Here is a 140298-nt window from a genome sequence, read left to right on the forward strand (position 1 = left end):
AATGGGGACACGGGATGGGGAATGGGGACACGGGATGGGGAATGGGGAATGGGGACAGGGAATGGGGACACGGGACAGGGAATGGGGAATGGGGACAGGGAATGGGGACAGGGAATGGGGACACGGGACAGGGAATGGGGAATGGGGACAGGGAATGGGGACACGGGACAGGGAATGGGGAATGGGGACAGGGAATGGGGACACGGGATGGGGAATGGGGCACGGGATGGGGAATGGGGACACGGGACAGGGAATGGGGAATGGGGACAGGGAATGGGGACACGGGACAGGGAATGGGGACACGGGACGGGGAATGGGGAATGGGGACAGGGAATGGGGACACGGGACAGGGAATGGGGCACGGGACAGGGAATGGGGAATGGGGACAGGGAATGGGGAATGGGGACAGGGAATGGGGACACAGGACAGGGAATGGGGCACGGGACAGGGAATGGGGACACGGGACAGGGAATGGGGAATGGGGACAGGGAATGGGGAATGGGGACAGGGAATGGGGCATGGGACGGGGAATGGGGACACGGGACAGGGAATGGGGAATGGGGACAGGGAATGGGGACACGGGACAGGGAATGGGGACACGGGACAGGGAATGGGGAATGGGGACAGGGAATGGGGACACGGGACAGGGAATGGGGACACGGGACAGGGAATGGGGAATGGGGACAGGGAATGGGGGCACGGGACAGGGAATGGGGCACGGGACAGGGAATGGGGACACGGGATGGGGAATGGGGACATGGGACAGGGAATGGGGACACGGGACAGGGAATGGGGAATGGGGACAGGGAATGGGGAATGGGGACAGGGAATGGGGACACGGGACAGGGAATGGGGCACGGGACAGGGAATGGGGAATGGGGACAGGGAATGGGGAATGGGGACAGGGAATGGGGACACGGGACAGGGAATGGGGAATGGGGACAGGGAATGGCGACACGGGACAGGGAATGGGGACACGGGACAGGGAATGGGGAATGGGGACAGGGAATGGGGGCACGGGACAGGGAATGGGGCACGGGACAGGGAATGGGGACACGGGATGGGGAATGGGGACATGGGACAGGGAATGGGGACACGGGACAGGGAATGGGGAATGGGGACAGGGAATGGGGAATGGGGACAGGGAATGGGGCACGGGACAGGGAATGGGGACATGGGACAGGGAATGGGGCACGGGATGGGGAATGGGGATACGGGATGGGGAATGGGGACATGGGACAGGGAATGGGGAATGGGGACAGGGAATGGGGAATAGGGACATGGGACAGGGAATGAGGACATGGGACGGGAATGGGGACACGAGACAGAGAATGGGGAATGGGGACAGGGAATGGGGCACGGGACTGGGAATGGGGGATACAGGAATGGGGAATGGGAGATACTGGATACAGGATACAGGAATATGGGGGATACAGGGTGAGGGAATAGTGAATGCAGAATATGGGATGTGGAAATGGGGGTTATGGGATACAGCCTCCAGGATAGAGCAGAGAGAATGGGAGGGACAGGCAATGGGAATGGGGATATGGGTTAGAGGTGTGGGAATGGGGAATTCTGAGTGCAGGATAGGGGTGCAGGATAAGGGTGTGGGATAGGGGTACAGGATGCAGGCCACAGGATAGGGTGCAGGATGGGGATGTGGGATGCAGAGTGTGGGATGGGGGTGCAGAGTGGTGTGTGGGATGTGGGTTGCAGGGTGCAGGATCACCCCAGCCCAGGAGAGAGGCTGGGACGGAGGCTCCAAGCCCAGCAAGATGAGCATGGGCCGTGTTAAATCACTCCATCTGGAGCTCAGCAGATCGCTATCAGTGGGTCTCAGAATCTTGTGTTAGTGTCCAAAAATCTGCAAGTGTCATAATATATGTACAGAAAGGGAAATTGTTTAAACTTCTTAAGCAGCCGTGGCCATATATGGGTTTGAAATTTAGTTCTGAGCACAGTAAATAGAAATTTGCCATATCAGATGTAGGAATTGCAGTGTAAGCAATGTGAAACTCATGTCTCACCTCAAGTGGATGGCAGATATCCTTCTGGTGGCTTCAGTGTCAGAAAGGGTTTCTCCCTTAGAATTTAAAATACCTGCTGCAGGGTCAGGGGCCTCAAATCCTTGTGAGGGTCCCTGTCTACATGTGAAAGGAAAATAAAAGACATACTGGACATGGCAGAATCACTGAAAGGAATGGTTTAGAAGAACCCTTCATCACTGAAATATTTTGTATTGTTTGGCCTTCAGTGAGAACTAGTTGTTGTTACTAGCCTCTCTAACTTAGGGAGTTTAACTACCAATAGGGGTGCTTGTGAGGGACAGGGAAGGCAGCTTTGATATGATTTTAATATGTATAAAAGCTCTTATTGTTTTTTAAATAAAGTGTTTCAATTAGTCCTTATTGTGTTTAATGATTTAAACATCTCCCTGCTGATCTATAAACCCAAATCATCCAGATCCGATGTAGCTCTCAAGAACTGGTAACCAGAAGTGACTGGAGGCAAACCATAAAACTGAAGAGTGTAAGGATTTCATTCTGTTTCTTCCCTTTTAAAAACCGAAGGCCCCAGCTCTGCACAGATGTAGTCATTAACTTAATTTTATGAACCATAAACAGTCCCGTTGCAGGGAACAGCCTCAGCACGCAGTGGGTGTTTACAGCACGAGGCTAAGAGGGTGTCAGCAAAGCAGCCCTGATTTCCACACAGGCCGGGTTTGATTTCAGCTGACACAAGAGTGATAAGAACAAATCATTCTTTTCTGCCTGAAACTCCTTTATGACCTAGAAATTAATGGTGTAGCCAGACATGCTATTTCAGGTGAAGTATAGTTACTGAACCAGTGCACTGATGTTTAATTTGCTCTTTTATGTGTGGCGTATCATTTTCAGGATGTGTCACCTGCAGTGTCACCTGCACAGGTCTTGGCCATCACTCCAGTGGTAATCAGGTCAGGTTTGGTGTGGGCTGGGGGATTGGTGCTGGGCACTGACCACAGCCCCAGGCCACTGCAGGCCTGGGCAGAGAAGGATGGAGATACAGCTGTCACCAAGGGGAGGTGTCACTGCTCTCATCTCTTACTGGGACCCTGGTTTTATGGGCAGCCGCTGCCCTCCTGGCCAGATTGGAGTAGGAGCTCTGAACCTAGAGATCTGTTCATGGCCAGGAATCAGTTCACAAAGAGGGTGTCCCAAAAATACTGCCTGGCCTGAAATCTAATCATGTGTGTGGCAGGTTACTAGTTTGTATTTCCAAGCATTTCATCTCTTGTCCATGAATTAACTAAAAGTAAAAACAAATAAATAAAAATTTTAAATCCTTTATGTAAAAAAAGCAAGTGAGAGAAGGGGGCTTTCACAGAGTGTGCCTTACTCTTTGTGCTGGTTTGGGGCCCTGCACAATAAAAGGACTCAGGGAAGTGTCACAGTTGGGTACCTGTGTGACACTCAGGTGTGTGGTACCTGATGGCAGCGGTGGGGACAGAAGTGACACATGTGAGGTGCTTCTCATTCTGCTGGCTACTCTAATGGATATAAATGAAATGTATTCAGACAATAATAGTTTCAGGGATGGTTTCCTTATGCTTGGACAGAAATGGAGAACACCCAGCTTGTGAAGAGTTGCTGCAGTGTGTGTAGGAGGGAGGATGGAAGATGGACCTCGAGGGGCAGGGAAATAAAGGGGCTGCAGCCCTCACTCAAACCAAACTGCATCCTCTGAACGTGACTCTCAAAGATAACTCCGTAGTCTGACTTTCTGACAGGGCCAGGTGTTCACAGAAAATCATTTTTATAGGGATACGTGTTTAACGGCCTCTGATGAAGCTTTACCCAGCCATTAAACATAACTGATTACTCAGGGCTGAGCTATTCCCTCAGCCCGAACGCTCCTTCCCAATAAGCCCGTGATGTCACGTTTTCCACTCTCTTCGTAGCACTTTGTGGATTTCCTGAATATTAAGTGCTGTGGGGAGGGTGCGGGAAGGAGGTGGCTGTGCCCGACTCCCCTCCTCGGGCCCCCGTGGGAAGGGCAGGGCTGCGAGGGCGATGCTCCCGCAGGGCACCAGAGTCCCCGCGCTGTGCGGCGAGGCGGGCGGGCAGAGCCCCGCAGCCCGGGCAGCGCTGTCCTGCCGCTGGGGCGCGGTGGGAGACACGGGGACATTTAATTAGAGTTTTAGAAAACGTGATGTTGGGAAAACGAAGGTTTTGTTTAAAAGTCATTCAGAGCTTTGATACAATGAAAAAAAAAAAAATCACCCCAGTATTTAATTAATCTGAGCAGCGCTGCGGAGCAGCCCCGCGGCTCCCCGGTCCCCGTCAGCAGCTCGGTATGTGACCGGGCACGGGGCGCCCCGCTCCCGGGAGAGCCGCGACTCCCCGCTCGGCCGCGGGGCTCCGTGCGCTCCGGCGCGGGACCCCTGCGCTGCTCGGGACATCCTCAATATTTTCCCGGCTGGGATATTTCCTGAGGGATCCAGGAGGCGAGGAGTTCGAGTTTTACTGTTTTCCCCGTTACGGTTGTATCAGTCGGGAGAACTGCGGGAATTCAGCAAAACTCTTCTTCTCCTCAAATCGGGGATGAATCAGCGGAGCAAAATTGTTCCCAGCCCAGGGAAGATTTTAGATCACTGGGTGAACTTGTTTGCTTTTTCGCAGCAAAATTTTCACGGGTGGAACTGTCATCCTTCTCTTAGTTACTCAGCCGAAATAAAGACATCAAAATATCTGAAGCGTGAAAGTAAGCCAGAGGAGCCTTTAAAAAACGCAAAACGAAGATCAGAAGAGCCTCGTAATGTGATAAATGCATCGATAGTTTCTGAAACCAGTTAGGAACATTTGTATAAAATTATTTTTTTAAAAAGCTAACTAGAAATAGTCTGTTTCTAACAGTCATATAAAGCACCTTGTGCAAGAAAAAAATCAACAAAACAACCCAACCCTAAACAAAACAAATAAACAAACAAAGCCCAAAGTAACAACAAACGAAGAACTTTTAAAAGCCCCTCGGTAAATGAAAAGCAATTTCATAAATAAAGGTGATTCCATTCTGGTTGCTGGGAGGAAAAAAATTTGGAGTCTGCAGCTTGTTTATGCAGTTGGTCCCTAAAACCCCACGTATTTTGCTGAACTACCACTCTAAGATGCTACTTTTTATAAAAGTGGTTGCATGAATCTGCCGCCAAAATAAATGTGAAATAAAATAACGGGTTTACGTGCTCTGTAAGAGTACAAAAAATCAGACTATTTTCAGATACTACTGCACTAAAAGTAGTAGTAGTAGTAGTAGTAGTAGTAGTAGTAGTAGTAGTAGTAGTAGTAATAATAATAATAATAATAATAATAATAATAATAATAATAATAGATGTTATTTTCACTACAGGATTTATTTTTCAACGATTTTAAATTCCTGACTGTGAGTGCGGCCAGATGGTGAAGTTCACCCTCTCTTTCTTCAGAGCAGCATCGAAATCTTTCAATAAGAGCTTTTTCAGAAATGCTATTTTTTTAATTTTATTTTTTCGGTGACCTTGGGGGCTGTAGGCCTGCTCGCGGGGAGGATGTGGGATCCGCCGATCGTCCATGCTGCAGCTGCTCTCCTGGGCAGCCTCGAGGCAAATGGACCCCAAGGATTATAAACATTTAAATTATCAAAGTTGATGCCGTATGATAAGAAATGATACCGGGTCTGTACCGCTCTGATCCAAAACTGATCCGGGGTGGGGATCGAAGTATTATTATTTACCGTTATTCTTTAGCTTTGATTTATTTTAAAGAAATAAAAAGCTCAAGGGAGGCGTGGGTAATTTCTTTTACGTGCACTATTTGTTTATGAGCGCGCTGGTCTCGGGGGTGAGGTTGTTTAAACAATCCGATGTGGATTTGCCTGCTCGCTTGAATGTGTCCAAACTTCTGCTTACTTTACTCATAATTATTCTCCTCGTTTCATCGTAATAGCTCCAATGGCCGCTTTGGCCTCGGCAGCAGGAAATCAGCACCTTGGCATGGGAACACCTTGTGATCTCAACAGAGCAGATGGACAAAGGACGGGCAGACGGACGGGCCCGTCAGGGAACGGGGAGCATTTGGGGTTGGGATTTTTGGGGTTTTTGGAGGCCCCGGAGGGCAGGTGTTCACAGGGACACGGCTGCCCCGAGATTCCCGGGAGGAATTCGGGAAGGTGAGGGAGGGATGGGGATGCCCAGTCCCGAGGCCGCGCAGCATCTCGGTGGGCTCCTGTCACCGCTGCTCCCCCCCGGGAGGGGAGCGCCGGTCCCGGGCACAGTCCCGCTCTGCCGTGTGTCACCAACTCGTTGGCGGTGCACACACCAAGCTGATGTCTGAATAAATGACAACGCACTAACAGCAGAGAGCACCCGGGCAGCTAACGGGGGTTCAGCCCGTTAGTGTTTCACAGAGCGAGTGGCGTAACTTTAAATTGAAGAAACGTGGTGAAACCAGAACGAATCCGCGCGGAACTGCTCCGTACAAGTCGCAGTAACCATATGGAACAGGTTATGTGGGCAGGCAGTGAAGTACAGAGCATAAATTAATTCGTTGCTGTCGCATGCAGGGGTGAGTATTACAGAGAAACGGCGGCAGGACTCAAATAGCGCTGACAGGAGCAGCAGGGCGGCCTCGTGTTCTCCACAGTTCCCTGAACCCCTCCGCCTTGCCCCTACCTCAATATTTAATTCAAGTTACAGGGCCAGGCACCCGATGGGCCGGGGTTCCTGCAGCGGCATCGGCCGCATGCGGAGCCCCGGGGCTTTCGCTGGCTCTGTGCGGGCCGTGGCTGCGGGCCGGACGGAGACCTACGCGTGGGGCCGGAGGGGACCCCCGAGAAGCGCTGGATCCCGCACGGCTCGGGGGAGCCCGGGGCCGCGGGAAGGCGGTCTGACACTCGAGCCCCGACGGCAGCCGAGCGCTGGGACTCGTCCCCCGCGTGCTGCGCTCACGGACGGCACTCGCGGGTGACTCCCGCGGCCATCGCATCTTGCTTAGAGCTTCCAAAACGGAGCCGGGCGAGATCCCGCGGCTGCTCCGTTCTTCCCTGCGCATCCCCCGCAGCAGTCGGGAAAACGGGCAGAACCCTCTTTTTTTGGTCCAAAATCGTAAAAATGAGGCTGAGCTTCCCTCGCCGGAGGGATGAGCCCCGCTCCCGTCCTTCTGCGTGGGCCGGCCGGGCTGAGCCCGTGGGAGCCTCCTGCGAACGCTGCCCAGGCACGGTTACGCGTGGGCAGCTCGGCCGTGGGCAAAGGCCGTGCGCAGCCAAACTTGCCCCACGCCGTGGGACCCCGGGCCGGGCTGCTGGGACTTCGCCGGAACGATAGCCCTGTAATCCATTAGCGCCGGCATTTTCGGGAAGGATTTGGGTGTTCGGGCTCCCGCAGACGACTCTATCTCGAAGCAAGTCAGTAACGAGCAGGGGCGGGTCGTGGGTCTCTGCTGTCGTGCGTGACACAGCCTAAAGGGAATAGAATGGATCACGTTGTGCCGAGCAAAATCTCCGACTAAACGATCTAAAAGTCATGGGAAACTTTCCACTTCGTGCTGGGTTTTGATCCCTGACCAGATCCTTTTAGGCGTTTACACGTCTTTGACCGAGACCAGGAGGGAGCCTGGAGCTGAGGGCATCGGGCCTGGGCCCCTCCAGGGGCAGCCCCGGCCGTCAGCGCGGCCCCTGCCTGCCCTCGGGCTGCCTGGGCTCCGCCGGCCACCGCGCCGGGCTGCCCTGAGGGCTCCGAGCCGCCCGTGCTGCGGGGCCGGGACGTGCGGGCCGGGCCGAGAGGATGGGCCCCCCGAGGGTCCGTGCGGCTCCGTGTCCGTATCTGCGTCCATCAGCCGAGGCGCCCCAGACCCGTCGGGGGAAGGGGATGGGGAGGAGGGCTGGGACGGGAATGGGAAAGGGACGGAAGATTGGTGTGGGGACGGGAACGGGGATGGAGATGGATATGGCGACGGCGACGGGGACGGGGATGGGACTGGAGCCGGGGACAGGGATGGTCATAAGGATTAGGCTGGGATCGGGACCAGGGCCGGGGCCGGGACTTCGAAGGGGCCAGCCGTTGTTTGGGTGTCTGCTCTCCCGCAGCGAGCAGATCGGGTAATTTGCTTTATATGGCGGGGGATCAAATGCTGGGCTGTAACCCCGCTGCAGGTACTCGCCCGCCCCGGCCCCTTCCTTCCTCCGCAGCCCCTCCTGCGCCCTCCCCCGCCGCGCTGACGGCCCCGCCGGGGCCGGCCGTATAATAGGCCGCCGCTGCGGCCCCGGGGCGGAGAGAGAGACGCTGCCCGGTGCCGCGCCCCGTGTGCAGGCGGCGGGGACGGCTCCGGGCCGCCGCGCAGGGCCAGGGGAGGGGGCGGCGGGGCGATGGGCAGAGCCCCCGCTGCCCGGCTGCCGGCCGGGGGGCTGCGCTAGGGCGGCCCCGGCGGCCGGGGATCCCCCCGCGCCCCGGGGGCGGCGAGGATGCAGCACCCACTGGAATTGGGCGCCGCGCGCTACTTCCCGGCCGAAGCCTTCCCCGACCACCGCTCCCACCGCTACCGCAGCTTCATGATCGAGGAGATCCTCACCGACCCCCCGGACGCCAAGGGGGCCGCGCCGGCCGGGGAGCTGCTCAAGTTCGGGGTGCAGGCGCTACTCTCGGCCCGGCCTTACCACAACCACCTCGGTACGTCCCGGGGGGCTCCCCGCGGCTGGGGGGCGGCTGGGGGCGGCAGGCGGGGAGGCATTGCCCGCCGATGGTCTCCAGCGCCTTTGGGAGCCGGGCTTCTTGGAGAAAAACTTAGGAATTCTGCCTACAAAAGTTGCTGCGAGGCTCTGCCGGCCGTGCGCATCCCCGCCGGCTCCCGCCGTGCCGCGGGCGCTCCAGCCGGGAGTTTGGGGCCTAAAACCGAAGAAAGCGGCTTTGTGGCTCCAGCTGCCTCTGCACAGAATGGCGTTTGGATTTCAGGGAAGAAGGTTGTTGTCGACAGTTTTGGTTTTGGGTTTTTCCTCGTGTTTTTGGATGAGGAGAGAACCGCTGGAGCCAAGCAGCGGGGTCTGTGCGTGGCTGCGAGGAGCGGCCAGAGGCCCTGCAGTCTTAGCTGGTTTAGCTGGAAACCCGACTTAGGTGTAAACATAAAAATATATAATATACAGAGATATTATATACAGTATATACATATAGGCTATGTTTATATAATAATAATATAGAAGATGGAAGACATAGCATTATTGTCCATATTATAATACATGCTCGGGTGTTTCGATTAAAACGGGTGCCAGCATTCTCTGTCCAGTCGGATATAGCATCTAGGACAAATGCCGTTTATTAACATATTGGAATAGGTTTGGGTTTTTTAAATTTTTTTTTTTTTATTGTTATTGTTTGGAGGAGTTATTTTGCAGTTTTTTCTTTTTTGTGTTTTGGTTTTTTGAGTTTGTTTGTTTGTTTGTTTGTTTAACGGTAATGTTTAATGCATTTTGAAGGCTATTACTTAATATATTTTAAAGGCCAATATTTAAATGGGTGATGGCGAAAGATTTTATTCCCAAGCCATCTTCAACAGCGGAGCCGTAGCCCTTTATCCATTGACCTGAACAGAAAAGGAGTATCACAGTTTCATTTTCTGCACTTAAGAGAAAAAGAAGAAAGCGTCAAGTCCCTGAGCAAGGGAGCAATATGCGTTAGAATATCTAGAAATTAGTATTATTTTCAGGATTAACTATTCAGAACTGTTAGGAATAACGGATCAGATAAAAGGCTCTTTACGCCCCTCAGGCTCAGTTCCGCAGGGATAGGTGGGAACGGGATCCTGCCGTGTAGGAAGGGAGGCGATTTCAGACAGGCAGAGGAGAAAACCCCGCAGAGACTCCCCTAAAGTCCTTTCCCCGCCGCCGAGGTCTCTCGTGCGTCGCTGGCGGGGAGGCTGGGCCGAGCAGAACCGCAGCCCCCAGCTCACCCGCAGGCCGAGGCCCAGGAGAGGAGCGGGGGCGCCGGGAGGGACCCAGCTGGGCCGGGCCGAGCCAGGCGAGGGATTCGAGCGAGCGGCGCCGGGCCGGGTCGGGGAGAAGCGAATCGAGCCGGCCTAGCGGCAGCCCCAACCCGCTAAACAGCATTCTCAGGGATGGCTCGCTGTCCTCTCCCCGGGCGCCCCTTCATAGGCTGCTCTTCACGGAGTGGGATAGAAATTATCATCAGGTCGTAAATATCTTGAAAACAGCTAGAAGGGGAATCCTGAGACCGTGCCCGGCCCCGCTGGTCGCCGAGTTTAGTCGGGTCCGGCAGCTGTTGGATGACACCAGGGGAACGCTTTTGGGTTGGTTTGAATTATTTTCACTTGTAACCCCCAAGTAACTCCGTGATTAGCATGTGCTGATTGAAGGGTAAAACGTGTCCCTGTACCGCGGAGGTGGCGGAGCCGGGGGGGCTCAGGACCCGCAGTGGTGCCGAGAATGGAGGAGAAGGGGCCAGGGTTCCCTGCAGGCGCTGCTGCCCGGGAAGCCGAGGCACCCTGCAGCCCCGGGGGTCCCTGCGTGCTGCCCGGCGCTGACCGCCGCTCTCTCCCGCAGCGGTGCTGAAGGCGGAGCCGGCCGCCGTGTTTAAGTTCCCGCTGGCTCCCCTGGGCTGCTCGGGGCTGGGCTCGGCGCTGCTGGCCGCCGGCTCGGGGCTGCAGGGCGGCTCCGCCTCGCCGCATCTCCCGCTGGAGCTGCACCTCCGCGGGAAGCTGGAGCCGGGCCCCCCGGAGCCGGGCAAGGCCAAGAAGGGCCGCCGCAGCCGCACCGTCTTCACCGAGCTGCAGCTCATGGGCCTGGAGAAGCGCTTCGAGAAGCAGAAATACCTCTCTACGCCCGACAGGTAGGCGACGGCCGACCTCGGACCCGGGGCGCAACGCCACGGGACGGGGCTCATTTTGCTTGAAAAAGTCGGGAAGCTGCCATCCGAGACGAAAGCTGCCGGCCTGACCTCATCTCTCTCTCGCCCGCAGAATAGACCTGGCCGAATCGCTGGGGCTCAGCCAGCTCCAGGTGAAAACCTGGTACCAGAACAGGCGCATGAAATGGAAGAAAATAGTAAGTGACCTTTATTAACAGTCCTCCCCCTGGGCGCGCCGTGCCTGCGTTCGAGCCCTGCCCTGCGGGCTTCGTCCTTCTGCATATCGGCCCTGGCATATTTAACGATAACGTTAAGGATAATAGTAATGATGACCATGACGGTAATAATAATATGCCCCTGGTCTTTAACACCGTGGCCCTGGTCCAGCATCTCCTGGGCCCCGGCCAGCCCTCCCTCCCGGTCCTGTCCGAGCCCTCCGTTGTACCGCTCGGCCCCCGGGACAGCGGGCGGTGGGCGCAGCCCGAGAGGACCCGCATCGGCAGCTTCGCTCCGGGGAACGGGAGAGAGAGGGGTTGCTGCGCCGCGGGCTGATGGCAGCTCGGTTTTCCCGGGGTGTCCCCTTCCTCCGCCCCCTCCTCGCCTCGCAGGTGTTGCAGGGGGGCGGTCTGGAGTCCCCCACCAAGCCCAAGGGTCGCCCGAAGAAGAACTCGATCCCCAGCAGCGAGCAGCTCTCGGAGCAGGAGCGCGCCCGGGACGCCGAGAAGCCGCCCGAGAGCGTGGGCTCGCCGGCCGAGGTCAGCCAGGAGGAGTGAGGGGGGCCCGCCCCGCCGGCCTGAGAGGATGGAGGGCAGCTCAGACAGTGGCCTCGGGACGTTTGGACGCTTTGGCCGCATCCCGGTCTCTCCCCGCCCCGCCGCCCCTCTCCGCGCCCGCGGAGCAATGCGCTGTGCTGTGCGACGGCCCGAGGGGCCAGCAGGACACTGGAACCCACCATCCACATCTGCTCGCTGTCTAAAACCCTGTGGTGCCCCTAGTTATTCGAAAACTGCATTTTACGATCAGTTTTATTAATGCGAAGATATTTACTTTATTTCAATAAAATATTTTATTATCTATTGCTCTGAGTATCATAATGCTTTGGGGTTGATTTTCTTTTTAAATTTAGGTTTGTTTTTTTTCCCCCCACAGAGGCAGGTTAGAGATTCAAAACCAAGTTCCAGGCAGGTCTACAGAGAAAGTGCAAAGCGCAGCGGGTACCGGGAGGATTCTCCCATCGTTTTCCACGACGGTTCAGCTGCCCGTGGCCGGGAGAGGCCAAGACCCTCGGTCTTCCCTTGGTCAAAATCGGATGCTTTCGGATTTTAAAGATATATTAGTTGGTGACAAAAAGTTAATTAAATTCTGCACTGAGCATGCTGAATGATACTATTAAAAAAAACTCTTCGTGTGCTGCTGCGATGTAGCAGCGAAAATCCTAGTATGAAATCCTGGCACTTTGTTGTTCGGGTGGGGTTTTTAAAATTTTGTTTTATTTTTTCGCTTATTTCCCCCGAGTCTCTTCTTCACGTTTTCCGTTGGGATGTTAAATTACAGAGCATCCACCGAGACATGCAATTACTGCTGTTCTGCTAAGAAAGAAAGAAAAGAAAAGAAAAAAGCAACAGAGCAGGGGAGAACGAGAGGTGGAGAGCGAGGGCCGGGGAGCGGCGGGACAGCCCCGGGCTGAGCCGCTGCTGCGGGGCCGCCTCCCAATTAACGGCGGTAATTAGCGCCCGCGTCTCGGGGCTCATCTGTGCCTCCCTGCCCCGGCGGGGTGCCCTCAGGAGCGGCCGGCGGCGGAGCGGGACCCCCAGTCCCGGAGCAGCGGGTCCGGGAGGCTCCAGCCCGTGCTCAGGGTACGGAGACCGCGGCCCGGTGGGAGCGGAGCACAGAGCATCGCCGGGCTTTAACCACAAACCTTCGGCGGAGCCCTCCAGGTGAATCTGCGCTGAACTCATGCCGGTCGTTCCCAGTTTTCCTGTTTCTCTCTCCACGGCTCCGGCCTCGCTGCCTACCAGGGTCCGGCTCGGGAGGTGCCCCGGATCCATCCCGGGTTAAATCAGCCCCCGGGGTGAGCGGTGGAGGACACGGCCAGTGCTGAATAAACAGGAAACAGCCTCGTATTCCTTCACTGAAATGACTTAGATATTTAACCAAGCATTTGGTTGGAAATGTTTTTTTTAACCTGAGCATGAAGATGGATGCTGGGAAGAGGGAAAGTGGCTGCGCGGCTGGCAGAGCCGGGGTTTGCGGGACTCCTCGGCGCAGTCAGGACACGCTGGGCGTGTGGCTTTGTCACTTCCTTGTCACCTCTGGCTGTTGTTTTTGGTGCTTTCAGTGCGCCTGAGAACAGCACCCGGGTTTAATTAAAAGAGAGATTGGCTGGCTTATTAACCCAAATTACCAAGACGACAGGCTGTGTCCGTCACCGGTGTCACACACCGGGCTGGAATAGCGAGGTGCACTTGCGAGAGAATGTTAATTAATATTTTCTTTTCACAGCTGAGCAAATAACGGAGAAGCGATTATATTTTCTCAGATAAATAGATGAATTTTTTTTTTCAGCACACGAAGTATTAAATAGAGTAAATCTTTTTGATTTGTGTTTTTCCCTCGTAGACAGCCGAGAGAGGGTTGGGAATGCTCTGGTGAAGCTGCGGTTCTGCCGAGCCGGGGCCAAGCGGGGCCGGTCCTGCCGGGCGTGCCCGGTGGCCGTGCCGGCCGCAGGGCGCAGCCGCCGCCCCTCCGGCCGCGCACGGGTCCCGCCGTCCCGGCGCAGCGCCGGCCGCGCACCCGCGCGGGACACAAAGGTAAACTTTATTCTTGCTGTGCCGCGGCAGGAAAATCTCCCACGGGGCTCGGGCGAACCTTCTCTCGCCTTGGCAGATGCCCAAGAGCCCCGTAGCGCCTGGGGCTGAGCCCGTGCCGCGGCCTGCCCGGCAGGACGGAGCGGGGACAGCCGCGCTCCTCTGCCGGGGAGTGAGGGCACGGGGCGCTGCGGCTATGCTGCCAATGAACACGCGGCGCCTCCGGCTCCCCGCCCAGCCGCCTGCCCAGCGCTTTGGTCACAACTTTAATGACCAATTTCTGCTTCGGGAGGAGCCGGTCACAGCACCGAGACGGTGTGAGCCGGGCTGAGGAGCCCTCCCGCCTCCTCGGCGAAGCTAACGAAACCCAGGTTCCTCTCAGGCACGGAAGAAGCCTGTTAGAATTCTCGGACAATATACCTGACTAATGGGATTTCTTTATTGCTTGGTTTGCTTTGTGTTTTCTTGTAATATGCATATATACGTACACTCACACACATATATTTAGATTATTTTAAACGATTTTATGTATTGCTTTCTGTCAAAATTTAATTTCCCACAGCTTCTTCGGGTCGGCTGCTTGCTGGGCTGGCTGGAGTGGCAGCAGCTGGGAGCCAGCAGAAGGGTCCCAGTGAGGTGAGCTCAAAGGGATGGTGGTCCCTGCCCACGGCAGGGGTGGAATGAGATGATCTCTAATGTCCCTTCCAGCCGAAACCATTCTGAGATTCTCTGATTCTGTTTGAAAAACGAGGGCGTATGCCACCGTCCGTCAGTGACAGCCCTTTCAAATGTGCTCGATAATATTCCAGTGCATTTGAAAGCAGAGCTGGGGCTCCTCTGGACCAGCACCAATAAACCTTGCTGGTCCATAAGTGACCACAAGGAAATCACAGCTGGCCTCACCTGCACGCAGGTTTTGTGCTGATGGATGATTTTGGACAGTGGTACCGGGAGGATTCTCCCATTGTTTTCTTTGTGGATCCTGCAGAGGAAGAGCCCATGTTGTGCATAATTGTTGCACTATGACACGAAATAACTCACGCACTCACACTAAGATTAAAAGAGTAAAAGGAAGTAAGTTTTATTTCTGGCTTTGCAATATATAGAATTCCAAAAGTGACAGTGGATTGGAGGAGGAAATTACTACTTCTCTAACCACACTGGTTAAACTAACAATCTATTGATTTTTTTCTTCTTACAAAGAACATAAAATAATCATTATTTACATGAACAGTGCATGAGAACTCCAGTAGAAATATGCAAACATTAGAAGGCATAGAAAAATTTTAAAAGAACTTAAAAAATTTTAAAAGAACAGGGCAACACATGTTTTAATAAACTCTGTTTGTAAGCTAATAAGTCCATATACTCATTTCACTTTTCAATTACCTTTCACAGCTGTGAGGAGCCCGTGTGGTGCTGCTGGGCTGCGATGGGCGATCCCTGCACCCACCATGCCTCAGCAGCGGAGCTGGGTCAGCCCAGGCCCTCCGAGATGCCCAGCAGGAGCCCCGGGGAAGATCTGGATGACTTCGTTCAGGGCTGCAACCTCTCCTCAGAGCCCTGTTTTGCCTGTGGGAATGATCTCACTCGGCAGCACCCCAAAGCAGCTGGAAAAGCTGCGAGGATGATTTGCCAGTGTTGCGTAATACGGGGCCAGTAAATGATATTTGTAGCTAATACACCTGATGGTTATTCTCTGTCTGTGTAAATAAGCTGTATTACCATGCACATTCATTCTGGCAGAAGTGCATCCACACTGGGAAACTCCACATTTTAATTACACCTGTATAGATAGAACAACATGTGTTTTCTCTCAAACAAAGTAGAAGGGTGTAGATTGAAGGCTGGAAAAGTGTGTCCTTCCATGTTTGACTGCTACTCAGGTCACAGGTAATCAGCAAACGTTTTGATGATTTTCTTAACAAAAATCTATTTAAGGTGAGTTTCCAGTTCAAACATCCTAAATTCCTTTTTTATGAAGCATCTCAAAGAGACCTGAAAAAGTTCTGCTTTTTCATCAATGTTAATTTAAATATAGCTTCACTGAGCCAGGGCGTTTGAAGATGGATGCCATGGGTGTTTATTCAGAGGCAGTTCTTGCTCTGCCAGGAGCACACCGGACACCAAGACGGGGCTGTGAGGGGCTGCAGGGGCTGTCCCACTGCGGGGGGCAGCACCTTGCCCTGACTCCCTGCTTCACACCTGCAGGCAAGGGGAAGTCTGCTCTGCCCTTCTGGAAGAAAAAACTCATCCTAGAGCAGTGCTTTGTGGGCACTTCTCACAAAAAACAAATACCTAAAGCACAGATTTGATGCTGCCTTTTCCCGTCCAGAGGGTGGGAAGTGCAGAGGGGGTGGAGTGGGAATGGGGATGGGAGAGTTCAGTGGGATGAGGAGAGTTTGATGGGGAACGGAGGGGGATGTGGGAGGATTCAAGAGGAAATATGGGAGGCTGTGAGTTGTGGGGGGGGATGTGGGATGATGGAGGAATAGGGATGCAGGGGGCTGTGGGACAATGAAAGGGTATGTGGGGGGTGATATTGAGGGATGTGGAGGATGCAGGGGTGTGGGGGGATGTGCAGCTGGGGGATGAGGAGGCTGGAGGGGAGTGCAGGGAGGATGGAAGGATGGGAAGGGATATATGGGGGCTGGAGGTGTTGTAGGGAACATGGAGCAGGATGTGGGAGGATGCAAGAACATGTGTGTGAGACTGTGGGTTGGGTGGGGGAATATTAAGGGATATTGTGGGGTTATAAGGGAGAGGGTGCAGAGGGATTTTGTGGGGCATGGAGAGGAGGGGGGGAATCCTGGAGCCTGCACACCCCATGTGCTGATAAAAGACATCACCCAGCACCATGTGTGAGTGCTGAAATGAGGCTGGGGTGGGTCAGGCCTTCTTGGACTTGGGGTGAAAAAGTTAAAATCTATCTGTGACTTTTCCTCACCATTTTGGCCCAAAAGGAACAGAATGCAGGGGTTGAGATGACCTACTGAGTTCAGTCAAATTCTCTAAAGTTCATTAACTAACATGTGATGTCCTGTTATTACATGTTTGTCTTAAGCCTAATGTTGGGTCGAGGTCATTGCACACACATTAGATTTGGTTGTTTCAGCTGAGTTGTAGAGTAGATAAAATCTAAACGCTAAACTCCCGATTCCCTGAAATTTGGCCCAGCACTGTGTAAATAAAGCTCAGGGCAAGTTTGCATTATCCACGCTAACACAGCTCTCCATGCTGTTATGTCTGCTTGGCTGAGCTTTGCTATGAAATCTGTAGGAAAAGCCAGAAGGAAAGCTTGAGGAAAGGGATGGTTACCTTTAATGAGGCTGGTGGTGACCACTGGGTCAGCAGGCAGCAGTTTTCATGGCAGACTTTAAAATTACATCCCTTACCCACACAGCTCTGTGTGGATGGAAAAGTCCTGGTCGTGTATGGACTCATCCATTTACAAACAGTCTATTAAAACATGATTATATACAACATGGGCTCTTCCTCTGCAGGATCCCCAAATCCATTGTTTATACTGCACCTATATTAACAAACCACAAAATGAGCTTGTGGTGTTTTCAGAACGTCTTTCTTTTTAGGATGGGAATGTGGGAACTTTCTGAAGTTGAAATAGTACATAAAGCAAATAAGTAAGGGACAGATTTGTGCCTGAAGTTTGAGTATTAGTGGAATGAGAAGATTCCATTGTCTTGAAATGGTTTTTCTCTCAGAGGTGCAGTTCAGAGAGTGCTGGGCAGGGCACACTCACTCTCTGCAAAGACTCTGAAGTCAGTGGGATTTTTTTTAAAGGAAGAACACCACTGGAGGAGGAAACTCTCGGGTTATGTTGAAGAGCTCGCTGGCAGAGCTCAAGTTCAGATGTGCTTGCAGCACCGTGGCCCTGCTCTTTCCCACTCCACAGCTCCTCAGGTGTGAGCTGCAGTGAAAATGACACAAACCCCATGAATTTATGGCAATGGTTCCTGGGCTGATGTCCCATGAGTGCCTTGCTGGGAGCTGCACAATTTCCCCAGACTTAGCACATCCTGCCAGGAGACAACAAAGGATAAACAGAGCCCAGGGCAGCACAGGCAGATGTGCAGGAGAAAACTGCGTGTCCTGGGAGCTCTGATGTCTGTCTGGAGACACAGGACTGCAGTAACTGGGAGAGGAGATCCTCAAAAACTATGCTGGGCCATTTAACATAAATTACAGCATTTTTCATGGATTAGGTTAATTCATTATGAACTATCTTCTCCAGCTCTGAAGCTTCTATTTTGTGAAGAATGGCTATTTTGTCAGAGAAGAGTTCTGGGTAAAAATTTACATATGGCAGGAGATGTCAGCAAAGCACAAGTCTGACTTTGTCTGGCAAAAAAGGTGCTCCCAAAATGCAGCTTTTTCACCACAGTGAGCTCTCCGAGGGAGAAGCTGGCTGTTCATTTTGAGTCAACAGGCTTTATCCTTCCCTGCCACTTAACAAGGTCTTAGAGAGATCCCACACTGTTGTTGCTGCTAGAAACACTTTCTAATGTATTTACTAAAGATTAAACACAAGGAATATAAATTCCAAATATTTTCAAATTATATTATCTCTTAGTTGTATAATTTGATGAAATATAGAAGTGAATAATATCTTGTCTGAGTCAAAATAGCCTTTAATAGATGTTTAAAGAAATGAATAATCCCTGTGTCTTGTCCTCTTTCCCTTTTAATGAAAGTGAGAGCTGGGTTGCTGAATATTCCCATTTATTAAACAGAAATTCTCACAGAGCCTGTTCAGATTGTGCAAAATGCTGGATGTCTGTGCCAGTCCTTGCAGATACTCAGAGCCTCCTCTCATTCCAGCTCTTTGAGGCTTAGTGCTGCCACAGGTAAGGTTTAAAGGGTCCCACAAGGTTTTTTTTTTAATTCTATGGTGTGCAGTGAACCTTCCACGTTAATGGGGGGTGTGTAAATATTTCGTATTAGATTCCATACTGTTAATTTTAGAAGTCACAGAGTGCTGCTTGTTTCCTGGCGTGTCTTACTAGGCAAGTGTTGGTGTACAGACCATGGTGTAAAACAGAACAGAGCACGTTGAGCTCAGCGGTTATTTGAAATTAAAATTCCTTATTCACCAGGATTTGTACCAGTAAAGTACAAGTGTTCAAATATTTGCAGAAAGTGCCTGTGAAGCAGCTGCAAATATGGCTGAATTTACTTCTGAATTCCAATGAATATTTGCAGATTTTGGGCTAAGCTGTGGTGCATGTAATGCTGCAAGGGGGACAGGTTTGTAGTTGCCAGTGCTTTTCAATTACCTGTGTGCAAATTGCAGCTAAGCCAACTGGATTTAACTCTCATTAATTTAAAGGGGGAAATATAGCCCAATTTGAAAAACATCTTAAACCAAGCTCCTTCAAAAAAACACAGAGAACATCAGAAGCTTTAGATAAACACACACATTAGTGCTCTGCAGCTTTCACTGCAGCTTTCACTGGCTCATGGGTGAAAGGAAGCTGCGTGTATTTAACCCTTTCATTCCCAGGCAGCAGGAGCAGCATGCACAGGCTGAAGGAGGAGCTTGCTGTGCAGGGCTCACTGCTCATGGATGAATCCTGCAAGTCCAGATCTCCTCCTGAGGCCCCAAAGAGTTCCTCCTCTGGGTGGAAGGTAAGGAATTTGCAGTGGTTTTCAGAAAACATAATTTTAGCAGAATTTTTTGTTTTCAGCGTGCAAATGGGTTCGGTGTGATCAGGACTCAGGAAGGAGTACTTGGCTCCAAAGGGATGTAGTTTGCTGAGGTTTGGAAAGCTTGGTAAGGATGCTGGGCAATATGCTCCAGAGGCTGGCATGGCATCTGGCAGCTGCCTTGATACACACAATTTCCAGTTAGTTTTGCTCCTCTTGCTAGACCAGGAAATATCTGGATGGTAAAACTTCCACAGATTTCTGTGATCATCTCTTGCCTGTCTCCTTAATGCTGTTGCCATGCTCGTTTCTTTTAGGAAGGGATTTATAAAAGCAATTGACATCCTGACAGACCTTCCTATGACTGTATTGAGACGTGATCTGTTGGATGTGGGAAAAAATAGCAGGAAAAGGTATTTCTTTGTATCTAAATTTTTTTATTCTCTACAGCCCCTCACAGTGTCTTCTCCTAGATGAGACAAACCTCAGCAGAGGTGTTATCCCTGCATTAATTTGGAAGAGTTATGTTTGGGTTGGGTAAGAAAATACTGCATTAATAAGCAGGGAGCCCAGAACTGGCAGCACCCAAAATTGGATCAAAGACTGTGGTATACGTTTGAATTTTCTGCCCTATTAACATTAAAAATCCCATTGTGTTTTCTTAGGCTTGGTGCACTCTAGATGCACTCTACAAAAATCCTCTTCTTTGACCTTGCATTTACAGATCTCACAATTTCCAGGTGCATTTTTCCTGATGATATTTTTACTGTTGGTATTCATGGTCAGTGTGTCCTTAGTGTCCACAAATTCTCCCCAATACACATTCTGTTCCTGCATTCAGTGCTGGTGAAAGCTCCAAGGCCAAGCACAGTTTTCAGAGTCAGAGATTTTTTATAAATGGAGTTGCTATACCTGGGAGATGCAACTTCTCCCAGGAATGAGCTGTACTTTAACCCTGACCACTTCCATGAACTGGTTTTATAAAGAGACAAAAGGGTTGGAGATAATGGCTACTCTAGAGAATACAGTTTCATCCTGTTCTTTTCCAATAATAAGGGTTTTCCCTGCACTGCCCAAGTTCTTGAGCTGGGCCTGGCACAAATTTGTTAATTATATTTGGATCCTTCTTGTTTCTGTCTCAGTGCAACCCTTAAGATTTGACCTGTGACAAATGAACCACTTCAACAGATAGAGGATGAATAATGAGACAGCTCCAGAGATTTTACAGTCTGGGTTGCACTCCCATTTCTTCACTTCAATCCCCTGCTTTCCATCACCTGCGGCTCAAGGATTTCCTGAGGCAGGTGGACACTGTATTAGACTCTAGCAGGCAATTCTTGTGTTTGTTTGTCATTATCAGCCAAATTGTCCTCTGGGAGGTGTCAGATTGCCTAGGAACAAGTTCTGTTGCCTGTGCAAAAAGAGCTACTTCCCATTGTTTGCTTTGCTAATTGCCACCTGCTAATTTCACTTGTTGCACTTAGCCCAAGTGTTGCCACAAGGATAACAGCCACTTCTCTTTTTCCCCGTGCAAATCTTCACTTTATGGAACTCTGCCATCATTCCCTCTATGTCTTCCTGCCTGGAGGTGACACCCACTGGGCTGTGCTGAGGTCCACTCCACTCTGGTCTAAAACATGATGGGTTTAATTTCTGGCTGAAGAGCATCAGTGACTTGCCTGTCCACGGCAGGGGGTTGGAACAAAATTATTTTTATGTCCCCCCCAACCCAAGCCATCAAGTGATTTGGTGATTCTTTGCAGGCACGTGCAGTACTTTTAGAACCAGATGTCAGCACGTTCCTTTTTGCCTGGTGTTCTTCCATATCTTTCATCAAGAGCTTTCTCAGAGTCCTGGATGCACACCCATGGTACCTAACCTCCCTTTATCAGTGTTTTTGGAGAGAATGCCAGTCCTGGTGCCAGCTCATGTCATCAGGCTGCCCTCCAATGGTTTGTTCAGAGCACTCTCAGGCTTTCTGATCACCTGAGGAATTTTACTTTGATTCCCATGAATCCTGAATGTTTTATTCCATGAGGTTCTGGAACTGGCAGCAGAGCTGTGCTGTACAGAGGGAAAGGTGGCAGCCTCTATGGAGACTGTGGTTGCAACCCTGCTTGTTTACAGGGCTGGTTTTGATTTCTTTTAGTAGTACATGTTAAGAGTTGGCATTCATAGATGTGAGGGCTCATTACTGAAAAGTGTTGGTGGACAGTTTAAAAATTTGGACTGAAGACAGAAGAATGAGACCTTTTTCCTATATGGCTAATATTTCATCCTATCCCTGAAGATTTCCAGTGAATTCAGAGATGTTCTCTAAAGTCAAATGGCACAAAACCCCCATGAAAATTAACCAAAAAGGAGAAAATACGGAAAAAAGTTTCTTGCATAGGCAAATGCAAAAAATGTTCCCTCCAACAATGGAAAATGTTGGAAGGTTGTTGTGATTTGATTTGAACTTCAAATACATTTAAAGTTTTTTGATTTTTCTTTTGTTGTTGTTTTAAACCTAGGTAATATGATGCACTAAAAAACTGTTGAGGAAGATGGCAAATTTTAGTCCATTGGAGTTTTTTTCATGCTGAGTGCTTAGTTCAGCACTGTTTTGAGAAAAATAAACTTGGGGGGTTTGGCAGTACCTTGTGCTCTCCATTAATCCATTCTGACTGCACTCAGGTGACATATTCAGGTTGATTTTTTCAGAAGATGTAACTGAGGATCTGAGTGTAAGGAAGAAGACTTCTGAGACTGATGGACAGCAGAGCAGTGGCAGGAGCTTTGTTTTTGTGCTGGGCTGCTGCACTGAGGGTGTGTTTGAAAAACTGAAATTTTTCGCAGCAATAAAGTTCCTCTCCAGATACCTCATGTGTCTGGGAGAAGGCTCCAAGGCCATGGTGTTCCATGGAAGTTTTGGTGGTCTGGAGCTCTGACAGCCTTCATTCATTTGCAAGTGTCTGGCCTTGTCTAGAGAAACAATCCTGTGGTGTCTAAATTGCTAAGCTCGACTCAAATCATGGGTGTGAGTGCTGCTGGGAGGTTAAAGGAAGCAGAAGGAATCAGTAAAGGTGGCAGTGATCTATCCATTTTTATTTAATAGCCTGAATAAGTTTCAAATCTGCTGCAAACTTAAATCAGGGTGAAATTTTGCAGTGCAGGGACACCCCAAAGTGGACCTGGATATTGGTGTTTAATACAAAGGAAAGAGGGGGTGGAGAAAGAAGAAAAAGGCTCCCCAAGAGTTTAAAGTGGGATTCTGGTTTGTGTTGGATCCTTGTCCTGTAAGCTTAGAGCACTCTGGTAACCTGAAGGATCAAACATGTCCTCAAGCCCTTAAATAGATGACTCGGAAATACTTGAAATGTGTTTCATTTTATGGTAAGTTTAATGTTTCTAATCTTGGTGCAATTTACAATTACAATAAATATCACAAAAAATTAATGTGGCCACTTCAAATACAAAGGAACGACCAAGTGTAATCTGAGAAAATTTTATCAACATGCAATTTCCTTAACAAAAACATCAATGTATCATTTCAGAATGCCAAGAAATATTTATCTTTTGGGACAGCAAAATCATTTGCAGAACATTTTAACTGCTAAATAAATATTTTACTGGCAACTTCTGAGGCATCATAAATGCAGTCAATATAAACAAAGCAATGTGGAAACCAGCTCCAGCCTCAGTTCAGATGGTGCTGAGCTTGTTCATGGCAACACAGGACTCTGGGATGCATTTGGCTGAGCCCCCGTGCTTGGAAAGATCTGATTTCTTCCTGCTCTTATAAGCAAGTTTGCTTAGTTTATTTGGAAGTTCTGGCAGCAGGAGCCCACGGTGAGCTCTTAGGAGTGGTGATGCAAGCAGTTAGCATTGAACTGAAACTGGCTTTTAATAGTTAAATTTGATTTTTAGATTTAATTCAGTGCCTATGACATCTACAGGATTTGCAGCCTTGGAGGGACAATTTGTCTGCGTGGCTCCAGAACAAGAACATTAAGGCTGTGGGGGCTCTAGCTGCCTCAAGGGTCTGGGCCAAGTGATTCACCGCTTGGTTCTGCCCTCCCTGTCACCCGCTCTGTCCCCCTGACTGCCCAGCTGCCATGGCTCCAGGAGGCTGCATTTGGAAAAGTCGCTGGAGGCAGAGCAGAGACTTGTTCTGTAGCACAGTCGGAGAAAAAGTTATTTCTTACTGTGTTATTCCCAAGGATAACGTCAAATCTTAGACTGAGCTTTCCTTTTTGTGTGGTCATTACTGAGCACTTGCCCCTTTCAAGTGGTGTTTCTACCTAGGTCGGGTGATAAATGTCTGTTTTCCAGCCGAGCTGCTCACTTCCATTTCTGTGCCACTGTTGGTGCCTGATATAGAGCAGTGCCCTACGTTATGGAATATTTGTTGAGAAGTGTTTTCTGTCTGCAACTCTTTGCATTCCAGCCGTGGTTTGATGATCCTCCCGGTGACCCGTGTGTGCCCATTCACACATTTGGTGTGGCTGGCAGAGACCATTCCCAGCCATGCCACGGCTGAGAAAAAACTGGAGACTCCGGAGGCTGTGGTGGTGCCTCCCTGAATTTTGGGATGCCTGGAACTGACGATGCAGCACAGGCGGTAGAATGGGCTGTGTGGGAATTCCTCGGGAAAGCAGCACGGAATCTGCTCACGGGCCAGCAGGGAGAGCTCCTGGCAGATGCCGCAGCCGCGGGAGCAGGGCTTGGTGGGTTCCCTGGCATTGCTGCTGCTGTTGCCTCTCAGCAGGGGCCGGATTCGTGACCCTCCGTTCCTCTCCTGGTGGCTACAGGAGCAGAAGTGACTGCATTACACGGTGACATTGCTTTCACTACAGGAGACGCCGCCCCGTTTGGCATGCAGGTGTTAATTGTCCCAATCAAGGCGCTTCCCTCGGGCGCCGCCGCGCTGGAGGGCCGGTACCGAATGGCTGGCTTTGTTTCGGGCCTCCACAGGCGGGATTTTCCGCTCCGTCTGTACCGGTGTGTGAGCTCCCGAAGTGGGATCCCGTTGTGCTGCCAGTACCTGCCAAGGGGGTGAGTGTAAAGAGAAATCACATTCCAGCGCATTCACTCTATGGAGTGAGCAGCTTCCCCCGGCATGACTGAGCCACCATCAGAACGCTGTATCATCCAGGGGAAGATGAGCACACGCCTATTTCACAATGCATCTTTCACACGGGACTGCGATATACATCCTTGTGGGCTCATACCTGTGTAAAAAACACTGAGGCAAGAGAGTTTATTTAGTGCCAAATCCATTGAAATGGTGTATATTGCTAGGATTTCTTGGTAGTAACTGCAATTTAATCCTTGCTTAAAAGGACTTTTTTTCTGATTAATTGAACACGCAGGAAGAAGCCAACAATACTGTTCCTCACAAAAGAAACAGCTATTTTTAGGCATTTGCTTAAATTTTAGGTTGCTTTGTTCCTGTTAAATCTCAGCCTTTACTTTGGCAGAAATCCCATTTTAAAGCACACTCTCACGTTTGGGAAAGTCAGCAGGGCTCAGGGGTTTGCACGTGCTCGAGGGGTGGCGGATGAAGTTTTAGGAATAGTTTTTACAGAATTGGGGCCATCAGTGGAGCTGATTGAGCCTTTTGCCTTTACCGGATTTAGGATGACATTTAGAGTTAGATTGGCTTTATTAAATAACAGTTGGGTTAGATGTGTGACTTAGGCTGAATGAAAAGTGCCACAATAGGAGATTCTGGTAATTGTACTGAACTGGGTGCTTTCCTTATTGTTCCAGAGAATTTAAGAGTTAATGTTCATTGTAAATACTGGGAAAGAGATTTTCATTTTCTTTAAGGAATGGTCTTTGCATGTCTTAGGAGCTCGAGTTTCAGCTGTTCTTCTCACTGTTCTGTTTTCACTCAGTTGGACCCCAAATGAGGTACAGAAAATGGGATTTACGTGTGCACACAGGTTGGTGGATGTGCTGTTATCCCCACCTGGACATCTGTCTGCAGCTTGGGGCAACCACACTCAAACTTCCAAGTATTTTTCCCTTGAAACAAACTATCAGCAAAGTTGGAGAGAATAATGAATATTTGTACAATTTAAAAATTATGATCTGTTTCCTACCTAAATCTGGGAATTTCAATAGGATTTTGGGTGCGTAAATATTTGGATCTTCTGATATTGGCAGGTAAATTGTTTTGACCTTTGTCTTTCAAGCCTTCTATTACTCAAAGTTTGCTACCTGTTCACTGAGGTCACTTTAGAAATTATAATATGAAAAGTGTGATTAATCAAATATGCAAATCTTTCTGTAGTTGTATGGGGTGATAGGGGAAAATAATCCCTTAAATTTGTTTTTAAAATATGTCCATTGTTATTCTGGTGTTTAATTTCATTTTTGACTTTCAGCTCCCTGACACTTTCAAATAAAACCACAGTTTATCTGCACCAAGAGAGAGAATTCTTTTGTGTTCAAGTTAATGAATTCTTCTCTCCTGAAACCTGCCTAATAAAGGCAGGAATACATAATTGTGGGGATGTTGAGAGGTTTTCTCTGGTTAACAGGTGTAAAATGTTCTGGGACCCAGAGGTAGGAAGCACTTTCAATGTTTAAGTGGGTTTTAAAGCTGTGCTTGGTATTGACGTTGGAGGTGGTGTCAAAAGAGAGGCTTCCCTGGGTGCTTCTGAAATTCTTGTTGTAAGCAGCCCAGAAGTTACTCTTAAATACGTTGTGGAAATCTGACATAGTTCCCTCCTTAGTGGTTTGCAGAATAGAGTAGCATTGGTTCATGGTAAATTTGGCTGCACAAATAATCTGGTTTTATTAAAGAAATTATGTTACCTACACCTGCATCCTGTTACTAAAGAGTCCTGACGTGGGAAGGAACCAACTCATGGGTCAGTTTGTGCAAGAGTTACTTTAAATTGTCTTTTCTCTCTTGACAGGTGGTTAATGTATAGCATTTTCTGGCTGATAGATCCCAACCCTTTCACTTTAAACATTGTATTTATCAGCTCTTTATTAAATATATGAAACAAGACCACACTGGCCAAAATCTGTCACAGCATATTTTGTTGTCACAGTGCATTTTGCTTGTGCTGAGGAATGAGAGTCCAAGCCACAGAGTCGGCTCATTTCACCCTCAATGGCTTTTTAAAAAGCTTGTAGCTTAAAATAATATATTTTTAAGGTATTCAGACTTGTCAAAATTAATAATTAATATAACTTTCTGTTCCTCACACATGCACAGAGCCTTTCATTCACTTCCCTTGTTTGTGTTCCAGCTAAGCAACTTCGAAGTGTGGCCCTCTCCCAGGGCAGAAGAGTGCCTGAGGGGCAGCTCATCACTGCTGCCTCCTGGACCAGGTAAATTATCCATGGATCTGTTAAAAGAATATTACAAATGCAAATTGTGAGAGGGAGAGATATATAAAACTTCAATACTGTCAGTGTTTACTGTATTTGGTAGCTGTGACTTTCCTCCTTTGCCCTGTGCTGATGCAGCCTTGAGTGCTGGGAGCAGTTTTGGACACCACAATGCAAGAAGCCATTAGAAAGCAACCAAAGGAGGGACACAGCATGGGGAAGGGTCTGGAGGGGCCCTACAAAGAGTGGCTGAGGGCACTTGGTTTGCTCAGCTGGAGGAGGGAAGATTGAGGTCAGACCTCACCAGGGCTGCAGCTCCTGCCGAGGAGGCAGCTCCAATCTCTGCTCCCGAAGACAGGGACAGCACCCAGGGAACAGCTGGAGCTGGGCCAGGGGAGGGTTAGGCTGGGTATCAGGGAAAGGCTCTTCCCCCAGAGGGTGCTGGGGCACTGAACAGACTCCCCAGGGTTTGGCCATGTCCCCAAGGCTGCCAGAGCTCCAGGAGCATTTGAACAACAGTCTCAGGGATACTCGGGGTGGGATTGTTGGGGTGTCCTGTGCAGGGCCAGGAATTTGACTTGAGGATCCTTGGGGGATCACTTCCAGCCCAGCATATTCCATTGTTCTATGATTCTATGGTGTGTTTTTACAATAAACTGCATTATACTAAAATGAGTTTCCTGGAAAACCAGGGTATGGGGAGCTGCTGTCTCAATGCTGGGCTTTTTTAACCTTTCATCCTTACTCTATGCAAATCCTCCTTGTTAGTTTACCTGGGGATTAAGGGATTTACATTATAGATACACTAAAACTTGCTTTCCAATGCCTAACTTGCCATGGGAAAGTTCAACTACAGCTCCTTGAAAGTTCCTGCACCTCTGCATCTGTACAACCACACCAAATGTGACCTCTTTACTGCCACCTCCCTTTAGACAACCTGTCACATGAAATTTCACAATAAATTAATAATTTAATAAATAAATAATGAATTAATAAATAATAAAGAAAAATAAAAATATAAGCATGTGGTTTTAAACTTATACAAGTCTTAATTTCTTTGTCTTACCTTTGTGAATTCTTGGCTAGGATACCTGAATCAGAATTGATAATTTAGGGTACAGCCAATGTCCACTAATAGGGAATCAAATTACTAATGAATCCATGCTTTACTGGCAGTTGCTAAAGAACCACTGTTTCCCCCTCTGTTCACAGTGCTGTCAGATCTGGGATCAGAGAGCCCACATCCATGACTGCTCCTGGTTTCTCTGCAGCTGCACCAGCTTGGAGGCTCTGCAGGTTTGTGTGCAGCTCATCCTTGCCCTGTGTCCCACACCCCACATTAAATGTGTGTGTTCTGTAAGGCCTAAAAGATCCCTGTGCACCAGAAAGGGAAAGGTTAACTGTGTGCTGAGGAGGGCTGGATGGGGGAAGCCAAGAAAACTACTCCCAGTCCAGAAAACTGTCCAGCAGTTTGCACTAAGGAAACACATTTGCTTTTTCTCTCACCTTATAATGGATGCTGGTATTAAGGTGACTGCATTGCAAATCCTGTCCAGATAATTTGGGCAGGGATCGTGCTAACTCTAACAAACAGTGCTTGGGGCCCAGAGTGATGCAAAACATTTACAGAACATGCAAAAAAGAGATTTTTTTTGGCTAAGTTCCTGCAATTTGGAGGCTATAGAACACAACCATTTGGGTTGCAATCTAAGAAGCATGAATTTAACATAGAGATTGTATTTCCCAAATGTTGGAATACTCTTGCTGGAAAATGCAGCCTTCAGTTGGCCTGCTTTAGGATTTTAAGTTTAGACAATACAAGCCTTGAAAATCTATAGATGTGTATCAGAAAATGCAGAAATTGTGGTTGAGCACAAAGCAGAATGATGGGCAGTTTAGCTGGTGTAAATTTATGGCTGGAACAATTTACATTGAGAATAAACAGTTTAATGGATAGCTGGAAGGATTAAAGGATGCTCAATCCATCAGATTAAACATGTCATTCTGGCTGGTAGATGGTGCCATTATCTCACTGGGAAATGAACATTCTTTCAGAGATGTGTTTGCTGTACCTCTTGCCCTAAGTGTGTCACTGATAGCCTGGCCCTGCTGAGCTGGGGGCACAGCTTCCCCTGTTATCTCCTGCTGGGCGAGACCCTGGGGGGCTCAGCTGCTCAAGGGCATTTCCCTCTGAAACCAGAGCACCCCCCGGGACTCTGGGGGCTCTGGGCTCTTCGCAGGTCTCCATCCCGTTTGTGCTGAGGGCTGCTAACAGCAGCAGCGACTGCTGCTGGCAGGCGGCTTCAGCATCAGGGAGCGCTGGCGCTCAATTTCCTGTGACACTTGGATACCCACATAGGGAACAGCAGGGCTGGTTTGGAGAGAAGACATGAAGAGGTATTTTCTGTTGATCATAACTAGTGAGGTGGCCCTTAATTTCCTCTCCTCTGGTTCCGATTTACCCGGTTCAGAAATAGAAATGTTAATTATTTTAATTTTTAAATATTTGTCAGGTTTTTTTAACCATAAGTCTGCAGATTCTTATTCTTTCATTAGCTGATGCAATGCAAGAATAACCTTTTACTTTTTTCCTAAATAAGAAAAATATCATGGACTGATTTTTTTTTTATTTTATACAGTTTGAAGAAAACACATTTTAAATGTTTAATTTTAAAATGTTAAATATACTCTTTGCTCTGAAGAGTGTGTTTTTCATTAAAAAATTGTCTGTGTCTCCTATAGAAAGGTACAGCAAGCTGGCAGGGTGCAGGATGATCCCTGTGCTAAATGTTTGAAAATTATACAATAAACCCAGTTTGAGAGGGGAAAGGAGCCTCATTACAGCATCTATGGGCAAAGGAGGGAACATTAACTTAGATTAGAATTTAGATTAACTGAGTTAATTAAGTGAAGAGATAATATTTAGAATGGCCTTTTCACATGAAATGTGGAAACTGGATAATAATGTGTAAAGAGAGAAAAAGGAGGCAAAAAGTTTCCTTTTGAGAAGTGGAGGAGTAGGGAGAGACAAGGTGAGTGATGCAGGCTGGAGCTATTTAATGAGAAGTTGTAGAAACAATGAGAGATGTCTGAAGTTGGAAATTTTATAATGGAGAGTCCAGCAGTCATGACTACAAAAAATTGCAGACTTGAGAAAAGCACGTGAGATGTTTTATGGGAGTGGTACGCTCAAGTGAAGAGGGTTCCCTTCAAATATTTTTTCTTTTCTTTTTTTAAAGGTTTATATATTATACTGCAGTTGATTTTTCTTCAATATTTTAAAACTTAAACAAGGGTAATTCTGTGGTAGTAACTTTATCTTTCATAGGTGTCATGCTGTTGACCAGCTTAAATATCAAATGGAGCACTGGGGACAAAAGCTCGTTTTGAACGTACAGGTCCAGAAATTTACAGAAAGATCCATTTATTATGAGAGGCTGTTTGTGCATTATGACAAACCTAAGTTAGATTTTACAGCTGTACATATGCAGTGTGGATATTTAAGTTTTCGGTGTGACTATTATAATAAAAGGCATGAACGATGTGAGTGATAACTCTTTTCAGTGGGAGGAGTGCTGCTCATTTTGATCTCCAAATGTAGCCCGATTTTTGGAATGATGAGGACTCCACTGAAGCCATGGTGTCTCAGAAATGCCATGGTGCCTCCTCCAGCCTGGCAGGAGCAGGTTTCACCTGTATGAGCAGCACTTCCCTGTGGGCTCAGTGGTTCCAGCTTCATCCCACCCCAAAGGAATGAAAATCCAGTGGGTTTTCTGACACATAATTGGTTCCTCTCCCTCCCTGCTCGGTCCTGAACACAGGAAACATTTTAATGTCTTATCTGCCCTTTCTGGATCTCAGCAGCAGTACAATAACAGCAGATTGAGCAGTGCCCAGTCGCCCAGGATTCATCCCGTGCTGTTGGATCATCTCCCCTGGCTTTCCTCTGCTCTGTGCTTCACAGAGACGGGCTGGAGTGAGGGCTGCTTCCAGCACAAATTGTAATCACTCAAAACAGTCACTCCTTTGGAATCTGCACATTTTTATTTCCATATGAAATGCAATTTAATCATTAAGGGATTTTTTTTAGCACCAGTGCAGCATACCTTCATAGGAGGAAGTTGACCCCAATTTTGTAAGCGGGTGTTTGTGAAGTCAAAGGTGGACTCTTAAACAGACTTAGAAGCTGGGCCAGCAGCATAATGCCCAATCTGGCACACACAGGAGAAATTATCCACGATTAAAGACTTTCTGATTAATATGGCTTATGTGCCAAAACTGCACATGCAGCGTATGATCTCAATTAGAGTGAAACCTAATTCTTCAAGGCTAAGCTCCAGATTCATTCTGTAATTTCTTCTTTGTTTAACTTGGACATTTTCTGACAAGAGGATCTAAAAGAAATGTGGAGGGAGGGTGCAGGACCCCTCTACCATTATAAATTGCAGTTCTGTAGAAAATACCTTCCCTGGTGCTGCTCTGAACACCTTGACTATTTAATTTTTAGAAAGGTTGTTGTGCACTCCTCTAAGGCACTGCCATTTAGTGCTGCTAATGGAGCTGTAACAGTTTTTGGGAAAGAATGACTACTCGTGTGCAGGTTTTCTACTGAAAAAGGAACTCCTGCCAAAGAAAACTGCTTGAAGGTGGAAAGGAATAAGTATATAATCATGCCACTGTCATTACCTCTGATATTAAGAAAGTAGGAAATGTCAAAGGCCTGTAAGAAAAATAAGTTCAGGTTTAATGAGTCTGCTGGAGAGGAATTATCAACATTAATCATTTAGCTAGTGGACTAACATAGCTGGCATCAATAGAATAACTTTTTCCATCCTGCTTTAACACACAGCAGTTGCGCTAGCTTGTTTCTGAGATGTTTTTTTTACTCCTAATCCCAAAACAGCCTGGAAGAACAGACTCCAATCCACCAGTATCTCTGCATTGCAAGCCCTCTTCTAAACCCATGTGAGAGATGCTCAGAGGGAATTCAGCATTTGGGCTCCCCTTGTGTGGGAGCTGGGGGGTCCCTGGCCCAGGGTAATGGGTGTGGGAGGATTTTGGAAGCTCCCAGAGGAGTAGGCACACAGTCCTGCTTGCCATGTGCCAGGTAAATCCCTGCCTGGGTGGAGGAGCAGAGCAGACTCACAGCTACTGCTCTAGCCCAGGGGAAAGTGGCCTTGGGCTGTTTTATTTTGGTTTGGTTTTTGTTTGGTTTTTTTTTTTATGAATTGGTAAACTTGAGAAAAGGGTCTATTTTCAAGGAAAAGAGCCAGGGACATAATGCAATGTCAAATGCCAGCCCAGATTTTGCTTTTCTGAGTCTCCTCAGTAAGTCTGGCTCTCTCATCCCCTCAAACCAAGCTCTAGGGCTGGGTTGGAGTCAGGAGCATGGCTCTTCTGGGGTGGGAAGATTGGTCTTGGAGGGAAGCTTTGCAAATCTGGCAATGCATAAAGGAACAGATGTAGAACTGTTTTGTATGGATATGCCATTTTAAAAAAATACATGTTTTTATGGATTCTTCTCTGTTAGAATAGGAGGAAATGGTGTTTGTAAACCATAGCAAGGCAAATTCTGAAGAGGTGGTAATTTCAAAGTCTGGAAGAGGTTGTAGCTTCAGCTGACTTGGGGGGACTATATCCTTTTTAAAATAGGAATTAGTTGATTTATAAAAAGTCATGCATGTTGCAACATTTTATAGCTTCCATATTCCTTTTTTAATATTCAAATAATAAAAAAGCAGAAAGTTGTGCCTGCAGATATGTAAGCAATCTTTCAAAAAAGTGAATTCAGAAAATTTTAAGTCCATATATTTTTTGGGGTGCACCGGAACCACTGCAGCTGGGCGCAATCTATATCCAATTTTCATTTTCTTGATGCAGTGTTACATTTAATGTGATGAAACTTCAGGTGCCATCCTGGAGTCCCTTCTAGCAGTACAATGCTCTGCTCTTGCACACAGTGGCTTGGGGATGGTGTTCCACTGTCAGCAGTGGAAGAGAAGGAAGAATGGTAAAAATGACCCATCTTGCTGGTGCTCCTGGGCCAGGCAGGTGACAGGTGGAACTCAGTGCTGCTCCTCAGGGCCAGGAGAAGCTGGCTGCCTCATCTGCAGTGGTGAAAATTCCACCCTGAAGTGCCTCTTCCATTACTTGGGTGCGCAGTGGCTTCAGCAGGCACTGACATCAGAGACAGGATTTGCACAGAGCCTTTCTCCTGCAGGACTGAGGGATCACATCCCCTCCTGGGAGCACAATCACCCTTGTGGCTGCTGCGTGGCTGTGGCAGATATTTGCTGTGAAATGGAATCCATCTGCTGAGGTGACCCTTAATGAAACCCTTTCTCTAATTGCTGCATTAAACTCGCTATTTCCCTGTCATTGTTTACGCTTTTAAATCTATAATATATTCCAAATTAAGTATGTTTGAATGGCAGCATTCTGATCTAATTATAGACTTTATCATTGATTAGGCCAGACAATCCAAACTTAAGCTTTACTGGAACAGCTTAATGAATAAAATGAAGGCAATGATGAGGTTCTTATTCTAATAAACTAAAGCTACATAAAAATATTCCATTTAGTAAATTAGAGCTTCTGACTCTGTAATTTTGCAAAATAGTAGCAGTGTTTTCTAGACATAGCTAGCTATTTTTTTTCTTAAAATTCTTGATTCATTATGTAATTTAGTTTTTAATATCCTTTTATTCTTTGCTTCCAGTTGTTCAGCATGCTTAAAAATGAATACAGTTAGCATTACTGTGTTTTTATAGCAGTGCTTGAGATTGTTTAGAAATGTGCTCAATTTCATCAGTTAACACAGGAAAGGAACAATGTCAGATGAAGCTGAGGGAGTATAAGCAGAGCAAACTCATAAGAACCTGCAGCATTCGCAGCTCTGCAGTGTGGTGATGTCAGGATTGGAACAAGGGAAGTTCAGAAAAAGAGCAGAAAAGGTGATCCAGGCAAAGAGGGCAATTGTGTAAGGCACAGACCTGGGAAAATGGAGAGAAAACAAAAAGCCCAGGCAAGAGATGGAATTATTGGACTGTGTGATAAGCTCAACCAGGAGAAATTACCAAGGCAAACCAGAAGAACAATGATGACATAATTGCTTCTATAAAGAGTTTATAGTGACACAGTAAAATCATTAATTAATGCGTTGGTGCTACAGGAATGCCTGGTATGACTCAGGGACTACACCAGGCAGTTCAAGAGCATAAAATTTTTTCTATTAACCTCCAGGCTTCCTAACAGAGAGACTTCCTAGAGAGTTTGAACCACCCCTTTGTCCAAGGGAAGAGGAGGTAGGACAGAAGGCAGGAGTAGCTCTCACCATAGAAATCAAAGTCACTACCAGAAACCCAGGTAACACTTTCTCAGCGTCTTTGTGCTGCTGCAGATTTGGGGTAGTTGATTGGAGATAATTTCAGAGCAGCTGCAGGTTCTTAAGAAGGCCAATGCAATAAGTGACATTTTATAAGCCTGATGTTGCCGTACTCTCACTTACTGTAGAGCTCTGCACAGCAATTACAGCACAGTTTAATTTGCAAATCATTATTGCATTTAGCTATTACTAGTACAAAGCAGTTATTTTCTCTGTGCAATTGAAGCCTAATTTTCATGCCATCTGAAATTCTCAGGCATCAGGTAACACTTTATTTTATAAGGGAAAAATAACCATTTATTTAAATTGTAAAATCTGTGTATTTACAGAGTGGCTGGTTTTGCTCTTCAGGCTTCACAGCAATTACATTGGAAGCTGATTCTGAGAATCTGGGCTCTTATTTCTGTAAAAATAAGTTATCAGCAATTGCTTCCTATGCTTGCATAAATGCTTGAAGAATTGTACTCTATGAAGTGAAGGCAATTACCTTTTAATGCTGCCTAATAATTCTCATAGTTTGTTAATCTACAAAGAGCACCGGGGCTGTAAATGTTGTGGAACTCCAATGTTGAGGCTATTGATGTTGAACCTGGAATACTTTCCTTGTGCTGTTGGTGTGAATGTATTTGCACCTCATGAGACCAAGGGGATTCAGAGTTAATTTGGGGTTTAAGTTGAAGGAAAAAAACAGCAGTCCTAGGAACACAGAAGGCAGCTTTTAATTTGGAGACAGGATTTAATTTGGAGAAGTTTTTGCATGGATAAGACCTTTTATCACAGTCCTGTCAAAGGCCAGTGGAACCCTCCCCTGTTTGTGCAGTCCCATACTGGATGTGGGTTCCAGGGTCCCCTTCCAGCCCATTCCTTGCCCATTTCACACATGGGGTCTCCACCATAGAACTGCAATATTTTTGCTGGATGTATTGGTATCTCCTTTCCAGTCCTTCTTTAGATTCCTTGGGGGAAGAGCAACAGGAGTTTTGAAGAGCTGAGCTGTAAATGCCTATCCCAAACCCACTACCCCAGGGCAGCGCTGGGAGCTGGGAGGGATGGGCAGGGCTCCATGGCAGTGACAACAATTCTTTCCTGCGACCACTAGGTCTCAAATAGAATTACCAAACAATTTTTTTTCTCTTAAAAATGGCTTCCTATTTTATCTGAGGCCTGGGATAATGTGTAATACTCTCTGCACGCTTCACAACACAAACATTTTATTGCATAAAGGACTTGCATTCTTTATGGCACAGCCTAGTCTGTAGGTTCTTAATTAACTTATAAAAACCCCAGACAAAGTTACATTTTATTGAAACATGGACTACTGAGATAGGGGTAAGCTTCCTGAAAAGGAAGGTTTCAGGATACCTGTATTTTTTTTCTGGTAGGAATAGTTTCAGTCTCTGAAGGAGAGCACAGTTTTCCTGCAGCAAGTGCTGTGAGCACCCTTATTTCTTCATTAAATTTCCACCTTCATGATTTTTTTGTTCCCAGAATGTACTCTGAGTGCAGTCTGTGTGCAGCCTTGGGCTTCAGAGACTAACAAAATTTAAATCAGTTTTATACAAATAGTTTTGGTCAGAGAAGCTCAGTCTTGCTGAATAAATTCCACAGATTGTAAAAGGTGTTTAATTACAGTATGTCACTAATTAGGCCCAATATTCCTGTCAAAAATACTCCCTTTCTAAGTACCTTACACTCTGGTTTTTTGTAGTTAGTAGAAAGACTTAACCAACTGGTGCTTGTTCTGTCTTTCATTGCTCTTTCCTTGAACCTGTTGGATGTTCATCTGGCAGTGACATCTACTTTCTGAATTTTTCCTATGATTTCTTCTTTTCCACAGCTACTAACTTTTAAATGTCGCTTAAAAATTGCTTTCGACCTTTATCTTTTATTTTCCCATAACACCACGTCATTACTTTTTATTTTGTTCATCTTATAATTCTTCTCATGCATTTTATCTCACATCTGTGATTCTTTTGTTTTCTTACTCCACATGCTTTTATGCAGTAGCAAAGACTGATGGGGAAAAGATACAGGTTTGGAGGGCACCTGGCTGATAAAATTGGTGTTGAGAACAACTAAGTATCCATGGTTTTCAAATTCACAAGGCAATAACAAACACAGTAAGAAATGTATCTGCTTTTTAAAATACCAATTTGTTAAGTTTAGGATCCACAAATTCATTTTATTCAGGCATATCTAGCAATCTCTATTTTCAATTAACTCTTTTTGGTGAATATAAAGTTGGATAGGAGACACCTAATCAACAGTTCTAAAAGACCCTGTTGTCTGTCTCTGGACCTCTCTGACTTCTCTGATTTTAACCGTTTCTGTCCTGTTGGATCTCCTTCAGGGATAGGACTCTTTTAGAAAGGTGCATGTCCAGCAAGCTAAGCCAGGAGAAAGAACAGAGGTGAGCAGCATTCTAAGGAAACACCTTGTCAGAGTATTTCCTAATTATACACATAACTTCCTGATAGAGTCTCTGCCTCCAGCAGCTTGGATTTTTTTGATTGGTTTTCATGGTAGTACATTTTCACTCATTTGCCAGGCTGTCCTTCATCATACAGTGATTTTTAGGGTAGGAATCACACTCTACCCTACTTTAGAGGATATTTTAGAGGGTTTTCAAGGATCCTCATGAGCTTCGTTGTGTTTAGGGAGTACAGGCACTGCCTGTTACCTGTGCAGGGCCAGCAGCCCCTGCTCTGGGGCTATGGATCTCTCCACCAGCAGATGGAGATCCAGATGGTGAGACCCAGCCCTGCATGGTCCCTGGCTGCCACTGGACCCCAGTGACACTTCCATGTGCTGGAACTTCAGGTCTGGTTCCAAACCAGGGACTTGGAAGCATCTAATCCTCTCCCAGATTTGGGCTGAGAACTTGGACAGCAGAAGCAAGGATGAGATGGGTGGACACTGTTTGCTTCACAAACGCCTTGTAGAGTTCCTGTCACAAAGGACTGTAGGACTCTTTTCCCTGCTGTAAAAGTAATATAATCCCTGGAAATGGCCATTTATTGGAGGTGTGGCCTCTGACTACTTAAGCTCCACACACTGTCTTCACAAACCCTGAATATTCTTGGGATATTCTTGATTGGTTCAGTTTCTTGGGTAGGGACAGAATATGTGTAGGCTGCCTGTTTAAAAAAAAAAAAAAAAAAGAAATAAAGAAATTGCTACTATTTTGTGCCCTTATTTTGACTGTTCTGAATACCTGACTTTTGGGAAAATCATCCATCTTTTGCAACAATTGGCTGAACCCCGAGCCATGTGCCACAGACCAGTCTGTTCCACGGAGCATGGCTCTTACTGATGGAAATCAGAGATAATCCCTTGGCAGAGAGGTGAAAAAAAGGGACCTGAAAATACTCAATACCCAGGGGACATCCTGCTGAGGGTCTGGAGAGTGCAACTCATCTTCAGGTGCTGCCTTGTCTTTAGGAATGTGAAACTGGTGTCAACCATGTTCAGGTCATACTAAAATGGTTTCTGAGGAGCGAATGCATTGTCAGCAGTAGTCAGCATGGGAAAATGCCTGGGAAAAAGGTGTGGCCATGTGTTCAGAATTCTTCAGCTTTTTAAAGCATTATTGAAGTAAATTGTGATACTTCTGACTATTGGAAAGAAAGGCTCAAAGATGCTGCAAGGGGTTGAGTGAGCACTTGTCCTGAAAGGATGATAATGCTTCAAACCCAGCTTAAATTTAATTGCACCTTACCTTTTTGCAGACACCAGCTGTTCATAAACAGCCTTTCAGAAAATGCTCAAGTACAATATTTTAAAAGATGTCCTAAAGCCACCACACACTGGGCCTTGTGTTTATAGAGGAATGTGGAAAATGACAAGCAGAGGTGTTACAGTGCAGTCCAGCCTGGTCTGTGAACTGCATTTTCAGTAACTGCATGCTAATGACCCAGAACATGACATAAATAATGTGCACAGGTGCAGGCTGAGAGTATTCCAGACCTATTTTCAAATAACAGATATTGGACAATTAAGATATTTTTAATGGCTATCTGTGGAAGCTGTGGGAAAAAGAATATGAGAAAAGACACCAGGAAATGATGGGACATTTTTTGACATACAGAGGCTATAATTAGAGGTTTTTAATATTTTCCTTAAAATGTAAAATGCCAATTTCTATAAGAGTTAAATGGCAAATATACAACACAAGTGCAAATATACAATTACCTGCAGATGTTAAGCCTTTGAAAACCTTAAGCTTCATGTAAAATATTTGTACTTTTCTGGCCTTTGACACTGTGGACACGGTCTGACTTTCTTGTAATTTCCCTTACAGTCACACATGACATGAGAATCGTGACCAAATTGCTGCAAACTGAAGGTTTTGATAATTTTTTTCTGAGCTTGAATGCTATGTCTAATTTTTCTTTCATTTCCTTGGTAAATACAATTTCAGTTTCAAGGTGGATTTTGTTTTGGTTTTGATTGACTGGTCTGGGAGGCCACTGCCATGGCACCTGTATTTACACACTGTCCACACTCACATCTGTGAGCTCCAGAGGTGACCCAGCCAGATTTATATGTCTGGACAATTCTGAATTTCCTGGTTCTTGGGCTGTGAAAGGAAAGAGAGGGCAATGATGAATAAATACAGGACCTGCAAAACCAGTGTGCAGGGCACTGTGGAGGGCAGTGCTCTCCAGACAGAGGATGCTGCTCAGGAGAGGATCCATTTTCACACTTCTTCAGTTGTTGGGCTACCCTCACCTGCCACAGTTCATCGTGGTAAACCCTTAGTAAGCTGTGAGTAGGAAGCCAGACAGCAAAGACTGCAAATCTTGGTTGGATGCTCCTGGGATGGGACAGGGACCAGGATTTTTCAGTGGAGACTGGATCCAGCAGGACTTCAGTGCTGAGTGTGGGGCCAGAACCCAAGAGCTTCAGAGAAGTCGTGGGGCTGGTAGTACATTTTCACCCATTCTCTTGCTGGGGCAAATTCCAGAACAGCTTTTCAGTTCAAATGCTCTAAGTTTTAATCCTGCCCTCCCTCCTTTGGTGCTTGGAGCTCTGTGGTTGTATCCTAGGATGTCTTGCAATTGTTTAGTCCTGGTGATTTCACCCAAGAAGCAGTTATTTTTTTTCCCAGATAAGAAAAACATTTATATTTACATTTATAGTATCCAAAGCACTGAATCCATGACTACGAATATTTTTTGCCTGTTACTTCAAGACTGCCAACACCAACAGCTCTTGCCCTGTGTCCATGCCTGCAGACCTACACACCAGAGCTACTGAAATTCAACTGCAGGTTCTGGTTGGGACCAAAATTAGCTGTGTATAGAAAGGAAATCCAGTGAGAGAGTACCAGCGGTCAGTGCCTTCCACACAGCCTGGAACTTCATGCTTGTGCATATATAAGAACTGACAAACCCCAAATCCTGTTTGGTATGTGCAGAAAATATTCACCGTAAGAGGAAATGAAAATTATTTAGATTAAAGTCAAAACAACAATTTAACATCCCTTTGTGTACACAAACACTCTTCTGAAAGTCACAAATCATAGATACTAGATGTCCAAAGTCATTTTAAATGCTACTTACCTAAAGCCAGGAGATGAGAAACATGTGGCAGACCTTCTTTGCAAAAGTTCAGGGCGGGAAGGGAGCAAGAGGATGTTTGCATCTGGAGGAGGAGGGCCTAAAAATACTCTGAAAGCCAACAGTTCACTTAAATCATTAATCCTACACTGAAGACATTTCCACATTTTAATGGACTGCAATTAAACCCAATATTTCTTAATACGAGTGTCAGGTGTTTTCAGCAGTGATGCAAATGACTTCTTACTGCTATAATTCTGGGGGGGAAGGCATTTAGACCGGGCTCATTTGAACAGCCAACTATAAACAAGAGCGCATAATTCCATCTGCTTTTTGGCAATTTGTTGTTCCTTTTAGGTTCTCTTTCCCCGTTTGTCTTGTGGACACAGTTTGCAGGAAACGTCAGCCAGCATGATTGATAGCATGAGATTGGATGTACTGACTTCATGCTTTCATAAAGCAAGACAGCTGTTGGGAGAAACTTTCCTTCAGGAGCTGGAAAGGTTTGAATTTTCCATCTCTTTGACTATTTGGCCTGATGAAGGATTGGGTTTTACCAGACAAGTAAATAAAAAGATGGCTAAGACATACTAGAAGGTCATTCAAATGATCTTTAAATAGCAATTACTGGAGGAGGGTTCAGGGAAAAGCCCTCAACATTCTGAGTCTTCTTCAGTGAGCCCTGAAAAATTATGCTGGGGTCCTCTCAGTTTTCTAAACTACTCTATAAAACAGACAATTTCTAGTAATGTGATTTTACACTGCGAGTTTGTTGCAGGCAATGGAAGGGATTCCATTGAACTCCCTGGTCATCACCTGACCTTCTGTGGCTGTGAAACGTTGATTCTCCTCCAGAGTCATGATACACCAGTTTGCTGTTCAATTTCTTGCTCAAAGTAGATATGCGGATTAAATATTAATTAATTTGGGGTTTGGATAAATTACTTGTATCCATCAAGTACACTTTCTTTCCAAGACAGAAAAGAGAAAGGAAGTGTGGTGCTTATTTTTATAGTTATATCTCCCTCTGAAGTGTATTATTTTATTTAGAAAAACATGTCAGATGTTATGAGCATAATTTTGAAGAAGATCAGTGTGGAATGCTCTCTTTTTTTTTCTTTCCCCATGCAGAGTATTTGTGGGGGTTGGGTGTTATTTGATCATTTGAAAGACTAATAACTGGGTTCTTGACTATGCTGATTTTGAAAATCTTTGTCAGATCTATGGTCTTGCTGGAAATGGGCCAGAACCAAAACTCAGGAACTGAAAATGCCTGGAAATGAAATTTTGGTGGAGGCTGCATTTCAAATGGGGTTTGAGTCAGACTCCAAATTCCCTCTCAGTCTCATTTTTGTTGTATTCAATCACATCACTATAAAATGTAGCTGCTCAGGAGCTGTGAAGAAGCTAGGCTGAGTCTCACTGTGTTTCTTGACTGCCATGGAACTCTGCAAAATAAGTGTCATAATTCAGCAAGAATAGGAACAATCACATGGTGCTGTCTTTAAAACAGGAAAAAAGGGACAGGTCTGATTGTCAGGGAACCCTGAGCAGTGACAGCTTCCTGCCAAGGGGAGCACAGCCAAAAGCCCTACACTCTGTGGAGCTTTACCCTGGGCATTTCTGAAGGCTTCTCCCATTGATCACCCTCAATTTACAGAAGAAATTAAGGAGAGTGCTGGATTAGCCAGATTCTGTTCCTTTTCCTGATTTAAGGGGGAGAGGTGGAACTGGAGAGCACAAAGCCTTTCTGTGCCCACCCACAGCTCTCAGTGCTGGCATGGACCCTCTGCCTTGCTCATCTCTGGTCTAAATTCAAGACAAAATGCTCTGAGAATGGGAAAATGTGTTTACAGAAGTGGTCATGATTGTAAGAAAATTTGATACCACTGCAAATTCTGAAAAAGACCTCAAAGAAACTTCAGAAAAGCTTTAGAAGCAGATTGAAATAGCAGCATTTTCCTTGGGCAGGCAAGGGGTGACATTGGCTGCTGTGTGGTGATGTTTGGTAATGCTCTTGGGTAAGGGGATACCAGGGAACTCTGTGGGTCACTTAATTTAGATCCTGTAAATGTTTCCATAATCAGTAATCATCTGCACTGTTTCCTAACTCTGTGTGGATCACCGTAACAGTCTAATCACTTACACAAATACACAGTTCCAACACCACTGATTAGGATTCTGCAGAGCTGGAAAAAAGCCAGTCTGTGTTCTACATGTACAATCAACTTATTGTGAAACATTTAAAGAGCCAACTATTTATTTATACCTTAATGAGAATATTTTTCTCTAAACCATCTTTTAGTATTGTTGCCTTAAATGTTGGGATGTGATGACCCTGGAGAGCTTCCATTCTCTTTGCTGCCTCAACATTTTTTTTTTTTTAAGTGTAAAGAGCTAAACATACATCACATTTCAAATGAAAGTCCTCATAACTTGCAAAGCATCCAGAAAACAATTGCACATGCTTAGAACTGTTGTCTGCTGCCTAATGATCACTTGTATTTCATACACTTCATTTGAGAAATCTGGGAAACTTCAGATTATCAAATATAATTAAGTAAATTCTACTCACAAAGGCAGATTCTACAAATCCCGTATTCCTACAGGTTTTGCACCAGAGAGCCATTGGACAGCAGTGATACATTCTACTTTGTGTGAGAAGGAATAGACTAGGTAGGGACTTACCCAGGATCGTGTATTTTTCCACAAATGCCTCCTTTTTCATTGGAGGGCTAAGTAGTATCTCCCATTCTTTTACCTCTGAGCATCCATTATTTCTCATCTGTGGCTTGATGTGGTCCTTGAGCAAAAATAAACTGCAAGAAAATCAATGAATTGAGATATCTTATACCTTTGTTGTGTGATTAAAGAAGAAATTGAAAGTTCAATACTAAAAAAAAAAACCCTTTAATTTTTTTTCCTTTTCCTTTCAATACCATAAAAATAATCTTAATCACTTTTAGTCCTGCTGTCCTACTTCCTTCTCCGAAGAGTTGTCCATGTCATTTTTAGCTGTAAAATTATTTATTGCAAGAATAGAGAAGATAGCAAGAATAGAGTTTAGAACTTTAAGATGGGCAGGTGATAGTTCAAATAGAACTTTTCCTACAACTCTGCAGCTCTCGGGGCTCAGGTTTGGTCCCAGAAACACCTGGGCTTTGGATTCTGCAGCTCTTCTCAGGCTCGTGCAGAGGTGTAAGGGAGCACAGCTACATCATTGCCATTTTAAATCTTTTCACGCTGTTGTGCAGTTTTTATTGCAGTCCTAAATCAGTATAAACTGATTGCTGCCCCCATAAGTAGCTCTGACATATAATTTAATGTATGAATTGAGACAGAACATAAAAAACAGGTGATAAAATATTGCACCCACACTGAGAACATTAAAATGCTGATGTTTGGAACAGATGGCTTAGCCCTTTTTTCTCAGCTGGAATAAATAGTAATATTAAAGGATTAGCATAACCAACAACAAGTGTGGAAGGAACTGATTTCATTCCAGGCAATAAGAATACTTAGGAACCAGTATTTTGAGCCTTAATCAGCAGAAGACTTTATTTCATCCAAATACACTCTTAATAATGTTGTCTAGATATGGGTATATTTATTATGTTTATATCAGTTTGATTTTTAATTTGGAAACCTTTGGAGTATGAGTTCTTGAGGCATGGTTTTGGTTTTGGTTTTTTATTAAACATTTTTGTGTGCCGTTATTTAAAGTATATATCCTGGTATTTCTAAGAAGGACCTTTCATTGGTTTACCACTACTATATTAGAAGACAAGTGGAGGAAAAGTACTTAACCATTAGAAAAGATCAAGATGAGACAAGGAGTAAAGGTGGATTCAATCTCTTGTATATACATTTGAGATCTCAAACCAGCAAAACCTAAAAGAACAAATGAAGAAAATGAGACAGGTTTGTGGTGGTGTCATCCCTACAATGAGAGAGGGAGACCATGGGGCAGCTGAAAGGGCAGAAAATTGAAGCCTGAATATCAAATAGATATATTTGATATCATCCTCACAAGAGATCAGTGTGGGTTCTCAGAGCGAGGATTCTCCACCCTGCTCCTCAGTACGGTGCAGCTGCAGCAGGGACCAGCCTTTCCTCTGGCCTTTTCCATGGATGTCCTGAAGCTGAAGGAGAAGAATGGATGAGTGGGGCTCTGGGGCATCATCTGAAGGAAGATGCACAGAGATGGCTGGAAGGAGCAGTGGGGCAGCATTCAGCTTTTTCTTGCAGTTTGCTGGGACAGTTTGGGAAGTTACAATGTTTTTTTAGGGCCTTTACTTAGTAAGTCGTTGGAATTAAAGTAAGACAATGAGGAATGCTCTTTGGCTTTCTGACAAATCCCACCAGTTTTGTGATTTAAATTTCTTACCTGAATGTCTCAGGAGTTGAAATTTTGATGCCAATTTAATTGTTAGAGTCTCTGGGTAGATCAGCCGTCTCTTCATCCATTTTTTAATGAATGACTTTCTGAAGTGGAATGGAAACATTTCACTCATCAAAACACCCTTCTGCTTTTCTTTCTTTGAAGGTTTCCACGGGGAGACCACAGCCAGGCTCTGGGCTGTGTCTCTTCCATGCCACCAGTGCAGTTAGGTGGCTTTGACACCTTCACCATGCAAAAGGACAGAGGCAAAAGGACAAAAGAGGTTTGGTGCCTGAGCTGTGGGTGTCTGTGCATGGCCAGGAGCTGGACTTGAGGGTCCTTGTGGGTCCCTTGAACACAGACTATTCTGTGGTTCTGTAATTCAGTTTAAATACCTAGATGACAGTGTTTTCCCTCACCCCACAGGTACAGTGAGGCTGATGGACTGTGGTGTATCCACTGTGCACAGAACCACGGGTTTGGAACCTGCTGCAAGCAGAAAGGGCTTCTCACCCTCCAGTTTTGTCACTGGGGACATGAATTCTGTCCAGCTCAGATACCCAGGAGTGGGATCTCTCCCTCAGCCTGAGCTGCTTAACAGAACTTGCTCATGCCCCTGCAGGTTTGTTTGAAGTTAAGGCATTGAAAAGAACTGCAAAACTCAGAAAAGGAATTGTTTAAAAACTTAACCCAACTCCTTGGTTGTGATAACAACAGAAGCTCTGAAAAGGTAATATGAGCTTCCAGACAGTCCCGTAGTGTCAGGGGAGATTGATGGAAGAGTGTCAAGCATTTACAAACTGCAGTTAGAAAACCACAGTGAATAGTAGCAGTTCATTGATGTTTAGAACTCCACAATTATCAGAGGCATGCAAAGTGGATTTTATGAAGTGTGAATCCTCTAGAATGCAAATATTTCTCTTTTTCATTATTTTATTCAGAATTTCTGAAAAAATAATCTGAATTTGTGGGACATCCTTTTGCTACCCAAAGCAAAAATTAATTAATTTTCCTTTCAAATAATGACTGATTTAAGACTAAATTATCATTTTGTTTTCAACATTTTAAAGTTCCTAGGGAAAACAAAAAGTGATATTTGGGAGAATGTAAAGTCACTAATAAAAAAGGGGGTAATGTTAATCTCATAAAAAGTGACCCTGTGAAGCTTACAGAGTGACACCATCACCACACTCATAATGACCCAAGAGAAAATTTGCGGTTTCATGTAGGGACTGTTTTACCACAGGTGTCATGTCCCATGTGTCTCACCAAGCTCTCATGAGAAGGACACGGATGTTAAAATAATTTGGGGAGGTTAAAAGATCTTCCTTGTTCAAAAAAGAAAACACTCACTGTCTGTGAATTTTGTGTTGGAATTTCACTGTATCCCAGTTTGTCAGCAGTTAGTGAGCATTTACCTTTCCAACACATTGTCCAGGAGGGCACAGGCTATGAATCTGTTGGGACACATGTCCTGTTTGCACCAAGTGTAATGCCTCTATTGTTTGTGCATCAAGATATAAAGACTTCTTGTTCCCATAATGGATGCAGCTGGTTGGGTGGGGGGCAGGGAGGTCTTTACAATAAAAAGGCATTTGATTGCTGCTGGGATCCTTGTCAGTAAAACACTCAAAGATGGTTAATTGGACATTAATGTGTCAGATTTTCAACAAAATAACAAGAAATTTGCCAAAAATAAAGCCCGAAGGAAACACGCCTCCAAATTTAACAGCAAAGCTTTGTTTAAAATAGAAGTTACAGCAGCGAAGATTTATGGCATGTTGACATAACTGATGGTAAAGGAGTTGGCTGATGCTAAGGGTGTGAGGGTCCAAATGAGAACATCTGCATTAAGAAGCTAATTCTCTTAAACATACTGATCAAAATATTAATGCTGCATGTAAACACAAGTGCTTTATCTGACAGTGATTTACATTTGGAACGACCTAATCCAACTATGCACTGCATCTTTATTCATTACCAGCAGCCTTTACTTAACACTTCATGCCCGCTTGCACAGGTGGACAATCTACTCAGAGTGACTATTGTGTTTATGTTATTTTTTCATAAGCAGGGTTTGAAATTTGTCAAACTGCATCATTGTTTAACTATGTGCCAGTCAAAGGGAAATTGCCAGATGGAGCGGCTTTCCCCTAACCTTGCTCCAGGCAATGAAATTATACATAGGCCACAGTCTTATGTCAAGTCTTAAAAAAAAAAAAAAAAAAAAAAAAAAAAAAAAAAAAAGAGGAAAAAAAAGAGCCAGGCCATGAATAGGCATGACTATGTGCATTCACAAAACCTGGCTTTCTTATGCCACTAATTTTATATGAAGGCTCATGCCAATAGTAAATAAAACTTCATGTCCGTCATGTCACTCATTAACTAGGTGCTCATAATTTATGTATTTAAGGCTTGCTTGTCTGCCAAGCAATCAAACAGTAAACCATGTTTTATAGGTGTTAGTGTTTATAGAAACTGTAAATAAATGTCAAACAAAAAAAAAAAATCAAGTTTCAGAAAAATTATCAGGGTTAAGTCATTTATCATTGTTCCAACTGGAAAAATCTGAAGACCTGTCAGTGCCAAAGCAAATGTTTCTCTGGCTTTTTCTAATATGCAGCTTAAACTACCAGATTGTAGAATTCTTTAGCAGGATGTGATTAAATGGAAAATTTGCAGATGATGTGTTTTAGCTGAACATCCTGCTCAGAGAATGGGGCAAGCTGGCTCTTTACTATGGTGGCCATGTGTTGTTCGGCTGGGTTGCCTTTTTCCTGTTTATTCCTCACCCCAGCACTTGGTTGAGATGGTTTGGGCAGAAGCCAGGCTGCTCTGGAGCGGCTCTTTGGGAGTGAAGGGAGGGCACTGTGACTCCTCTCCAAGGTGGGCACTGGCAGGGTTGCAGTGCCTGCTCTGGGGCTGCTCCCTTCCAAACAGGGCACAGGAAGGGCTACAGGCACCTCCTCCTTGCTCTTGTCAGTTTGGTGAACTCCGTCACTCAGAGCCACCCTCGTGGGCCCCAGGGAAGTGTATTATAGCTGGTTGCAGCTATACCTCCCAAGCTGCATGTTTTAAATGCTCCTCACCTGTCTTGTAGCTCAGAGATTTGGAAACAAGGAGGTTTGGAAACGAGGATGTTTGGAAATGAGGAGATTTGGATACTGGTGTGCACTGATGCTGCAGAGCACAGATGCTGCAGATGCTACTTACCACGTCCAGAGCTGAGCACAGGATGTGCTCTGTGTGCACACATCAGTGCTAAATACAAACATCTCTGGTGGTTCTGGTGGCTCTAAAAAATACTGTGTAATCCTAATACTTTCTCAATTGGTTTGTCCCTAAAATTTGCATTTGGATGGATCTCCTTGATGGTTTAGAAATTCATGGACAACCACCTCATGGCATGGAGAAATCAGTAAGGTGGTGTAGCCTACTGGAAAAAAGAAGTAAGCAAAGTGTAGGTGAAGATAGTGGCATACCTGTTACTGTTTCAAAAATATGATTAAAACATAAGTACAGGCATTCTTGTGACCATGAACATGAGAGAGGTGATTTGTGCTTTGGGAGGGACTGTCAAACTCCGTGCATGTGGGAGTGCCTTGAGCATTCCCAAAAGCTCCTGCTGGTACAGCCCAGTTTGCCTGTACTGAGATGTTCACATTGAAAATAAATTAAAATCAGCCAGAGGATCCAGGGCCTCTAGAGCCTTGCTGAAGAGCTACTGCTGTCCGTGAAGTACCCGTGCTCTGGTGGTTTCTGGAGATGTCTGGGGAGCTGACCCTGATCTGCTCTGGCCAGAGCAGCAGCTGACTCCAGGGCTGCCCTGCCTGGGTGTTCCTGGAACCTGGGGTGCTCCTGCTCCCCCATCCTGTGTTCCCACAGGCTTCCTTCTACTGCCTGACAGTGCCAGCACTTGGGACCAACTCAGGCTGTGGTAGACAGCTTGCATACTCTCAACAACCAGAGGAAGATCATTCAGCTCTGACTTAATCTTCATCCAGATCCTCACAGTATGTAAATTGCTTTGGCTCCACTGATGCTAGTGGGGCAGATGCAACCTGAAGGTTGCTGAGGAGCTCTATCATCTAGTAAGGGCTAAGAATTGTGCTGCAAAGTGATGGCTGTGAAAAGTATAAATAATCTGTGATTGCTGACTTGAAGTCAGTATGCTGGTTATACTTCTGTAGTCACTTTGTCCTATACTTGAGCTCAAATTTTTCTATAGTTGTATACTATTAACAAGTGACCGTAAATAAGTTAATTATACCCTTTATATTTTTCCTTGTTTTCTCCCTTCATACTAAAATTAGTTCATTTTGACTCTAAATTATTATATTTTCTTTTTAAAATTGCCATTTCCATTTCTATTTGTTTTCCACAAACTTTGAGTAACATTTGCTAAGAAAACTTGCCTTGGCAGGTCTGGCACAGGCCCCTGGGATGCATCTACAAGTCCTGTTTCAACAGCAATGGTGAAGGGTGCATGACAGACCAGTTTCAGTATTTCCTCCACGCTGTTGTGCCCACCATAGATTACTTTAGTTCTGAGTTATTTGAAAGCTCATCCAAATTAAATAAATAGACTCTCAAAGTTTTGAGTATGGTAATGTGTGGTATCCAATTTCATGGTATTTCTAGGGAATTTTAAGTGACGTTATTTCTGTCTGTTTGACCAAATTCTGAGGCCTTCATTGAGAGCTCCACTGCAAACTGTGCTTTGCACCTGTATCAGGGACAAGCCCTCAGATTTCCACTGAATCCTTACTCAGCAAAACTCCCATCCAGCTCTGCTGGGATTTGTGGCTCATGAAAGTCCATAGAAAAGTTTCCTGCTTGCTAAAGCTGCTCGTGCCTGTCAATGAGCATTCACTGTATATACAAGGGACATTTGGAATGCTCTTCTGTGGTTCAATTTGACTTGCTGGTTTATGAATGGCATTTTAAAATACATAAAGTATATCTATTCAATGTTTTCTTGCTTTCTAAGGATAGACTCTGATCCTACAGGCTTAAAAAATATAGGTCATAAATACCTTCAAATAGTTACAGACATAATTCATGCCTTGTAATGTATGTTTTAAAAATCAGGCCTTTTTCTGGCTCATTACCCAGCCTGTAGACTTGATTTTTTTTTAATTAATGTGAGAACACATTCTTTATGGCATGTTCATGTTTGCCCAAAAGTCACATCAGTTTTCAAATTATACAAGGTGTCACTGCTGAGGGCAGCAATCATTATTGCTCATGCTCCGAGGTATTTTTAACTTTTTTCCTAGATCTGTCTAGAAAAGGAGAATCAAAAATGTTTTTCCTCAGTAGGATTTGTGTTTTAGACACAAAAGCCATGAAGAAGCCATCAGGTCTGCTTTGACAGTAGGTGTTGCTGAGGGCTCAGCTCCACCAGGCAGCAGCAGCAATGCTAATGGACATGTCTGGGCTTCTGTGTGTGTGACCTGCCTGATCTAAAACTGGGGTTCCTCAGTGCTCTGTTAGAGGAAACACAACAGGACTGCAAGAAGAAAATGTCAGCACCTGGCAGTAAGACATTCAAAAAATTGACTTCCATTTTTTCCTGAAATAATGTGATTTTATTAACTCTGATGATTTCTAGTGTGTGAAGCCTTTCAGGCTACAGAGCCTGTTAAGCATTATCATTCTGAACACCCAATAGCTCTCATAAATTTATAATTTTGATCCAATTCATACAGCACTTGCTATTATTACCAAGTCTAAAGGTATGAGAGCTCCCCCTCACACAGTTTTTCTGAGATGTGCAGTTCTCAAAATCAGCAAGGCTGCCACTCAGAACAGGAGGGCAGGGGAGCTGAGTGTTACTTTGGCAATCTTTGATCAGTGCTCATTTCAGCCTGCCTTTGATGCTGTCAGTGTTAGCATGGAATATCCTCAGCCATTTGTGTCAGGAACACACATGGGTTTCCAGGGTAAATTCAGCCTATGGTTGTGTTTTGTCTTGGTAGAAATCCTCCATGCTTTAGAAATCCTCAACACTGTAAAAATCCTCCAAGCTCTGTGTTCGTCCAGGGATGTTAGAGCTGCAAGAAGACCAAAGCATTTGGCTTTTACCCCCTGCAATGGGATCTTCTGCTGATGCAGCTGATGTGGATCCTCCTGAGCGCATTTCACACCCCCAGCTCTCCTGCCTCCCCTCCCAGCCCCATTCTGTGCTGGCAGAAAGGTCCATGGTAGAGGCTGCCCAGGGGTCTCAGCAATGCCCAGCTGTCATTTATTCAATTATCATCAGAACTCAACAGCCCCAAGAATGGAGAAGTGCAAGTGATTCTTGGCTCCCAAGCAATATTTTGGCAGAGCAGAATCATTGCCCCTGTGTTTGATGCTGGGGAACATCTTTGCAGACTTGCTGTATTTCTGACAGTGCAGGGAATTTCTAAGTTGAAACCTATTAATGTTTCTTGATGACTTATTCAGTTTCCTCCTTCAGTAAAGAATGTATCTTTCAGTGGTTTAAAAATACATGTTAAGGCTAAATTTCAGTTGTTCATAGCAATGAAACAATATATAAGAGTCTTTTTAAGCAACAGGCAATGATGCAGATTTTTTTCAGTGCTGTAGCTGAACATAGATCCACATTCTTTCTGAGTCATAATGAATAAATGTTTCATTCACTGGTTCAGCAATCTCACATTCCTAAAACACCATGTACAGTGCCATAGTTTAGGTTTAAGGCTTTTGTTATCCTGGAGTTCACTGGAAATCATGTCAAGAAAAGCATGACCTCCCTTCCTCTCCCATATTATTCAGTTGAACAGGAGATGAGTTGGCCCATCCTCTTCTCAGGATGAATTCCAGGCATTTTGAAGTCCCTTGTGCTGTGTCTCCTCCACAGGAGCTTGTGACAGTGGCAGCAGCAGAGTCCTTGGCAGTGGGACAAGGGTGTGACAAGCCTTGGAGGGCCAGCGTGGGGAGGGGAGTCTGTCTGTAGGGAAAGGGTGTTATACCACTGCTTTTACAAATTCCTGGGACAGCTTGAGAATCAAACTGATAGTGCCTTGAATATTGATAGAATTGTCATGATGGCCTTGTAATGGTGCAACTTTTGACAGAGGGAATGAAATTAAGAACCTAACACTGTTTTGGCATTTTTCTCTCCCAAAAATGCTATGCAGAGTAATTCCAGTGCCTACAGTTAAGGCATGGACATTAGAGCTGCTCTCTGTACATTGCAGATGCCAGCTAAATATCCAGATAATAGCTTTTCTTAAATTGTACAAAGAATTGTAGCCAAACGTTAGTATGAACTTGAACTGTTCAGAGCTTAAATCTGATATTCTATTTTACAGCAGTTCTTTAGAGCGGCTGACCCCGAAAACGTCCTGGTGTTCCAGGGGGATAACATTCCATTTTTCTCTTCACACATAATGAGCAGTGAACTCCTTGATTGTTGCTGTCTGTTCCCTCTACTGAGAGACCACTGAAGCCAACAAATCCAGCATTTAATGCTGCAATCTAAACAGAATGATGCATTGCAGGTGCTTTCCTCATCTCCTCACACCTCTCAGAAACATTAGGGGGGATTTTCAACTTCCTATTCAACTTTTAAATGGAGAGTCAGATCAGTCTGTGGATTAGAAGACTAATAAATCTTCTGCCTTCCCTATTGTACAAGTAAGTATCCAGCTAATAATATCTGCTGTTACCCTGGCTCGCGGCACTGGCCGTGCTGACCTCGTTCCAGACTGGGTGAGTGATAGCTTAATGAATATATCTAAAGACCAACTATGAACTGCAAGCAAAGAAAACATCACTTCTCTGATGGTTGTGTATAAAATCGGCTCTTAAATCGCTTTCTCCCTTCATCATTCTTTGTTTGAGTTCCCTGTAGGTGGCCTTTCCCGAGGATGGAGCCCCAGTGCTGCAAATAAAGTCCAGCAGGATGCAAGGTGCTGAAAAGAGTGACTTCACTGGCTCTGCCACCCCACAAAATGAACGATTGTTGATTTGTATTTAATGCTCAATTTCCTCTCCATTACTACAAACCATGCAAGGCAGGCCTAGTTTCAGGCTATTCATAGGAGAGCTCAATCTATCCGGTTTCACATCTGCTAAAAGCCCCCATGTCATGCTAATTACGGTCTTCCCCTGGAAAGAATTCAAGTTTCAAGACCAAAGAAAGATATGCTTATTTGTAACTAATGCTCTAATCTGTACAGTTGTTTGTTTGCAAGCTCGAGCCATACTTGTGCAACTTTATTTGTGTTACAAACAAAAGGACAACAAACAAGTGTCAGGCATGTACCTTTTCTAAGTATTTTACTACAAGTGTGTTCAAATTGGAAAGCCACAGTGTCCCTGCCCTAATTTCTGTGCCACAGCAATTACTTCTCCTTGGCCCTTGGCCTGTGCCCCACCGCAGAGCACAAGGTAATATTTGTGCTCCTTCTAAATCAAGGGAGATGACAGATTAGCTCCAGACAAATAAGCCAATTTAGCAGTGGAAGTCTTCAAAGGTTATTTTACCTTGTTGTGTGCAATCTGCTGCTTTTACAGGGAACTGTGCACATTACCTCTTTTATGATCAACCCCAATCTTCAAAATAGGGTTTTGTTCACTGTTTCTACTAAAAACATATTCCAGCTATTGCTAGAGGGTTTTAGAAATATTTTTCTAAATTTTAAAACACATGCATTATCACCAATTTTATCCATGTACTCTTCCATGTCACTGCTACAAGCTTACACTGTTTCCTGGCTTTGGATGTGAATACTCTGGGAGGGAATTGGAGGGGCTGTTAATTCTCTAGGCAAAGGAACTGACAATGACTCCCCAAGTCCTCCAGGCTCTCTCCCCAATCAGGTGCAAGGGAAGCTGTTCTGGAGTGGAGGTACCCCAGCCCATCCCTCCTAGAATCCCACATTCAGCCCCGGGGGATGTTTCTGAAGTGCTCAATAGCAGATCCTTACGGAAGGCACAGGGACTTGTCAGCTGTGGAATTTTGCTCCTCCTGCAAAGTTTGAAGACTTCCTGAGCCAGAGGTGGTTTCTTGTTGCTGAATAGCCTTTGATGAGTATTCTGCTCCAAGAATTTGGACAGTCACTTTGGAATCCAGGCAAGCTTCTGGCACTCAGCAGCACAGGGGCAGCTCTTCTGCAGCTTGATATACAAAGATCTTCTGCTTTCAGTTTGCCTTTAACCTGTTTCTCACTAATTTCATTTGATGTTCCAATTTTTTTCCTATTCCTATTTTTTCCTATTATAGGACGTAGGAAACAGTGGTTTACTACTCCGTGTCACAATTTGCCAAGTCTTTCCCCACCTCTTGCAGTTTTCTTACAGTTACTATAAAACACAGGGATCTACTATATTATATAACAAATTCCATAAAACAACTGGCATAAACCAGAACTGAGATTCTCTTCTTGCAAATAAAGTGTAGCCTGTTGGAATCTGGGGCCTTTCACAGGTACTTATTTGCAGGTGTTCTAGGTCAATATTTAAGTACACAAAAGAATATAATTTCAAATTTCATATGATATTCTGTACTGTGAGCATGCTGTGAGTAGCAAATTATTCAATACATAGAAGTCTTTAAAAAAAAGTTTTGTACTCCCACATGACCATTTTCCTATGAAATGCACACTACATTTAGTGCTTGTTTATATTACAGTGAAATGAAGCCCATATGTCTTAGGTTGCAAATATAAGATGTGGCCAGGGGTTTGTATTCTACTGCCATCTGTTAGAGGTGGGCCAGGTATCTGCTGCTAATGGACCACCTGGTAAAACCAGGTGGGGCGGTTTTCTTTATCTCTCGAACAGCCAATCCTCCCTCCAGGAGATCTCTGCTGTTCATGGCCACTGAGTGTCCCTGCATGGCTGAGAAAATTCCATCATCCATGGGGAGATGCTGCGCCCAGGGGAGGAGCCGAGCATTCCTACCTGGATACAATCTGACCTGGGAACAGCACAGCAGCCTTTGGCCCCTGCATTCCCAGAGGAGCAGCTTCCTTCCCCCTGCATTCCCAGAGGAGCAGCTTTCTTCCCCCTGCATTCCCAGAGGAGCCCAGGCCCATCTCCCCCAGCCCTGGAGCTCCAGAGGAAAACTCCCCCCTTGTGCAGGATCCTGCTCCAGCAGAAGCACAGCTGGCACTGCAGGAGGGCTGAGCCACCCTGGCATGGGGCTGTGTCACCTCCCTGACCCACAGGGTGCTCTGACTCTGCTAGTGGTGTTTTGTATTGCTGCATTTTTATTTTTCCCTAATAAAGAACTGTTATTCCTATTCCCATATCTTTGCCTGAGAGCCCCTTAATTTCAAAATTGTAACAATTCAGAGGGAGGATGTTTACATTTTCCATTTTAAGAGAGGCTCCTGCCTTCCTTAGCAAACACCTGTCTTTCAAACCAAGACACCGTAGATGCCCCAAACCAATAGCTGCGATGACAGGGGACAATAATCTGAAGTTATCCAAGGAACTTTGATGCAGGTTGTTAAAACTGCTTTTGCTGTGTTTTTTACTTCCTTGGGGAAATGTGGAATAGTGTCAACAGCCAATACATGTGCTTCAGTTTAAAAATATTCAATTAAGAAAATAGTTCTGGAATGTAATATGAACAGACACATAGTGCAAAAAATCACATTGTGTCTCAGTATCACAAAAAAAGAAGTGTAAGCTGTTTAAATCAGAGCCTTTTTCCTCAAAGTGATGCAGGCAGTTCAGTATAATTCAAAATCCATATTAAATAATTAATTAGGACACTAAAGAGGTCCTGCCAGTTCAGCTGGAGTTTTAGTTGTGTCACTGATTTCCTTTCACGTAAGGCTGGTGCTTGCTGTGTCCAACACACTGAGGTTGTATGTAAAGGAAGAATGTTTTTATACAGAGAGATACAATTACATCCTGAATCTTATGTCATTGAGAATTTCTTGGTACTGTTTATGGTTTATGAGTCACAGCTGCTGAAAGCTTATGATGAAAAAGTGATACCTTAGAAATGGCTGCAGAAATATGAATTGCAGTTTATTATTGTTATTTTTTAAAAAATATAGTAGAGTTTTAATCTTCAAGTTCATTTCATTCCATTGCAGCAATTATATATACCCAGCAGGAAAATATGTGCATAAATGAATGTAGGCCCATGACTTTCCTCTGAATTCTATTTCTGTCTTTTTTGCATATGTACTCTACCGTCATGGGCATCATGAATGCCATTTCAAAGGTGTTTACTCTTAAATGACATTAATTTTTTTTCCCTTTTGCTGAATTTTCTCTTTTCAGAAATCCAGTTTTGATATCAGGATGAGGGGATGTGCCTTTATGGGGTGTTGGAGACAACGGAAAATTTTGAGCCACTGAGTTGAGGCCTTTTCAGATCCCGTACCCAGCAGAGGTTTGTTGTGACTGTTATGAACAAAAAGGCCTTCCTGGTTCCCATGGCAATACCGGGACACTGCTGGCTTGAGCTAATACTGATATTGAAATGTTAATTAGCTAATTGCTCCTGGGGATCACCTACACACCCCACACACACTGCCATTCTAGGACTGGGATGCAAAACAGAGGGACCAGTGGAATCATGGGAGGGGGTTTTGGGGATGAAAACACCCCTAAATGGAAGGCTGGGCACAGTGGAGGGGGCTGGGTGCGCTGGCTGGGGAAAAGGGAACCACATCCCTAGTGTATGTCTGACCTGAGCTCCATGTCGAGCCCCCTGCCCAGCTGATCTTTTTAATAAAGAGCTGAACATTAATAAAGACATGAGCCCTGTTCATTTCAATGGCTGCACAGCTTTTATCAGCATATAGAATTTTGTGGCCTTAGCTTTGATGTAGAGGTGGAGCTGAAGAGAATAAAACTGGAAATATCACCCTCACATAAAATCAAATGCATTTTGTTTTGAGCGAAAATCATGATATTTTTTAGTCTTTTTATTTCCCTTGGCATGTCCAAAGACATGACTGTCCAGTGCTAGTTTGTATCAGGTCATCTGTTGATGTTTTCACTTGTAGTTTGGACTTTCCCCTTTATTAAATGTAAGAACAGTCCCTATTCAGACATATTGATTGCATGAGAATTACTGGGTTTATGATGGGAGAAGCCCAGGAAACTACTTATAGAAAGTTCCTTAAATTTAAAATATTCCACAAATTAATTGGATTGTATATCTGTTTTGACTAATACAGCCAATTCACTTGAAAGGTTTTATGATGATACACTGATACAAACCTGCTGAAGTAAAGGTTTCAGGTAAGAATTCTACTTTTTCCTCAGAGACTGGTAGTTTTAAGGATTTTTTCAGGATCCTGTTATATTTCTCCTTTGGTTTTGCTTTTAGGAGCAGTTCTAACCTTGTTTGGACTGAACTCTGAAAATAGAGTTAAAATAAAAGGATTATTTAAATTTTTATTCATGACACAAATAAATATTGGAGCTGCACAGGATGTTTGAACTTCATGCAGGACCAAAAGGAAACAAGAGCTTCGTGACCATGGTGGTGGCTTGATAAATCTCTTGGTTAGATGTTTTCATGAAAGGAAATAATTTGTCTGATTTCTTTATTTACTGTCCCACATTATGCTGAGTTTTAAGGAACTGTCAGCTTGCTGTGGTTTATTCCTTTCCATGGCAGACAAAAGACTGCCAAGAGACAATGTTAAAATTGAAAACAGTCCTGTTGCTTGCATCTCCCTTTCTTTCTGTTGGAGCCAGTGAATGCCCAGCAGGCATTGTAATGGATGGGTGTCATTTTACAAAAAGACCTTGAGTTGGCTTGTGCTTCTCAGTGTTTCAGCTCTTCACAACACTTTGAATCTGACAGTGATTTTTTGACTGCCTCAAGTAAAGAACAAAATACAGTTAATTACCTTCAGTAAAAGTGAAAAGGAACAACACTGCTGAGATCCTTTGAATGGGAAAAAGGTTCAGGTGGCCCTGGAAACTGATGTAGAACTTGTCCTGCCTGAAGTGCAGACATTTGCTACTTTCCTGTTTTCCAAATAATAAATAATGCAAATACAAGTTTTGTGCAGTCACCATTACATTGTTATATTCATTTGTACTGTATTTGTATTTGTATGTGTACTGTACTGTATTTGTATGTGTACTGTACACAGAAAACAGGCTGCTTTGGGGCATTTCTCCACTTTGTGTGTACTGTACACAGAAAACAGGCTGCTTTGGGGCATTTCTCCACTCTGTATCTTGTCTAGGCAGGGAATGAGACTAGCTCTGCCCACAGCCAGCCTGGGCCCGGGCAGGGAGGCAGTGCCCGCAGCTGCGGGACAGGCACTGAGCAGCCTCGGCTGCGGGAGGGCAAGGGAGCGACCCAACAATGCTACAGGAGGTGATTATCCAGTTCCCGTGTCTGCTCCAGTGGAAAAAACCCTCCTGTAGCCTGCTCATGGCCCCAGACACTACAAAACAGATATTGTTGGTAGAGATTATGAATTCCAGTGCTCTTTACGGTGTGTAACTACTTTTCTATCTGTATATGTTGCAATAAAACAACATGCACAAGGTTATAAAAATAGCCTGGAAGTGATTGACATGCCAATAATGCTCAGTCAAGTCAATAATGCTTGTGTAACAAGCTCCTGAGAAAATAATATTTTTGGTCAATAACACACTTTTTAGAAATGAACTGTTTGTTTTTAATTAACCTCATATTTAGCCATTAGTCATGCCATGTCCATCAAGCACAGTGGAGAAAAACACGTGCTGTCTTGAAACACTGCGTTGTTGCCTTAAACTTTCATCTCTTCTTTCTTGGCTTTCTCTTCTGCATTCCACCTCAGCATGTTTGGGAGGATTGAGGCAAATCATGGCTTGTCATGTTACTTCAAATTCAGTGCTTCCTTTTTGTAAGAAGGGCGTTAGGTGATTCATCTGTGACAGAGCATCCCATTATGTTGTGACAGACTGTCAGAGTGAACCTGCTGTAAGTACTTAGCAATAATATAGTGCTTCTAATGTGTCACCTGACTCCTTTTCTTTTCTTTCTCTTTTCTTCCTTTTTTTTTTTTTTTTTTTTTTTTTTGGCTAAAGGCTGACAGATTTTAATCCATTAAGTGATCCAAAAAAACCGTGTTTGAGATTGTGTAATGCTCAGTAAAATTGAGCAGGACAGACAGTGCCCACAAATTCCCGACAGGGAAGGAGGATGTAGGTCCTGTGGTCTTTAGACTCTTGTCACATGGTGTTAAGTAGTACATTGTGGGGTCCTGTTTGCTTTGGGGCTTGTTTGACTCTTTTAAAGAGAAAATTATATGCTATCAGGGAAAGGATTTTTAAAAAGAAAATGGATTCATGTCCCAGTTATGAGGGAGATCTGAAATAAATTTGAACAGTTGTGAGATGACTTTAAGATACATAATTTTTTGTGCTATTCTGTTCCTGTGTGTATTTGCATTTAATGTTTGAGCTAGGCCAGATCTGGAGGTCAAGGTTCCCTGGATGCTGCTCTGCTCCGGGGACTTCACAGTAGCCTCTTCTCCCCTCCACAGGGCTTGTCATTAATTACAGCATCTTTCCAGCCCTCTCATTAGAAGCAATCTGTTGTACTTATCAGCACAATCAGACTGGATGGCTGAATTCAGATTAAAAATAGGGGCGTGAAGTTGAACTTCACTCAGAGATTGCTGAGCACTTTTGTAAACAACAGGAGCCTTAATTAGGTGCCTAAATATCATCTCAGGAGCCTGTCATAAGTGATCATTGCTCTGGAGTTTTGTGTGCCCGTGTGCTCACCTGTGCTCACACCGAGGTCACAGAGCCGATGGTGAACCTCACCCCCTTATCTTCCCCGAAGTCAGTGGGAAGTTGATGATTTACAAAAAAATCTGGCTCAAGGTTTTGACGAACTTACAGTAGATGACATCCATCAACCTGTGATTACTGAGCAATGTCCTTAAAATAAGACAAATGCTGAAGGTTAAAGGGAAGACAGAAAAGGGAATTGGATGCAATTTTTTATGTAAAAATGAGACCTACTTAACCCTGCAGTATTTTCATAGAGTCACCGAATCACAGAATAGGCTGAGCTGGGAGGAACCCACAGGATCACCCAGTCCAAGCCCTGGCCCTGCACAGACACCCCAACAATCCCACCCTGGGCATCCCTGAGGGCTCCTGGAGCTCTGGCAGCCTCAGGGCTGTGCCCGTTCCCTGGGGAGCCTGGGCAGTGTGCAATATAAAAGAAGCAGGAGATGAAAAAAGCCTGGAGAGGTAGAAGCTGTGGAAATTTTTCCAAAACACATCTGAATGGTTGTGCTGCCTTGTTCTGGTGTCTCAACTAGGGTTGAAGCTCAGTAAATTTTTTCTTCTGCCGCTGCATTTATGAAATTTGGAGCTGTGGAACTGTTCAAACCATGGATATTTTAATTTTGACTACTAGACTGAGCAACAGTTTTGCATGTTCCTTACATTGAGATGCTAATTTAAATTTTGTGCCCTGGATTAACCGAGGCTGGAGCTCTTCAGCCCCCTGGAGAAGAGGCACTGACACAAGGGTGTATTAAATGCAGTGTTCCAATTCCACCCTATTTTGTAGCTACATTTTGGGCAGTGCAGAGCTCTTCATGCCTTACCTGTGTGAGCAAAGATCAGGGAGGTCTCTTACACTCGACACAGTGGGTGATCATAGCACAGGGACATCCCTGAGGACATCCCTGTCTAAGGATAACAGAAATCTTGCATTCTCTGAGGCAGTGCTCACAGACCTCTGGCTTCATGAGGAGCCCACAGTGGCTCCAGCAGTTCCATGGACTTGCAGGATTCTGTGCCACCCCCTGTGAGGTCTCCACACCTGCTGGAGACAAAATGAGCAACACCTCAAACCACAGAGGCCAAGTCTCTGTTCTAGGACCTCTTTGTGTGCTACACAGCTCTTCAGTTCTCCCCTGGGAATTGGAAATTTCTCAGAAACCCTCTGGTTCTGCAGTGCTGACTCCGGGTAGTACTTATGGGCTGAGTTCCACGACCACCACCCCAAACCTTCCTGCTTATTCGATCTGCCCTCTTCAAGACTTTCCTAGATTATTCTGCTCCAAATTCTTTATTGTAGCAGAACATTTAGACCTGTTCTCACCTCTTTTCCATGCCAGGAGAGCTCTGCTTTTTTCCTGTTAGCATTTTTCCACTGGCTGCAGCACCTTGCTCTATGGGTAAGTGTGAGGAAAGGGTTGGACTTCCCTCTGTGTGGTCCCTCTGAATAAACACAGAAGTTGGTCTCTGGTCAACATTTTGTGAAACTTTCTTTGTGTCCTGTTTTCCATCATATACAAAGCACACAAGTAATTCAGCATTGTGGGGATTTGCATTCCACTAATATTCATTCATATGCCATGGAGGACTATAAAAGGAAGAAAGACTTGAAATGCAAGCCATAGAGGACTATAAAAGGAAGAAATACTTAGATTTCTATTCCTAATAAAATATTATTGAAAGTACTTATGTTCACTTTAATACAGGAGTAAATTTAATGAAGACTTTGGAGATGCACTGGGATTTCTTACAGTGCCTAAATGAAGCTGGATGACTTTTGGGGCCAAATCTGAGGGGCAAATTACTTTTTTTTCTCTCAATAATTTTTCTTTCACAATAGTTTCTAATTGCCAAGAGCTGAATGACAAAAGATGTGATTTGCCAGCCACAAAGTGTTAGCATCCATGTCCTAATCAACTCAAAAGCAGTGTAATTCAACAAACACAGAAGAAAGCTATATGTAATGTTTGGGATAATGTATGGTGTTTCTGCTTCTTCTTAAACTGGATGTTTTGAGGGAGTTCTTCTCTAAAAAGATACTACATTTCTGGAAGTTCTAAAATAAAATTGTACATAAGAGAAAATATTTTCAATTTTTACCTCTGTTTATGCACAATAAATTTTCACTTAGCAGCTTCTGCAAGATGAGAATTTAATCCCCAAACCTAAAATTTGTATGTCCTCTATTGGAAGTTTTTACTAGGCTGCTTAAATTGTTGCTAGACTGCCAACAGATAAGTGAATGAACTGGAAATAATAACTGCTTTGGCTATTTTGAGAAGGAAATCCTGAAAAATGTGGGTTTTCTATTTCCTATTGATTGAGTTTTGTTGAGGTCAGTCCTGAAAGATTTTAGAAAATAGAATATCTGTTAAAATCCATTTAGTGTGTTTGGTCTCTCTAACCTTTATTCTGGAGACACACCAGCGATCAGTGATTTGATTCACTGCCTGTTGTGTTAAAGGCTGCTTTCAACCCAAACCATTCTGTGATTCTGCATTTAAAATCTTTCTCCTAATTCACTCTTAGCGTATTTTGACTAGTCAGGAAGTTGCCACTGTTGTTGCTTGATGTGTGTGTGAGCAGGTGAAGGTGTCATTGGAAGTGAGGTGGGGAAGTTTCACTTGTTCAGACAGCTGCTCACTGTGCTCCTTGCGGGGCAGCCACAAGGGATTTCTCCTTCCAGACATTCCGAGGTGCACATCGCTGCCAGTTGTGGAGGCCCCAAAAATAAGAGGGATAAGGAAACATTAATGTCATTTCCTAAGGGAGTCTGGAGCTGGGTGAGGCTGAAGGACACCTCCAGTGGGGAACATAAACGGGCTCTTTAGCCAGAGGGAGGATCTGCTGAGTCTGCCTTGCACTGGGAGGGCAGGGGAGGAGCACCTTTTGTGTCCAAAACTGCAGTGTTCATTGAATATCTGAATGCATTTCAGATGTCACTGGCAGCTCCTCCGGGGACAGCAAAGGTCGTTCAGGAGATGAAGCACAACTTCAATGCTTCATCGGGAAAGATCCTGCTTGCTCATGGTCGGAGGTACCCTCTCTCTGCAGTGGGTTGGTGTTGCAGTGGGGAGGGAAAAGTCTGACCTGTGCTGATGACCTGAATTGTTCTGTGTCTGATCCCACTGTCAGTAATGGATTGCAAACTCCAGGAGCACGTGTGGCTCTGCAATTCAGTAGTTTATGCATTTACATCTCTGATCTCTCAGGCTTGCAATATTTATTTTGCTTCAATTATAAATCTGCTTTTACTTCTACTTACATATTGACATAAACTGGGAATTTGAAATGGTAAGACCTACAGTTAAAATGTCTGTGTTTAGAGCACATAAGGAGTTGGAGTATTAAGCATCCATTTGCATATCCAGAGGTTACGTCAGGTGCATGCAAGGAAGGTTTTCATCTTTACTTTTGATATTTGATACATTAAATATCAAACTCAGCCATACTTTCAGCATCCTCTACAAATATACGTGGGTTATACTTGTCCAGGTGGGACAACATTTTAGCAGCACTGCCTGGCTATTCTCATGCTGCCCCAGAATTCCTCCAGCAGACTTGGCCCTAGGAATGGAGGTGAAAGGGCTTTGTTTGCTATGTTAATCTGCTTCTGGATGGGCCAAGCAGTGAACAAAATGGTCTCCAGAGCAACAGAGGGAAGTGCGTAAATAACACTTGCTCAATAGGTTTTTGTTGTGGGAGCTCCTGACTGCTCTATTTACTTTGTGAAAATGGTCAGTGAGGTGCAAACATTCAACAAACTGTGTAATTCTAATAAAATAATTCTACTTTGTTTCTGGGAAAATTTTGAGCTTGTTGTTTTTAGCGCATACAAAAAATAATTCCAAGGACTATGCACACCTAACCAATGTGGTTTTTATGCAAAATCTTTCAAGAAATAGCTCTAGAAGTTATTTGACTGTAAATAATATGCTCGTAGACAGTTTTAAAATGGAAAGAAGTACTAAATGTATGGATGAGTTTATTCATTAGCCACTACCTACTTCTATTAGGTGGCTGCTGGAAATTCCCATTACACTTCTGGATTTCTCAGGCAAGCCTGGCAAACTTCCTCATCGTACTCAGTAAATGGAGTTAATTGCATTGCCATTTCTCTGGTTTATTTTCCAGAGTGCATAAATACCTTTGGTTTTAAAGGCAATGCTGAGGTAAACACTTGTGCTCCTATTAAATACCATTGTGGCACAAGATAAATGCTTCACACTTTAGTACTGCCATCTGAAGACTTGAGGTTTTCTCTTTTTTGGGTTGATTATGCTTTGGAGCACAGGTTTGTTGAGTGATAACTCTTGAACCAAGTTCAAGTTGTTGGGCTCACCCTGCTCTCCTACATACATGCAGGTGGGCCTCAAAAAGCCTGGTGGGTTTTTGAGGTTTTTTTGTCCAAATAACACCTCAGCCTCTGGACAGGTGTCCATGGTGCAGCTGAGCTCCACGTCCCCTAGCTGTCTCTGTTCCCAGCAGCTCCCAGAAGCTCACCAGGTTGATACTGGCAAGTTCTCATTCAGGCTTTGGTTGCAGAGGTGGAGTCACAGATTTATGTGGTGAACAATCCCTCTGAGAGCAGCAGGTCCAACCACAGCTGGGTGCTTTAATGGTCCATCTCTATAAAGTTTAACAAGTTGATCACAGACCTTAAGAAACCTTTTGAGATTCTTTTATGAAACTTTTTGTGATGTCTTTTCATCAAGCTCTAAGCCTGGTTGATCATTGCACTTTCCTATTGACTTGGAGAAGCCTTAAGAGCTGGCTGGATGGCCGGCCCAGAGAGTGGTGGTGAGCGGTGCTGCATCCAGCTGGGGACAGTCACCAGTGGTGTCCCTCGGGACTCTGTGCTGGGCCAGCTCTGTTCCATATTTTTATAGACCACATGGATGAGGGGATTGAGCCTTTCATTAGTAAATCTGCAGATGATACTAAGCTGGGAGTGTGTGTCGATCTGTTGGAAGGTAGGAGGGCTCTGCAGGGAGACCTGGAACAGTTGGATGGATGGGCAGAGTCCAATAGGATGAAGTTTAGTGAGTCCGAGTGCCAACTCCTGCATTTTGGCAACAATAACGCCCTGCAGCATTATAGGCTGGGGACGGTATGACTGGACAGTGCCCAGGCAGAAAGGGACCTGGGGGCATTGGTCAGCAGCTGGCTGAAAACGAGCCAGCAGTGTGCCCTGGTGGCCAAGAAGGCCAATGGCTCCTGGCCTGTGTCAGGAATGGTGTGGCCAGCAGGAGCAGGGAGGTCATTCTCCCCCTGCACTCAGCACTGGGGAGGCCACACCTCGTGTGCTGTGTCCAGTTCTGGGCCCTCCGTTTGGGAAGGATGTTGAGATGCTCAAGCACATCCAGAGGAGGCAACGAGGCTGGAGAGGGGCTGGGAACACAAACTCTGTGAGGAACGACTGAGGGAGCTGGGGGTGTTTAGCCTGGAGAAAAGGAGACTCAGGGGTGAGCTTATCACTCTACAACTTCCTGAAAGGTGGCTGTGGTCAGGTGGGGTTGGTCTCTTTCTCCAGGCAGCACTGACAGAACCAGAGGACAGAGACTCAAGCAGCACCAAGGGAAATATTGGTTGGATGTTAGGAAAGGTTTTGCACAGAAAGAGTGATAATGTACTGGCATGGCCTGCCCAGGGAGGTGGTGGAGTCACTGTCCCTGGATGTGTTTAAAAAAAGACTGCACGTGGTACTCCATACCACAGTGTAGTTGAGGTCTTAGGGCTGGGTTGGACTTGATGATCCTGAGGGTCTCTTCCAACCCAGTAGTTCTGTGATTCAGTGAATTGAGAAACTTAACAGAGCATCTGCTCCAGGGACTGGACCCAGGGCTTTCACCACTACTCCCTGTGTCAGAAAAGTGATTTTTTAGGTGATCCTTTTGCACCATCATCTTTTCTGCCTAGCTGAGCTCTGCACTGGACTCCTGGATTTGTAATATGGACTTATTGAACTGGACTAAACAGCACAGGCATGTCAAGAACTTTAAAGAGTGGAAACATTTCTCATGGAGAGGCTGGGAAGTGCAGGGCAATCTTGCTCCTGTGAGGAAAAGATCCCTTATCCGTGAGTGATGGAAAGGAGATGGAAGAAGAGAAACTAAAACCATAATAGTAGCCAGAGAGAACTGCTCTGCAGACCATATCAATTTGGGCATCAGGAAAGCATCAGGAAAATGTAGGTTGTTCTTTGTGGTTACAAGCTACAGTGCTAAAAAGTTATGCATTACAACCATATTTAGATTTCTTGTGGTGGCTTTTTGAAAGGATATTTTGTTGTATTTATGAGACATATGTAATTACAAGAAAACTGTTTTTCTTGTGTCAAAACTGCCAGTGAACATCCCTGAGTGGAAGGCAAGTGCTTTCATTGTTACAAGTGTTTGTGGACAAACATCTTGAGGGGGGGTTTCTTTATCTCTTCTTTTAAAATACATAATGGTGAGGTAAAAAGACGTTAACTGGAATCGTAAGATGAATTGCGGAGGCCCAAAAATATGTAAGATGATGTAAGATATGTGGATAGTGTGAGTTCTGGACCCTTCTGTTCCTCGACTTCCATCTCTGACTTTGGTAGAGGATCATCCTGCATTCATTGGAGCACTGGGGGTTATAATGTCAAATCCATTGTCTGTGTATTGCTGTTTATTTTGAAAAAATGAGGGCTGGGGAAGACTTCTGGGAGGCAATGCTGGCATGACCTAGGTAGAGCAGCACAGAGGCCTCAAACACAAATTAGGCTTCACCTTGGTCATTCCCATTGCCTTTGGGATAATATTCTGAGGTGTGAAGAGGTGACACCACTGTGTGAAGCTGTCTCTGCTAATGCAGGGACCTTAATCCACCTTGAAAGCAAGTTATCTGATAAATTCTGCATTTCTTCTCTTTCTGAAAGGCTCTGGTACCCAACTATTTCAGCAAAGTTGAATGAACACAAAGGGAGCTGCAGAATTGAGTCAAGAGCTCAGCACCAGGGGATGCTGAGAGTCTCCAGGTCCCACTAACGTTGCTTAGTGACTCCATCTCTCCATGCAGGCACATTTGCTCATTAGGACCAAAAGCAAAAAATCTCACTACAGTTCTGCTTAACAAGATTGAGTGATTTTGTCCCTAATCCCAGGCACACAGACACCCCAATGGCTGTGCCTTGATTAAACTCCTGACAGCAAACATGGCACAAGTCTGTGGGATTTATTACCGTCTGTGTGGATCCTGTTTGTTTTTTCCTATGGAAATTCAAGTTTATACAAAGCCCATCAGATGGAACCTGCACGCCTTTATTATTACTAATAGTGGCTGGGAGTGCAGATCCAAATGATGCATAACATTTTTTTAAAGTAAAACATAAGCCAAGTTAAATGAACTTTAAAAATGAACATGATTCATAACAGATACCATTTTAAAACTGACCAGACACAGCAAATGTAAATTCTGTCCTTTTAACTGTAAAATGTTTAAGCTTATTTGCAAAGGAGTTTGAAAAATTAAAACCATACCTTCTCTGTGTTTCTCCAGCCATGGAGAAACATCAGAGTTTGCATTTGAAAGGATGGCAATACAAACTGTAGAGACAGGCTGCATGTCTACTTGAATTATCCTGCTTGTTGAGGGGAAGTCTTAAACTGATGATCACATATAATCTGTAATGTATTAAAAGCATATTCTTTATTGGAGTCCCCATATTACATTTCAAATACATTTCCATGGAACGTTTCAAAATGTCATTTAACATTATTTATATTTTCATTGAAATGGCATGTGTGCCCTCAACACTCATCTAGAACTTTATTATTATGATTCTTTGGACAGTTTAAAGACATGAGATCACTTTTTGTGGTTTTGTGTGCCTTCCACTACCTCTGTTCCTGCTTCAGTGCTAATGCCAGCTCCACATCCCCCCAACAGTATAACTCCAGCTTCTTGGACTCTATAGGATCTGTTTCAATTGATCAGAGGTTTGGCTAACTTAAATATTTAGGCAATATATAATAACTGTATCTCAAACAAACACTTATTGCAACCATCACTTGCAGTGCTTGCTATCATTAAGAAACAGAGTTCTGGCTCCCATTCTAGTACCTCTTTTTCAATTGTGTTTTGTTTCAGTGGGGTTTTTTCCTACCCCCAGAGTGATTTCTGTCACCTGGAGGGTGATTTTTCAATAAGAGGGACTTTGAAGAAATTGTGTCTTGAAAAGCTGGAAGTTAACAAAGCTTTTACAAGTACAAATAAACTAAAATCTTAAATGTGTTCCAGGATTATCCTGAATGTTTATACTCCAGCAGCAAAACTGAGATTTCTATCTTACCCAAAACAACCCATGAGAAACATGAATTTTCAGCACTGAAGATAGGCAAGGAGTGAGAGCTGGACTAGTGTTTCTTGAAGTCAGAGGGGTTGCAAGGTGTCATCAAGGCACTTAAAATACAAGGGCTGCTGTGCTGAAAGGGAAGACTTAAAGAAAACCTGACCTCGACTGATTTAATTCAGTTTATACTCTTCAGTAGCTGAGCTGGCTTGAGCCTGTGTTTGTTGACTTCTCTTGTTCATCTGACTCAGCAGAGTTGAGACACCTAAAAAACGGGGTGGCAAGGCCCTGATCAATTGTGCAGTGCTTATTTTCTTCCACTCCTCTTTCACTCGGGACAGTGGAATTTGGTGGAAACATCCCCCATATTTAACTGACAAAGAAAAGAAGCTGCTAACACATTCAGCAGAATCTAACCATTAATGGATTTAACCCACAGCTCTTTTGAGTGATTTTTCTGGGATTGCCTGAAGATTGCCCTGAGATGTCCACTTAAACCCCACTCCAACAGCTCTTGTTAAATCATACGAGTCAAGCAGTAGCTTATGGAGATGTGTACGCTTAAACCTTGTATTTTATTTACAACTGATGGCTTTGGGAGAGTTCCTAAAGCTGTTTTCTTATAACTGATGGGTGTTCAGATACTTCTACTTTTGAAGGAGGGCATCTTCTCTTGACCAGCTTATTAAAAAAATGAACTTTCTGATCTTAAAAATGGTAAAAAAGAACAACAGGTATACAGATCTGTCTGTTCATTGGCTCAAAAATCTTGCGCAACTTGGGAGCTCTGTCCTGTCTGTGCTGCCATCCCAGCAAGTAAACTGAGCCATTGAAGACAAGCTGGGAAATGAGTTCCTTGTCCTCCTGTGCATTGAGTGAGCCTTTTCAGAGCAAAAGCCAGTGGTGTGGCTTTCCCCAGCCAGGTAAAACACCATTCCTGTTAATGAATAAATCAATATTACCTTTATGAATAGTATCAAAGTGACCTGGTCTGGCTGAAGACATACCTGCTCATTGCAAGAGGAGTCAGACTAGATGGTCTTTAAAATGTCCCTTCCAACCCAAACTATTCTATGATTCTCCAATTCCATGTTTCTATTCTTTAATTTTTGTGCACATTTGTTTATGGAAAGAGATTACATTCAGAGTTTTTGGTCCCAGGGGTGTAACATCCACCCAAGGCAGCAAAGCTGGGAACAGTTCAGACTTGCTGAGATTTCTGCACATGTAAAATGGTGGATGCATCTCAGGCTTCTGAGACCTTCTATTTTTCATTATTTTAGCTCATATTTCTTATATTTCAGCATGCCATCTCAGGTGTTTTCTCCCAAGGAACCTTTTTCCAGATCATCTGACTGTTTCAGAAGCACTTGGACAAGAAGAAAAACATGACAGTCAATTAAAAAACAATTTTTTTTGTTCTGGTATCATTAATCAAATGCACAAGCAGTCCCAGCACTGACACCTGGCAGGGTTAATGTTTAAGACCTGTGGCAATTATAGTTCCCCTGAAAATTGCCTGGCCAGCAAGTCACATAAAAGCCTGTGATTATGAAGGAAATGGGAATTAGCAGAAAAAAATTAGGGAAAGCAGTTGAAATACACTGGTAGCAAGGAAGGCAGAGAAGAATCTGACTGATTGGAGCTCCCCTGGGGAGAAGAAACAGGGTCTAAGGGTCACTCCTTCACTGAATTAGTAGTGTCTGTCATGTGAAACCAAAAAAAAGCAGCATCAGAAGTAAAAGATTTTCTGTAGAGAAATTGGACCCTGTTCTCTTGCACCTACAATCCAGTGCAGGATAGTGGGCTGATTTTTGTTATCCTAATTCAGCCATAATTCTTTTCTTTCAGATATCTATTTCTTGGTAAAGAACATGATGCCCAGAGAATCGGCACACAGATACTTTCAGCCATGAACAATTGCAAGATTGCACACAGAGCTGTCATTTCCATCAGCTCCTTGCCCAGCACATCCTCTGTTTGATTTCTTTGCACTCCCCAAAAGTTACACAGCTGGAGTAAACACAGCTCAGATGAGAACTCCTGTTGTTAGAGCAAGACTGCAGGATGTGTTTTCTCTCTCTGAAGAACATTCGCTCGGGTGCTTTCTGCACCAGATGCAATTATACCTGCAGAAAAACTCTGATAAGTAAACAGTAGTTTAAACAAAGAGTGTTGACTATTTGGAGACAATTAATTTGATATCAGTTGCTAGAAAAGCCTTAGGACAACTGAAACAGCTCCTCATTGCAAGTGTGGGGTCATAGACTTAGTTCCATGAGCTAAATTTAATGTTAGTATAATACTGAGAGACCAAGAGTGGCCTTTCTTTCTGCTTGGCCAAAATATCAGTTTCACCTGAAAAGGTTTCCCTGCTGGGTCCATGAGATAAGTCACTCTTTGTGAGCTCTGTCTCAAACATCTCAGCTCCCTCACAGGGCTGTGAAGAATACTTAACCTCTGATTAAATGCTGAATTACTTGGAATTGTGGCATGCTCTAAAGAGAAAGTAACTAATTTCAAATTGTAGGACCAATACAATAGTGATGTAGAAAACAACTGATGAAAATGCCAAGCCGTGGTAAAGGAAACACTGAAAAGCTCTGAGGCAATGCCAAATTATGGGGAAAATTCTGGGGTTTAGGTCCAAACTACAGTTGTGCAGCTTCTGTGCTACAGGAGGGAAAGTCACTTTAATGAGCACAAGTATCAGTGGAGTAGAAATTACCACAAACAGGATGGTCTTTAAGGTCTCTCCAACCCAAACCATTCTATGATTCTGTGAAATAGTTCATTTTGACTACACAATAAAAATTAGAATGGAAAGAAGAGATGGTTATGCAGTCTACATGAAAATACAACAGAGATTTTCTGTTTCCCAAAGGAAAAGAATTGTTCCTAATTTTTTTTATGATAAAGACAGATCCTTCTTTGTTTCATTGCAGAGTTAGTGTTTGTAAAGCTCAGAGTCACTGAGATAACAGAGTAGGGAGATCCCTGGAAGGTGCTCCCAGGTGGAATATCCACTCTGGGAAGAGGAGATGGCTGTGCTGAGCAGTCCTGGCCTGGTGGCCTCCCCCTGCTCTGCACATGAAGATTCCTCATGGCACTGCTGTGAGTTCCCAATCCTTCCAAGCTCTCAGCTACTGCTCAGCAGATGTGCTCTGACTCAGGGGGGTTGCTGCCTTCTCAAGAGAAGCACATTCTGTAGATCCATGAAAAGTTCCATGTTGAGACCGCGGAGAAGAGTGGGGACATTTTACTGGTGGGGGCAATAAGAAGCAACTTCTCAGTGTGTCAAACATTGCTTTGAGATAAATCCTGCCTCCAAAACTAAAGAAAAGAGCGTGGGAAATGAGAGTGGAGGTCTTTGTCAGGTCCTGAGTGAGGAACACTTGACATCCTTCAGATTCTGAGTCCATCCCCTGAGGTGGAGAACTGGGCAGGGAAAGGGAGAAAAAGGTAAAGAACTTGCTGAGGAATGTGTCTGGGAAGTGGTGGTGATGCAAGGGGATTTTCTGCCTTTTCAAAATGGTTAATAGATCTAAAATAGTGCCCTGGTAATGCAATTGGTGCTAAAATCCTCATGTCCCAGCTGCAGAAATATATGGATGTTTATATACTAAGACAATATGTTGTATTATGCATTATGAAAAATATAGATCAATGTAAGAAGACATTTAAATTAACCCCAAACAGGCTATTTTCTTATATATTTAAAACATCTGGATGAGAACAATGCCATATTCTGCATTTTGTGTATTTCAACATGCAGCCTGTTTTTCACATTTCAACTGAATGTCTTTCCAGTAAGCACAGTTCATTCTGGAAAGAAAGTTATTTGGGTTTTTTTCCCCTATTTATTATTCCTTATTATTAACAGGAGGCAAATGAACTTTGGATCAGACCCTGTAAGAGCTGACCTTATTTCCTGGTATATTATTTAGCAATTTATTATTGCTAAAATGACAGTAATTATTATTGCTAAAAGACACATGCAGACTTAGCAGGCTCAATATTCAAAAATAGTAAATTATTTTAATCAAGATCTTTCTTTTTCCTACTCTTTCATGCTTCTGCACAAACGTGTCCACCGATTTTCATATATCATTTCATTTGACAAAATACAGGTAGCAAAGTGATACTGACAATGGAATAAAAATAACAAATCCTATATATTGACTGAATTGAGGTCTCCACGATTCAGTACTAGAGTGTTGCTTCCAATCTTTAATTTCCATGATATTTCTGCTGGAATCTTGTTGCTTTTCAAATGCATTGTTGAGCTTTATGCATTTGTTGATATCTATTCCAGCTGTTTTCAAGTTCTGCTAATTTGTTTCCCAGATGATACCTACTTACAGAACCATTTCACTTGTGGTTATTGCAATTGTATCTTCTAGCTGCATTGGCTTCTGGATGTCACATTTTTCTTCCATCAGGACAGGTTTTCCCACTGCTTCTGCTATTTATTTCTGTATTTCCATAGCAGTAGCCAGGTGCATTGAAAGTCGGGTTCATGTGCCTGCTGGAATTTACAGCTTGAGAGCTGGAATTGCAAGCAGGCTGGTAAATTAGTCCATAGCAGTAGTTTCTAAATTTTGGAAAATGAAATCAATATTAAACTTCAGTTTTTAAAATAGAATAACATAGGGCTTTGTTGTAGAAATCTTATCTAATCTCATCCCATGGATCCAAGAAATGGATCCAGTATTGTAAATTCTGTGAGCAGTTGAGGGGATTTAAACCTGCACTTACACACCTTGCTGTGCTGTATTCACAATACCTTTTGTGGTTGTACAAAATACCTGACCTTTTGCTGATACATTTTATAGAGGAAAATAAGAAAGCAGCATCACAGTACCTGCTAAAATCCAAGCATTTCTGTATTCTGGTGCTTTTTAACATCCAAGCCTACTCCTGAATTCTTGTTTTGCACTACTGGAATATTTTCAGTGTCTGATAGTATATTTTTTTTTCCAGGTTTATCTTTATTTGCAGCTTCTTCAGTTTCTTCTTTCAGGCATCTTGCTGCCCTAAACCTTGAAATTGTTAACATCACAACAGGGTGGGAATAATTCAGCCAATGTCAACAGAGGGATTGAAGCTACAGCTGAGGATATCCCCTCAGCACTCACTGAGAAATGTAAAATACACTTGAAAATTCTGGTGTTTGTGTGCAAGCCAGCACCATCACTCCCTGGCAGCACCAAAGCTGCACTGCCCTGCTCCACCTGCACTCCCAGTGCTCAGCTGGTGTTCCTGGGCTTTACTGGGACTTATTGGGCTCTACTGGGCTTTGTGGGGAAGGACCTGCAGAGTCAGGAATGCTGCTTTAGGACAGCCAGAAATGACAAAACTCCTGCTTTCACCTCCCATGTGATGTCCCTGTCTTTTAGCAGTGGGGCCTGTCCTGGGCCGATAACGCGGGCGATGTATCAGGATAAGACCAAGTTGCTAATTTGAAAATTGGCCTTAAAGATAAAATTGCACTGGAGAAACACATTTAGTAATTAACTGGAACAGTCAGCAGTTTTCTTGGCACAGCTCAGTGTGGTTTCCCCTTACTGTGGTCTCTGCTAAAGAAAACTTTTCTGTAATTGCAGGTTAAGGCAGTGTGCAATGTAAATAACACAAATAAAGCGACCTCTTTTTGTACAGTTTTGAACTCTGTGGGGTCCTGTTATCTGGTATGCAGACAAATCCTAAATCTACTGACATTCTTCTTCAGGAAATTAGTATAGTTATGTAATATAAAACTTTAATAGGATATTTGTGTTTTGTATTTAGCTGTATATTCATCTTTAAATTACATTAGTGTTTCTTTCTAAAACAAATATAATTACAAATAAAAATAACAGATGACAAACAGAAATTAAGTCCCTAACAGAGATATGAAATTTAGTTAAATTTTTCTCCATGGCAACTCTTTAGGAAGATTTCCAAAAAGAAAATACTTAATTTCCTATTTTTTACACATCACCCCTTATATCTACTGCAATATGTTTCAAGGAGGAAAATTTTGCATCAGGAATGACAAACCCATATTTTACTTTGAAAATAACCCAGATACATAATTTTTTTAAGTTATGTAATAATATTTTTCTTCTAGGTAAATAATTGTACAGCATTTATACAAACCCCAAGACACCAGGTACTGATCAATTCTTGTAACTACTAAAGAAAGCATTTCACTTCAAAGTTTGCAAAACATTCATAAATTGGCTGGACAGAGTCACAAATTGCTTTTCCGTTGTGATCAGCCTTCCCTAATGAATTTGGACTTCCTAAAATTCCTCAAATTGAATTTCTATGCATAATGTTTCTATGAACTTCTCAAATGCTCACAAATAATTGCACTTGGCAATGCATCCTTTGAAAAAGGATTGTATTACCTTTTGGAAAAACTCAGCTTGAACTATGCAAACGTATTGGTGAAATGCATAATGGTCCTACAGAAGATTCTGTTTCTGGAGAATTTTGGCCTTTTTGTACTCAAACCAGTGCTGCAGTTTTTCACTTTGGCGCCTCTCTGCAGCCAGTCCTTGTGAAATTAACAGTGCATTTTTGATTTAGGGGAGTTTATAAATCACAAGGGAAGTTTCATCACCATCTTTCAGATTCTTTATTATTTAGTGCTCTTCAGTGAGTTGGAATACATGGAAATACAAAATATAACTCATTATTAGCCTTTTCTCTCTTTTAAAATCTCAGTGACTTGCTTCACATTTACCTGACTGCTCTCAACAGCATCCTTGTGCACTGTGACATTTCAGACTATTTCACTCCTGTTCTCTCTGTTTTTGTAAATAATTATGTGAATAAAACCAGAAGCAGGGAAACAACAGAATGGAATAAATTCCCCCTCTGTTCCTGTGCCATCTTTTAGGAGAGGACAGTATGGTGTAGAGGGTTTGAGAAGAATCTCACCAGACAGGCTGAAAACTGCCTGCAAAGCATTTTCCTCTAACAGACTGGCTTAAAATATACCAGATTAAGTGTTATTTAAATTAGTATTAAATCCTTGCAGTGTGCTTGCCATATGAAGACTGTATCTTCAGCTCTGGGAATTAACAAATTCAGTGGTTTAAGGCAGAGACATTTTGTAAATACACCCCGTAAATTACACGTGGGCTTTTGGGAATAACCCAGACTGTTGTGGGACACCCATCCAGCCAGAATGGCCAACATGTGGCTTTTCCATTGCCTGTGCACCTCGGGAATGCTCCCAGGTATGTCTGGGACTAGGACTCCCCAGCCCCTGGGCATGTGCTGCTCTGGGGCCATCCTGAGTTTCACTCTCCGTTTTCAGTCCTTACAGCTTTCTTCTTGCCACCATACCCAATCTCTCTTTCTCCCCTCGGATTCTGAGACTGCATTTTTTCACATGGACCACCTCAGTCCTCTCTGTCCACAGCTTGGTGTGCTTTTCCTGCACTGAGCTGCATCATCAGTGTGGTGCCATGAGCAACTACACTCATAGAGCAAGAAATGGGTTTTAATATTAAATTGGGAAAGCCTGCCCTAATAAAGCAGCATGTCATTTTCCTCCTCTCTTTTCTACTGTAGGTAAATCCAAATTAATGCTCTCAACTTACTATATGTTGGCATAACTTACATCATGGATAAATCTCATATTTCCTTCAGTGTTGTGATCTGATACGCATTGCCACATGCATGTGCTACACATTATGAATAAAGCTTTAAAAAGCCTCCTTTTATAGCTGTTTATGTTATGTGATTGACTTCTAGTAGAGAGAAAATTTGCCAGGACTAAAGGTTATTACTGGCTGTTCTGCAACTAATATTGCCTAGAACTAAAGCAATTAGGCTTGACAAAATACGAGCTGCTTAAAAAAATGCACTCTTGTAAGTTGGGCTTGTAATGGAACTTGATTTAATACATGCTACTGACGTGGAGATTTTAATTAAAAGAAGGAGAGAAAAATAGCTGGTCTGCTAAGATGGAAGTCCAAGGGAGGTTGTTCTGCAGGTGAGCAGAGTGGAGGTGGTTTTGCAGCAAAATGCATCCCCTGAGGGGATGGGGTGGATGACAGAGCAAAGATCAACATAAAACCGTGAAAAATAACCAGCTTTGTCATTGTATCATTACCTCCTAGGACACAGGAATTGTTTTTGCAGTGGATTACCTTCACTACATGCAGCAAACCCCAGAGGTTTGGGCCATGAACAGCTGCCATGCATCAAGAAGTACCAATTTCCATGCTTTATTACATGGCTGTCAAAAAAAGGGGAGAAACACTGTAGGATTGTCCAGAAGATTCTCACTCATCATTCTTCAAGTGAGCCTTGACTCAGACTTTCAGTTTACACCAGCAGTATCTAAAATACAGATGTGTTAATACTTCATTCTTTTCATTTTTCTGGCCAGCCCCAAAAATTTTGGGCTGAGTTGGATCATTTTGAGTCACTATGTAATGAGACCCATTTTTTTCCCAGCAAAATGAAAAACTAAGCCAAAAAACTGGAAATAAACCAATCCAGAATGCTTAGTTCAAAAAATAACACACTTAGTCTGATTATTTTTAGATTGCATTTCATTTATGATTAAATAAGCCTAATCTTAAGATGTTATGTTGAAACACAACTAGTATTCGAATAAAAAATGTTTTTTCATCTCCTCAGAACTGTAGAGGTTTTTAGTTTTATTTTTAGCACAAACTCTTGCCAGAGTTTGATAATCCTTGTATCTAGCTTAAATTTTGGAAGGGTTTTACTGGCTTCATTCACACAACAAAGAGGATATCCCCCCCATTTAGACATTCCATATTGGTGTTGATATTCTTTAAATTATATTTTACCAACAACAACACTCTTGCTTCTCTCAGTCCTCTGGGATCTAACTTTCAATTGCCATTCACTGGCAAACTGAAGAAGTTGCAGTATTTCCAATTCTCTACCTTTTTCTATACTGAGAATGAACCAAATGTCTTAGAAATAAAGACATGACTAAATGCTTTGAGCTCTACATTCTCCATCAGGTGGTAGTTCAGCACAACTGTATTAACTACAACTGCAATACAGTTGTGCTTATCTCTCTAGAAGTCTATTTATTGATCTACCAATCAAAAAAATTTCTAAGGAAAAGGAATTTTTATGTAAACAATGAGAAGCAAAACTACAACTGAGCATTCACATCAGAAAAAAAAAAAAAAATCAGATCTTGAATCTTTGAGATTAAGCCAGAACAAAAATACCAACAGGATGACATTTTTCTATGCATCTTTGAGGTTTTTTTGGAAAATGACATTCAGTTAATGATATAAGAATGATCTGATAATTAAGAATGCAAATAGTTAAGAAATGCAAATCAAATTGTATTTGCATACAACAACACACACTAATAAATACTGACCTAGGGAGGACAGCAATATTGCTGCTAAAGATGTACAAGTGGCAGAAGTCTAAAGAGTAACAGAGCCAAGAGAAACCAGGAGGTATCAAAGTAGATCTTGTAGAAGCTTCTCAAAATTTTCTGCTGCGATGCATTTTGGGACTTCTGATGTCGAGGTTTTCAATCAAATCTGCTGTTTAACAACAGCAACAAAAAAGAAACATTTATATGCTCTGAAATAATCTTGCTGTGAGATGTTTCCAGGAAAATCTTTATTTACATTACCTGTCACAATGGCCTACGGAGATTACCCATGTAATGACAGACAAATCTGGTTTACTGAAAGTGCTTTAAAATGTTTGACAGACACTTCCAAGAAGTCGGAAAACTGAAAATAATATGAATGGTTTCACAAGAGGAAGGCCATAGAAAGCCTCAAGGTTTTTTTTAATTTTGAATTCCAGTGAAGCATAAAGAGTATAATTATTTGTATTTGCTGCATTTTCTAAACTGCATAATGCAGTCATTCTTTCACTCCTTAAAGTTGTCGTTTTACAGTACAGTTCAGGACTGCAGTGGTAACATATTTTCCAAAGGTCAGTTATCCAATTATAATCTAAAATTTGATGTTAATATTTTTTCTTATAGCCATGTTGTAACCGCATTCTGTTAATTTCATAAAGATACCATTTAGCTGAGGTAGGTGGTATTCTGGGCATACGAACAGTCACCTAACATCAACAGCAAGCAGTAACTGTAACTACTGACTTCCCATCATTTGCAAAAAAATATTTTCCCAAAAATTATAGCATGTAGAACTAGACAGCATCCAAGTCTCTCACTGGGAAATGGCAGAGATTTTCTTATTGCTTTATATATACCTGAACACTTTAAAGTCTCATTAGATTTTGCAGGCAATCTTACACACTCTTCAGTTAATATCTGAGATAAACTTACTTGCCATGTCCTAAAAATGGAAGTGAACAGCAACAATTTGGTATTTTTATCTCTTTCTGTTCCACCTTCCTCAACTAAAATGCCCCTTCAGAGAGAGTCACCACAGAAAAATCACAGAATTAATTTAACTCATGCAAGCATTAGAACTGAGATAAAATATAGTACTTTACTGCCTTACTTAGTGGTGTTTTCAGGTTCTTGTCATTTCTTTACATTGTTTGCAGTAAACTTGAAATTTACACACTCTGGCATATTTCAACATAAGCTAAATGCTCCAAACCACCAAGATGCAACCTCAGCCATTGTAGAAAATTCCTTAATTGGCATTGGGATAAGGAAAGATCCCAAAAGCTTTCTTTTTCCCTTTGGTCTGCAGTGGGTTTTAAAGCAGGAGCTACAGGGTCCTGCTCTTTCCCCTCCACTGGAGGCAGAGCCCACTCCCTGGGCAGGATGGGCACAGGTTTTGGGTGATGGAGCAGCCAAAGGCAGCTCCCTTGCTGTGCTCCAGACAAGGCGAGAGCTGGGTCTGCATTGATCCAACACTCCTTGTGTTCCCCTCACTGGAAATAAACAGCAGCTCCTGGTGCAGCTCCTCAAACACATTCCAGCTCAAACCCTCATTTTCTTGTAAGCTTTTGGGGAGTTAATGTCCAAATATCTAGAGAAGCAAATATTTAAGAGGGAAGGAGGCAGGTGAGAGTTGCCAACCATCTCATAAAGTGGAAAGCATCCATGTGAATTGGAACTCACTATGTCAGTTGTGCTGATCACCCAAAATAATCACTCAGGAACCTCTAATTGCTTGACTTATTTTTCCAGTTTTGAACCATGTTGATTTGAGAAAGAAAGAATGAGGAACCGTGAGGGGTGGAGAAAGCCTTAGGAGTTTTGTCTCTTTGGTCACTTGCTTATGCACATTGCAAATGTACCACAGGAGGCAGCAGGAGAATTTATCTTTATTTGTTCTTCAGGATAGAGAATGTCCCTTGGTACCTCCATGCTCTGTTCTGAGAACAAAATTTTCAAGTGTGAAATATTTTGCATGAATTCACTACTGCCCTTTTGTTTTACCTTTATGTCATTAACTTTAAAAATTTTAATGGATTTCTAAATTTCAGGGAAAGGAATTACATTCTGGAATTCATCTGATATCATCTGCTATTTCAGACATAACTAGCGTGTGACAAAAAAAGAAAGCCTTTTCATCCTGTCCAGTTACTGAATATTTAATTTGGGGGTTGGGATTTTTAAAGAAATATATTTTAAATAGATACATGAATTAGTATTTTTGCAATTATTCTTAATTTTAATACATAGTTACAGAAGTTTCTTGAGACAATTTTAAGTGAAGAATTGTTACTTTCCTCTTTCCTTGTTATATCTTGTATCAATCTGGAGCAATAATGGCTCTGCATGGAAAATGTGGGAAAATAAAACTGCAAATGAAATAAAAATGAAATCCTGAGATCATTAAAATTAATGAAAAAGCTCAAGTGAAAACCCACAGTCAGAATTTGACCTTTGGATTATTTGTCTTCAACATTTTTAAAATTCCTGTTCGAAGACTTTCTGAAAAACCCAAGCATTTCAGGCAGCATTTCCAAACACTTCAGGAGGAAGCAGAGCCTTCCAGAGAGCCCGAGCTGTTCTGTGTTTCACCTGTGGATGGGGATTTATTTCCCTGCTGACGGATGGGGCAATGATTCCTGGTGGGACGGGTGACCCTGGTCCCCCGGGTGCTCATGTCCGGTCCCGAGGTGCCTCCGGAGACGGCACTGACCATGGAGTGGCCAAACCTCACTGTGGGTTTGGGTCTGGACAAAAGTGCTCTGCCTTGAGACCACCTCAGCATTTCTCTGGTGACTTGAACTGTGTTTGAACCCGAGGAAAGCAGGAATGCATTAACCCCCTCAGCCCTGCTGGAGTCAGTGTCAGGGTTCCTCAGACCCACGAATGTCACACGTCCGCCCCAGCAGCCACAGCTCCGGGTCACGCCTGTCCTGAACACCTTGGTAAAGCTACCAAGCAAATAATGGCATGGTATCATCAATACCAAATAATGGCACTTCAGTCAATATTTGTTTGGCTTCTCAAACTGCTTCACTTCTCATTTTAAACCCACAGGTAGACAAAGCCTCTTCTAAAGTAATATTAAATTCTTGCTCTTGATATGCACTAACAAAGCATCTTCTAATGGGGTAACACCTTCTGAATTGTGTTCAGTAATCAAATGTTTGGCTCAGCAGGCCAAATTCCATTTTCCACCATTCCCTGTGTTTTCATTTATCCTGCAGCAAAATGAAGGCAAAAAAGTAGCTAGCCTGAAATAGTAATTACTGGAACTGGGTCCATCTGGTACAGGAAAGGGGTGTGGAATTCTTTCATCTGTGCAGTGCATGATAAATCATGCACAATAATGCAGAAATCATAGATAAAAACATGACTTATTTTAAGAAAGAACCATTGCATTTCATGTTGAAATATTGAATATCATGCTTAAAAGCATTTCAGAAAAATAAATATGAATCAACAGTGTGACAGCTGGAGAAATTTTTAAAGGTATCATAACCTCCAGTCCTTCCTAACTTTAAGCAGTCATGTCATAAAGTACAAATTTCATTTAATATCTGCTGGATATCCAGCTGTGGCTTCCAAAACCTGTTAAGATTTTTGCAAAATAAATTACCAAGTGCTTTCTGCATCACTGGTTTTCAGCCTTCCAAGACTGTTAAATGTAATCCTGAGTAAATAAGATTGAGTGAAGAGGAGATTTTTAAGGATCAAATTTTACACTTTCACTCTCATGATCCTAGTAGCTGGTCTGAAAAGTTGGCACCTGTACTTTAATTTTAATTACTTTGCCTACACAACATTATCTCAGCAGCTGTTACCAGCTGTTATCAGCTGTTACCAGCCTGAGCTGACTGAGATAATGTAACTGCAGTGAATTCTAGGGATAGAATTTCTGAAATGCTTTCTATTGCAAGCATTCGTGTTTAACATGAGGATTATGGAACTCAGTATTTATTACTGGCAGGAATTACCTTTTCATCCACCAGAACCTGCCCATGGTTTGAAAGAGTGTATGAAGAAGTGATGGCAGCTCCTTTACAAGGGGTGTGTAATGGTTCAGTGCTGAAATGAGATCCACATCTTCCCTGGTGTGGCAATAGAATTATCCTGGAAGAAGCTGTTCCTCAATGTTTACAATGTGCAAGTGTTATTGGTTTGGGGTCTTTTGTCTTTTAAGGTACAGTCACATCTGTGCATCTGAGAGCAGGGCAGGCTGCTCTCTGCCTTGATTTCAGCCTGGCTTGGATCAAGCCTGCAAGAGAACATGGCAAAGGGAAGGTGGGGAAGTTACTGAAAGCAGACAGCCCTCCTTGGCTATCAGCCCAAACCTGGCAGAAAATAGCAGCTCCTGGCAGTAAAGCAGCCTCTCCAGCCCTCACTAATAACGCCCTGAGCTCTCCTGTGCCCCTGGGTCAAGCCTGTGTTTGTTCTCTGCCCTTCCACTGTGTCCCTCCAGCCTTCTCTTGCCCCCAATTCTGCAAAAATCTTGGATATTGTGGAGGAGGAGTCCCTTTGTTTGTGTGAAATGACACCATGTCAAGCTAATTTGAAGCAAACTCAGCAAACCCTGCAGAACTGTTGCGGAAGACAGATAAATATGATTATCCATAGATAATACATCGGGATGAGAAGAGTTCTCCCAGCTAGCTGGACAATGCCCCTGCCTTTGGATGGGTCCTGGGGTGAAATGGACTGTTCCATGTATGGTTCACCCCACACCACTATCCCTCCCCTAAAACATCAGTGCATGCAACCCCATTGGATATGCCTTATTCCAACCCACTTAGGAGCCCCTGAAAGGGGGCTTCGAGGGGCCACGCGCCCTCTTGGAACTTCTTCCCCCCTCCTGGAACTTCCTCCCCTCTTGGGGCTTCCCCTCTCCTAAACCCTCCTTTTGTCTCTCCCCTCCCCCACGCTCTCAGGCCCGGCCACATGCTGCGTCTGGGAGCACGAGGCAGGACCTTCCCGCACCCCCAATAAACCTCTTTCCTCAAAAGCAAACTTCAGAGATCTCTGCCTCCATTCATCAACACCGTGCTGGAGCCTGCTATTTTCTACACAGAATCACAAACAATAAAATTGTTTCATGTTGGACTGTTTATGAAAGCATCCTACGAGAATGATTTTTTAGTAGTACTGGCTGCTGATGGATTTGACCTTGTGACTTACAGATGAAAAACTTATTAGGAACTTATTCCTAATCTTACTAGGAACTGTTGGACTCATTGTAACTCTCAGGCTTTGTTTGTTTGCTTGCTTGCTTTAATTGGGACAGTTACAAATATTTGTATTTCATTTGAAGAGTCATAGAATCTTTCAGATTGGAAAAGAGCTCTGAGAGCACTGAATCCAATCATCAACCCAAGACTGCCAAAGAAAGCTTTGCACATTAAACACAGAACAATTTCTCAGTTGGTTTAATGGGAAGATTCCTTTTATCCCTAAGATTAAGATAAAGGGTACTAATGGCAGTCCCATACAACAACATTGGCTGCTCTATGTGCATCACACTGTTTTATAAACCTTATGCATCATTTGCTTCCAATAAAAATGTTTTTTAAGGTAAAACACAAGTATTGAATTCTTTGTTGAAGTTACAAACTGGTAATCGCCTCTTTGATGGCCTCTTCCCCTGGGGGAGGTTGTGGTGGTCCCACACTGTGTGCCCACAGAGCCATGGAAACTGGAGGCTGATGTGGAGCACCTTCTTCCTCCCTTCCCCATCCTACTCATCCCACAAAAACCATGTGTTTTAAAGGAGCTGGTGGCTGGTCCCAGGTGTGTCAATAACAGGACAGTGGGATATGCTGTCCCCATGTCAGATCAGCTCTAAACCAGAGCCTTTTGTGGACTTCTCCAAATGAAATTGTTTGGTTCAGCTGCCTTTGCTAAATGTGTGCTTTAATTCAGGCATATAATATATCCCAAGTTACCACAAGGTTTGTATTTGGAGCTAATATTATCTTTGTCTATACCACCATCAAAGCTGCTTTAGTTAAGCTAGTGAGAATACTCATATATAATTAAAAAAAAAAAAAGTTATATGAGCTAATTTTCTGGTTGTTTCTTCTAAAAATAAATAAAAAACAGTCCTGAAAACAAATCAAGGGTTGCTTTATTGGCTTTTAGTCACCACCATATGCTTTTTTCCTTAACAAAGGGCAGTAGGAAATTGTTGCATTACACAAGTGGAATTTAAAATGTTGCTGATGCACTTAAGGATGCTCTTTCCTGAGAAGAATCATTATGTATGACCACGCTCTTTAAAAATGTGATTACAACAGTTGAGCAGATGGTAGACACTTGGGGTCAGCTCTAAGGAGATCTGTATTTACAGTGTATTAATAATGGTTTAAACTTTCTCATAAATAGATGTTGATTAATTTTAAATCCATTTGTAGAAACCTAGCATTGCCAGACTATTTCCTGAAACCACAATACAAAGTATGATAAACATCATCCGTTAATCCAGACTAATGTACTCCACACATTAAAAAAATTCACTAAAAGGATTAAAGTAATTTCTCAAACATGAAAAAAACCAGATTGTATATTTAATATATACTTTACATGTTGCATTTTTGACAGTCAACTCTTTTCATGGATAGAATTATGTATTTTTATCCTGTGCTGTAACATGCTTTCAAGTAATTTATATTTAATTTTATATTCTGTTTGGGATTTCTTCACCACTTTGTCACACAGCTAGTTCATTCCATTGAGTGGAAAATAGATTAATTCAATCAGGTGGAACAGCAGGAAGAAAATATAGGAAAAGGCTATTTTAAAGGCAAACAGACATAATTTTGCTGGAAATAAATAGCATTAAATGGCAAGTCTCAACCTTAGGCGCTTTTTAACCCTTTATTTTGGATTTTGATTCATAAAAGAGCACAGGGCATTTCTGCAATCCTGACACCTGCTTGGAAGTCCTAAGCTAAAAGCTGTTGGGCAGAAGTATCGATCAGCCGATGTCCAGAGAGTTTTGTGTTTCCAAGGGAGTGAAGAGGTTCAGTGTGCAGGTACCTGAACGATCCATGTCCATGCCTGCAGAGATCCATGTGCGTGCCCTTACAGACACTCCGACACCATGGGTAGAGCACACAGAGGCCTGGGTGTGTTTGTGTGCTTGCATGCAAACACTGCTGCTCAGCCACTTTGAGTAACTGTCTGAAACTTGAGGGCCATTAGATTAAAATTCAGCCAACAGGAACCACTTCCCAATCCACACAAATACAAAAACCAAATTTGGGATTACAGCGGGATCATTTTTTTCCTTCATAAAAGTTTATGTAAGAGAGAGATGCTTCTCATCCTAGCAATTGCTAAACACTGGAGAATTTATAGGCCGGGAAATAAAAATCAATTGATCTTAAATGGGTCTGTGAGCTGTCACAGTCTTGAAATGGTATGAAGTGGCATACTTCAATATGGGAGCTAGAGGGCAAAGAAATTATGTTGAATTTTCAGCTTGACTTCCACCAACAAACTTTTTTGCATAATTTTTTGCATAAAGGTGTAGAACTGCATGCCCTTCCTTTTCACTGTTCCTTTGTTTCTGGAAGACAAAGCCTAGAAATTGCCCTCTAAGCAGTATTTGTAGAAACTACTCATTCTGGCACTGTTTTACATGGGCTGTGGAATTGAAGAACCTTTAGCAAGGGCTTTGAAGCAGTGAGAAACTTATTGGTTTTCCTGTTTGTTTGGAATCTTGTGACTTGTGGATTGGACTTAATGTTCCAAACTCATATCTAAATTTATTCCTTAGATCTGTGCACCTACTGAAACAGATAAAACCAAAGAATGAGGGAAAGTTCCAAATGTGTGTAGATATCATGAGACACAAAGAACACAGTCCCATATGTCTTAAAAGGTCTAAGAGAGAGAGCAGGACTGAACCTCTGTCATTGTGAAGCTGTTGCTTTTGTAAAACACATTAATCCAAATTAGCAAAGCAACTAATACAGATTTTTAAATCCTGCTGAATTAAACATGGTCAAGTCAGAGTGGGCTTCAGGCTGTGCCTATGTCCAGTCTGATTTTCGGCTCAGTATTCTCTGATCCTTCTCTGCAGTTTCTCCATGCTTACACATCCTGTTTTGGACGACTAACACAACTTACCAGAATATGAGTGTAGAAATTGCCATTCTTATGCCCATAATTCCTCCTGCTTTTGAAGTTTTTGGAAGTTGTACAAAATCCTGGTAATCCTTGCATCCTGTGCTGCGCAAATCAAATGGTCTGTACACCATAGCTGCACTTTCTAAAGCACGGTTTTACAAACTCCACAGGAGATGTGCAACACTCCAGCATTGACCTGGGCCCTCAGCAGGATTTCTTTCCCAATGTTTTCCAGTGTCACCAAGGACGCTCTCGTGCCATAACAGTCCTTTCCCTGTCTGCCCACTGTCCAGTTGTCCTTTCTCAAAATGTTTTCCTACAGTGTTGCCAAAATTCTCCTCCTGGTTTCTGGCCATTGCTGCTTGTCTGCTTCATCTTCTGTGTCCATGATCTTCCAGCTGAGCAGCTTCTGTGTCCTGCGGCCAGCACAGCCAAGGGACAGCTCCAGCAGCACTGAGCTCTGGGAAGGGACCTTCAGCTCCTTCAAGGTGCATTTCAGGTCTCCAGAACCATTTTTAAATTGGGAATTTTGAACCTCTTCTGTCTCACTGTCATGAAACTTGTTCTTTGTGTTTGGCCTTCCAAAAAATTCTCCAGCTTGAGAGACAAAGCTGTAAATTGCATCGCCCATCCAATAAATGTCCTTTGCAATATTTGCTTTATCTATCACACATATGAGTTCTGTATGATACATGCAAGAGAGGGCCTGCTTTGTTTTCATTCCCAGTCAGGTAATGTGTAAATATGGAGAGCTCCTATTTACTCAAATACACTATTTCCTAGTACTCCCAGCTTCAATTTTTCCCCCAACTCTGTGTTTACTTAGCAGTCTAATTTTTTTTTTCTTTTTAAAAACTGTACTTGACTTCTATGTGGAACTCACTAGCTAATCCTTCTAGGTTCAATTTGACTAGATAAGTCAGAAGTAAATTTTTCAGCCCTTAACAAACCTAAATTATTTCTATGCTTTGTAAGAATATTCAAATACTCTTAAACATTTTCTGAAATATTTAGATGCCATTCTTGAATTGCCTTATTTTGAACACTTCCTCAATGCATGGTGTCAAAGAATTCTATTCTTTTCTTTAACCAATTACTAATAACAATGCTGCCCTTTCTGTTTGATTTATCATCTGACACACTAAAACACATTGCAATTCTTTAATTTCCCCAGCATGTTTTGCTGTTCTGTACAGCATCTTCATTATGGCTTGATAATTCTAAGCTCATTACTACATAAACCAGCTATGTTAAAACAGTTTGATTGTATTTTTGGAAGAACAGAAAAACATCATCAAATGCATCAGTGAAATACTTCATAGTGACCTCTGGTGTTACACTTCTTTTGGATCCATTAAAACTGTTTTAAATAGCAAGAGCCCTATAATAATAGAATAATAGGCAGCTCGTGGTAACTCAGAGTATGCCTGATGGTAAAGAAATTAATTTGCAGGTGTCCTTGATTCTTCAGTGTTTATGCTGATGGCACTAAGTAGTGCTTGACTGGAGCATCCATCTGCTGTTCCTGTCTCCAATGTAGATATTTTTGCAGTACTTAGGAGCACTTACTCTTGCTCTCTTAATGTGAGATGGTAGCAAGAGCGTGAGAAGTTTCAGCAGCTTGCATCTGCTGAAGCAAAAAGGAAATGTTTGACTTTCTGCCCAGCATTGCTAAATACAGACACTTGGAAAATAGAGATGTAAAAATACTCTTTCCCTTGAAAATGTTCAGTGATGCCATTTCCCAGGATATATGGGTTGATTTTTGCTTTTAATAACGTGGAGATAAGGGGGTTCTGCTGCTGAAATACATGTATTAGAATCAATTGTTTAATGTGGTCATTTGTAAATTGTAACTGGGAAGTACAAAGGCTCAGGGAACTTCCCAGAGATCCAGAAATTAGGGAGTGACATAATGGCACTTTGATTGTAGCTTTGTTCTCTATATTCTTACCTCACAAAAATTTGGTGACTGTATCCTTTTAGAACTATGAAAAGCTGAATAGTATAGGTGTGCTAAACAATACCTTAGGCTGTTTAATACAGTGAGCAAAAATTACTCTTCCATTCAAAAAATTAGTCTTTCCATGGGCTTGGGCCTCAGTTCAGCAAAACACTTCAGTTTCTATTTAAGTTAAGCGATAAAATCTTCCCTCTATCAAAAAAAAGAGTAAGTGTAGCACTTATCAGGGGGTGCGCAGAGACTCAATTACATCTAACTCAGCCCTGAATCTCAGCTAAAGTTATTAAACTTTGCTGAAATATTTCAGTCAGGTTATTGAAACAGTTTAATTAATTTTAAACATTTATGAGTCCCACTGTAACTGTGTGCCATGACTCTGGGTAAGTGTGGTGGTGTGGTGTTGCCCACGAGAAGGACCAGTAAATGTCCCATAAACAAGGTGGAAATGCTACAATCTGGGTAAAGGGCAATTAAGAATAACTTGAGCAGTCTGCATGTGCTCAGTTTCTGCCTTTTTTTCCATGTATTTTTTCTGTTTTCTGGGGTTTTAACCCTGTTCTCAAGCCGTGCAGGTAGCTCCAGTTTTTTAGAGCAACAGTGACAGTCTGCCCATCACATTTAACATAGCAGAGGTTAACATGGTGTTGGCTGTGTGCCATGTTTGGATTCCGACCATGGCCCAAAGCTGGTGCTGAGGTATACACTATTTTTTTTCCTGAATTTGGATTCTTTCTTGAGCTGAGTTTGCGAGAAGGCTAGAAAGGGACTTTTTAGAAGGACATGTAGTGATAGGAAAAGGGTGAGTGGCTTTGCACTGAAGGAGGAAAGGTTTGGATGAGATCTTAGGAGGAAATTCCTCCCTGTGAGGGCGGGCAGGCCCTGGCACAGGTGCCCAGAGCAGCTGTGGCTGCCCCTGGATCCCTGGCAGTGCCCAAGGCCAGGCTGGACACTGGGGCTGGGAGCAGCCTGGGACAGTAGAAGGTGTCCTTGCCCATGCTGGCAGGTGGATCAAGATGAGCTTGGTCTCTGTCAACCCATTCTGTGATTCCCTGCTTCTGTCATTTCTTTGAGCCCCAAAACTAAGTCAGGAAATGCAACATCCTTTAAGCTTTTTTTCCTTTCTGAAGACCTGAGTTCATATTTGTCACTTTTTTTTTTTTTTTTTTTGGGGGGGGGGGGAGGGGCTTGGTTTCTGTTCATTGTGGGTTCATTAGGAAACCCCTGATTTGGAAGAAAGTACAGTTTTTTTCAGGAGGGTGTGTGGCCATGGGCAGTGACCCTGCAGCTCTGCACAGCCTGCATGAGGAGCAGCTCCTCGTGCCCAGTGCCTGGCTGCTTGGCTCTACCTTTGTTTTTCATAGCAAACAACCCTTGGCAGAATATGCTGCTGGCTCTGTGGTGGTGCACACACCTGCTATATATAGCACAGGCCTTTTAGCTGCTCATTAGTAATTTCCTGCACGGTGGACGCAGCGTTCAGATGAAACTGAGGCACATAAATCTGACTGACTTTATTAGGATAGGAAAAATCCCTGGGTTTGCTACAGCAGAAATTCAGTCTAATGCAAGTAACAGCTGAAAGTGTTCTTTAAATTCCATGGAGATTTAACTTTCAGAATAATTTTGGGGGATCAGAGCACTATGCAGTCCGAAAGCAAAGGCAAAGCATATGAGTGCCTTCATTGTTGGCCCAGATGGCATGACTTAATTAAATAAAATATCTGTGCTGCCTATGTGTTGATGTCTGACACTAGCCCTGGGCCAGGCTTGCAAATAACTGTGGTTTGCCAACGTGTGGCTTTTCAAACAAAATCTGTATTAGCGCTCATGAGCCGTGAGTAGCAATGTGGCCTGGGCTGAGGCACAGGCTGGGTACTGAGTGATGAACAGAGCAAGGCTTGAAGGAGAAATTCAGCAGCCTTTCAGAGACGCTACATTTGGGATGGAATGTACTCACCCTGACATCCTAGAAACCAGGCAGAGGAAAAATAATTGAGCATCATTAGTAACAGTCTTTAACTTCTCTCAGGTACACCAAGACCTTGGCTGGCAGCTGCTCTGCCTCAGTGGGGAGCCAACACAGTGAGGAGAAAGGCAGCAATAAGGTGACCTTGTCTGCAGCAGCCTCGGGACCAAGATGGGTGTGTGGACAGGGCATGGAGGTGGTACCAAGACACCAAGTTTGCCTCAGACTCCTGATTTCAGCCCCCAGCAGGACACAGCCATCCCTCAGGAGTGCACTGCAGCTTCCTGGATGCTGGGTCAGCGAGGGGTGGCCAGGGGCACTCCTGGGGCTGTGCTGCAGCCCTGTGGCTCCTGTTCCTGCAATGGCATTCCTCAGTGGCGCCGTCCACTACCAGCATTTGGGCAAGGGATGGACACCCAGGGAAGCAGAGGCTTGGGACCACCACAGTGGGAGTGTTCTTCCCTGCATTTCCCCAAGGGTAAATATCAAGGTTCTACTTTGAGCTATAAAGAGAGGAGTTACTGTGAAAAGATGCTGTCTGAGGAGCAAAAACAGACAGGGTATTCATGTCTAGACTAAAGCATGTGCAAGTTTCCAGGCTGGGAAAAAGGTCCAAAGAGAAGTGCTGAAAGAAGACTAAGTGAAAGTTCCCCCTGGCACCTGCAGTACATGGAGAACGTGGGTGACATAATCAAGCAGGGGAGGTGGGCACAGATCCATGGGGGCACGTAGAAGAATGGGTAGGAGATGAAAATTGCCACAGAGAGCAACAGAGATCCAGTGGTGATTGCTCCAGATGTTTGTTTTAGTATGGAATTGCCATACCTGTGTTTTTCTTGATTTATTTCAGTTAATTAATGGTGTTGTAATTGTGGATTAGTAGAAGTACAATGACTTTTACATGGCCAACTTTTGACTTTGCAAATGAGCCTTGCACCAGGCACCCATCTTGGCACTCAAAAGTGGTGGAATCCAGTCCTTTATATTGTTTGGATTTTCCCTGTGCTTCGTTTTCCCTCATATAAACTTCAGGAAGGTTTTGCCTTCCAGTTTTTAAATTTGACCTCTTAGGGCTTGCACATCCGTCCTTGCAAACAGAAGTACAAGTGTTGTTGTGGTTCAGAATGATCTTCAGTTAATGGACCTGACTAAATGCTTCCAAAACTTCATAGAATCAGAGAATCACAAGATGGCTTGGGTTGGAAGGGATCTTAAAGATCATCCAGTTTCAACCCCCTGCCATGGGTGGGGTAACCTTCCACCAAACCAAGACTATATTTTGAGGAATATGTGTAGGCAGACCCCAGATCTATCCAAAGTGAGTCATTAGTCTAAAACCACCCTTTTAATTACAGGAATCTGATAGAAGGTGCTTAGGCAGGTTATTTAAATGTTATCCTAAAGGGATGCCTCTGAATTTTATTTCCTACTAAAAAGCTGATGATCTCTTGCACTAAGCAGAGCCTGTTTCCATCACTATCTGGAAATCGAGCCATTATTTTTGGTGTTCTAGCAGTAACATCACATGTAAGGAATATTGAAAAATCTAACATGCTTTATCTTGCAGCACATTTCCTTTTTATCTATTAATTCCCTTTTACTTAGACAAATAAACTAATAACTTGTCACACTGCAGCTGATAAAAAAATTTAAGAAGTCTTGAGCTTGGAGAGAAAACAGCATTTGTAGTGGGTTTTCCATCTTTGTTCATTTTCACTGGGCTGATTCGGTTTGCAGGCTCCCATTCATTAAAACCTGGAACACATGCTTTGCTTAGCACATCTACCTAAATTGCATTAGCTCAAACATAATTTAACCCTAGATTTAAAGGACCCTTAAAGGTATTGGTTTTTGGGGTTTTTTTAACAATATACCTTAGAATCAATTAAGAAAGAAAAAGGTTATGCTTCAGTGCTCCGACTATGTGGATTAAAAAGAAATTCTGACTCTGAGGGAAGAATGCAAGAGAAGGCTGCCCTGAGGCAGCCCTACTGTAAGAGCTGACAGGTCCCTGCATACCTCAGTGCTTGCTAATTGACTTCTTCCACAGAAAGCTGAACCCATCATGGCACCTCCCTCACCACACAGCACACATGGATGATCCAACTAAACATGCCCTACCCTCCTGCACTTTTCCTCAACTCTGGTTCCTGGAAAATTAGGTAATGAAGTATTTTACAGCAGGGCAGACTTGCTCATTGTTTAATGGCAGTAAAACAGATACAGTTTAACATTATTGAAGAGGGGTAGTACAAACATCCTGGTGTGATGTGTTGTATATAAGAACGTCCTATACAAAAGTTACAATATTATATATTATTAACATGTTAAATGATTTTATCATGTTTCTGCAGCCTGCTGTCCATCCTCCAAGCTATGTAGTAATGAAACAATTCTGCAAGGTTTGGGATGTGACAGTGGTTCAGCTTTGGGTCTTTTTCCTGGACAGTTTTGATACCTGGTAAGAAGTACTGTAATGAGGCCAAGTATTAACAAGATTATTGTAGAAGAGTAGTGATGAGCAAGCAGAAGCTTGCAGCATGAATGGAGTATGGCAACGGAAAAATATAGGCATTGAATGATAATTAGTTTTCTAATTTTTTTAGACTAGAACACTAACTAACAAAAATATTTACAACTTGTTCAACAGGACAATAACTCATTTTGGACATGTTCCACAGGCACAGACAGAGAATGTAGAGTTGGATTATTATGCATATATATATAAATATATATATATATGTATACATTATCTAGAAAAAGTAATTACAGTCCTCTGCTCCACTCTGGGTACTTGGGTGCAGGAGTAGTGTCACTGCAGGAACACAAGGTTTGGAGGAGAAGGTCCTGACCAGGAGGGTGAGCCCTGTGAGTTCTGCTGCACTGACACCACAGTGGACACTGGACCCAGGAAAATTAGAGCTGGTCTACACTGGATTAAAGCCAACAGAAGTTGTTTTGTGTGTGCCTGAAAATCTTTGCTGCCAAGGCTGGGTTGTTCAGCCAGTTTTGAGATGGCTCATGAATTTGGGAGCAGCCTGTGATAGTGTTACATCTCATTCAACTTTCGGAGTCCCAGAATATCCTGAGCTGGAAGAGACCCACAAGGATCACTGAGTCCAAGCCTCAGTGAATGGCCCACACAGGGATTGAGCTTCAGAGCAGCATTATTGACTCTGATGGATCTTTTTGCCCTTTTAAGGGTAAATAAGTCTATGTCAGTCAGGCCCATATGGACAGAGGTTGTTAAGGCCCTTCCAAAGCTTTCCTAGGCCTGGTGGGGACTCTTCCTGTTTCCTTTTTAGCTGCCAGCTTTGCCCTGGCAATGACATTTTAATCACATGTACCCACCAACGCCACCACCAACGCCACCACCTTGTTTAGCCAGACCAGGAGGCTACAGCTCTGGTCATTACATTCACTGCTCTTCACAATAAAACATTTGTACTCAAGCTGTCAGTAAATGTTTCTGTTTCACTGGAGATTTAGTGTCCTGGATTATGCTGAAAATACTTTGAACTGATGGTTTTCTTAAAAGGCCAAACCACTTTTTACAGTGCTTCCAGTACAGTTTGAATACACTGGGAAGGCTTATTTAGCTCTGAATGTTTCTGCAGACTTCTAATAATATGTTGGGAACGAATTCAGAGAATGAGAAATTGCTGTGAAAGTTCTCAAAGTTCTCACACTTGATGGAAGATGAAGCAAATTTTATGATCCTTCCTCAGGATTAACAGTGCCTTTAATACCAGTGGATTTCCCCACGTGGAAGCAAAGACATCCCGTCCCTCAGCAGGTATTCACTTGCTTCTCAGGATATATTTTCCAGGTGATTTGTGGAGTTTTCACCATGTGCTTTTCATTAATCTTGGGATGAATGTTGTGCAAATCCCAAGTCAGCACTTGGAATATCTACCAATTAATTTTTAAAAGCAAAAATTCTTAGTAACTAGAGCTGGGACTACCTGGTATAAAAATCAGTCCTTCAGGCTAATTGTGAAGAAAAGTGTTAATTCTTGGAAAACAAATCCCAAAGTAGTTACCTAAAGTAGTATTCTATTACCATTTATGACCAAACCCCTGGAAAAGAGAAAAAAAAAAAAAAAAAAAAAAGAGATGCAACAAAGAAATATTTCCACATCTTTTAAGGGAGAATGGGTAAAGAGGGCATCTGTCTGTAGGAGTCCCTTTTGCTTCAAAAATTTTACTATTTTACTAGATTTAAGTCTTGAGAGGTTTATTCTGCCCAATAGCTGCAGCCTGCTCATGGCCATTTGCTCTTCATAAAAAAAAATACATTTGTCTCAAATTTGCAGGAGCCGCTTCTGCTGCAGAGCAACATAAAAATGGGAAGTATTTCTTATAAGGATTGACACTTGAAGAATGTAGATTGGTTTTGCCAATATTTTTAGTGATAGAGAAATATTCTGCAACTTCATAGACGCATTGAAGAACTCCCCCAGAAAGAGATTCCTGCCACTACCGGAAAAAAATACTATAAATAAGAAAAGATATTTCAACTATAGCAGATTCTAAAAACATCCCCTGTATGGAAATGTGAATGTGATATGCTGCTTTACTCCCCTGAATGGTTTTTGAACTGTGGGCATAGTTTAAAACATGTTATTTTTTTATATATCTGCATGTTTAGCTGTAATTTCAAGGAAATATTCAGCAATAATAAAAACAAAATTAGATAAAACCTGGCTGTAACGGTAAAGTAGAAAACTTCTAAGCACTAATTGTATAATACAGTGTGAGTATTTTATTAGTCTTTCCTCTGATAAATGTCTTTAAATTATTGGTGGTTCAGTGCAGACTGAAATTATAAAAAAATTTCTTAAATTAGGAATTTTGATAAATGTGAAACATGTGCTTCGCTACTTAAGCCCTGTTCTTGTAGTTTGCAGATGACACCAGGGCATCCAATAATAACAACAGAGCTGCACTGAAATCAAAGAGTGATTTATTTTAAACTACTTCATGAAGACAAAAGCTGCCAAATCACTAGCAGATTCTGTTGTGTTTTACTGTACCTTCTCCCTGGGTACTTGCACTTAAGTAATTTATTCAGTTCCTAAATTGCAATAAATCCTTCCAGTGTCATGGAGCAGTGTCCGTAATTCCTTCTCTGGAGGTGCCTGCAGCACTGCAGAGGGAAAACTCTCGTGCTGTTACTGCTTAGAACATAAAATCCGAATTATTCCTTTCGCACAATGCATTGCCATCTAGCGGCGTGCGGTGACGGCGTGCCGCGGCAGCGGGGAAGGACCACGGGCATGGCTTGGGAATGACCATGAGCACGGGTTGGGAATGACCATGGGCACGGGTTGAGAATGACCACGGGCACGGGTTGGGAATGACCATGGGCACGGGTTGGGAATGACCACGGGCACGGGTTGGGAATGACCACGGGCACGGGTTGGGAATGACCATGAGCACAGGTTGGGAATGACCACGGGCACGGGTTGGGAATGACCACGGGCACGGGTTGGGAATGACCATGAGCACCGGTTGGGAATGACCACGGGCACGGGTTGGGAATGACCACGGGCATGGCTTGGGAATGACCACGGGCACGGGTTGGGAATGACCATGGGCACGGGTTGGGAATGACCATGGGCACGGGTTGGGAATGACCACGGGCATGGGTTGGGAATGACCATGAGCACAGGTTGGGAATGACCACGGGCACGGGTTGGGAATGACCACGGGCACGGGTTGGGAATGACCATGAGCACCGGTTGGGAATGACCACGGGCACGGGTTGGGAATGACCACGGGCATGGCTTGGGAATGACCACGGGCACGGGTTGGGAATGACCATGGGCACGGGTTGGGAATGACCATGGGCACGGGTTGGGAATGACCACGGGCATCGGCTGGGAGTGGCCACGGACCAATCTATTTCCCACAAAGCTGCATTGGTGTATAGTTAATTTTTACACAGTTGTGTGTGGGAAGAAAAAGCCACCAATTCCCAATTTTTCTTAAGATCATTAAAAATAATTGCTACAGTGGTTGTTCAAAAATATTTCTGAAACAGTAATAAATGAGCCACACACAATCCTCTTACCTTTCAACTGTTAACAGAGCTGTTCTAAAACACCCAAAAATAATTAAATATTGTTTTTCTCATAACAAAATTATAGTGTTGAAATTCTCTTTGTGCTGTTCTTTCCATCAGGATCTTGTGTGTCTCACTTATCTGTGGGCTCTTGAGAAAACACAGCCTTGTCAGTACATCAAGTAGCAAATACAGGGCAATTTTAGAGTAGGACTTCACAGTGATTTTTCATAGTGAGGTGTGCGTACTTAGAAGAATCTCAAGGACAATAGATGTGAGAATTTTTAAAAAAAATATATTAAAGTGTAGTAATAACATTAATGGGATATAAATGTATAAGAGGCAAATAAAAATTAAGTTCTCACTTTTGTTACTCAATACTGATCTTTAAATTACTTCTTCTTCTTGAGTTATGTTTTATTTCATCACTAATTAGCAGAAAATCAAAGGAAAAATATATACACAAGGATTTGAATAACTCATTAATAACTGTACCTGTCTGTACAGAGTAACATCCTGGCAGTGAAAATACAGAAGCTGTTTCAAAGAGAAATCATTAGAAATCACAGAAACTGACATCACAACGAAACTCTGATCTTTTTCTTACCTGTGAATTAGCATCTATTTATATTAGCTGAGATTTTACTGTCTGGTTAACCAAACAAAACCTTTGTAATTACTGAATGAAGCCTTTATCATTAATGTCCTGTGGGTTTTGTATTGATAGAGTGAGTAAATACTGAACATTTGATACTAAGAGAAGAAAAGCCCCATGGTTGGAGATCAGCAATGGAGAATTCATTAAAGGGATTCTCTAAATTCAATAAGTGCAGGTATTTTACATTAAATGCTGAACTGCTGGTGCTGAGGGTTTAGTATTTAAAAAAAAATTTAAGTGGTATAAAGAACTAAGAAATTTTTCTGCTCACTTCAAGTTCTATAGTGTGTTAGCAGCAGAGATCTGAGCAGTTTAGGGTTGAGCTTTGGATATGTTATAACCTGGCATTTTAAAAAGGTTTCATTTTTCTTTTTTTTTTTTTTTCACTGCAGCTTTCTTCTATACTTGAATCACAATTTGGTGGAAAGCATCAGTGTGGTCCAGTGAAATTGAGAGTAATGGCATGTAGCAAACTCCCAGCTTTGAGTGGAACCAGTTGGTAGATGGGCTCTGATTTCTTTCAGAATAGATATTCAGAACATAAAGACTCAGGTGATCAGTGGTGCAGACTAAAGAACCGAACTTTGAACACCTCTGTTCCATCTTCCTGGGTGCTGTACTCAGGGCATTCCTGCCTGTTTGTACTGACAGGGGCTCATGGAACAGTGAGCACTGTTCAAAGGGATGCTGCTGCGGATCTGCTTGTACAACAAGTTGTAAACACGGGTTAATTCTGTTTGAGGTTCCTGAAGTTTCCTTCCTTTTGTCTCGGGGTCTTTCAGCACTGCTGGCACTCTGCAGCTCTCAGAGAATAGCTTCAATTGTGCCTTACACCTGCTTGCACTTAGGAAAAGAAACATTTGTCACTCTTATTTATGTAATTGCTTAAATTGCATTTTAATTTTAACAGCTTAAGTATGTTGGTGGACAAAAATGTTTTCTTAATGAAAGTTTGATCAAATGCCCAGGGAGCTGGTGCAAGTCTTTCCACCGACTCAAGAGATTTTGTTTCAGGCATTTTATTTAAACAGTACTCCTCTCAACCATAACTGATCAAAGTTACGTGCTTTTCATAAAAGAAATGGAACAAAAATATTTCAACCAGGAATATCTACTATAACCTTTCAAGGAAAATTCCTGAAAATTAAATCTTTCCATTTTATAATTTTGATTTAAAATATAAAGTTTGAGTTTAAAATATAAAGAAACCTGGATATAGTTATTTTAAAAATCAATATATCTGCTTGAGTGTTACAAAATTGAATTTCTTCTTGCTAAAATGGAAATTGGACAAGATTCTGCTGGAGTAAACTCAACAATTGCTTACGTTCTTTTTAGTTATTCTTCATTCCCATTAATAATAATAACATGATACCTATACTCAGCAATTCCCATCACTATAGGCTCTTAAATAAATATTAGGAAATATTAGTCTCAAAGCTAAAGGCTCCATTTAGCACTGCTCAGCTCTGGATTTCAGATTTGCCAGTCTGCCGGGCAGCCCGACTTTCTCTGAGCACACCAATGACCGCAGGCTTTCCTGGCAGGGCTTCTCAGGAGCCGAGCAGGTTCAAAATGGATCAGGGGGCCTTATCACTCAGAGTAAACACTCGGAGCACATTTCCCCTGCCAAAAGATTTACATGAGTTCCCTGTTAGCAGCGGACCAACTGCATTTCCCATACATCCTGGGTGAGAGCTTCTCCCCTTCCCTTGCCCCAGTCCCAGGCTGAAGATGATACTAAAGGAGGATCTGACTACGTTCATTTAACTGAATTATTTTAAACTCTTGAGGTGAAATCTCAAAGGTGTTAAATCACAGCAGCGTCAGCATCCTGAGGTGCAGACTTTGATGCCCAGGGCTGTGGCAAACAGCACAAAACTCTGCAAACTTTCCAAGGGCTTCCTGGGGCCTACTGTGTAAAGAGCACTCAGCTGATCCGATAAAGCCTGCCTGAGATACTGATCCAGAGCTTATCCCAGCAGTAATCCAGGCCATTGATTTACTGGTAAGCAAGCGCAGGGGGGAGCTGGGGTTTAGAGTGAGTTTGGCGTGCCAGCAGAGCTGAGCACCCCGGGACACCCCGGGACACCACAGGACACCACGGGACACCCCGGGACTTCCTGGGACACCACGGGACACCACAGGACACCACGGGACACCCCGGGACTTCCTGGGACACCACGGGAGACCACAGGATACCCCGGGACACCCCGGGACACCACAGGACACCACAGGACACCCCGGGACACCACGGGACACCACAGGACACCACGGGACACCCCGGGACTTCCTGGGACACCACGGGACACCACGGGACACCACAGGACACCACGGGACACCCCGGGACTTCCTGGGACACCACGGGACACCACGGGACACCACGGGACACCACAGGACACCACGGGACACCCCAAGACACCACAGGACACCACAGGACACCACAGGACACCCCGGGACACCACACCGGGGATGTGGCCTGGAGCCGCATCCTCAGCCCCAGCACTGCCTGCACAGGGACCTGCAGGGAACGTCACAGCTGGCAAGGGCATGATGAGATATTAGGTCACCAGTTGTGATCCATGGAACATTTTTTGATTAGTTTTGTAGGTGGAGGGATGTCACCCAGTTCTTTTGAGAGTTTTTATGTTCTCCTAAAAGTTTTCTATGCCTTCTGATATTTACATATTTCAACTGAATTTTCGCACACTGCTCATGTAAATAATGATTGTGTTGCACTCTTTTTTGTGGGTGGAGAGAATTGATAGACTATTGGTTTGACCAGTGTTGTTGGAGAGGTGGCAATTTCACCCTCCAATCCACTGTCACTTTTGTTATTGTATATATAGTGGAGTCAGAAAATAAAGTTTACTTTTTTAGGTTCTTCTTCTTTCCTTTTACATCTAGCCTACTTCTGTGAGTTATTTCACATCATAATGTGACAGAGGGGAAAAAAAAGAAAGAAAAATACAGCAATTACAAGTTTAAGGCAAAAACTTTTACCATTAGCACCAAGTTGCCATCATTCGTTATAATACTCCATGCTTCCCAGAAAGCTTTCCCTTTTGCCACAACCATTGCACGATATTTTTTGTTCAGAGAAGTTGCAAGAGACAGCTATCTGAGCCCCTTGAGCCTTTTATAAAATTGAGGTTCACAGGGAAAAGCAGAGTAAAACAAGAGCAGTTCCTTCCTGTGGCAGAATTACATTTGCCACAAATAAATAAGTGTTGTGGGAAGGATGAGGATGACAGACCTCGGACCTAGAACAAGGCTGTGGAGGAGAAAAGACCTCAGTCTCTCCTGGGGTACCAAAAGTAGCTCCTTCCAGGACATGACTGTCTTGTCCCAAGTTCAGTTCCACAAGAAATCACATTTATTTTAATTTAAATATATTCCAGTTGTGAACAGAGCCATTTAATTGTACATCAAGTTGAGAATTTCTGCACTGTGTGTTTTTGGAGGTTCCTGCTTTTATGGCTTTTAAAATTCTAATTCTCGGTATTAAGCAAAACTCTGACATATTTTACACAGCTGCTGTTTCAAATTCCAGACATTTGACATAATATTTTTGCTATGAAATTCCAGAGTATCACTACTAGCTCTGCTTTATCAAGGAAAAGCTTACTGAGCCCTTCAAACCTAATAATTTTGATCTACCTTAATAAAAATTTCTGTCTAATGTGTCCAGCTCTTTGGCAAATGCTGCAGCCTGCATACTAAGATTTAGATATGTGTGTGTGTGTGTTTGTGTGTATGTGTGTGTGTGTGTGTGTGTGTGTGTGCACGCACGTTTGTGTGTGTGTAAAAATATATTAATTTAATACATATACATACACATAAACTGTCTGAGCTTAGAGTCTTCCACTATTTTCTGCTTCTTAAACGAGAGTACATTATTCTCTTTGAAATTCTGGATTAAATGTGAATCTTAGTCCAGTGTATTCCAGTTTGCCAAATAATGATGTGACAGTGAAGAGCCTTCAGCAGTTTCATGTCCAATATCTACTGAATATTGATGGAATCAAGCCAAGTTTGAGCAAAATTAATTTGCCATGTCAATAGCTATCCAATAGCTATTTGCTCCTTGAAACTATTTGTTTGTAATAATTTGAAATTTTGTACTTAGGAAGTGACAGTTAAGAAAACCACATCACAATGGTTTCAGCTCTAAGAATGGTTGTGAAAATATTTATTTTCTATTTACCTTTTATTTAGCTCTTTGGACTTCAGAACCCTGTGCTTAGCAGTGAGTTATCTAATTACTTGGAAAAGGAGCAGGATTTTACCCTTGCAAATATATTTAGCCTTTCAACATACACATTTTGAAGATAACCTCTTCATGTTGCCTTGATTTATAATATTCCTGATGTTTCTATGGTTGGTGAAAACAGCATTTGGCTCGGACATGCAGAAACTGGAAGTGCTTTCTTCCAGTGGAGGTAGTTTCTACCAAAATTTTGTCTGATTCATTTACAGGCTCAATTCTGGAAGGATGTGTTTTTTTTCATTCCAGATTTTGATAAAATTAAGGGCTGAACCATTGTTTCTCATATCTGTGCTATTTTTATTGGGACTAATACCATTGTTTCCTGAAACTCTGTACTTGCCTTTTGCTTTGTTGGTTCTTTTTCTTCCACCGCAACAGTGATCTCTAAGTGGCAGCTGACAGGGCAGATTTTTTTACTAGAATAACATAGTTAGTGTTTGAACCTTATATGAGTACTTCTGTCAGGTGTTCCACTGTCAAAATTCCATTTGCAAAAGCCACATTATATGGTATCAGTGATTTCCGTACTGTAAACAGGGTTTCTGGAGTCAATTGGAGAGCTCTGAGCTCTGTCTACAATGCTTAGAAAGATATTTCAGCACACTAGGGGAATATCTGAATTTTCAGCTTCCTGGGTGTACAGCAAAAATGTTCTTTCTAAAAGTCCATTTCATTCCACATAAAACAATCAAAACTTTTATAACATGCTTATGTCATAGCATAAATGTCAAATATAACTGTGTTTTAATGGCTTTGAATGTGGCTCCTTAGAACCAGAAATATATTTGAGTCAGTGACCACATAAATGAAAAAATCACAGCTATGCAAGTTTTTCCTTTAATTCCTCTCACAATGTTTTCCTCAATTTCTTTAAAGTAGTTGTCAGCCAATAAAACAGTAATGTAATACATTAAAGTAAAAGAGCCTAGTCAGTTCTTTGGGCTGGAACTGGCCTGTCTTAGATCTCACAGAATTTGGAGGAGCTTGTGTTGCTGTTACTGATTTTACATGTGATAAGCCAAATTTTCCTCATCAAAATCAGGTAATCATCCTGCAGATTTCAGTTAGGCAGCTCTCCTGATGGAGTGCAGCCAGTTTTTGGCACATGAAGGACTTTTCTAGTTATCAAAAGCAACAGCCTAAATGTGACAGAGCATTGGATCCCAGTTCAGAAAGGAGAGGAAGAGTTGGATGCCATAATACTTGGGTGTCTCAGCAGTGCTATTAATAAGTGTTTGAAGATGTGAAAGTGGGAACTTGGAAAGCAGGCCACTACATAATCAAATATAAATGTGGATTTAATACAGCTCATTTATTACTGGTGATTGCTTGGAGGCATCATGGACAAAATCCTTAATGTAAGAAGAAAAAGTGTTGGTTGTCACGTTCCTTTCCAGCTTTAATTTCAATTGCCTGAGCATGACCAGCTGCAAGTTGCTATCAGGCATATGAAGTTTTTAGTGCTAAAAAGGCAGCTGGGCTGGAAACAGCCCAGAAGTACATATCCATTTGTCTGGTTAACTTCAGCACTTAGACTATCAATCAGGTCAGCCTAAAGAGAAATGAATGACATCAGTCAAAACAATTGGATATCTCTGTGCAGTGATTAGCTCCATGTAGTACAAAAACTTAAATAATTTGTTCTTTGAAAATGTGATGATTGATTGGCTTCCATTAGGCTTGGGTTTTAAAACATTCCATGAACTCTCAGATAAAATGGCACTAAAATGTTATTGCAATAACCAAATAAATCATATTAGACTATAGTGTATATAAGTACTTTAAAACATTACAGATACTAGAATTCTGTGTATAATAAAAAGGTGAAGAATGTAATCCATGAACTTTTTTTTTCATCTCACACCAGCATTATCCATGGCTGCTTTCAAGGATAATGTTCCTAAGGAGATGAATTTTAAGTTTTGCTTTAATACATTATATATATGTATGCAAAAGTTGTGCAATTTGGATGTGTTTAGTCAAAGGGAGGCATTTGAACCTTAACTCAGTGCAAAATTTATCTGAGCTTTTGATACTGGTGCTGGCTGTTCAATTGGAGTTCAACCTGGCAGTCATCCTGCAGCTGGGAAATGGTCTGTCACCATTGAAAATTGGTGCTGTTTCCAGCACCAGTTTTGGGGTCCAGTTCATTGTCCTGTTATTCTGACCGGAGAATCCCTGACACAAAACAATGCTTAGCCTTGAATCTCGTGTTCAGGCATAAAACAAAGCCTTGCTCTGATATGTAGGGTGGCAGTGCAGTTAACATTTGAAATTTATGATCATTTTCCTAATACTTCACTTTTGCCTAACAATCCGGACCCTACAGGCAAATAATTCTATGAATCATCTCTTACTTCAAAACAAACTGTGGGCCCAGTGCATGCGAGATTGCCTAAATATTGGAAGTCTTATGGATCATAAATCAGAAGGCAAGGAAAATAATCCAATCAAAAATGTTTTGCTTCATTATTTTAGGATTTAGTCATGGGTTTGAAGCACTGGTGTTGAGCTGAAGTAATTGGTGCCATTGTAAATCAAAGGCAGCAGCACACACGGGGCTGCCTTTGAAGTCACTTGGCAGCACGCGGCTTTTCTACTGGTGACTGATGTTGCTCTGTAATTTATTTTCTAATGAGAGCAAATGGAGCTTATTGACAAGATCCAGACACCTCCCAAATTTTTGGAGGTTTTACATGTGTGATTCCATCAACTGTTGTGTAAATAAGATTACCTGTGTTCTAGAGTATTGCTTCATGGTAGAAATACTGATGTCAAATTGTCAACTTTTTGCAGTGAAGGGCAGACTTTCAGAGCAAGTGTCACCCTTGGGACTCAGCCTCTCACTCCAGAGTCAATTAAAGCTTTAGGAAGCTCTGAGGTAGTCATGGGACACCCACCCAGTCTATATTCATTAATAAATCTGTTATTATTCAACAAACAGGACGATTCAGCTTCTACATTGTAGGCCTTGAGATGGGAAGGCTCGAGGGAAACTCAGCAGTGTGTGCAAATACCTGCAGAGACAATGAGAAAAAAAGAGGGAGCCAGAGCCTTCAGTGACAGCATAAAAGGCAGAGGTGGAGATTTGCAGAGAGGGTGGTCAGACACTGGAACAGGTTGCACAGAGAGGCTAAGGGGGCCCAGACTTGGAGGCAATCAGAACCTGGACACATCCATTAGCAATCTGCCCAAGGATTTGGGCTGGCTGATTTCCAGAGGCGACATACAACCTCAGCAATGCTGGGATCCAAATGCAGAAATTCCACGGAAATGAGATCTTCACCAGGAGGTGCTCAGTGACCATGATTAATGCTGTACACATTTCCTGGTTTAGACATGTATGACGCGTGCATCATCAAAAGTGGAGATTTCACTCTGTATTCAATAGTTATCATTTACTGATGCCTACAAACTGTATTTCTAGTTTAAGCTGTCTGAGTTAGGCTTGGCTTGTCAGCTGGGCATCAGGATTAGAACTTGTTCTTAATACAGAGACCAATACCAAGACTGTGCTGTGGAATTATGCTGAAGTGAGGTGTTATTCCTAAACAGCCCCTCTGTTGTGTAGTAAAATATTTTATTCTGAATCCATACTATTTGTGGAAAGGAGCGGATTAAATGTTAGGTCCTGTTTCAGGGCACCAGTTTGTGGTCCAGCTCATGAGCCTGTAGTTCTGGCCAGAGAATCTCTGACCTATACCAATGTTTAGCCTTGAATATCATGTAGAGGAATAAAACAAAACAAATCTCCATGTTCTGAAAGTTTGAGTTTTTTTGAGTCTTTGTGAAATTGTGTATATAGAAAAATGTTTTAATTACAAGAAGTTGGTGAGATCAAAGCTAGAACTGTGCTGTGTTGAATTTCCTGATGATATTTGCAGATAATATCTATTGCTGCTGGCTTGGTTGTTTTTTTTTTTTCATGGCAGATCATTTGGAGTTGGGTACTTTAAAGGGAAAAAAGAATTTGTTTGTGTATTTGTGCAGTGCCCTACTCAGAGAGGCTGCTGTGACACCAGCAGGGCTCCAGCACATGGGCTACAGACAGATCTCACTGCCTGCACCTCGGGCACAAGGTAGGCTTTGGCTCCTGCCTGGAATGAAGGAGGGGAATGTCTTCTCATGCTTTGGTAATTGAGCACTCTGACCTTTCACAGCAAATCCTCTACTCCTTCTGTTTGTGGAAAACTTCTGCTCTGCAGGTCTTGTTTATCTCACAGTCAGGAATGCAGTTAAAAGCAGTCCTTGTTCTTAAAAGCACCAATAAAAACCACAAAAAAGTAGAGAATTTATAAAAAATATATATGTGAAACAAATATGTGAAATCTGGTTGTGATTACACCGTGTTGGTATGGAATACATGTACCAGAAAAGCACCAAAACCTAAAATACTGTTTTAAAATACAGATTATTAGTTGCAAGTCTTTCTTGTGACATCTTTTATTTCAGTGCATTTTCAGCGTGTGAGACATCCTCATGGGTTGGTCACAAAAACATCATTGCTTGCCCAGAAGAGATGCTAGTTATGAATCTGTTGGGCAAGAAATAAATATCATCTGAAGTATGTAACCAAATTATAAAGTAAATGAGGAGTTGCTTTTCTTTTCCTGCATGGAAAGTATTTTTAGCTATAAAAACTGCTTCTTTGCTACTGAGAACCTGATGTTCAGATTCCAGTAGCAGCTCTCCTGCTGCCTCCAGAATCACTCTGCATCGTCGTTTGCCAAAAGGCTGAAGTTCACTGAAGGGTATATTTGGATTTTCACTATTATCTTTCATTTTCTCATGCCTCATCTTTCTTCAAACACGCAACACTTTTGGGATGAAAACTCTCATGTTTGTTCATGGTGCAGAAACCTTGAAGGAGTAGGGCTGCTTGTTTTGTTCTTTATCATTGCCTTTTACTTTTCCTAAAAAGTTATTTCCTAAAAGTTATTTCTCTATTAAATGGATTTATATAATGTATGCCTGTCTTTACTGGCCTTTAAAACATCTTTAAATGTCCTCCTCTTGTGATTAAGTAGATATTCAGTCTATTAAAAACTCCAAACAAACAAATTTGATTTTATTTATTTGTGTTGAATCTTTTTTTTTGCTTTTATTTCTTTTATACTCACATTATATTCCACCATTCATTCCTATCCTAAATTTGGGACTGAAAATCTATATTTTCCTCTGACTCCCTTCTGGGCATGCTTTTAATGTTCATTTTCCCCGATATGTTAGGGAAAGTTAGTTGTACTGAGTGATGTATAGTAGACTGGACAGAAATATGACTATAAATATTTATTATTAATAATTTTATTTCTGAATGTATACCAGAGCAGGAAAATCAGAGCTCTTTTAGAGAATAGATGAGGAAAAGTGATACCAGCGATTACACATTTCCTCAGAGCTATCACGTTCTGCTGTGGCTTTGTTTATGTCACTAATAGGCTCAGTTAATATTTGGGTTGGGATGGACCACAGCTATCTATACAAATCATATAATATATAAGATAACTGCAAATTCTGTTGAAATACTTTTTAAGAGTAAACAAGGGAAGTACTGACCAAGCTGCTGGGGAGACAGAAAGCATAGAAACAAGACAGGCAAACTCTCCTGCACATTCACACACAGGAAAATTCACCCGGAATGCCCACTTATATTTAGTTGCTCAGTATCAGCCCTACAATTAGCACTTTGAAAGCTTTTCTTCCACTGAACGCAGGTTCTTTCCTACTGGGGAAGAGACATCCAGTGTCATAGGGAGCAGCTTGCCAGCAAGCTTCATCACCACTTCGGGAAGAGTTCTTTGGGCTGTGGCACCAAGGGGACAGGAACACCATGCACAGGCGAGGTCGGCAGTGATACAAGGCAGGCGATGATGTGCAGGGCATTATCACCTGAAAGTAAGAACCCTCTATTAAAAGTATTAGTGATGGAACAACATGGTCTTTTGGTACTCCACGGCTGTCTCTAAAAGGATTTGTGTTTGCACTGAAATGTGAATACTCCCCATTCCTGACTGGGCTGAGGGCTGTGTCTTAAAGCTGCTTCTGCTTAGAATTAGCCAAATCTGTTCCTAACAGATTACCAGCAATAGCATTTAGAGAGGTGATTATCAGTTCCAATGTCTGCCAAGTGACATTAGAGCTGGAGTTTCCACCGCCCGGTCATTAAGCACATGTCAGACCCCGAGTAGCTGGTAATTTCTGCAATTAAGACTACCATTATTGTTTCCTTTACTTAAACTGGGAGCCCAAATTACACAGTTAAATATAACCCCTGGTTGTTCCCACATACACTCCGGTGCTGTGCTGCAGAACTGTGGTAATCCTATGAGAACACACAATTAATAAAATAACAGCAGGTGAGGATTGCTGTTGTGAGCTCAAACCTTGAATGATCACATCCTCTTCAAGGCAGTTTGGGAAAATCTCAGAGAGCAATCAAAGGAGTGGTGTGGAATATTCAGAACAGATAAATATAATATTAAACCTGTTGCTTCAAATTACGTATGCTCAGGGATATAGAAATATGATTAAATAATTTAAAAATATGAAACCCTTTACTTTCTTCCTGTTAATACTAAGAACTCAACTTCTTATTTGAAAAAATTAAGAAGGATTCGCTAATATGCTCTGTAGGGAATAATAAAAGCTGAGGAAAAGCAGTACAGGATGCTGCTGAACAGGAAAGAGACAAAAACTGAGAATTCCTTGGTCATTTCTTGAGGTTTTTGATCCAAAGTCCATTTGCTTCTTACAGAAGGAATTCCTACTGACTATTTCAGTAGCCTGTATTTTCTTAAATCTTACATTTCTGATAGTAATAGCAGCCTATGAGTACAGAGGCATTCATTTAAGTTGGCCCTGTTTCTTTGTGCTGTTGCACAGGGAGCAAGGATGGATGGAAAGGGGTAACTGATATTCCATGTCCACTCCCTGCCATTAATTAGAGCAAATATTCACATTTGCAGATGATCATTCACCTCAGAGACTGATAACTGTTAAGCAACTTCCAAAACAAGTTTCCATCTTGTTTCACATCTCCAAACATGCCTGTTGAATACAATAAACCATTGCATGGATCTTGAAGCTGAGTGTTTGAGATGCAAAGGCACAGAGGATCCCAAAGTAAAACTTGGAAATTGTTTCTCCTTTAGAGTTTTATAAACTGGGACTCAGGAGGAATGTAGTATCACTGCCTCACTGTACTCTTTTCTGTTTAAGTCAAGTTGTAACATTATTTAAATGTTAGTCTCTGGATCTGATTGAATGTACCTTTATTGACTGAAGCAATGTTCTTATATGAATGTCACACAGTTGTTCTATTTATCTCCAAGGGAAAACAAACCTATTCAAGTCACTTAAAGAAATGCATAAAAGCTAGAGTGAATTTAATTTAATCTGAGTGTGTGTTTAATCACCTTTAAGGCACTCAAGGGATTTTGTTGATTTATGTATTTATTAACCAGAGTACCTTTAGATCCTGGTTCATGAATATACAGTCCCTTTAAATTAAGACTTATGTTTTGGGTCTATTCTCATGGGGTTTAGCCAAATCTAGTAATTTCTGGAATAGACTATATAGCCTATATGAACTGCTGGAGACCCCATACCCAGCAGAGTTAGAAAACCACCAGCTAAAGAAAAATGTGACAAAATCCAATATTTAATGATGTGATGTCTGTCTGAGGAAGTTATGCTTAATTATCTCAAAGATCTTCCCCAAGTTATTCTATTACTTTACTTTGCAGCTTCTTCTTCATAAGGAAAAAACCTTGTATTTCCACAAGGAAAAAAAACTTATTGCCTTTGATATTTTGGAATCACATCTCAGTACTGTCCAAACCAGGTGTGTAGTTCAAAGAGTTATTCCATCCTTGTCATGGTCTGGAGCTCTGAAGCAGAGGAAGGAGAGCTAAGTGTTCCTGGACACAGCCAGCACCCTCACCTGCACCCTGCAGATGGCTCAGTTATTGGGGTCTGTGGGCCTGGGGTGGTGCTGCCAATATCCACCTCTTCCAGTCCTGTGCAGGTTAATAGAATTTAGTTATTTTGTCTGTTAGTTTGATTTTATCACAGAATCATGGAATGGTTTGGGTTGGAACAACATGAAACCTCGCCATGTTCCATTCCCTGCCATGGCCAGGGACACCTTCCACTAGCCCAGGGTGCTCCAAGCCCTGTCCAGCCTGGCCTTGGACACTTCCAGGGATCCAGGGGCAGCCACAGCTTTCCTGGGTATCTGTGTCTTTCCTGGCAACCTCCCCTGGTGCTCTGCAACCACCAGCAGTGCCAGGAAATGAAAGAGGCTGCTGGGCTCCAGCTTTAGAGTTTCTTCTCTGTCTGAGGTGGATGCTGCAAAGCTCCACTGGAATGGGGAACTTCTTCCAGTGAATTCTACAGGAATTGAGGAAACTGTCCTTGTATAGAGGAGGGATGAATTGCAGTCCCCTTGGTTTGGTCTAACACCCCCTTCAGAACCAAGTCCTTGTCTCAAGTGGTCAGATGAGATATAATTCCTGGTGATAGGAGACTCCTGGCCCAGGACAGCCTCCATAGGAGTGAACCAAGCTCTACCCAGGTATGGACTGGGAAACACACCCTTCCCTGCCAGCACAGGCCCAGCTTCTCCCTGAAAGCCCTGTCACCTCTCTTTATCTGGGGGATAAATGCTGATAAAGCTGCTGTGTCAGGGAGAGCCCTGGCCCTGACGAAGGCCAGGCAGGGCGCCCACTCAGGCACTTGTTGATGCACATAAACACTTGCCGTGTCAAGATATGGGAGAGAGGCAGCAGCTAAACACAGCCTAAACCAGAGGGGCTGTGTGACTGTACTATTTATCATCTCCTAATTAACTGTTAATTTGCGGGTCTTTAGGTTCAAGCATAGCCCTAATTCATCACAGGCTGGCATGGCAGTGTGAGGCTGCCCTTCAGCTCTCTTCTCATTAACAACAAGACATGAGAAGAGCCTCCCTGGCTGCTGTGGTAAGTGCAGACAGGGCTGTGGTAGCCCATGGGACATGCCAGCAGCACCCGATGGTGGCCCCTGTGTACTGGCACCTGCCCTGGCCACATGTAGAATGAGAAACAGCCTGGAAAGTCTGTCCCTGCCTTGTGACAGGGGGTTAGAACTGAATAATTTCCTACCAAACCATTCCATTAATCTAAGATTTCTAGTTGTACCAGGAATTCGGCACTAAAGCGTGCCTATGGAATGCTTTAGTGCCTAAAGCATTCCATAGCTACTAAAACTGCTATGGAATATTTGGCCCTAGGAGAGTAATAGTGACTTTTTAAATTCTTTGCACATGCATAGAGAATGATAGAATCAACTTCTACGTGTCTATTTTCTATCATCACATCACCCTTAATACATCATACCAAATGAAAGGTTCTTCCCCCTGAAGGTGCTGGACACTGCCCAGGGCCCCAGGGAATGGGCACGGCCCTGAGGCTGCCAGGAGCACTTATTCCCAGGCATGCACAAGGTGGGATTGTTGGGGTGTCTGTGCAGGACCAGGGGTTGGGCTTGGTCGTCTTTGTTGGTCCCTTCCAGCTCAGGTGATTTGTGTGGTTCTCTAATCTCACAGTGGAAATTCTCTCCAACATATCAGCTGTCAAAAAACCCCAACCCAGTCTCCAAAGCTGCCCTTCTCTGCAGAGATGTTCCTCCTGTGATCTAACACAGCCTTGCAGGGCTCTCTGTGCCCACAGCTGCCTGAAGAACTGTAGGTGCAGTGATCAGCTCTGCAGGGGTGGGGACTTGCAGGATTGAGTTTACAGCCCCCCAGCCCTACAGGCATTAACCATGGAAACCTTCCCACGGATTTACCAAGAGCATAAGGTCACAAACATCCTAACTGTCAGAGTGTAAATGCTGGTGGCAGGGAGCAGGGTTTATGTTGTATCTGAAACCCTTGCAGTCCTCTGTGAATAGCTTTTAATAGCATTACGTGTTTGGGTCTTGTTATCAGGCTGTGTACTCCCTGTTTCACCTCAGTGTTGTGATCTGTGCTGCCATCCCCACAAAGATGGCAGTAGGCATGTCACTGAAATTATCATTTTCATTCTTGTTATCAAAATATTTTACAAACAGCAGCAGCAGAAGGGAAATATTTTACCCAGAGGAGCTGAGATGAGGCGGCTTTTTAACAGAGAGGCCTCATAGAGAACTCATGACATTTACACACTTTGTGACACTTCATATCCCCTTGTTATAACACCTAGTTAAGGTTTTCCCTTTATGGTCTTTCAGGTATAGAGCACCTTATTAATGTCAGGCTTTGGGCTCTCCCAGCCAGGCTTGGCTTCTGCAGCTCCAAGCCCTGCCTGCCAGGGATAATGATTTTGGGGATGCCTGGAATTGAAGTTAAGGGGCAACTCACAGCAGTTGAGAGTGGGGTTTATGCTCTGATAACAGAAAGTGCTTTATTGTTCACACTGAAATTTGGCAGGATGCTCAAGTATTTATGACAACCTGGGGAGATGGAGTGTTGCTTGGCAAAAGTGGCACCTTGATTAGCACTTGGAAATGGCCTGCTTCACAAGAGGAGCTTTTCACTGGGGTTGCAATAAACCCAATCGTATTGAGAGGTGACCTGCAAATGTCACAGCTCCCTTTTCTTGCTGCTGAGTCTTCAATCTGGGGGAAACCACTCTAAGTCCAAAAAGTGCAGGTCATGCCTGTATTTGCAGTTGGGCTGATTGAGCCCAAATACAAATGGCTGGATCTAAAGGGCTGTTTCTTCTGGATCAAGAGAGACAGAGGCAAAATTGTTTCAGAGCATCCCAGAATTGTTTGGATTAAAAGTTACCTTACAGATCATCCCATTCCACCCCCTGACATGGGCAGGGATGCTTTCCACTGTCCCAGGGTGCTCCAAGTCCCACCCATCCCTTGGACACAGCCAGGGATCCAGGGGTAGCCACAGCTTCTCTGGGCACCCTGTGCCAGAGCCTCAGTAGAACACTGACAGAACATAATCTGGGGCTAATTCAGAAGGAATGAGACTCGGGGTATTGTTTCACAAATGTAAATGGATAAATTTAGGATGATTCTGTGATTTACAGAATTGAGAAATTATCGACTTCATCTCTTTGTCAGAATTCTTGCCTTGGAAGGATGGATGGATTGCATGGAAGGAGCTCAGAGGTGCTGAAGGTTCACAGCCTCATGTATATAACCTGTTGTGGATTGTGTTGAGCTAGTTAGCATGAGAAAATACAATAATTACATTTATCCATTTCTTTAGAGTGGGAGTTTGACCCATTTTGTTGGATTGTTGCTTTTCATGTCATGTTTTTCACAGTGACTAGTAGGCTGCATTCACATTGCAGCCCAAAGTTCGAAATTAATTTCATATTACAACTACATGCAGGAACCCCAGGCAGGCTTGGAGACTTTAAAACAGAGTTGTGATGTTTTCATATTTTCTGCAACACTCCAGAGCTCCCACACTGTGCCACAGAGTTGTCTCCAGCTCTCTGAAAAATGGGGTGGCACCACCAGAGCACTGAGCCCTTGTCACCACATTGTGCATACAGACTCAGGGGTAACAGATGGACCAGGGCTGTAGACCAGGACTGATGGTGAAAAATTTCATGCTCTGTGGTGTTTGTTCCCTGAGGTGGTGTCAGTGAGCTCAGCCATAAGTTACTGAACAAGCAATGGTGCCAAGAGATGGACTGAGTTGGCAAGAAAAATTGGGAGGGCAGTGTTGGCTGATTTTTGTGACAGTATGTGAGACACTTCCACTCAAGCCTTGTCAGAGTTTTGTCTTTAGTTCTCTGCAGGTGAGGCCAGAATGGTCCAACTGTCCCACTTCCCACACAGGGAATTCGTATTTTCAACACACATCTTATTGTATCAAGGAAAGTCTGTGAGTGTTTGGTGCTCTCATGAAAGTGATGAATGGCTTTGCACCTTCCCAGGAAGGAAATTCTGCCTTTCTGGGATCCCAGGCCTGCAGCATACTGCCAATGAGCCGTGAAGGTGAATACCTATCCCCTGAGCCTGCACATTCCACACAGGCTGCTCCCCTCCAGTTTTGGGTGCTGTGAGGTTCTACTGATATACTCAGTGTTGCTCAGCATTTTGGAACCAAAATAGACAGATACATGCTCATCTAATAAGCATTTCCCCCTCTTAACTCCCACCCTTCTTCTTTGCTGGTAAAATGTACATGCACTGCAGTTTCTTCATCCACTAAGACTAGGTAATTGTAGGAAATAAATGCACAGATGTAAAGACTATATTTTCTATGCTGCATTCTAAATACTCATTATTCAAGCTTTAAAAATATTAAAATATGCATTCATTTTTTTAAATAAGCACCTTCCCTGTGATCTTTCTATGAATTTGGGCATTTAGAGGCTGGATTCAAGACACTACGAGGCAGCAGAGAATTTTCTGGTAAATATAAGAACAAGATTTGGACAGTTTCCTTGGTGTTACTTGGTGCCACTCAGGAGGCAGGAAAAGCTGTAAGAACTGTGAGGAGGGAGATGGAGCCCTGGTGCCCTGGCAATCCTTATCTTGTTTTGCTGGCTCCTGTGTGAGCCACACTTGCCATCACTGCTGCACAGCTCTCTTGAGAAGAGCAGCAAGGTTTACTTGTGCTGGTAAGTGCCTAAAGGTCCCTTGGCAAATTTTCTCCAAAGAAGCCCACCTGGGTTATGGGATTTCTCCAGACTGTACAAGTTGTGCTCCAGCAAAACTACCAGCAGCATTGAAGACGTGGGAGTAGACTAAAATCCGATTTGTCTCTTTTTCCTTCCTCCAGAACTGATGTGTGAAGGGCCAGATCCATTCCTGCCTGAGCTTTGCTGTGCCCATTTATTGGTGTTTCATATGAACTAGGATTTGTGTCTGTTCTTCAGTTTAAAGTGGACACAAATTTGTTGGCAGTCGCAAGTACATCAGTTATTACTCATTAATTACCCAGCTTTGTGGAGGGGATGTTATCTCACAGCCATTAATTATGCTTTCTAAAGAGTCTTCAGTTAAGATTTAGGATGACAACTGCTCTTTAGTAGTAGGATATATGAGAAGAAAAAAAAAGGGTGTGTTTAAATTGCTGTAAAAACCCACATTATTCCATTATGGAAATGAAAAACAATCTACATACTTTGTGTTCTTATGCACTAGGGCCCTCTTTTCCCAGTCTACTTTTCATGAGTAGGTGAGACAGAATTGCTAGGAGGGCGTAAAATGCAGCTATGGCCCAATAAGCCTCTAATTCATTTTGCTGACAACTCCCATCTCTGTAATGGATGCAGCCACTTACTGCAGCTGCTGACAGCACCATCATAGGAAGTGTGGAGCCACGAGGCTTCTGTGTCTTCTCAAGTGCTAGGAGATAAGTTCTTCATTCCCCTCTCCCCTCATAGATGATGTATATGCACCATATTTCCTTGAAATAAGTATTTCCATGAAGGCCAAAGATGTTAATGAATTGCTAGTTAATTATAAGTTAAATGCTAGGTTTAATTTCCATACAGCAGTGCCTCAGCTATGTGTGTGTATCCCAGGGTAAGTATTCACTCCTGAAAAAGTAGATGCAAGAAGTTTATCTTACCCTGTGCTCCCATGAGCCTTGTTTCTGATTTATACCAGAGGATGTGAAATTCGGCCCTCCAATAGAAGAGCACAATGTATTGTCTTTGTTGCCTTTATTTCAATGACCAGAGCTGGAGCCTGGCCCAAGGGGGTTCTGCAGTCAGGTTCAGCCTTGGCATGGTTCTGTTCTGCTCCCTGGCACATCCCAGGTGATGCTCTTTCCCCTGCATTGGCACCAGTGACCTCAGAGGAGCTTTACTGCTCTTTTCCTGCCCTTTGGCAGTTCAGGAGCTAGATCATCCCTAAAGGATCTGAGACTCTCACCACACTCCCCTTCTCAGGGTATCAGGGTTCTTACCACACCTCAGCTGGGAGCTCTGGGTGCCACCATGACGCTGACTCCAGTGCTGCTGCTGCACCTGCAGCACATTCTGCTGCTGGAGGCCACACGTCACACTCTGTCCAATGGCAGAGACCAGGGAAGGACTTTGTCCCCTTGACCACCAGAGTCCCCACAGCTGTTTGGAGTCCTCTGGCCAAGCAGCACAGCTCCCTTCCTGCCCCGGGACACCTTCTCTGCATGGAAAATAAAACACTTTATATGAGAGTCCGGGATGAGAGAAATGAGCTAATAAAATTGGATAAATAACTTGACTAAATGAAAGTTCTGTCACTTCAATTAGCAATATATGAAAGACCCTTTAAAAGTGAAAGGAATTTTATGCTAGAAAGAATATGTATGCAACCAAGCCATGGTGCCCTCAAATTTGCCTGATGATTTTGACAATACTTTGTTTTCTCCCTACATCCCTATATGTTCTTTAGAGTGACATTTAAATACTTCACAGTGATTGAAAACCTACTTCATCACCACATTATCCCTTCCCTTTGACCACAGCTGGAGCCTTCTCTGCTAATCCATTCGTCTGCTGCAGGAGAGGAAGAGTCCCCTTAAGCTCCCTTATCTTTCCTTTTAAGTTGTGCTGGGACTAACCCAGACTTCCCTCTGTAAATATGTAATCTATATGGGTCTGTGATGTCCATGGCTTGGGAATGGCTGGGCACTGTAATTAGGGGGCTCAATTAACAGTGGATTGAAGATGTTCAACATCCCTGCAGGACTGATCACCGAGACTGGGAACAGAAAGGTGGCTTGTGCTCAATCACCAACTGCCTGTTTCCTTTGAGTGAAGATAAATCCAGGCATTTTCACCTTTGTTTTGAACAGCAAGTACTTCAGTCTTTGAGAGGCTCTTAGTTAAGGCATGAGGTATGTCCATGACCTAAGCTTGATTAATCTGCTTCCCCACTCCTTTTCATGCCTGATTTCTTTCTGTGTCAAGATTAGAAGACTTTGATTTCTCTATCAAATTATGTTCTGTATTGCTGGCTGGCAAGAAATCAGTATGACATGATCATGGCTGATTACCCTGGAATCTGAACCAACCTGTGAGAGCACAGGAGTCAGAGTGTCCTAAACCCAGGCCCTGACTCTCAGGAACAAGTCCATTTGGAGCAGGAGAGCACACCATGGGTTCTCATCAGCAAGCACAGAAAACAAAATAAATGGTAACTGTTTTATTCAGTACCAAGCTGAGCAGAGACCTGCTTTTCAGACAGCCTGGTAGAACTGCTGCTGCTGCCCAGTTCATGCACCTTTCAAAGCACTTGGATACCTTGGACCAAATTTGCACTTCAGTTTTGCTTTGTAGAGGAGCTCCAAGGGCCAGTGGTAAGGGGAGGAGAAGCAACAGTTCAGGAGCTTTGTTTAGTGCTTGTGAACCTTTCTGTGGTAGATTTATGTGAAAGAAGGGCTGAGGAACCTGTAGAATGGTGACTCAGGGTCCAGAATCAGGGTTTAATGCCATTCAGTCTTGATGGGTTGGCCTCCAGATGCTGTCCCAGGAGGACACCGGGCTCCTGGTCTGAGTGTCCCTGTCCCAGCTCTGCAACTCTATATCAGGGCTCCACTGGGTCAGAGGAAACTGAGAATGTGGGTGAATGATGTGTGTCCTGGGGTCCATCCATGTGCCACTGTGACTGTTGTTCTCTTGTTTCTGATAAAAAGAAGACGGCTAGGAAATGTTATATAAAGGACTGCCTCCTGAACTAAGGTGCTACAGAAAAATCTTGCTTGCTTCAGGGGCAGTTGTTTTCACTGGTACTTGATTTGCATCCTGCCTCTGTGGACTACATAAAATGCACATTAGAGAAGGAGGGAGTGTTTTTTTTATTTTAATTGACTAGTTACATCCTCTCTCCAGCCCATAAAAGTCCTTTTAAATCTGTACCTCGTGGGATGACTGGAGGAGAAAACAGAATTTACCACTGTCCCACGCTAAAACCAGCAAACTTTCCATGCGAAGGTCCCCAACACCACCCAAGGTATCTGCCAAGCTCTTCTGCCTCGGGGCACCATGGCAATGGTGAGCTTGGGGCTCTGCTGCACAGCTCCAAATTGGAGCAAGGACATCATGTCTGCATATGTGAAGTGCATTTGAAAACTATTGTTAGTAGGACTAGACTAGCCATAATTTAATTTTAATGGGGATGTTTATGCTGAAACATCTACAAGTACAAAGAGACAAAAATCATATCTGCCTTGAATTAATTCTCTTGATAAATCAGTTTCTCAAATTGCACCAAATTACCTTAATGAGGAAAAATCCTTGTTTATATCAACAACATTTAGCCAAATGTGGAATGTTTATAGCAATAATTCAACAATGTCCTTCAAGGTGCACAAACAACAGTGATGAATGTTCAGGTTGTGCTGCTCTTTCTGTTCTCTTCTCTCCCATCAAGTAAATAATGTGTTTGATTTAAAACTAAATGGAGATGTTTTGGATGAGCAGTAATACTGCTGACAGGGAAATGGGATAATTATAGCACTAAATTATTTGCTTAGTTGGTGAAGGTCCCACTTAGCTTGAGACCATCTGTGCATAGACCCTTTTTTAATCATCCACCCTGAGGCTTGGCTTTGTTTTAGGGATGATTTGGTTAATTTGTTACTTTAAAAACAAAGTAAACTTTAGGTAGAGCTTGATGGGTCTGAGAACTGCTCCTTCTCTTTTCTAGCACCACTTAAGTGACTTGTTTCCCCTGGCACCTGCTGGCACCATGCTGGTTTGTGACACTGGGATCCAATGACTTGTCACGGGGCCCTGTCGGTGTTCAGAAATGTCTAAAAGAGTCCACTCGAGTTTCAGTGTGTGCAGGTGCCTTTGCCTCCATGTGCTCATATGCCTTTCCAGGTGTCCTTTTCCAGGTGTCCAGGTGGGCTGTGGGCACCCCTCAACAGCAGCACCTAGGTAGGCATTGCTGCCAGAGAGATCCTGGAACCATAATGGAATTGTTAGGCATAGAAAAGACTTCTAAGGTGTTCAAATCCAAAAATTAACTTAGCCCTGGCATGTTCACCACTGAACTATGTTCCCAAATGCCACATCTTGAAGCCTTCTGGACACTGAAGGGACTCTGACTCCACCTCTGCCATGGGGACTCTGTTCCAATGCCTGACCACCCTTTCAGTGAAGAATTTTTCCCTATTATCCAACCTAAACATCCCTTGACACAACTTGAGGCCATTTCCTCTTGCCACTTTGTTATCTGGGAGAAAAGACCTCCCCGCCGGTTCCCCACTCCTCTCAGGTGGTTGTGGAGAGCACTGGGGTCTCCAGATGGGCTTGTGAAGGTGGCCAGCATGTGACAAAGGTGACATCCTTGCTGCCACGCTGCTGCTGGGGAGTGCTGGTGCTCCTGGCCTGTCCGAGTGCTCAGCAGGTTCTCAGGGGTGCACAGGTGGGGTGGAGACACCACGATCCTGGTGCTGAGCACAGGGTTTCACCCACCTGTGGGCACAGTGTTGGCCACGTTCAGTGACAGCGAAGGTCAGGAACACAGGAGAAGGAGGAGGAGGAGGAGGAGAAAGAGGAGGACGAGGAGGAGGAGAAGGAGGATGGTTATAAAGAAGATATGGAAAAAACCAATGTGGCAAAGAGACTTGTCCAGCTTCTGTTTTTCCTGTGAGGAGAGCCCAGTCCTTTCTGGCCGTGGCGGGCTGGGGCCACAGGGTCAGCCCTGATGGAGATCTTGCTGCTTTACTTCATCTCTCATTTCTTGGTTTTAATTAGAGCAAGGGAGCTGCACACAGGTCTGTTTGTGATTAGGGGAAAGCAAGATGTTCTCAGGAAACAGTTTTTTCTAATGAATTTTTTCGTTTTCTCTGGATATTTTAAACTGCTCTTTGCAGGACAATTGTCGGGAATTTACTTTTTCAATTTACTAGTAAATTTCTAAAGAGTTCACAGGATCTTTAATTGGAAATCTAATATTTGGGGTTTATACATGTTATGGGCTTTTTAGGCAATGATTTTATATGTTAGACCTAGCATCCTGTTGAAAAGTCTTGATGAATTTTTGCCCATATTTATGAATCAATATTTTCTTTCTGCAGATCTCCCAAAATTCACTTTCAGGAAAATTCTTGCCCATCATAGCGTTTATCCTAACAGTTTCTGGAGAAGACAAATATAAAAAGTATGCAAATATTAATAGATGAATTGGTTTTAAAATCTTGAATGCATGCACCAAATAAATATCTTTATTTCAACCTTGTTTCTCATGTTGAACAACACTGGTTATTGTACTCAGAATGTAAAGGGGACTCTTCCAGGTCTCTTTGTGGTCTTACAGTTGTACAGCACAGCGGATTTTGCCTTATTTTTGCACATATTGCCACATAGATGTGAAAATTATATTAATCCTAGTGAGCCATAGATATTTCACAGCAAAAAACCCAGGTTTCAAGTAAACATCAGAGCTTTTTATGCTCTTTTTGCAAAACTATATGTTGTAGGAGAAAAAAATCCCATTGTAAGAGACAATCAACAAGGCATGTCTTTTTTCTTTCATTTCTATTTTCTATCCCTTTCACTTTCCAAAGCAACTCAAGCCATTCCTGGATGGGGAACAAAAAAAAAAAAAAAAAAAAAAAGGGGGACTTTTTTCTTTAATAAATCAAAATTGAATCTAAATAACACTTTGCAATTATGAGTGTTTAAATTCCAAATTTTTTAGGCTAATCACTTTCAGAAACAAACAAGAGATTGAATTTATATCGCCTGCAGTTGTTATTGGAAAGGTATGCCCAGAGATTGCTAAATGAAGTCAGTCCCAGTGCAATTATGATCACTCAAGCATGCTTTCAACGTATCGTGCCAAATTAGGTAGATTTGAGCAATTTGACTTCCTGTAGCAAATCTCGAGGGCACTTTTGAGAAAGCACAGACTGTTTACAAACACTCTCAGGTTTCCTGGGGTTGCCAAGGCAGCAGCGCAGCGGCAGTGCCCGAGCACACACCTGTCAAACCCTGACAGCCACATGTGCTGCAGAGACCCCACTCTCCGTGTTGGTACCCTTTATTTGCAATTTAAAAACCAAAAGGCCACCGAAGTTTTAATTGCCTTGGACTCAGCCTTTTGAAAACCAAAATGCTGCAATCTGTTAAATGTAAATATTGTCGGCTTTCTGTATTCAATTCTTTTTTTTTTTTTTTTTTTTTTTGGCAGGACTTGAACTCTCTCTACCATAAAAAAGTGGAGATTGTGTGTCTGGACTATATACCATTGATGTAATAGTTTAGTTAATGTTGTTGTCCTGTTGTTGATCCAATGTATATGGGCTGCACTTCTGAAAACACAAGTTTCAGCAGATCCTTAGCTGGCAGAAGTTGCAAAACCAGAGCAGCCCTTTTAAGCCACACATTTCCCACTGAAAACATGCAAAGATTCCTAGAAAGATGGAAGTTATTCTTGAAGAATCACTGAAATCACCAGCTTTGTAGAGTTCTGGGTTTCTAGAAGTTGCTGTAATGCAGTTAGTACACAGTGCATTTTTGTCCTGGTCCACGACAATAACGGGAATTAATTAACAATAATGACAATTTGTTGCTGTTTCAGGGCCTTGGACCCAATTCTGTACCTGTGCCTACCTAATGGTTATTTTAGTACTTGCTTAGGTTGTGGGCAGTAGGCCCATTGCCTTGCAGGACAGAGCTCTGGAGAGGTGTTTTCTTTTACATAATTTTTTCCCATTCTTTTTTAAATATTTGAGGTTTTTGTAAGAGCCAGCATTTAGAGAGCAGCCTGACTGTCCTTAATAATGATCACAGCCTCCCTGCAATATTAATTCCTACTGGTAGGTATTTGCCCCTTCATCTTGAATCTCTCTGGAGCTCCTAAGCTCCAGCTCACTGTGAGCTCCTAAGCTGAGTTCACTGTGCATGGTAAATAAGCACTAGCAGATAACATCTAGAGTTATTTCCAACTTGGAACACTTTTCCAAGAAATACAAAGGTCAAGTGGAGTGAAATTGTTTTAAAAACAAATGGGCCAGCAAAGAAAAGAATTAATTGCAGGTTTGAAATAACATTAGGACGCTGGAAAATAGCAAAGGGGATTTGTAGCTTGAAATCTTATTCAAATGATTTATGTTTGTCATATTTCTGCTTGTAAACAGAGATTAGAGAATAAACTCAATAAATCTCCTACTAAGGCATAGAAAAGCACATGTGCATTGCTAATGTTTTAAAGATTCCTGTTAAAGCTCTAGGTTTTGCTAACAAGCAGACACATTTTTAGCAATGAAAGACAAGTAGAAAATACTTTCCTGTGAATTAATGAGCTAATTTTGGATTACACTCATAGCTGTTACTACATGGGCTGGCATTGTTCATTTTAATATCTTCTGATAGTCCCCGTAGTACCAAGGAAAGTGGTCTCACAGGCTAGGAACATTTCAAAGCCTTTGATTACACACAATCCTTGAAGCTCCCAGCCAGCCTCTCCCCATGCTCCATGCTCTCCAACTGCCAGAGCATCCACATGGCAAAGGCTCGCAGGAGCTGCCCCAGCAATGCATTCAAGATGTCAGGAACCAGCTGACAGCAGACATTAACAGCCACTATTACAGCCCTGCCATCCAGGCTGGGGGGTTTCTGTCTTCCTTCAGCAATGATCAAACTTAATCTCCGTAATGTAGAGCACAGCCCCTCCGAAAGAGATCCAGGCTTGTCATGTGTCACACTGTTTTCTCAACCCAAAAATAAATATATTTCCTCTTTTTCCTTCAACTTCTACATTTTGCTTGCTGTTGTAGTTGAAATATAGCATGTACACTGTGCCAGCAAATGAAGCCTCGCTGCCTCTGCTCCAGCAAGGTTTTAAATGGGAATCACCCCTGAGAAAGGCCTGGAACACTGACCTGGCTTTACATTAACTTTGGGAATAGCCAGAATTTGCTTTTCTCTTTCAAACTTTACTTATTGGAGCCCTCAGGTCTGGTCACATCTTGTGCATTATACACTTTCCATTAACAGATGCCACATGTTAACAGCTCTAATAGAACTTACTAGGTTCAATGGGAGGGTGGTGGGGAAGTAGCTGCAGGATGATGGATAGCTGCAATTCATCCATTAGGAAAGCTTACTTTTAACATCTTTGTCGGTGTTTTACCTGTGTTTAAAGCATCTCTAAAGTGATCAATTAGCCAAGAACTTTTAAACAAAATTTAAACCTCAGAGCTGACTCGCAGCCTAACAGAAAGCATGAAAGATAAATGGGGTTTGTAACACCCTAGCATTTAAACTAATGTATGTGGGGAGGGTAATTGCATCAGTTTATAGGCTTTCATTTATATAAAAAGGAAATCAGTGCTTGGCATGTATCAAAGTTATGTAAGAAATAACCACAATTTGCTGTATTGCACACTCCTAAACCCCTGTTTGTTTAAAACGGTTTGTTCATCAGATACTTGTTTTCACAAACTGATAGTATAAGCAAAGGAAAATACTTTATGATTTGAGGTTGTTTTACTTGTTCACTCCAAATGCTGCAGTGAATTTTAGAGTAGAATACTCTGGGCTTATACCTATCACAAATAAAAAAAAATCAAGTGGCTAATTAATCTATCTTAAGACCTACTTTCTTTGCTGTGGAATGAAAGGGATCTCTGCTGTGGTAAAAGGATCTTGTTACTGGATTTGAATGTATAGCACCCTACATTTTTTGGAACCATACAACCAGTTATTAAACTGAAATCTTTGTGTTTCAGATTTTTAAAATGATGTTTTTAAAGCATTTGCCTCAGTTCTTTCTGGTGTTATTTGGACATATTGATGGAGCTGTGTAAATGTACAATAATTCAGCTGCCTCTAGTCCAGTGAACTCGAATATTCAGGAGTAGCTCTCACTACAGGCTGTGACTTCAGATGCAAAGCAACACTTTCTCACCAGTGCCAGAACACCATCACTGAGAACATTGTCTCAGTGAGGGTCCACGATCCTTGATCCATGTTCTTTTTCTTGTTTTTTTTTTACTTTAGTTGTTGTTTTGGGCAAATAGTTGTTTCCATGCAGTGCACACTCCTTGCATTCTGCAAGAGGAAAGCTCAGAAAGATACAATGCTAGCAAACAAATCTGGGCAACGTGATTTAGCCACATGGTGGAAACAACATCTTCAGGTAGAGCATCAAAAGGAGAAATGGCCTTAACTTGAATGCCACTCCTCCAATTTAGTCTATTCCTCATGTGCTGGTTTTGGCTGGGATAGAATTAATTGTCTGATCTGGGGCTGGTTTGGGTGTGTGCTGAACACGGGGTTGGTAACACAGAGATGTTTTTGCTGTAGATGGGCAGGGCAAAGCCTTTCCTGCTTTTGTGTGGTGACACTGGGAAGGAAGCCACGAGGAGCCACAGCCAGGAGAGATGACACAAACTGACCAAAGGCCATATTCCAGCCCATGTGACATCCCACTCAGGATATAAAGCTGGGGGAAGAAGAAGGGAAGGAGGGAGCTCAAAGTGATGGCATTTGTCTTTCCAAGTCACGGCTGCATGGGACAGGGCCCTGCTCTCCTGGAGGTGCTGAACGACTGCACAGCCACGAGGAGCAGTGAATTAATACCTTGCTTGCAGTGTTATTAATACCTTTCTTTGCAGTGTTTGTGTGCCTAGCTTCTGCTTGCACTGTTAAATTCTCTTTATCTAAACCCACAAGTTTTCCAGCTTTTACCCTTCCAGTTCTCTCCCTGATCCCAGTGGTGGGGGAATGAGAAAGGGACTGAGAGGGGCTGGTGACTGGCTGGGGTTAAACAATGACATTTTGGGGACATTAGCAGATAGTTTTGAACCATGCCCCATTCAATACACTGACAGCAAGAGCATTAAAATTTAAGACTCTTTTCTTCTCAAAACTAATTTTTACCTCTTATTTTTGTGAAAGGTACAATCGTTACTCATGGTAAGAATGATTCTCTTATTTAAATAATAGAATATGAATACGGATTTATTTATATCCAGGCTGTTCCTTAAATGGGAAACAATGCACTGGTGTTCATTCTAATATACAATTAATTTCAGCCTGCTGAATTTCTGTTCTTCTAGAGCATGAACCTATTGTCGAGAAACAGCAGAATTTTGTATACATTACAATATATACAGATCCCTAAAGTTTGAAGTGGGATTTGTGTTCTTTGCAATGTATTTACCCAGAAAGGTTTAGCTCAGTTGGAGCATCTGGTTCTTAGTGTGTTCTCAGATTTTAACTGAATTTCGATTTTGACATGAGAAGACCAAGTGACAGAAGGTCACATGTTGAGCCTGTGACTCAGCTAGAATGGAGAACCAAGATCTTTCTGGCTGTGTTGATCAATGTCCTGCAGGGAGAAAATGCTTGTGCAGGTCATGCTATGGAGACCAGCACAGGAGAATACCAAGAGAGGGATAGAGACAGGGCGTCATTTGTGACCTTCCCATGCAGGAAAGGCTGTGTAGTAATGGTTAGAAAAAGAAGTGGGAGTCTCTGTGATTTCTGTAGACTGAATTTCCGTGTGTGTCTTTATGGGTATGGAGAGGAAAGAATTCACAGGTCAAGTCTGGTCTGTAGACCAGATCTGAAGAGCTGCCCATGTGATTGTAACAAAATCTAGGCCCAGGTAATTAAATCTAATATAGTGACTGCTTCTTATTTCAGTTTTCAAGGGGAGCCCAGCATGTTGGGACACTCTCTAGTGCTCTAAGTGCAGCTTCCCTTCAGGTAACTGCAAATGTAAAATTTAAGCAAGTTTGGACTTTGAGCATTTACTTTTCAGCTAGAATCTTGTAAAGTAAAATCACATTACTTTCCCAAAAGAAGCCATCTTCCTTCTATGCCATATCTGCAAACAATTAGTCAGAAATGGTACTTATTTGAAGTTCAATCGTCTTAATCTTCTTACGTTAGAAAATTCCCAAACCTTGAGCCAGTATTGTGACAGATAGTTTATTATTTGATAGCACATGCATTCTGTACAACAACACTGCCCTGGATGTGGAGTGTCCTTTAATCAAGTGCAGGCTGGTAAAAGAAACAGTGGATGCATCAGTCTCATGAGTGAGAGGAAGCCATCCACACATATGTGCTCTGCTAAGAGCACTTACTCCATGTAAAATGTCCCTTTTATTTCTCCAGGAACCACCTCAAGTGCTCAGCCAGTGCTCCAGAACCTTGCCCTTGCACTGCTGCTTCCTTTCTCCCCTTCTTTCCCTGAGTGGGAGCAGATTTCCATCATGCCTGATTATGGTAAGGCTTACAATTGCATCTGGAATTACGAGAAAGAGATGGTCCTTTAGGAAATCCACATGTGGACAACTATGTGTTACACATGACAGCTGGGTGTTCATTTTTTGGTGCAGACCATGAAAGAAATTTGGCATGACTCTAAAATAAAACACCATCATTAGGTCAATAGGCTTCTCCACTATTCTCTCTTTTCCAACATTTGCCCTGACCTGCTGGCTGCTGCAGAGTTTGAGGAAGATTCTGTTTCATAATTATGATACGGATGAGGTTCATTTCTCAGCTAACAGCCTTGTTCTGCCCAAAGCTGTTAAATCTTGTAGTTCTCCTGCAGGAAATAGGATCCTCTTGTACCTCAGAGCGACCAAAAGGCTGCAGTATGCAGGATCTTCAGGTTTTGCAGTAATAGGCTTGTAAGCTGGTTGAAATTGTTATAGGTTTGCTTTTCTCCTTTAAAAATCAATTCAAATTAATTCAGTATTGTTGATGTAAGTTCAATCAAGGGCATGTCAACCCATACAGCACTATCCTCTGATACCTCCTGGTGAGTGAGGTGCTTGAGATTTATTGGGAATGGCTTCCCTGAATTTCCAGGCTTTGCAGGAAGGGGTCTCTGGTCATCATTCTCGGGAAAGAAGAGGAATGTACAAGCACTGGCAGCCCAGACAATCCTCAAGTCTTTGGTATGTGAATCACATTCCTGGAAGTCCAAGGCCAGGTTGGACAGGGCTTGGAGCACCCTGGGATAGTGAAAGGTGTCCCTGGCTATGGCAGGGGTGGGATTAAATGATTTTTAAGTCCTTTCCAACCCAACTTGTCCTAGGTTCTGTGATTTCTGTACATCCTGAGCTTGGTAGACCTGAAGAAAGTGGGACCCACACACAGGTGGAGCAGTACTGTGCTGACATGAAAATGGTTCATTTGTTTTTTTCAGACTTGGAAATTCCTGCCAATGAATTAAGTTTTGGACTGCATGGGCATTGCAGGACATACCTCCACAAACACAGTCTCCAATAATGGAGAAGTAACACACGGTATTTTATACTAATTCAGAAATCGATATTCTGTAGCTTTCACAGCAATGTCTAAAAAAGTTATTCACTGCTAAGATCCCTCATAAATTTATAGAGCACATTTGTGTTCCAAATCTGCATTTAATTTAGGTTTAATAACACATTTATAGTCCAGCGTATTCACTAAATGCTAAATGATTATTAAAACCTGTGGAGGATTAAAAATGCCATAACTTATACTGAAGATACTTACATCAGCTCTGAGCTTGCTTGCAGATATACCACCAGTGCTGAGACCCCAAAGCCAATATCTTCCCTTCCAGGAGAGGGGCCCCAGGCCAGTCCAATTATTTCTCTTTGTGTCCCAGCCCAAAAGAGACTGTGTGGCCGCCAAGCAACAATCTGAGATTTCCCACTCACCTGCAAAGGGCCAAGGTTTCATACCCTGTGACATGTCCTCGTTTTGCAAGACACAGTTGGGTTTCAGTTTTGAAGGAGACAGCCCCAGCTGATGCTCTTACACTGGTGTGACTGTGATTGGAGCTGTTTTAAGAAATATGTTCTGTGTTTTGTACCATTGTAAGGGTGTAAGACAGGCAGAACAGGGCAGAAATACCAGGGGTTGTGTGCACTGCAGAATGGTCTCTACAGTGAGAACTTCAGCCACCCTTCCCATGGTGACATGTGACATAATATACATTCATATGTGAAAATAATACTGAAAATTGGCAAGTGAGGTAGGACACAACTGTAGATGTCTCCAGCTAGTGACAGTTCTGCTCTTTGTTTCTCCTCATGCTTGGTAAGCAACTGATGAACTTCTGCTAAAGAGTGCCCAAGGGTCTGGAATGGCCCTTGGTGTAGCAGGACAACCAAAATTATTACACATCAGTTATATGATGGGCATGACACAGGGTCCTGTGTCCTTGGGACAGTCTTGAGTCTTGTGGAAAGAGAGGCCTTGAGAACTCTGGTCTGGTGGGAAGTGCTGGGGTTGGGACTAGGTGATCTTTACCCCTTAACATTCTGTAATTCTGTAAAACCTTCAAGACACAACCAGGCTGAGCTGGATCAGTGGGCAAGACTGGGTCAGTGTCAAGTGGCATATACACTTCCAGTGTTAAACTTCATTTTTAAGGTTTTGCATTGAAACATGAGAACATTTGCATTGAAATATGTGACTATTTTCCTAACTTGGAGTAGACTTTTAAGCACTAAGTATTGGCTGATAGGAAAATGGAGTGGACATTACCTTTGCATTCTATGTATCTTGCCCTTGCCTGCACTCCTGTTTTAACCAATCTGCAATACAATAGACAAAACATGAGAAGTATTAGACAAAATAACAGAGGGAAAACCTAATTTTCCTTGTCAAAATATATGTTTATGTAAGCCTGACAACATTTCCTGGCATGTGCCATGAGAAATGGGATTTCTGTGGGCGCTGAAGAGGGGACACAGTGATCAGGTGGGACTCACCGAGCTCTGCCAGGCAGCTCGATAACATCAGGTCATTTAATCCTGCGAAATGCCTGCGAACGAGGCAGCCACAGGAAGCTGCTGAAGTGTGGAAGAATGAGATAGCCGTCATCTCACTCCACTCATAAAACAACAGTGTTTTTTACTCAGGTGACCGAGGCACCAAGCAGCATTTCTCTGGCCAAGCTGGAAGAGGAGACACTGGGGGAAAGTGCTTAAATGCCTCACAAAATATTATCCTTCTTTAAGGTATTACCCAGTTTTGACAGGTTTATCTGGCAATACCATTGATATCCTCAGCAGTGGTGGTCCTGCAGTGAAAAAAGAACATTTGCTCTGAGGGTGGATATTTAAATTTTCAAAGAACTAAAGGCAGTTCCATGCAATCCTCTCATGCTGCCTGCCCTGAATTCTTACCCACATCTACTGAGTTCCTGAATCTGCCTTGATGTTCTGTTCTCTGTTCAGGTCATGCCATGAGCTTGGCTGGGCACTCCCTGTCCTGTCCTTTACTGACACATCCATAAAAATCTTCATTTTTATGGTTTATGAAGATATCGTGGTGTAAAGGATCACATTTGAAGCTGAAAATAACCAGAAGTCAAAAGCCAGGCAGTGCCATATGGGGTCAGCACATCTGTGTGCAGGAATCCTATGGTGTTTGGTACTTCTGAATGCTTAATTAAATGCAAATTGACAATTAAAATAGTAGATATGCAACTACTGGTAACAGGTGAGTACTGGAGAACAGAACTGGGATGTGATGAGCCGGTGCTGCTGCTGACAAGCTGAAATTCAGCAGGCAGCAAGTTTTTGGTCCTCCCACGTGCTATCTGGGTTGACACCCAAAATGCAGAATTTTGTTGCCAGTGAATTATGGTTCAAAGCTGCACCCATAAGGCCATTGTAGAAGAGTTTCCATTTCAGTCCATCAGAAACACCCTTGTCATCCACAAGGCCCTCCCAGGACAGTAAATGTAGTAACTCAATAGATTCATCCCCATGAGCCTGGGTGAAGAACTAATATGAAAGTAATACTTTTGATTACCAACTCTTCCTAGTCCATTAGGACTTATTCAGTCATTCCACTTTCATTACGGTCCATGGTTTCTGAAATTTTCCTTGGATTTTCTGTCAATTGTTTTTGAAGCGCTGGACTGGGGAAGGAAGGCTGTGAGAAGGCATCCTTTAGGCTGTTGAGGGTTTTTTCCCCTCCTTTAAAGAGAAAATTGCTGTTGTGTAATATGCCTGAACAAGGAAGTCTGGGGTCTCCAGACAAGCCTGTTCAGCCAGTTAACAACAGATTGCTTTCATTGCTTGTGCATGTCACGATTACTCTGCTGCTAAGCTCTGGAGGAGTTGGGGGAGGCAGGGAACCTGCCCCAATTCATTATTTTGGGTGAGCACAGGGGTCAAGGCCTGCGCCCTCCAGACTGGGCACCTTGCGCACTGTGCACATCCTGGGAGCAGCTCTGACAGCTTTGATTTTTCCCACACACAGTCTGTTGGTACAAGATGTAATCTGGGAAAGAAAGGGATGTGGACAGGATGACTGGGGACAACTGCTCCCTAGAGGCCTCCCCACTAAATACCCTCTGCTTTCCATGGCCTCGGGACAGGAGTGGTGTCAGGCTGCTAAGAGGCACAGATGGAAGTGAACAGGATTAAGCAGCGCTGATTAATGATAAGTATTTTTTCAGTAATGTAATGGCCCTTAAACAGGGGAGGTGGGGATAAAGAAGGGAGGATATTTCCTCAGCATATCCCATCCATGTCCATCCTGAGGACGAGCCAGCTGTGACTGAAAGGGGCCACCTCTGTCTGTGGATTCATTCCTGGTGAACATCAATTGGCTTCAAACAGAATGAGTGCCTGTTCCTGCTCTGCCTCATTGATTTAATGATTAAGAGAAGGAGACATGTCCTGTTGTACAGATAGACCTTGAGCCCTCTTCAGTGAGCAGCAATGGCTCTGGTAGGTTTTAGCTCAAGTTTATGCAGTGCAAGAGATTTCCATCTTTTAACTAGAGTGCGCTATCATTTTTTCATTTCTTCTGCAGGCAGAGCTGATTCCAGCAGCTGTTCATTATTCCCTGCTTGCTCTCCTCTGCTGGTAAAGTGTGATGTGGCATTGTGGGTTGGAGCTAGACACATGACAAACCTCAGCAAATAGGCATGAGTTTGATATGGCTACTCCTTTTAGAGGGCCTTTGGATTTCCCAGGCTCAGATAGTTGACTGGATAAGACGTCTCTCTGCCCAGCTCTCTGGCCAGTTGGATATCTGCATCTCAGCTAGAACAGGGTTGCCTGAGGTCTTGGCTTGGGTTTGAATCCAACCTATCTCCACCTTATCTGCAGACTTGTTTTCTTCTAGGTTTGCTGAGTTTGGGGGGCAGCTTCAGATCAGCTGCAATGTGGCAGTAAAGGACACGGGTGGGGAAATTCTGCTGACCTCTAAATGGAAAGACTCTTTGCTGACCACATAGAGTTCTCACTTTTTTTTTTAATCAAATCTGAGATATAGTAAAGATGGATGAAGCATAAACACAATTTAGCTGTGATTTTCTTCTGATATAAATGGATGACATTCAAGTTTTTTAAAACTGGTTAACAATAACAAGAGCTCTTAGGAGGCATAAAGGTACCTTGGAAATTATAAGTTGAAGAATCCACAATGTTGTGATCAGAGATCCATAGAAAAACCTGATGTGCAGGATAACTGAGCTGTTTTCTGATGTTTTGATTAATCTGTGTCACCTAATGGGCTTTGGCTCAAACCAACAGTTAGTTTTATTTAACCTAGAATGAATGTTCTTTGTCTATCCTCTCAACTGCTTTCTCCATGCTCATGAGGTTCTGCAGTACTCTGGCAGCAAAACCTGGTATCAGAGTGATCATGCTGTATTTTGTTAAAGTTGTATTGCTTATTCTAATTCCTCTCACTTCCTTAAATAACCGGTTACAGCAGAATCAGCTGACAAGAGCTTTAATTTTCCTCTCAAAGGCACTAGCACAGGGATGTCCTGAGCTTTCCCACCTGGACTAATGGGAGTAGTGAGGAGATCCAGGAATCCTGGATCAGGCCCCCTCACAATGGGTTTCATGCTCACAGCTGCATGTGCTGCTACCAAACCTTCCTTGCACTTCACCATGTACTTAAGGGCTGCACAAAGAAGGATGAGCTAATCCAAAAGAGAAGGCATTTCTAACTCCATTAACTTTTACTGTAATCTGAGAAAACTCTTTCCAGATTGTTTGTGGGCAAATTGCTCTTGTTAATGACCAGAGTGGAACTGGAAATATTGCCTTTCCTGCTGCTGCCAGCCCCCTGCCTGCTCACAGCCAGCCCTCACTCTGCAGCCGTGATTCCCAACACATGGAAAAGGGGAGCCAGAGTTCCAAGTGAGATATTTGAAATTCTGCAAGAAACGGGTTGGCTTTAACCAGGGTTTTCTGCTTTATTTCTCCTATGAAAGCAGTGGTTCTGTGCCTGGAAAAGAAGAGATCTACTCAGCGATAGGACACTTCCAGTTTAATATAATGTAATTTAGTTTTAAAAAGTAATGGAAAGCCATGATAAACATGCCAGCACTGCCCCTGAAATACCAGTGAGCTGAAGTCTCAGTCATTTTTCCAGCACTCTCAGCTTGTGTGGGTGATTTTGGGACTGCTATATTCAGTTAAAGGGAATTAGACTGCCAGTACATTTATCCTGCCTTCTCTAGCAGATAAACACCAGCCAATAATGACAGTTCATCTGTCCTCCTCTGTGCAAGAACACAGCAGCCAGAGCAGCTGGGGCTGCCTCTGGATCCCTGGCAATGTCCAAGGCCAGGTTGGACACTTGGAGTACCCTGGGACAGTGAAAGGTGTCCCTCCCATGGCAGGGGGGCAAGAGATGAGCTTTCAGGTCCCTTCCAGCCCAAATCACTCTGTGATTTTATGACACACTGAGGCGTATTTCTCAGCCTCCCTTTCAGGGTACAGGCTCCTTCTGCAGCTCCTTTCTGATAATGGCCTCATTTTTCTGCCTCATGGACAGAGCAGGTGATACTCATTTTTTCATTTTTTTTTATTATTATTTAATTTTGTATTGACATATTGACATGGAAAGTATAATTTTGTAGTCAGTTAATTAACCTCTCTTTTTTTTTTCTTGTGTCCATGGAAATAGCTAATCAAGTAAAACTGCAGAATTTTAACTGAGCAGATACAATTTCATTCATATCCTGCTGGCTCTGCTGGCTCTGCTGGCTCCCTGTGAAGGATGACAGTGGTGTGGATCTCTGGCCCCCATTTCCCAGTGTGATATCCCAGTATGGATGGCATTTCCTTACACTCATTACACAGAAACATCTTGGTTCTCAAATAAAATGTTAACATAGGTAATGAGTTGCTCCCTTGAGGACAGGAATGTACCATGCAAGAAACTTCCAAGAGGAGAAGAGTGCTGTTTTCATGAACTCAAGTGCTGCACTTGGAAATGGATAATAATGGCTGGTTTGATTATGTGTTTGTACATGAAGCCAAAACTTCACCCTGAAGCTGTTCAGCCACCACAGGAAATTGTTTTTTTGCAACAACTTAATTCAGCTGCATGCTTGCTTCAGATGAAATTTTTAGATAAAGCTGATTTAAAATAGTCTTAATAATCTTATTTTTTATAATTGCACCTGCAAAAAAAGTCTGAATCCCTCAATCTGCCATAGCTGGGAATATTTCCTAATTCTTTATACTTTTATAGGCTATAGTGGGAAAATGTTGGCCTCACAACATAAAGTCCTGGCCTTGCTTCATCATGCTGTGTACAAGATGTGTAAAGGAATTCAGAAATGGTACAACACAGAATATTTCCATGTCTTGTCCTCTTGGACTAAGTCAGTGGGGAACAAGGAGGTTTGGTGTAGTTCCCTCAGTATCTTTAACTTTTACCTGCAAATGAGCAGAATGACTTGCTTGGAAACCATTTGCACACTGTGGCAATGAAATACAAGTTGGCAAAGTGTCCTAGAGGTGAACGTGCACTCATCAGCCATCAGGAATCTGGTATTATGCCTCAAAAAGGGGCTTTTACTTTGCAGGTGGGTCCTGCTCATTTCTCCATAGGTCATGTGGAGATTATGTTTTAGGTCAGCAGCCTGATGAGGAGTGGCCCTACCAGGTGAAGGAATGCCAGATGGCTTTTCCCCCCTCCTTAGCACATAATGAAAGCTGAAAGAAAAACGTTTGGAGCTGTCTTGGGTTGCTGAGAGCTCATGGGTAAACAGGACTAAAAGTGCCATGCAGTCTGTGAATAAACCCCAGCAGAATTACTTCTGTACCAAGCAATACCAATTTTCCATCTTCTAACAGATTCTGACGGTTATTGTTTAGCATGCCTTGGCAGGGCATGAAAAGCTCTGTTCTCTAAACAAGACCCCACCTAATTTTTACCAGCATCTCCTTTTCTGTTTCCTGTAAGTAGAGGCAGCTTCCCCATTGTTTCTGCCAAATGAAGAAGGCATTGAAATAACTCCTATGGATAGATTGGTCAATCTATCCTGGACAGTCCTTGCTCTGGACATTTTTGTAATCACAGGACTCCAAAGACTTAAAAATGTAGACATTTTTCTTCTTCTTCTTTTCCTTCTTCTTCTTGTAAAATTTTTGTCAAACATTTTTTGGTACTTATTCTATGCACTTGTGAGCCTGTCCATCTGTTTCCCTCACTTTCTCTTTTTGAGTGGAGGACTGAGAGGCTGGCAAAGAGATAGACTCCAGATGTCAAGGGAAAAAAAAGACAGGAAAAAAATTCCCAGAACTGATCCCACCAGTGAATGTTCTGAATCAATGGACTCCATAGTTAAGAGCCTGAAGAGCCCTGCTATAACAAAGGCATTATCTGTGCCAGGAGCAATCCTGCTCCACTGTATTTGTACTCCAAACTTATTCATATTCAGAGGAAGTGCCCTGGGTCGGTGAGTGCTCAGCTCTGTAACCCCAAGGTCAGGTTTAATTGCTCTAAAAGGTGGCACATGGCAATGAATGAGCTCTAATGATTTAGCTAGTATCTATTTCACATCAAGAAGTTTCCACTCTGAGCAGGCCCTAATTGAAAGTAATCTGAAAATTAGGGAAAATAAAAACCATGCCCACAATGACCTAAATACCTATTTCCTTGAATTTTATGCCCTAAATAACCTCATTCCTGTGAAGTTTAATTTTTCCCTTCTGCTAAATATACAATTGCCTGGGAGAAATGATTGGTCATAATCAAGGTTTTTAAAGCTGCAACTGTTAAAATATTATCATTCTACTAAGAATTTTAGAGGGGAAAGCAGGCAGTGTAGAGGGAGGGAGTGAATATCCCCAGGCTGTCAGAGTGAATGTCAATGGAAACTCCGCTTGTACAGTACTGCTTCCACTTCTTTATATATGTTCAAGTTTAGATTCTATATATGATTTGAATATTTATATATTTATGTAGTTACCTACATGCACAAACAAGATCCCCACTGGGCATATTGATATATTATTTATGATTCCCCAATATGGGAAATGCCTGCTGAAGAGTTGCTGAAGATGTGTTCATGTAACTGTGGAACATCAGGCATCTCCCACCCAGCCACTGCCAGCAGGATTTGGACAGCCACATGTTCTTCCCAATGCTTTGTCACTTATCAGACCCAAACTCAGCCTGACCTGACCTTTCTGGACATGCTGTGCCCCAAGTAACTGGGTGCAGTGCCTGAATTTGGTCAGGGAAATCCCAGGCAGTTCACCCTCTAGTCAGGCATACTGTCCTACACCCATCTCTGTAGGGGTTGTGGGATGTGGTTTGCAAGCAATTAAAATACTGAAGTATTTGTTTGGAAAAGCAAGTGATTTCTTTATGACCTTGAACCATCAAAGACTAAGTATGCAATTAGTTTTAGCTGCAGTGAGGTATTTAAAGTCAAGCATGTGTTTTAGGGCTTTGATAAATCAGGGCATAGCAGAAACAAATTTGAAAATAAAAAATATACAGAGAGTGAAGGGGAGAGTCATTTCATACTGCAGCCCTGCCATTTTTGCAGGTTACTCATGTTACACAGATCTTTTGCCTGACAACACTCTTGGTGCTGTGACTGCCTGTGCATGGACAGAGCTGCTCCTGCTCTGCCTTGGGGCAACACTGGCAGAGCTCAGAGCCCTGCTGTGCTCAGCCCAGAGCGATGCACTTCAGCTGGGGAAGCTGCAGAAGCAGAAACACTATTTATGTTGCCTTCAGGTACAGGTGGAGAAATGTCTGGTTTAAATCTGAGTATCGGTTTTAGCAGAGGAAAATTATAACCATATGATCGTTATGGAACTGGCACAGGGTGCCCAATGCAGCTGTGGTTCCCCATTCCTGGAAGTCCAAGGCCAGGCTGGACGGGGCTTGGAGTATCCTGGGATAGTGAAAGGTGTCCCTGCCCATCATGGGATATTTAAGATGATATTTAAGGTCCTTCCAGCCCAAACCATCCATGATGATTCTATAATTATAACCATAAACAGTCTTTGGGGAACGAATAGTGATTTAGAACTTAACAAAGAGAATTTCATGTTTATTCATTTACAAATTAGTAGGATTTAAACTTTCAACAATTTTTCCAGAAGGCTCAGCTGTGGGGAGGAAGGTGGCAGTGGCTTATGTGCTATACTAAAAAGACCTCTCAAGTCTCCACAGGGATGCTGAAGATTCACAATTGGGAGATGTGTGCACATCCTGGCTGACTTCTAGGGGAAGCTAAAGGGACCCCAGTCCTGCAGTGGTCACCCTTATGCTAAGCAGTGTGCTATGTGCACAGTGGGAAGCAAGACAATCCACTTATTTCAGCGGTACTTAATAATTTTCTCACAGTCTTTTGTCATGTTGAATCTGACACTCGTTTCTATTTTTTCTCACCTGTGTAATATATTGGTATTGTTGCTTACTTCTTTATGGCTTTTCTAATCTAAAGCCTTAAGGAAACATAAATGCAAGAAAAAGGAACACAAGCCCTACGTATGAAAGACTTTTCTTTACAAAATGATAGAAACACAGTGGACAGTTAAGGACCTGGGGAGGACCATGCCCTAGTCTGTGTGAAATGACTGGGTCTTGCCTACAGACAATGAACCAGCAGTCCCTGGGTGGGGATGATGCTGCTGGTGTGTGCAGAGTGAGTCTGTGACTCCAAGGAATGAAAAATGGGGTTATCCAACCATCCTGCTGTGTTAAAATGTCCCTCTCTTCCCTCCTCTGCTACCATCCAGGCATCTTGTTGCAAAATGTGGACATTTTAAACTATAACTTGCCCTTGCTGAGCTATTGAGCCTGATTGTGTCTGAGGTTTTGGAATTTCCCAAACACAATAAGTATGTTTACATGCAGTAGTCAGAGAGGAAATCACATGTGAAAGCACTCAATAAGGAGATGGTATTTTGTTGCAATGCTCCATAAACCTTGTGTTTATATGGGGTTTTTAAGGCGAATTCAAAGCATATCTCCTTTTTGTGATGCATCAACAAGCATATCAAATGATTGTTCAAAACGCTTATGCTTTGTGCAAAAATAGAAACCAAATGGCTGAGTAATTTCCAAGAGGAAAAAACCCAACCTGCTACAGCAATTCCATGGCCTGTTTAAAATTTCTTTATAAAACCTTTTAAATAATAAAACTCTATACTCCCAATTAAAAAAACCTACTGGCTTTTATGGTTTTTGTTTTTAAATATTCAACATCATAGGGCCATTACAGGGACAGCATTTCCCCCCACTCCAAAGGTTGTTCCTGTCTCTTCTGCTCTCAGCCCTTTCCTTGACATGTTTATGGTGCCATGGGACATCCCATATCCCATGTCCTTGGCACAGTTTGGAAAAGACAGGAGAGGAGAGGGGAGAGGAAAGAATTCAGTGTAGGGGAAGCTGAAGAAGAAAAAACTCAATTTATGTTACCTTCAGGTACAGGTGGAGCAATCACTTAATTAAATCAGTTTATATTTTCACCATGTAGATCTAAATCAGTTTATATCTTCACTAGACCTTGCACTGACTGCTGCTGCAAACAGATGAGCAGGTCTCACTCTCACAGGTGTCATGTGCCACTTGAACCTCCACAGTTCTTAGCTGTCAGTCCCCAAATTTCCAGCCACCTCTCATTTTTGACTTCACCTCTTTGCTGGGACATTCCAGGCCTGACCACCACCAAGCCAAGCTAGGTACCACTCCACAGGCCCAGTACTGGTTGTAGTAATCAGAGGAAACTTCAGTGATTTCAATCTGGCATATGGTTCTGTGTTTAATGCTGTTTAATGAAAGCTGCTTTACTCATGTGCACGTGTACATACACAATTTATGCCATATTTTTCCAATTACTTCCCAACAGCTGATCCCTCTCAAATGGAGCTCTGAGGCTGGGTGATGGTAGTAGGTCAGGGCACACAGGCTCCCTGCACACACTTGTGATATGCTAGAATCTGTTATTGACAGAGCTGCCTTGTTGATAATTTTCTTTTGCAAGAGGCTGGCTGCTTAGATAAAGAGGAAGTGCCATGTAGTGCCAGAGTCAAACCCCTGGTACTTCCCTTGCTGAGCACTGTGTGATTGCCCCTGCAATCACAGGGACCAAGTGCAGGGATCTGCCCCAGGGTTCATGGGCGCTCCCCGATGCAGGCACAGCTGGCAGTGCAAGCCAAGCCCCAGGTGCACCTTACAAAGTCATCTTCGCCATCCCCATCCTCACAAAAAGCACGGACATCACATGTTCCAGCCTTTCACACCTCCCCAAAACAATGCCACGTGCCAGGCTCAGGTTAGGTTAACACCCCAATTTTCCAGCTGCTGGAGTTCCAGGAACATCATCCTGATGGCCAAAGCAAGCTGCTCAGCCCATGTCATGTTTGTCTGCAAGGAAATGGGATGTTTATGTTTATCCCAATTGATCCTGATGGATGACACTTTTGTTCCATTTAACAGCTGCTTGGCCCATTTAATACCACAAAAGGAGATTAAGGTCCAAAGTATGTACGGATGTGTTATGAGTAACAGCCGCTAATAGCAATAACACTGAACAACAATTGCAAGTTTGGCTTTTAGCTGTTATTATTGCCTAAGGTTGGTTTGCTTTTCATATAAATAAATACATATCTGTATATTAAATGAATATACCTAAGGGCAAAGTGATGCATTTCCAGATAAACTCTCCAACTGTTCTAGATTTCTCAACCGAATCATTCTGGAAAATAATGCCTAGGAAGAAGTGTAATATGTCTTGTGAATCCATGGGTAGAGCCAAGCTCAAGAATGCCCCCACGGAGCTGTGCAGAAGGGCTGCAGCCAAACTGATCACCCAGGGATCCATCAGTCACAAACTGGCTCACAGGAAAGCTAAGCATACTTTTCCAGAAGGAATGCCACTCTGTCCTGCCAGCCTGCCTTGGGTACATGGAATCAACTCATGGAATTCTGACAAGGGCAATGCTCCAAGAAAGAGCAAATCCTTCACCAGCAGCACCAACAACCCTTCTCCCTGTTGGAACTGCTGAATGGGTAACACATAATTCCTGCCCCTGCACACCTCCAGTGCCTGAGCCAGGGTCTGCCTTGGGAAAGGGACCTGGGCCAAACTTTATCTCATCCAGCATAATGTGGCTGGGTTGGAGACCTGCAGCCCAGAATTGTCTGCTTATTTATGCCTGTGCAAATCCATTCTGTGCACGGGATAACTGTGACTTCCCAGGACAGGCCTGTGTGTGGGAAGATCCTCATCCAGCCAGGCAGTTACTGACCATTGGGGCCAGAGGGGAGACAGTTTTCAGGCAGAAATCCCCTCGATTTCTGAATAAAAATAACTTACTGCTGCAAAACAGCTAGAATAGTCAGGACCCTTTCATTACTGACTACGCAATGAAAAAGTCCAGCCTGTCCTTGGACACTTCCAGGGATGGGGCAGCAGCAGCTTCTGTGGGCAACCTGTGCCAGGGCCCCACCACCCTCACAGGGAGACAATAAAAACTTTTCTATTGCAAGGATGCCTCAGGTCAGTGTGAGGTCTGTCAGAATCCAGGGGGTCCTACCTGGAACACACCCATCAGGGCTCTGGAAGGAATAAGAGTGCAAAGCATTAGTGAACATCAGAAGCTCAATGGAAATAGGACTGAAACAAGGGCAGCAAGACATGATGTTTTGAGAAGCATCAGGCATGAGGACTGAGTCATTGCATGAGATAAACATCCCCATCTGATGTTGTTTCCTCCTCATATGCTACTGCACACAGCAAAAACATACTGAAGACAAGCAGCATTTCTTCACTGCAGTTAATTGCTTTGCTTGGGTCTGTTTAATTCCCTGTTCAGTTTTAAGCATTGGACAAACAAACTCAAGACTTAATATTCTCCTTGTTTTAAAGAGCAAATCTTATTTAAGAAGTGTTAGTACAATGCTCTCAGGCACAGGGTGGGATTGTTGGGGTGTCCTGTGCAGGCCCAGGAGTTGGATTCAATGGTCCTTGAGAGTCCCTTCCAGCTTGGGATATTCTGTGATTCCACAGTTCTTTTTTTACTCAAATCACATTTGTGTCACTGCTCAGAAGATGGAGAATCACAACATTCTTGGTGGTTTAGTTCTCCCTCTCTGCACATAGCTCAGACGAAAAGACATGACTGTGAAGGTCACACACTACTTTCTCTTTCAACCTCTGTGGCTGGTGTTGGAAGTTGGTGGCCCTAAGAGGCATCAGCAACTTCCTGAAGCAATCCTGAATGAGGGTTGGTTGTTGGTGGAGATTTAGGAAAGCATTAGAGAGAATAATGGATTAAACGTGCAAATAGTCAGTTTAAGGTGGTTTTCAAATGTGTCCATGATAGACAAGCTACAGGGAACAGCCTGGCAGGGAACAGCCTCTTGGAGAAACTAAGGTGTGTGACTGGGGAAAAAGAAAGGTTCCCTTTGTCTCGAGAGTAGAAAAGTCACCGAATGTGATGAAGGTTTAATCCCTGCAGATGGTCTTTAGCCACAGCATCTTTATTCACTCCTCACTAGCATCTGTCAAAAAGCTGTCATCATCACTGATACCAAAAGCCAGGCAGGGAGTGATTTGTGCAAACCCCACTCAAGATAACAAGCTGGTTAATGGTGATACTCCCTGTCAGCAGCCAGCTGCACTCAGCCTGACAGCTCCCTTTCAGGCCTAGGGAGCTCTTATCCACTGTGACAGGGCCCCACGGGTGGAATGTGGGGAACAAAAGCCCTACACAAAGGGAGCACTTTGGGGCTGGAGTGTGTCTGGCTTCCCCAGGCTTTGGAGAGGCCACATAGTGATGGTGGATGACAAGGCTCTAATTAATATTTCATTCTCAGAGTGAGTTATCCCTTGGGGGAAGTTAAAGGTTTGCACATTTTGAGGCAAAGTACCGAGGCTGGTGATCTTGAATGAAGAAAGTATGTTGAAAGGAGCTGCTGCAGTCTTTAACCCTGGGCAAGGGACATGTAAACCATACAGCATTAGTGCACAGTTTTAACTCTATAACTTGTTCTAAGTCCTATATTAAGGTCTGTTCCCATAAATTCTTACATAAGTGTTTCTAGAAAGCCTTCACACCCTCTTTCCTTTCTCTCTCCTCTGGATTCAGACATCTGATATTCCACATCGTGTGGAAGGTTTGTTCCCCAAACCAGCCCACTAAATACGTTTTATGGCAGCAAATGAAGTGGCCGTGGGCTGGAACTGCTGAGTCCAGCAAAGAAGGGAGAAAGAATGACCAGTGGAGGGGAGTTTCTACTGCACAGCTACATGCTCCCCGCAGACAGCAGGAGGGGTTCTTGTGAAGGGACAGTGAGTTTTGAGAGACCACAAAGCAAAAGAGCTGTGGCCATAGCAGGGGTCTAGCCCAGGGTGCCCACTGCCCAGCCAGTGGTGAGAAATGAGTGTGAACTCTTCTACAGTCCAAAGATAAACCCAGGGTGCCCTGGTGACCTCAGGAAGAAAGGGTTTCCCTTGGGCTGCTAAATGGAGCTTATAAATGAAGGAGTAGGGTAAACACAAAGACTTTCAAGATATGTCACCTAATTGACTCCTAAATGACTGCTAATTATTTGATTGAGTTGAAGGTGAGAGGACGACACGTGGTCACACACAGCCTGCAAACACTTGCAGTGTGTGATGGGAGGAGTGAGCCAGGAACAAGCCCAGTGAGCCAGGGAGCGAGCCAGGGAGGTGGACAGCCCCAGGCTGGTCCATGCCTCTCCCCGAGGAGGAGCGCACGGTGGAGCTCAATGTTTAACAAATACAGTGAGCTGGGGCACAGAAGTATGTGAAATTTGACAGGAGAATGACCCGAAATATGTCTCAAAGTGCATCTTCCCTGCAGGCTGGAAACAGAAGAAAATCTAATTCATTATAATTATTACACTTCCAAGAGAAAATAAGCAGGCTTTCTCTTGTGATATACAGAGAAAAACTTCCGAACAGTTTACACAAATGCTGTGAGTCCTGTGGGGTGAGCACTGAGGTCTGTGGTAGATGGAATGGAAAGAACGGCGCCTGCAGCACGAGATGGCATCAGGCCGCTGCTGGAAGCACTCCACAGCCCGGCAGAGCCCGCTCCAGCTGGGGAAAGATGAGTGTGAGATCTGTGAGACTAAGGTGTGGTTGTGCCAAATGTCAAATGGAGTGATTCTTGTCAGTGTAAAGACAGAAACAACAGAAACACAAACGTTGTGAGTAGTGGTTTACTAGGAGCAGCCAACAGCCTCTCTGCACGTGTGCACAGAAAACACCTCCCTGGCCGGGCTGTCCTTTGTACATTGGGCAGCACGCTTACGAATTCATGGGTGCCAGTCACTGCAGAGATAATATCAAAGGTAAGTCGAGTGTCCCACATCGGCACTCAGGACCTCGTGGCAGCCCCGGGCTCCTGCACAGGGAGGCTGGCACAGCGACTGTCACCCCTTGTCCCTGGATGGGAGCGGCAGCTCTGCGCTGCTTTTCCAGCGCGCGGTTCCTCCCGGTTGTAGCATCCAGGCTCTGCGGGCGGCTCTGCGGGCGCTGGGCCCTGGGTGAGTGCCCCAGGTGGGTGCCCTGGGTGGGTGCCCCGGGTGAGTGCCATGGATGGGTGCCCTGGGTGACAACTTTCACCCGTCACAGCACATCCTCAGCTGGTGAT

General features: G+C 43.4%; 1 protein-coding gene and 1 long non-coding RNA gene across 5 annotated transcripts; both read left to right on the top strand.

Moving 5' to 3' along the window:
* The first annotated feature begins 8366 nt into the window (after nt 1-8366).
* Nucleotides 8367-28881, top strand: BARX1 (BARX homeobox 1). 4 transcript variants are annotated; one of them, XR_014958224.1, is made up of 9 exons: nt 8367-8677; nt 10561-10846; nt 10977-11061; nt 11473-12935; nt 13484-13674; nt 14234-14307; nt 15070-24372; nt 26586-26667; nt 27880-28881. XR_014958224.1 is itself a non-coding variant. In XM_021539524.3 (4 exons), the coding sequence occupies exons 1-4, from the start codon at nt 8473-8475 to the stop codon at nt 11635-11637; spliced, it is 741 nt and encodes a 246-aa protein (XP_021395199.1). In that variant the 5' UTR covers nt 8367-8472; the 3' UTR covers nt 11638-13475. The 4 variants fall into 4 exon arrangements, 1 of the variants encoding a protein (XP_021395199.1); XR_014958223.1 differs by having other exon boundaries at nt 11473-12801; XR_014958225.1 differs by lacking the exon at nt 13484-13674 and having other exon boundaries at nt 11473-12801.
* A 3006-nt stretch (nt 28882-31887) lies between these two features.
* On the top strand, nt 31888-85413 carry LOC146766330 (uncharacterized). The gene is made up of 2 exons (XR_014958226.1): nt 31888-61769; nt 68904-85413. It is a non-coding gene; the product is annotated as an uncharacterized LOC146766330 (long non-coding RNA).
* The last annotated feature ends 54885 nt before the right edge of the window (nt 85414-140298 follow it).

This window comes from Lonchura striata, chromosome 12, assembly GCF_050655825.1.
Source record: "Lonchura striata isolate lonStrDom1 chromosome 12, ASM5065582v1, whole genome shotgun sequence".
Taxonomy (NCBI): Eukaryota; Metazoa; Chordata; class Aves; order Passeriformes; family Estrildidae; genus Lonchura; species Lonchura striata.

Excerpts from the sequence above, each read along its gene's own strand:
- BARX1 (XM_021539524.3), top strand. The coding sequence starts at position 8,473 with ATGCAGCACCCACTGGAATTGGGCGCCGCGCGCTACTTCCCGGCCGAA. Across the intron at positions 10,847-10,976 it reads TACCTCTCTACGCCCGACAG|AATAGACCTGGCCGAATCGC; the intron begins GTAGGCGACGGC and ends TCTCGCCCGCAG. Across the intron at positions 11,062-11,472 it reads GCATGAAATGGAAGAAAATA|GTGTTGCAGGGGGGCGGTCT; the intron begins GTAAGTGACCTT and ends CTCGCCTCGCAG.